This window comes from Microcebus murinus, chromosome 21 (genome assembly GCF_040939455.1).
Source record: "Microcebus murinus isolate Inina chromosome 21, M.murinus_Inina_mat1.0, whole genome shotgun sequence".
NCBI classification, from domain to species: domain Eukaryota; kingdom Metazoa; phylum Chordata; class Mammalia; order Primates; family Cheirogaleidae; genus Microcebus; species Microcebus murinus.
This window is the reverse complement of record NC_134124.1, coordinates 41,060,936-41,203,033: the sequence shown is the minus strand read 5'-3', so window position 1 is coordinate 41,203,033 and position 142,098 is coordinate 41,060,936. Positions and strand designations below refer to the sequence as shown.

General features: G+C 54.0%; 1 protein-coding gene across 1 annotated transcript; it reads left to right on the top strand.

The window, feature by feature from the left end:
* The first annotated feature begins 24,819 nt into the window (after positions 1-24,819).
* On the top strand, positions 24,820-83,448 carry WNT7A (Wnt family member 7A). Its single transcript, XM_012752458.2, has 4 exons — positions 24,820-25,073; positions 29,635-29,861; positions 47,212-47,483; positions 81,630-83,448. Exons 1-4 carry the CDS (start codon positions 25,003-25,005, stop codon positions 82,107-82,109), a joined length of 1,050 nt encoding a protein of 349 aa, XP_012607912.1. The 5' UTR covers positions 24,820-25,002; the 3' UTR covers positions 82,110-83,448.
* Positions 83,449-142,098: the final 58,650 nt, after the last annotated feature.

Here is a 142,098-nt window from a genome sequence, read left to right as displayed (position 1 = left end):
CCCTAGGGTGCCCAGCACAAAAGTGCAGACACCCACCGGACCCTCAATCTCAGTTTTCGGATGTTTTTGCCACTCTAAGGACCCGCAGGCCAGCTGGGCCTTCTGGCAGGACAGAGAGCCCCGGAATCCGACGTGGAGAGCTGGGTGTACGTCCCCGTGAGGAGGCGGTCCTCACCTCCGTGGCTCTCCCCTTGCGGGGAGGGGCAGCTGCAGGGCCTCAGAGAAGACACCAGGCTGGGCCCCCGCGGCACAGCCGGAGCACGTCCCCTGCAGGCCACTTATCAAGGGCGGCAGGCGGATGGTTGGGTTGCGCGAGACGCTGCGGCCGCCCTGCTACCGGGTTCCTGGGAGGGCGTCCTGGAACCAGCGTCCACACCAAGCCCTTGGAAGGCCCAGGCGACAGAGGAGCCCCGTCAGGCAGGGGCCGAGGACGGTGACAGGTGACAGGTAACAGGCTGGGCGGGAAGGAGTCAGTCAGGCAGGGGCCGAGGAGGAGACGGGCTGGGTAAGGGTTAGGGTTAGAGTCAGGGCACAAGTCACAATCGCAAAGACCTGGAAGCGACCCGAGTGCCCATCGACCCACGAGTGCGTAAAGAAAATGTGGCGCGTGGACACCACGGAGTGCTATTCGGCTGTGAGGAGCAGCGGTGAGAGGGCACCTCTCGTGGTTCTCCTGGCCAGAGCTGGAACCCGTTCCAGTAAGCCAAGTATCCCAAGAATGGACACACGAGCACCACGTGCTCGCGTTCACCGGCAAATTGGTACGAACCGATGGACACCTAAGTGGACACAGAGGAATCACCTTCATCGGGTGGGTGTCGGGCGGGCGTGGGGAGGGGATGGGCATACACATCCATTAGGAATGGGGTGGGTGCGCACCCACTGGGGGATGGGCGCACTTGAATCTCTGACCCGAGGGGGGAGGCGGGGAGAGGGCGATGTACCCGACCTTAACTTTGGTGCCCCCACAATACGCTGGAACAACATGAGAGGTAAATGAATAAGAACACAGGGGGAGGGGGCCACGGGCAACACATGTCACCTTAATACTTGTACTCCCATCATCTGCTTGAAAAGAGAGAGAAAAGAAAATGCAATAATAGAGATAAGAGACACTTTTTAAAAATAATGAATCCGAAGAGAAAAGTAAAAGGAGGCCTGTGGAGCAGGTCTGGGTGTGACTCCGGATCCTCCAACATCAGGTGCCACCACCAAAGATTCCTACGTGTAGCCCATAGAATCCCAAAAGCAACGGGACGAGTACTGGTCACATAATCCCTCAAAATGACATCCCGGCCTTCTTCTGCAACTGCATCCCCTCTCAGACTCTCAAGGTTTCCTCCAGTGTGTCGGTTCCCACAGAGCAGACTTTTGGTCTGAGACCTGACAGTCCAGATGCCACGCATGCTGCCGCGTGGCGGCGGTGTTGCGGCTCGGGACAAGAGGAGGCCCCATGGTGCGGGCTGGGGCGCCAGGCACCGCGGCGGGCGCTGAGGGTGGGGGTGACCCCCAGCCCGGGACTCCGCGGTGCTCCCAGAAAGGGGACAGAACAAGAGGCCAAAAAAAAAAAGAAGCAGCCTACGGCACCCGGTATTCCCAGGCCCGACCCTGCTTAGCTTCCGAGATCAGACGAGATCGGGCGCGTTCGGGGTGGTGTGGCCGTGGACGGCGGAGGGCGCCCCTGCCCCGCTCAAGAAGCCGAGCCTCTCTGCGCTTCCCCGCCGCCTCCTCCCGCCCCAGGCCCCGCGGGGTCCGGGCCAGGCCAGGCCGGGCCGGGCCTGTTGAGTTTGCCGGCCAGGTCCGGCGGGCTCCAAGGGACGGGGGTGATGGGCGGGGTGGGCAGGGAGGGGCGGGCCGGGGTGGGGGGCTGTCTCTCTACACACACACACAGACAGACACACAGACAACACACACACACTCATACTCACACTCACTCACTCACACTCACACAAGATGCGCCTCCACGGCTGGACTCGCCGAGGTGGAGCCCTTCCAGCCCCCCTCCTCTCCTCACCTGACCTCCTTCACCTCCCCGCCCCCCACCCCCAGCGCATCGCGGCAGCCAATGACTGCGCACGCGCGGGGCACTCGCCCTTTGACCCCAGCCAGGGGCCGCCCTCCCCCACTACCCCTTTCAGCTGTGCCCCCCGCCCTGTGGGTGGGCTGCTGCCTATTCCCCCGGGTCAGGGCTGGGGCACAGCGCATGGGGGAGGGGAGCCAGTGTATGGGGCATCTCTCTCTCTCGGGATGTGTCCCATGGGTGGGGTGGGGTGGCTTGGTCTGTGGAGCGCTGAAGAAATCAGTCCCCTCCATCTCCTACCTCTGGTAAATGCCCAAGCCCTTGGAGAACTGGCCGCACCGCTACCGTGGGGGCCAGGACCCTCCTCTGTGTCCTCCTGTGGCCCAGTCCAAGGGGCCTGGGCCTGGCCGGGGCTGCATTGGACCCCAACCACCCTGGCGTGTGGACTCGCTAAAAATCGGCGATTAGATATTGGATTCCAGCTTCATTGAGGTCATTTCACTAATGAGTGCACCGGAAAGAGTTTCCTAATCCATCTGTGAGGGTGGGAACTGAAAGAGAATTTGAAAGCTGACAGAATAGGCGAGGAAAGGCATAGGAGATTTCCAAACCCAGTAAGGAAGACTTTCCCGAAATGGAAGAAAGAAACGAGCAAACAGAAACACCGGTAGCCCTCCCAGATCAGAGTCTGCTCCTTAGAGAAAGTACCCTTACCAGGTTCACCCGTGGGTGGGTGGCGAGCCAGTGGCATTCAGAAGAGCGAGGCCCGCAGTCTGTGCAGAAGACACCTGCACTCAGGTGTGTGTGGCGGCACAATTCCCAAGCAGCTCCAAATGGTAATCCAAAGAGAAGCCTGGAAGTTCCCAACGCCTGAGGTGTCCTCAGCCCACGACTGGCTGCTGTGGGAATGCGAAGCCCGGCTCCTTGTCTCAGAGCGGGACAACCAGGAGGTGTGATGTACACCCCGGGGCTCCCAGGGGGATCAGGCTGAAGCTGGGACTTGGGCTGAAAATGTCCCCTCGCATGGGCACCCCCTTCCACCTCCGGCTCCTCTAGTCCTGGTGCCCCTCCATCCATGAGCCAGACTTTCAAAAGTCACCCGCAGGAGAATCCTGGTCCCAAAGGAGCCTTCTGGGGGACCCGTGCTGAGAGAGGTTGTGGGCATGGCCCGCTGGGGTTCTGCCCGACCCAGGGCTGGGAGACGCAACCTCCCAGCTCTGGGTCCCTGCAGGAAGCGTTGGCAAGAACAGGGCCCGTCCTCCAAAGGCCCAGGTGCAGGGAGCCCAGGCCAAGCAGCCTGTGGAAGAAGCCACATGCCGTGCCACCCCGGGAACAAGACCGCAGGTCGCGGCCTCTCCCACCTCCTCCCCGACATGGCACAGGGCTCAGAGACACCTCAGACGCTGCTAACAAAGTCCAAAGGGCATCAGTTGCTCCTCCAAAGCCCCCGAGCAGACCCTGTTGTCCAGCCAGCCCCTGGGCCTCCCTGGGGTGCCCAGCACAAAAGTGCAGACAACCACCGGACTCGCAATATCAGTTTGAGGATGTTTCTGCCACTCTAAGGACCCGCAGGCCAGCTGGGCCTTCGGGCAGGACAGAGAGCCCCGGAATCCGACGTGGAGAGCTGCGTGTACGTCCCCATCCGGAGGCGGTCCCCACCTCCGCGGCTCTCCCCTTGCGGGGAGCGGCAGCCCCAGGGCCTCAGGGAAGACACTGGGCTGGGCCCCCGCGGCACAGCGGGGCAGGTCCCCGGCTGGCGACTTAGCGATGCCTGCGCCAGACTGCTGCGGCCGCCCTGCTGCCGGGTTCCTGGAGGGCTTCCTGGAAGCAGTGTCCACACCAAGTCCCTGGAAGGCCCAGGCAACGGAGAAGCCGGTCAGGCAGGGTTCGAGGACAGTGACAGGCCGGGCGGGAAGGAGCCGGTCAGGCAGGGGCCCAGGACAGTGACGGGCCTGTCCAGCCGGGGGGGAGCGAGTCAGGCAGTGGCCGAGGTGGTGGGCCGGGCGGTGAGGAGCCTGTCAGGCAGGGGCAGAGGACGGTGACGGTCATGTGATGTGGGCCGGGGTGGGAAGGAGCCGGTCAGGCAGGGGCCGAGGACAGTGACGGGCCTGGCGGGGGAGGAGCGCATCAAGCAGGGGCAGAGGAGACGGGCTGGGTAAGGGGTAGAGTGACAGTTAGGGCACAATTTACAATTGCAAAGATGTGGAAGCGACCCGAGTGCCCATCCATCCAGGAGTGCATTAATAACATGTGGTGCGTGGACACCACGGAGTGCTACTCGGCTATGAGGAACAGTGGTGAGAGGTCACCTCTCTTGTTCTCCTGGCCGGAGCTGGAACTCGTTCCAGTAAGCCAAGTATCCCAAGTATGGACACAGGAGCACCACGTGTGTGCTCACTGGCTAATTGGGAGGAACCCATGGACTCCTAAGTGGACGTAGAGGAATCACCTTGATCAGGTGGAGGTCGGTTGGGTGGGGGGAGGTGATGGGCATACACACCCATTAGGAATGGGGTGGGTGCGCACCAACTGGGGGATGGGCGCACTTGATGCTCTGACCAGAGGTGGGAGGCGGGGAGAAGGCAATGTAACCGACCTTAACATTGGTACCCCCACAATACACTGCTATAGCATGAGAGATAAATGAATAAGACAACAGGGGGGAGGGGGGCACGGGCAATACATGGAACCTTAATACTTGTACTCCCATAATCTGCTTGAAAAGAGAGAGAAAAAAATGCAATAATTGAGGTAAGATGCATTTTTTTTTGGAGACAGAGTCTTGCTTTGTTGCCCTGGCTCGAGTGAGTGCCATGGCGTCAGCCTAGCTCACAGCAACCTCAATCTGCTGGACTCTAGCAATCCTGCTGCCTCAGCCTCCCAAGTAGCTGGGACTACAGTCATGCGCCACCATGCCCGGCTAATATTTTTTTTTGTGTATATATATATATATATATATATATATATATATTAGTTGGCCAATTAATTTCTTTCTATTTTTAGTAGAGATGGGGTCTCGCTCTTGCTCAGGCTGGTTTCGAACTCCTGACCTCGAGCCATCCACCCACCTCGGCCTCCCAGTGTGCTAGTATTAGAGGCGTTAGCCACCACGCCCGGCCAAGAGGCATTTTTTTTTTAAAAAAAATGACTCTGAAATTAAAAGTAAAAGGAGGCCTGTCGAGTACGTCTGTGTGTTACTGTGCATCCCCCAACATCCGGTGCCACCACCAAAGATTCCTACGTGTAGCCCATAGAATGCCAAAATCAATGGGACGAGTTCTGGTCACATACTCCCTCAAAATGACATCCTGGCCTTCTGCAACTCCCTCCCCTCTCAGACTCTCAAGGTTTCCTCCAGCATGTTGGTTCCCACAGACCAGACCCTTGGTCTGAGACCCGACAGTCCAGATGCCATGCCTGCTGTCGCTTGGCAGCGGTGCTGCAGCTTTGGGCAAGAGGAGGCCCCACGGTGCGGGCTGGGGTGCCAGGCACAGTGGCAGGTGCTGAGGGTTGGGGTCACCCCCCTGGACCCCCGCCGTGCTCTCCAAATGGTGACAGTACAAATGACATCGACAGTGACAATAACATCAACAGTGACATTGACATCGACATTGACAATGACAATGACAGTGACAATGACATCGGCAGTGACAATAACATCGACAGTGACAATCACAATAACAATGACAATGACAGTGACAATGACATCAACAGTTACAATGACAGTGACAATGACATCGACAGTGACAATTACAGTGGCAATGACATCCACGGTGACAATGACATCGACAATGACATGGACAGTGACCATGACATCGACAGTGACATCGACAGTGACAATGACAACAATGACAATGACATCGGCAGTGACAATGACAACCACAGTCACAATGACATCGACAGTGACAATGACAGTGACAGTGACATTGACAGTGACAATGACATCGACAGTGACAATGACAGTGACAATGACATCGGCAGTGACAATGACCACAGTCATAATGACATCAACAGTGACAATCACAATGACAGTGACAATGACAGTGACAATGACATTAACAGTGACAATGACAGTGGCAATGACATCGACAGTGATAATGACAGTGACAATGACATCGACAGTGACATCAACAGTGACAAGGACAACAGTGACAATGACATCGACAGTGACAATGACATCGACAGTGACAATAACAATGACATCGTCAGTGACAATGACATCGACAGTGACAATAACATCAACAGTGACAATGACATCGACAGTGACAATGACATCAACAGTGACAATGACAATGACATCAACAGTTACAATGACATCGACAGTGACAATGGCAATGACATCAACATTGACAATGACAATGACATCGACAGTGACAATGACAGTGACAATGACATCCACAGTGACAATGACATCGACAGTTACAATGACATCGACAGTGACAATCACAGTGACAATGACATCGACAGTGACAATGACATCGACAGTGACAATGACAACAGTGACAATGACATCGGCAGTGACAATGACATCAACTGTGACAATGACATCGACAGTGACAATGACATCGACAGTGACAATGATATCAACAGTGACAATGACATCGACAGTGACAGTGACATCGACAATGACAATCACATCGACAGTGACAATGACATCGACAGTGACATCGACAGTGACTATTACAGTGACAATGACATCCACAGCGACAATGACATCGAAAATGACATTGACAGTGACAATGACATCAACAGTGACAATGACAACAGTGACAATGACATCAGCAGTGACATCAACAGTGACAATGACAACAGTGACAATGACATGGACAGTGACAATGACATCGACAGTGACAATGACATCAACAGTGACATCAACAGTGACAAGGACAACAGTGACAATGACATCGACAGTGACAATGACAATGACATCGACAGTTACAATGACATCGACAGTGACAATGATATAAACAGTGACAATGACAATGACATGGACAGTGACATTGATATCAACAGTGACAATGACATCTACAGTGACAGTGACAATGACATCAACAGTGAAAATGACAATGACATCAACAGTGACAATGACATCGACAGTGACAATGACAGTGACAATGACATCAGCAGTGACAATGACATCGACAGTGACAATAACATCAACAGTGACAATCACAATGACAGTGACAATGACATCAACAGTGATGATGGCAGTGACAGTGACAATGATGACAACAGTGACGATGACATCGACAGTGACAATGACATCAATGGCGATGACATCAACAGTGATGATGACAGTGACAATGATATTTTCAGTGACATCAACAGTGACGATGACATCAACAGTGACAATGACAGTGACAATGACAACAATGGCGATGACATCAACAGTGTCAATGACATCAACAGTGACGATGGCAGTGACTGTGACAATGACATCAACAGTGACATCAACATTGACGACATCAACAGTGACGATGACAACAAAGTGACAATGATAGTGACAATGACATGAACAGTGACAATGAGTGACAATGACATCGCCAGTGACAATGACATCAACAGTGACATCGACAGTGATGACATCAACAGTGACAACATCAACAGTGATAATGACAACAGTGACATCGACAGTGACAATGACATCGACAGTGACGATGACATCAGCAGTGACAATGACAGTGACAATGACATCAACAATGGCGATGACATCAACAGTGACGATGGCAGTGACAGTGACAATGACATCAACAGTGACATCAACAATGACGACATCAACAGTGACGATGACTTCAAAGTGACAATGATAGTGACAATGACATGAACAGTGACAATGACATCGACAGTGACAATGACATCGACAGTGACATCGACAGTGACAACATCAACAGTGACGATGACATCAACAGTGATATTGTCACCAAATTGTCACCTGTTGTCACCATATTGTCACCAAATTGTCACATGTTGTCACCATATTGTCACCAATTTGTCACCTATTGTCACCGAATTGTCACATGTTGTCACCATATTTTCACCTGTTGTCAACATATTGTCATCAAATTGTCACCTGTTGTCACCAAATTGTCACCATATTGTCACCTGTTGTCACCATATTGTCACCAATTTGTCACCTGTAGTCACCATATTGCCACCAAATTGTCACCAAACTGTCGCATGTTGTCACCGTATTGTCACCAAATTGTCACATATTGTCACCATATTGTCACCATGTTGTTTCCAAATTGTCACATGTTGTCACATGTTGTCACCATGTTGTCTCCAAATTGTCACATGTTGTCACCATGTCTCCAAATTGTCACCTGTTGTCACCATATTGTCACCAAATTGTCACCTGTTGTCAACATATTGTCACCAAATTGTCACCATATTGTCAATGAATTATCACATGTCACCATGTTGTCACCTGTTGTCACCATATTGTCACCAATTTGTCACCTGTTGTCACCATATTGTCACCTGTTGTCACCAAATTGTCACGAAATTGTCGCATGTTGTCACCATATTGTCACCAAATTGTCACATGTTGTCACCATATTGTCACCATATTGTCACCTGTTGTCACCATATTGTCACCTGTTGTCACCTGTTGTCACCAAATTGTCACCAAATTGTCGCATGTTGTCACCATATTGTCACCAAATTGTCGCAGGTTGTCATCATATTGTCACCAAATTGTCACATGTTGTCACCATATTGTCAGCAAATTGTCGCATGTTGTCACCATATTGTCACCATATTGTCACCAAATTGTCGCATGTTTTCACCATATTGTCATCAAATTGTCACATGTTGTCACCATATTGTCACCAAATTGTCGCATGTTGTCACCATATTGTCACCATATTGTCGCATGTTGTCACCATATTGTCACCATATTGTCACCAAATTATCACCTGTTGTCACCATATTGTCACCTGTTGTCACCTGTTGTCACCATATTGTCACCAAATTGTCACATGTTGTCACCATATTGTCACCATATTGTCACCATGTTGTCACCAAATTGTCACCATATTGTCACCAAATTGTCACCAAATTGTCGCATGTTGTCACCATATTGTCACCAAATTATCACCTGTTGTCACCATATTGTCACCATATTGTCACCTGTTGTCACCTGTTGTCACCATATCGTCACCAAATTGTCACATGTTGTCACCATATTGTCACCATATTGTCACCTGTTGTCACCTGTTGTCACCATATTGTCACCATATTGTCACCAAATTGTCGCATGTTGTCACCAGATTGTCACCAAATTGTCACATGTTGTCACCATGTTGTCACCAAATTGTCACCGTATTGTCACCAAATTGTCACCAAATTGGCGCATGTTGTTACCATATTGTCACCAAATTGTCCCCTGTTGTCAACATATTGTCACCAAATTGTCACCATATTGTCAACAAATTATCACATGTTGTCACCATGTTGTCACCTGTTGTCACCTGTTGTCACCATATTGTCACCATATTGTCACCTGTTGTCACCTGTTGTCACCAAATTGTCACCAAATTGTCACGTTGTCACCAAATTGTCACCAAATTGTCACATGTTGTCACCATATTGTCACCAAATTGTCACCTCTTGTCACCATGTTGTCACCATATTGTCACCAAATTGTCGCATGTTGTCACCAGATTGTCACCAAATCGTCACATGTTGTCACCATGTTGTCACCTGTTCTCTCCAAATTGTCACCATATTGTCACATGTCACCATGTTGTCTCCAAATTGTCACATGTTGTCACCATATTGTCAACAAATTGTCGCGTGTTGTCACCATATTGTCACCAAATTGTCACATGTTGTCACCATTTTGTCACCTGTTCTCTCCAAATTGTCACCATATTGTCACATGTTGCCACCATGTTGTCTCCAAATTGTCACATGTTGTCACCATATTGTCACCATGTTGTCTCCAAATTGTCACATGTTGTCACCATGTTATCTCCAAATTGTCACATGTTGGCACATGTTGTCACCATGTTGTCTCCAAATTGTCACATGTTGTCAAATATTGTCACCTGTTGTCACCATATCGTCACCATATTGTCACGAAATTGTCACCAAATTGTCGCATGTTGTCACTATATTGTCACCAAATTGTCACATGTTGTCACCATATTGTCACCATGTTGTCTCCAAATTGTCACATGTTGTCACATGTCACCATATTGTCACCAAATTGTCACATGTTGTCACCATGTTGTCACCTGTTGTCACCATATTGTCACCAAATTGTCACGTTGTCACCATGTTGTCTCCAAATTGTCACCATATTGTTACATGTTGTCATCATGTTGTCTCCAAATTGTCACATGTTGTCACCTATTGTCACCATATTGTCACCAAATTGTCACATGTTGTCACCATGTTGTCACCTGTTGTCACCTGTTGTCACCATATTGTCACCAAATTGTCACATGTCACCATGTTGTCTCCAAATTGTCACATGTTATCACCTGCTGTCACGAAATTGTCTCCAAATTGTCACCAAATTGTCACATGTTGTCACCATATTGTCACCAAATTGTCACCTGTTGTCACCATAGTGTCACCTGTTGTCACTTAATTGTCACCAAATTGCCGCAAGTTGTCACCATATTGTCACCAAATTGTCACATGTTGTCACCTGTTGTCACCATATTGTCACCAATTTGTCACCTGTTGTCACCATATTGTCGCCAAATTGTCACCAAATTGTCACATGTTGTCACCATGTTGTCACCTGTTGTCTCCAAATTGTCACCATATTGTCACATGTTGTCACCATGTTGTCTCCAAATTGTCACATGTTGTCACCATATTGTCACCATGTGGTCTCCAAATTGTCACCATATTGTCACATGTTGTCACCATGTTTGTCACATGTTTGTCACAATATTGTCACAATATTGTCACGTTTGTCACATTTTTGTCACAGTATTGTCACGTTTGTCACAATATTGTCACGTTTGCACATATTTGTCACAATATTTGTTACATGATTTTCACAACATGTCACAATATTGTCACATGATTTTCACAACATGTCACAATATTGTCACATGTTTTTCACATGTCACAATATTGTCACAATATGGGTTTCACAACATTTCACAATATTATCACAATATGATTTTCACATGTCACAATATTGTCACAATATGATTTTCACCGTATGTCACAATATTGTCACATGTTTTTCACATGTCACAATATTGTCACAATATGGGTTTCACAACATTTCACAATATTATCACAATATGATTTTCACATGTCACAATATTGTCACAATATGATTTTCACTGTATGTCACAATATTGTCACATGTTTTTCACAACATGTCACAATATTGTCACAATATGGGTTTCACAACATTTCACAATATTGTCACAATATGATTTTCACAATATGTCACAATAATGTCAAAATATTGTCACAATATGGTTTTCACAACATGTCACAATATTGTCACAATATGATTTTCACAACATGTCATAATGTCACAATATTGTCCAATATGATTTTCACAACATGTAACAATATCTCATAATATTGTCACTATATGATTTTCACAACGTCACATTGTCACAATATTGTCACAATATGATTTTCTACGGAGCTGAAAATAACCAACCGCTCCCGTTTGACAGCGTAGCCTCCTGTCTTTTCGCTGAGCCTCAAATACTTTTCTCGTAGGACAAGAATGGCATCCTGGGCCGGGCGCGGTGGCTCACGCCTGTAATCCTAGCTCTTGGGAGGCCGAGGCGGGCGGATTGCTCAAGGTCATGAGTTCGAAACCAGCCTGAGCAAGAGCGAGACCCCGTCTCTACTAAAAATAGAAAGAAATTAATTGGCCAACTAATATATATAGGAAAATGAGCCAGGCATGGTGGCGCATGCCTGTAGTCCCAGCTACTTGGGAGGCTGAGGCAGAAGGATCGCTTGAGCCCAGGAGTTTGACGTTGCTGTGAGCTAGGCTGACGCCACGGCACTCACTCTAGCCTGGGCAACAAAGCGAGACTCTGTCTCAAAAAAAAAAAAAAAAAAAAAAAAAAAAAAAAGAATGGCGTCCTGGACCGTTGGTGCCTCTCTCCGATCCAAGATGCTCCCCAAATCCACTGGGGTCTTCAGAGGGGGTTTCCTCGTCAGCTATGGCTTGCAGCGCAGAGAAGTGACGTCTCAAGTGGGCCTCTTTCTGTCATTTTTCTCTATATTTTGGCACACCCACACACATGCACACAACAATGCGTGCCAAACACTATCCTACACACACACACACATGCGCGCACATGCACGGGTAAGAAAAAGAAATAACCACTTCGCCACTTAAGACTCTAACTGGAAAAGGCAGAGGCAGGCCAACTGGCAAAATGCATGGTCATGGGCTTGCTTTCTTCTTTTTCCTGACTCCCAGATTTATTCCTGGGACTCCCGGACAAATTTCTAGGCTGTGAAGATGGGGATGGGGAGAGTTGAATTGCTCTAGCATTTGCACCAAGAAAAAAATCACACTGAAAAAGGAGAAGAAAGAAGAGAGGGACCCAACATTTTATGGGCTACTCACCAGCACTGCGCGAGGCATTTAGAGAAGGCTCTCGGTTCAGTTCGGTCTTGGAGAACAGTCTGTTGAAGGAGCAGGCTTCTCACCATTTTACAGGGAAGTAACACTGCAGCTCAGAGAGGTTGCTGACTGGCCGAAAGCCACACAGCTAGTGGCTTCGAGGAGAGAGGGGACGTCTGACCCAGAGCTGATTCCAAAGCTCGCCCTCACTTCCATGCAGCACAGGCTTCTCTAGGTGGCCTTGAAGACGCCAGACGGGTGATTCCTGAGAACTCAGCCATCATGGCTGCACCACACTGTGCATGTGCTCAGTGCCACTAACCGACACACTTATAAATGGGTAAGGTGCCAAAGTTTATGGTATAAATATTGTACCACCATTAAAAAAATGTGTGTACACAACCAGTTCCACATGGCGCCCTGCCTGCCCGTCTCCCGTGGGTGTGTGGACACAACCAGATCGACACCGTGCCCTGCGTGCCCGACTTCCATGGGTGTGTGGACACAGCCAGTTCAAAACAGCATCCAGCCTGCCCATCTCCCATGGGTGTGTGGACACACCCATATCCTCACAGCACCCTACCTGACCATCTCCCGTGTGTGAGTGGACACAGCCAGTTCCACACAGCGCCCTGCCTGCCCGTCTCCCGTTGGTGTGTGGACACAGCCAGTTCCACACAGCGCCCTCTCTGCCCATCTCCCGTGGGTGTGTGGACACAGCCAGTTCAAAACAGCATCCAGCCTGCCCATCTCCCATGGGTGTGTGGACACACCCATATCCTCACAGCACCCTACCTGACCATCTCCCGTGTGTGAGTGGACACAGCCAGTTCCACACAGCGCCCTGACTGCCTGTCTCCATTGGGTGAGTGGACACAGCCAGTTCCACACGGCGCCCTGCCTGCCCGTCTCCATTGGGTGAGTGGACACAGCCAGTTCCACATGGCGCCCTGCCTGCCCGTCTCTTGTGGGTGTGAGTACACGCTCAGTTCAACACAGCACCGTGACTGCCCATCTCCCGTGGGTGTGTGGACACTGCCAGTTCAACACAGCGTCCTGCCTGCCCTTCTCTCATGGGTGTGTGGCCACAGCCAGATCCACACAGCGCCCAGAGTGCTCATCTCCCGTGGGTGAGTGGACACAGCCAGTTCAACACAGCACCCAGCCTGCTAGTCTCCCGTGGGTGTGTGGACACAGCCAATTCAACACAGTACCCTGCCTGCCCATCTCCCGTGGGTGAGTGGACACAGCCAGTTCCACACAGCGCCCTACCTCTCCGTCCCCATGGATGAGTGGACAAAGCCAGTTCAACACAGCACCCAGCCTGCCCTTCCCCCTTGTGTGAGTGGACACAGCATGTTCCACACCCGGCCCTGCCTGAGCGTCTCCCGTGGGTGGGTGGACACAGCCAGATTGATACAGCGCACTCTCTGCCCATCTTCCATGGGTGTGTGGACATAGCCAGTTCAACACAGCACCCAGCCTGCCCGTCTCCCATGGGTGTGTGGACATAGTCAGATCCACACAGCATCCTACCTGCCTGTCTCCCGTGGGTGTGTGGAAACAGCCAGTTCAATACAGTGCCCTGCCTTCCCATCTCCCATGGGTGTGTGGACACAACCCGTTCCACACAGCGGCTTGCCTGCCTGACTCCCATGGGTGTTTGGACACAGCCAGTTCAACACAGCACTCTGCCTGACTGTCCCCAGTGGGTGAGTGGACACAGCCTGTTCCACACCTCGCCCTGCCTGCCCGTCTCCCGTGGGTGAGTGGACATAGCCAGTTCCACACAGCGCCCTGCCTGCCCGTCTCCTGTGGGTGAGTGGACACAGCCAGATCAACACAGCACCCTGCCGGCCCATCTCCTGTGGGTGAGTGGACACAGCCAGTTCCACACAGCGCCCTGCCATCCTGTGTCCCCTGGGTGAGTGGACACAGCCAGTTACACACACCGCCCTGCCTGCCCATTTCCCATGGGTGTGTGGACACAGCCCGATCCACACAGCACCCTACTTTCCCATCTGCCATGGGTGAGTGGACACAGCCAGTTACACACACCGCCCTGCCTGCCCATTTCCCATGGGTGTGTGGACACAGCCCGATCCACACAGCACCCTACTTTCCCATCTGCCATGGGTGAGTGGACACAGCCAGTTCCACACAGCGCCGTGCCTGCCCGTCTCCCGTGGGTGAGGAGTAACAACCAGTTCCACACAGCACACTGCCTGTCCGTCTTTCGTGGGTGAGTGGACACAGCCAGTTCCAAACCCCGCCCTGCCTAACCGTCTCCCGTGGGTGTTTGGACACAGCCAATTAAACACAGCGCCATTCCTGCCCGTCCCCAGTGGGTGAGTGGACACAGCGTGTTCCACACCGCGCCCTGCCTGCCGATCTCCCGTGGGTGGGTAGACACAGCCAGTTACACACACAGCGCCCTCCCTGTACGTCTCCCATGGTTTAGTGGACACAGCCAATTCCACACAGCACCCTACCTGCCTGTCTCCCATCGGTGTGTGGACACAGCCACTTCCACACAGCGCCCTGCCTGCCCCTCTCCCATGGGTGTGAGGAAACGGCCAGTTAAACACACGCCGTGCCTGCTCGTCTCCTTTGGGTATGTGGACACAGCCAGTTCCACACAGCACTCTGTCTGCCCATCTCCCGTGGGTGAGTGGACATAGCCAGTTCCAAACTGTGCCCTGCCTGCCCGTCTCTCATGGGTGTGTGGACACAGCCAGATCAACACCGCACCCTGCCTGCCCGTCTCCCGTGGGTGTGAGGACATGGCCAGTTTAAGACAGCGCCGTTCCTGCCCGTCTTCCGTCGGTGAGCGGATACAGCCAGTTCCACACAGAGCACTACCTGCCCGTGGGTGTGAGGACGCATCCAGTTCCACACAGCGCCCTGACTGCTGATCTCCCATGGGTGTGTGGACACAGCCAGTTCAACACAACGACCTGCATGCCCGTCTCCCGTGGGTGAGTGGACACAATCTGTTCCACACAGCACCCAGCCTGCCCGTCTCTCGTGGGTGTGCGGACAAAGCCAGTTCAACACTGCACCCTGCCTGCCAGTGTCCAGTGGGTGTGTGGACACAGCCAGTTACACAGCGCCGTGCATGCCCTTCTCCCGTGGGTGAGTGGACACAGCCAGTTCAACACAGTGCCCTGCCTGCCCGTCTCCCGTAGGTGTGTGGACACAGACAGTTCAACACAGCACCATGCCTGCCCGTTTCCCGTGGGTGTGTACACATCCAGGTCCACACAGCGCCCTGCCTGTCCGACTCCCGTGGGTGTGTGGACACAGCCAGTTCAACACAAGCGCCTTGCCTGCCCGTCTCCCGTGAATGTGTGTACACAGCCAGTTCCACACAGCGCCCTGTCGGCCCGTCACCCATGTGTGTGTGGACAGAGCCAGATCCACACAGCGCCCTGCCGGCCCATCTGGCATGGGTGTGTGGACACAGCCAGTTCCACACAGCGCCCTGACTGCCCGTCTCCATTGGGTGAGTGGACACAGCCAGTTCCACACAGCGCGCTGCCTACCCGTCTCCCATGGGTGATTGGACACAGCCTGGTCCACCAAGCGCCCTGCCTGCCCGTCTCCCGTGGATGTGTGGACACAGCCAGTTCCACACAGCGCCCTGCCTGCCCATCTTTCATGGGTGTGTGGACAGAGCCAGATCCACACAGGACCCTGCCAGACAGTCTCGCGTGGGTGAGAGGTCACAGCCAGTTCAACACAGTGCCCAGCCTGCCGCTCTCAAATGGGTGTGTGGACACAGCCAGATCCACACAGTGCCCTGCCTGCCCATCACCCGTGGGTGAGTGGACAAGGACAGTTCCAAACAGCGCACTGCCTGCCCATCTCGCGTGTGTGTGTGAACACAGGCAGTTCCACACGGCGCCCTGCCTAGCCGTGTCCCGTTGTTGAGTGGACATAGCCAATTCCACACAGCGTGCTGCCTGCCCGTCTCCCGTGGGCGTGTGGACACAGCCAGTTCCACACAGCGCCCTGCCTGCCCGTCTTTCATGGGTGTGTGGACACAGCCAGTTCCACACAGCGTCCTGCCTGCCTGTCTCCCGTTGGTGAATGGACACAGCCAGATCCACACAGTGGCCTGCCTGCCCATCTCCTGTGGCTTAGTCGACACAGCCAGATCCACACAAGGCTGTGTCTGCCCGTCTCCCATGGGTGAGTGGAAACAGCCAGTTCCATAGAGCCCCCTGCCTGCCCGTCTCCCGTGGGTGTTGGGCACAGCCAGTTCCACACCCCGCCCAACATGCACATCTCCCGTGGCTGAGTGGACACAGCCAGTTCTACACTGCGCCCTGCCTGCCCGTCTCCCGTTGGTGAGAGGACACAGCCAGTTCAACACAGCGACCAGCCTGCTGGTCTACCATGGGTGTGTGGACACAACCAGACCCACACAGCGCCATAACTGCCTGTCTCCCGTGGGTGAGTGGACACAGCCAGTACCACACAGCGCCCTGCCTGCCCATCTAGCGTGGGTGTGTGGACAGAGCCAGTTCCACACATCTCGCTGCCTGCGCGTCCCCAGTGGGTGAGTGGACACAGCCAGTTCAACACGGCGCCCTACTTGCCCGACTCCCGTGGGTGAAGTGGACACAGCCAGTTCCACGCAATGCCATGCCTGCCTGTATCCCGTGGGTGTGTGGACACAGCCAGATCCACATAGCACCCTGCCTGCCCGTCTCCCGTGGGTGAGTGGATACAGCCAGTTCCACACAGTGCCCTTCCTGCCCGTCTCCCATGTTTGTGTGGACACAGCCATATCCACACAGTACCCTGCCTGCCCGTCTTCTGAGGGTGAACGGACACAGCCAGTTCCACACGGTACGCTGCCTGCCTGTCTCCCGTGGGTGAGTGGACACAGCCAGTTCCACACCGCGCCCTGACTGCCTGTCTCCCATGAGTGTCTGGACACAGCCACTTCCATACAACGCCCTGCCTGCCAATATCCCGTGAGTCTGTGGACACCTCCAGTTCCACACCCCACCCTACATGCGCCTTTCCCGTGGGTGAGTGGACACAGCCAGTTCAACACAGCGCCCTGCCTGCCCGTCTCCCGTGGGTGAGTAGCGCAGCCGGTTCCACACAGAGCCCTGCTTGCCCGTCTCCCGTGGGTGTGTGGACACAGACAGTTCCACACAGCGCACTGCCTGTCCGTGTCCAGTGGGAGAGTGGACAGAGCCTGGTCCACACTGCACCTTGCCTGCCCGTCTCCCCTGGGTGAGTGGACACAGCCAGTTCCACACATCGCCCTGCCTGCCCGTCGCCATTGGGTGTGTGGACATAGCCAGTTCCACACAGCGCCCTGCCTATCTGTCTCCCATTGGTGAGTGGACACAGCCAGTTCCACACAGCGCCCTGCCTGCCCGTCTCCCGTGGGTGAGTGGACATAGCCAACTCCACACAGCGTCCTTCCTGCCCGTCTACCGTGGATGTGTGGACACAGCCAGTTAAACACAGCGCTGTGCCTGCCCCTCACCCGTGTGAGAGTGGACACAGCCAGTTTCATACAGCACCCTGCCTGCCAGTCTCCCGTGGGTGAGTGGACACAGCCAGATACACAAAGCGCCCTGCCTGCCCGTCTCCCGTGAGAGTCTGGACACAGCCAGGTCCGCACAGCGCCCCGCCTGCCAGTCTCCCGTGGGTGAGTGGACACAGCCAGTTCCACACCGCCCTGCCTGCCCGTCTCCCATGGGTGAGTGGAAACAGCCATATCCACACAGGGCCGTGCCTGCCCGTCTCCTGTGGCTGAGTGGACACAGCCAATTCAACACAGTGCCAAGCCTGCCGGTTTCCATGGGTGTGTGGACACACCTAGATCCACACAGCCCCCTACCTGCCCGTATCTCATGGGTGAGTGGACACAGCCAGTTCCACACAGCACCCTGCCTGCCCGAGTCACGTGGGTGTGTGGACACTGCCATTTCCACACAGCGCCCTTCCTGCCTGTCTCCCATGGGTGAGTGGACACATTCACTTCCACACAGCACCCTGCCTGCCCGTCTCCCGACGGTGAGTGGACACATTCAGTTCTACACAGCGCTTTACTTGCCCGTCTCCCCTGGGTGAGTGAACACAGCCAGATCCACACAGGGCCCTTCCTGCCCATCTTCCATGGGTGAGTGGACATAGCCGTTCCACACAGCGCCCTCAATGCCTGTCTCCCATGAGTGTGTGGACACAGCCAGTTCCACACCCCGCCCAACATGCACATCTCCCATGGCTGAGTGGACACAGCCAGTTCCACACAGCGCCCTGCCTGCCACTCTCCCATGAGTGTGTGGACACAGCCAGTTCCACACTCTGCCCAACATGCACATCTCCCATGGCTGAGTGGACACAGCCTGTTCCACACAGCGCACTGTCTGCCAGTCTCCCGTTGGTGAGAGGACACAGCCAGTTCAACACAGCGACCAGCCTGCTGGTCTACCATGGGTGTGTGGACACAACCAGACCCACACAGCGCCCTAACTGCCCGTCTCCCGTGGGTGAGTGGACACAGCCAGTACCACACAGCGCCCTGCCTGCCCGTCTAGTGTGGGTGTGTGGACAGAGCCAGTTCCACACATCGCGCTGCCTGAGCGTCCCCAGTGGGTGAGTGGACACAGGCAGTTCCACACAGCGCCCTGCCTGCCCATCTCCCAAGGGTGAGGAACACTGCCAGTTCCACACAGCGAGCAGCCTGCCCGCCTTCGTGGGTGAGTGGACAGAGCCAGATCCACACAGCGCCCTGCCTGCCCATCTCCCATGTGTGAGTGGACACAGCCAGTTGAACACGGCGCCCTACTTGCCCGATTCCTGTGGGTGAAGTGGACACAGCCAGTTCCACACAGCGCCCTTCCTGCCCATCTCCCGTGGGTGTGAGGAAACGACCAGTTAAACACAGCGACGTGCCTGCCCGTCTCCCATGGGTGTGTGGACACAGCCAGTTCCACACAGCGCCCTTCCTGACCATCTCCCTTGGGTGTGTGGACACAGCCAGTTCCACACAGCGCCTTGTCTGCCTGTCCCCCGTGTTTGAGTGGCCACAGCCAGTTCCACACAGCGCCCTGCCTGCCCGTCTCCCGTGGGTGTGTGGACACAGCCAGTTAAACACAGCACCATGCCTGCCCGTCTCCCGTGGGTGAGTGGACATAGGTAGTTCCACACAGTCCCCTGCCTGCCAATCTCCCATGGGTTGTGGACATACCCAGATCCACACAGCACTCTACTTGCCTGTCTCCCTTGTGTGAATGGACACAGCCATTTCCACACAGTGAACTGCCTGCCAGATCCCGTGGGTGAGTGGACACAGCCAATTCCACACAGCGCCCTTCATGCCCGTCTTCTGTGGGTGTGTGGACACAGCCAGTTCAACACAGCGCCCTGCCTACCCGTCTCCCTTGGGTGTGTGGGCACAGACATTTCAACACAGTGCCCTACATGCCCGTCTCCCGTGGGTGAGTGGACACAGCCAGTATCACACAGCCCCGTGCCTGCCCGACTCCTGTGGGTGAGTGGACAGAGCCAGTTCCACACAGCGCCCTGCCTGCCCGTCTCCCATGGGTGACTGGACACAGCCATTTCCACACAGCACCCAGCATACCAGCATTCCATGGGTGTGTGGACACATCCAGTTCAACACAGCGCCCTGCCTGGCCGTCTCCCGTGGATGAGTGGACACAGCCCATCCAACACCGTGCCCTGCCTGCCCATCTCCCGTGGGTTTGTGGACACAGCCAGATGCACACTGTGCCCTGCCTGCTCGTCTCCAGAGAGTGAGTGGACACAGCCAGTTCCACACATCGCCCTGCCTGCCTGTCTCCCGTGGGTGTATGGATACAGCCAGATCCACACAGCACCCTGCCTGCCCGTCTTTCGTGTGTGTGAGGACACAGCCAGTCCAACAAAGCCCCGTGCCTGCCCGTCAGCCGTGGGTGTGTGGACACAGCCAGTTCCACAGAGCGCCCTGCCTGCCCATCTTCCGTGGTTGAGTGGACATAGCCAGTTCCACACAGCGCCGATCCGAACCGTCTCCCTTTGGTGAGTGCACACAGCCAGTTCCACAGTGCGCGCGGCCTCCCCGTCTCCTGTGGGTATGTGGACACTGCCAGGTCCACACAGTGCCCTGCCTGCCCGTCTTCCGTGGGTGTTTGGACACAGCCAGTATAACAAAACGCCCTTCCTGCCCATCTCCCGTGGGTGAGTGGAAACAGCCAGTTCAACAGAGGGCTCTGCCTGCCCGTCTCCCTTGGGTGAGTGGACACAGCCAGTTCAACACAGCGCCGTGCCTGCCGGTCTCCCAAGGGGGAGTAGACACAGCCAGTTCCACACAGTGCCCTGCCTGCCCGTCTCCCGGGGGTGTGTGGACACAGCCAGTTAAACACAGAGACCTGCCTGCCCGTCTCCCATGGGTGTGTGGTCACAGCCAGTTAAACACAGAGACCTGCCTGCCCGTCTCCCGAGGGTTTGTGGACAAAGCCAGTTAAACACAGCGCCCTGCCTGACCCTCTCCTGTGGGTGTGTGGACACAGCCAGTTCCACACAGCCCCCTAACTCCCCGTCTCCCATGTGTGACTAGACACAGCCAGTTCCACACAGCACCCAGCATGGCCGTCTCCCGTGGGTTTGTGGACACAGTTCAACACAGCGCCCTGCCTGCCTCTCTCCCATGGGTGAGTGGACACAGCCAGTCCAAAGCAGCACCCTGCCTGCCCGTCTCTCATGAGTGTGTGGACACAGCCAGATCCACACAGCACCCTACCTGCCCATCTCTCGTGGGTAAGTTGACACAGCCACTTCCACACAGTGCCCTACCTGCCAGTCTACCGTGGGTAGACTGAAGGAATGTAGGATGAATGAATGACTGAGGAAGAGACTAAGTGCTTAGGACAGAAGGAACATTGATCAAGGAAGGCTTTTCAGAGGAGCCCTACTTGGGTAGGGCTTAAAGGATGAAGTAGGAGTTTACCAGGTGGAAGAGAGGGCTAAAGGCATTCTAGGCAGATGCAAAGGAATGACAGGTTGCAACACCAGTCTCTCATTTTTTTTTAAAAAATCACAACGCACAATGTACATACATACACACCCAAAATACACATACACAGAGTTGGAACCTTATAATGTACAATGGCCCTCTGATATTTTCTGGTCTATTGCCTTTTTGTAAATGCTAGTGGGAACTACTCATTTGCTGTGATATGGGCACAGGAGTCTGGGAAATGTGGAGGCCATAAGGGTAATTTGGAGCTAGACTGCAAGGCTCTTTGAGGCCAGGGTGACAATATTGGACCCTTTTCAGCCCTTGCCTCCCCTGCCTTCTCTGTGAAGTCTGACACTAAAAACTCCTTTCTTCTTCTCACTCTCTGATTAACTCCCTACCTCTGGGGCTCATCTTCATCAGTCACATTTAGTGTCTCCATTTCCCCAGCTGATTATTTAAATCATGCTGAGTTCCTGGGGTCCTGCAAAGGGCTTTCCCCACTCATCCATCTCGGCCTGCCAGGCTGTCCTGTCCACCTCAGTGTGAATCCCTGCCCACTCCTGGCAGTGGTGACCCCGCACTCTCCACAGCCACAACTCTCCTTCCTGAGCACCAGGCACACGCCTTGAGCCACCCCTTCAGTGACCTACAGACACTTCAAGCTCAGCTTGTCCAAAACCAAGTTAATCTCCCTGAGAACTCCTTCCTGGGTCCCTTTTCTGTGTTGTCCTCACCAGTCACATTCTCTCCCGGGACAGGATGCTGTCCTCAAGGCCGTCCCCATCCTGCCTATCCTGCCTTCAAACTAGCTCTCAAGTCCATCCCCTCCTCTCCTCACCATCTGCTCCCACCTTGACCATCCTGGGCCTGCTCCCCCAGTATGGTTGTTGAGACCTCCTGACTTGCCCTCATTTCTGGCCCTCTTCTGTTGGTTCCCACAACAGCCACAATGAGCCATCTGAGGTGTGAATCTGTTCATGTGACATCTGCTTCCCTTTATAATAAGGACCACATTTCTTAATATGCCATGAGTCCCCAGACTCCATGTCAGGCCTTTTCCCTGCAAATCTCCCCGCACCCTCATTCCCTTTGATACCCCATTCTCCAGGTACCTTGGACCTCCATGAGCCCTGCTTCCTTGTGACCAGTGTCATCTTGGGGTGCCTTCACCCACGTGTCTGGCTCCCAGGCTGGATGTCTCCAGTGCAGAACTTACCTGGGACTGTGGACTGGAGCATTCACACTTGGCCCCTACCTATGCCTGGGCTTCCTCACAGCATGGCAGCCTCCAGGCTTCTTCCATGGTGGCTCAGGGCCTCAGCATGAGTGTTCCAGCCAACAAAAGGCAGGCTGCATAGCTGCACTGTCTTTTATCCCTGAAACTTGCTATTTGTGCACACAATTCTGCCACACCTTATTGGTGGAAACCATCACAAGCCTATCCACCCAGATTCAAGCAGGGATGGTACAGAGAACCCATCTCTCAATGTGGGGAGTGTCAGATAATTTTGTGGCCATGTTCTAAATGCACCACCCTAACCCACACCATGAATATTTTGTAAACCGGAGCTGTGGTCTCCTCTCTGCTCTGCCTGGCTGCACTTTGCTTGGCCCTCCCCATTCCCTTAGTGGGTTCTCTGCAGGACAGCCAAAGGGAGCTTTTGAATGCACAAAGCAGGTAAGTCACCCACTTCTTCATCCCCCCAATGTCTTCCACTGAATGTACCCCTGAAATCCAAAGTCCTTGATGTGCCACACAGTGTTACAGGGTCTGCATACCCCACCTTCTACCTCCCCTGCCAGGCCTTCTTTCTCTGTCTTGAGCACAGCCCATCATCATCACATCCCTTGGGCTCATGCCCATCTCTGAGGTTTTGCACTTGCTGGTCCTTCTTCCAGGAATGCTGGGTCCCCAGATCCTTCAGGTCTCAGCTCCAATGCCACCTTCTCAGATCTAAAATAAACTCCAGCACCCAGTATTCCCTCTCCCATAACCCAGCTTTGCGGTCTTCACTTGAGCCTGTGCTACCTAAAACCGTGCGTTTGTTTACTGACGGTCTGTCTCCCTTCTTGACTCTAGGAGGAGGGGCTCTGGCCTTTCTTGTTCCTTGTGTCCACAGTGCCCACCATGGTGCCCGGCACAGACACGTGTGCAACGTAAATGCATGAAATGCACAGTGGCTTTCAGGGAAGTGTGTGTGTGTGTGTGTGTGTGTAATTTAGAAAGGAAGTCTTTGAAGGACAGGTGGGGTAGGGGAGAGGTTACTAGAGTTGAGCACACCTTGTTTCTGATGTGGCTTTACCGCTTACTAGCCAGAGACTTTGGGGAACCACCTTCATCTCCTGGAGCCTCCATTTCTTCAGCTGAACCTTGAGTCCGATATCCCCTAGCTCAGTGGACTGGGTGTCTATGGAAGGAAGTTGGTCAGCACCCTGGTCAGCCAGGATGCTCAGAGCCCTCCGTCCCCGGGAGCGAGGCCGAGCTGCATCACCGGCCGCGCCCGCCTGGTGTCGCCTCGAGCGCGCTCGGAGAGGCCCGCTGAGCGGCACGCCCGGGCGGCTCGGACGCCCCCGGGCCGGGCTGTGCGGGGTAGCCGGGCCTCGGCCCACTCCGTCTGCCAGCACTACAGGACCCCACGGAGGCTGCCCGCACCCTCCAATCGATAGGGGTGGGGAAGGAAGAGGCGGAGCCCGTTGCACCCGCTGGGCCGGTAGCGTCGCAGAAGGCGCGCCCTCCCCTGAAGCTGGACTAGCGAGCCGGGGGAAGGGGGAACGGAGATGCGCCCCGCCACCCGCGGCGGGACCGCAGGCCAAGGCCCGAGGGCTCTCGGCCGAGTCTGATCCCCTCCACCCGAGGGTAGCGTCTGGATGCCCACTCGTCCCGCAACCTGCGAGTTAGTGACGCGTGGGGTGCGAGCGGTCTCCCACCTACCCGCAACCGCCTCTGCGCCCCCGCCTCCCGAGGCAGGGAGGGGGCACGCGGGAGTGCACGGAGAGAGGCGCGAGCGCGCGCCCGGGGATGGCGGGCCTGTCCCGCGGGCGCGGGGACAGGGGAGGGCGCTCCGGGGAGGGAGTGGGGGAGGGGAGGGGAGAGGAGGGAGGAGCGGGAGCGGGGGCGGGGGCGGGAGGCGGCAGTGCCCCCGCACTGCCCGCGCCTCGCACATTTGCACCGGTAGCCAGCGCGCAGCCCAGCGTCTCCCCGCGCCGCACTCGCTCCTCCCTCCCTCCTCCCGTTCCGTGGCTCCCGCGCTCCTGGCGAGGCTCGGGCGCCGAGCGCTCGGACGGGCGCACGGACAGACCGCCGCGGGGACGCCTCGGCCCGCGCCTCCGGGCGGGCTATGTTGATTGCCCCGCCGGGGCCGGCCCGCGGGATTAGCACAGCCCGGCCCGCGGCCCCGGCGGCCAGCGGGGACTATGAACCGGAAAGCGCGGCGCTGCCTGGGCCACCTCTTTCTCAGCCTGGGCATGGTCTACCTCCGGATCGGGTAAGGGCTGCCTGTGCCCCTCCACGCGTGTCCAGGCAAAGTTGGCGCGGCCCGCGGAGGGAGGTGTGCCGCTCGGTAGCTGCTGCCGGCCACCAACTCGCTCAGCCTGTCCGAGAGCCGGGTGGGCGCGGCGTGGGAGTGGTGGGCGCACAAAGGCGTCCCGCAGGCGGACACCCAGGAGACTCAGGCAGGGGACCGGCCATCCGGAGAGCCTCTGAATGTTCAAGCCCCCAGAACCTGAGACAGCCAGCAGGGACGCTCCAGCCTGGGGGACTGTGAGAGGGCCGGCTGCCGGCAAGGCTCAGCCTATCCCAAGGACCCTTCAGACGGGGCCTAGGGAGGGTAGGTCGCGGCTGCTCCCGCAGCTCAGTTCCCAGACCCAGAGAGGGACTCTGCACACGGAGACTGCGGCTCCTAGAGACTGGACAGTCCCCAGGTGGCAGGCGCGGCGGTCTGTGCAAGCAGGGAACAGGTACCCGGAGGGAAGGACATTTGGGGCAAAGGCTTAAACCGCGACTCAGAGCTCTAGCACCACCCAATTTCCAGGGACCCTCAGACCCCCAGAGCTCCTTCTCTGGCCAAGGGATAGCGCCTCCCAGCCCCAGCAAACACAGACGTAGGACGAGAGATGGCCCGAGACGCCAGGGAGACTAGCTCACGGAGCCAGCACGGGAGAGGCACCCAGGGCACTCTGCACCTTGGCACTGGGCACCGGAGGCTGCCAGGTGCCCGCAGAGTAGCCCTCAGGCGTCACCCCAGCATTTCTGCGCGGGGAGACTGTGAGGGGGGTCTTGGCCTGTAGGCGGGAGGGGATGGCTGGGAGCGTCTTGGAGTTGCATTTGCGTGGCCAGTCACCCTTTGTACTTAGGAGATAATGCGTGTGGGACACGGAGGGCAGGTGTGGGGCTCTAGGGTTGATAGAGGTTCTGGCGCTTCACCACCCAGCACTGACCGCCCCTCCCCCGCCACCTCTTTAAGGAGGAGCGGAACTCAGGGGCTGCAGCCAGGGGGCATGTGTAGCACATCCTTTGTGTTTCACCACAACTACCCCCAGCCCCCCAGGTTCTCACCCGCGTGTCTGCGACAGGGTCGCTTAAGCAGTGGAGCCGTGGCCAACAGGTGCTCACCGAGGACCAGGCTGCCGCCAGCCCTGACCGCGGGCGGAGAGGCGGCTGCGGGGTCCAGCCTGCCGGCGCGTTTAAGTGTTATTGATTCGCCCGCGTCTGGGTGGCTTTTCTCTTTTCCCTGCTTTAATCTTCATCTTGGCCCGCGCTCCGCCGACCCGCACACATCCAGCATCCAGGAAGCGGCTCAGGCCCACTGGCTCTCGATGCCTGCGGCTTTATCTCCTTTTTAATTAGAAACAGGGCGGAGGGTCCCGGGGAGGGCAGAGAGAAAGGAAAAACAGCAGAAAATAACCTCCCCTGGCCGCCCCGCCCTCCCTGGGCCACCTCCGGCGGTAGGGAGCAGGCAGGGCACTGGCCTTCCCCCTCAGGGGAGGCCAGACTGGGAGGTGGGGGTTGCATGGTGCCTTAGGGCCAGGCCCTGCTGCTCCCTGAGCCCCAGGCTATTCATCTGTAAAATGGGCTGGGGGGTGAAGTCCAGACGTCCCTAAGAGGTCTTCAAGTTCCCTAGATGTGACTAGCTCCTAGCAGCTTCTGATTGATGGTGGGACATCTGCACTGTTCTTATTTTATTTGAGTAGTTCAGGGGATTCCGCACTAGCCCTCGTAACAATCTGATCCAATAATAATCACTACAACAGCACCACATTCACTGAGTATTCAGTATGCTCCTGGCACTTTCTAAGACTTCCTGTTGTAACATGCACGTTTCATGGCATCCCTATGAGCTGGGGACTAGTTACCAATACCCTCCTTTTAGCAACAGGAAAACTGAAATACAGAGAGGGAAGAGAACTTGCCTGAGGTCACACAGCTAGTAAGTGAAGGCAGCTCAGATGTCAACCTAGGCCAGACTCTCAAGGTGTTTGACTATTGTTCCCCAGAATTCTTGGCCCCAATATACCATTACACTCTCTGCTGGTGTAAAGATTTCTTGCTGGTCAGCCAGGTGTTCAGAGGTTCCTCCTGACTTGTGGTGAAAACATCTCCACTCAATCTTCCCACTACCCCTTCCTCAAACATTCCGAACATTCTGGCTGTGTGGTAGACTCTGTTTTAGTGACTGAGGTACATGTGATAGAGCCAGGCTTTCACACCTCTCATACCTGCAAGCTGAATGCCTTCCTCCAGGTCTCAATCTTTGTGAGCCTCAGTTTCCAGATGCTTCAGATAGACATGATTGCTGCCCCACAGGGCTGTTTAGAAAGTTTGCATGAGCTGATGTTTGTGACAGGACCCGCCGTGCCACCTTGGCACATGGTGGGGAAGCCCCAAAAGTCCACTGATGCATTTTATGCATGTTTGGGGGCACCTGCTGTGTGACAGGTACTCACCCTGAGCAACATCCTTGAAGTGCCACAATCCATTCATTCAGAAGCCCTTTAGTGAAGCAGCAGTCTGCCTCCCTGCCCTCAAAGAGCATAGCCTCCCGAGGAAGGCAGGCGATAAACAAAGGAGCACTCAAGTTACAAACAACACACACATTAAAACATTTCAGAAGACCATGAATAACCAAGAGTATCAAGGAAACAGAACAGAGACTGTGATGGAAAGTTATCAGGGTGGGGAGGGCAGGGAGGTTCCCTTAGCTGGGGTGGTCAGGGAGGTGACCCTTGAGGTCACAGGATTGAAGACAAGCTGGTGACGATGAGGGGTGAGGGAGCTTCCAGGGAGAGGGCTAGCCAGGACAAAGGGCCTATGGTTGGGAGAGGGCCTATGTGTGGCGGGAGCCCAGGGAAGCAGGGCAGGGGCGGTCAAGTGTGCATATGGAGGGCAATGGGTCCACATCATCTCCAGGTGTCATTGACACAGGGGAGCCCATCCCTGAAAAATCCCAATTCCAGAACAGCTTCCCACAGCAGGGCCCCAGGGTGAGGTGCTTGCCCCGTAGCTGGCAGTGGCCCCCAGTAAGTAGACGCTCCTGTTATTATAACCAAAGTGGGACATTAGGGGAGTGGTCTTCTCTTTAAAAGTTCTCTTGATGAACTTTTGGAGTTATCTTGATATTAGAAATGGCACCACCAGATGCCCAGGAGTGACACTAGTGCCTCTGTTGCCCTTGCACCTTCTGTATCCCTGCCCGACCCTGCCCATCCATCAGGCCGTCAGCTCCACCTATGGCCATCCCCACCACTGCCACCAGGCCAAGCCACCACCACCTCTAGGCTTCCTGGTCCCCTGCTCCTGCTCTCGCACCCCCAGTCCTTTCACACACGGAGCAGGGGTCATCGGATCATGTCAGTGTCCTGCTGACAGCCCTTCCGTGATGCTGCCTGATGCACCTGAGAACATTCTGGCCCTGAACCAAGTCCTCTCCGCAGGCCCTGCTCTTCTCAAGCCCCGGTTTCACATCAGCCTCCATGGTCTTTCTGTTTCTTGGACACTTCAAGCTTGTACCCCTCCTAGAACTTTGCATTTTCTATTCCCTCTGCCCAGAATACCCATCCCCCCACCCACACTCCCACCCTGGGATCTTCCCCTGCTGCCTCCTGGCCATTCAGATCCCTGCTCCAATGTCCCTGCCTCAGGGAAGTCGCCATGAATGTCCCAGCTAAAGTGGCTCCTCCCCACCGCTGCACCCTCAGCTGCCGTCACAGCATATTCACTTCCATCATAGTGCGTGTCACTGTCTGAAACGGCCTGTTCTGTTCATTCGTGACACCTGCGCAGTCTCCCTCCATGGCGCCTGAGGCCATCGTCTGCCTCCCCGCCTGCCAGGCACACCTGTCTCCCAGCGCAGTGCCTGGCACGGCCAGGTGCCCCATAGTTATGTGTTCAGGGGATGAGTTGAGGAAGGTAGGAACTCTGGTGGGGACAGGCACACGCACCCTGTAGGCCGGTCACGTCCACAGTGGGACAGGTGTGCTTCATGGGCAGTCAGGAAGAAAACATCAAGACTTACGATTCCTTTTTAAGCTTTTTCATAATGAAACATATACTACAATGTGTAACCAGTTTTTGTAAATGAACATCTGTGTGCCCTTCAGAGGCGGCTGTGGCCCGGAAGTTTGAAGTCATCACTCCCTGCTTGCTTTTACAGCCGCACCGCGGAGGGCCTCCTAGCAATAGTGGGTTGCTTTCCCATGTTTTTGAGCTTCATCTCAATTGAATCCTACCACAAACTCAAGGAAGCTTAATTGAATGACTTGCTTTCTTCACTCAGTATAATGTTTGTAAAAATACATCATCTTTTTTGTAGTTTCTAAAAACTAAATCAAGCTTCACTAATATTGAATATATGCATTGATACAAGAGCCTACATGGAATTTATCAATTTATAAATGAATATACATGGGCTGGGGGTGCAGGATCAAAAGAGTTGGGAGACCCTTGCTGGGGGAAGTGGGGTGGCTAGGGATGGACACCTAGGTGGGGTCTCTTGGCGGTGCCATCCACCTTGCTGGCCTAACACTCCATTTCCCTGTGTCACCCTGCAGGGGCTTCTCCTCAGTGGTAGCTCTGGGCGCAAGCATCATCTGTAACAAGATCCCAGGCCTGGCTCCCAGACAGCGGGCGATCTGCCAGAGCCGGCCCGACGCCATCATCGTCATTGGAGAAGGTTCGCAAATGGGCCTGGACGAGTGTCAGTTTCAGTTCCGCAATGGCCGCTGGAACTGCTCTGCACTGGGGGAGCGCACCGTCTTTGGGAAGGAGCTCAAAGTGGGTATGTGCTCACCCTAACACCACAAGCAGGGTCTTAGAGGCTATGGGAGGACCAGAATACCCTTAGGAACTCCTGGGACCCCCTCACCTGCCCCCTGCTAGAACGTCCCTCCATATGGGATCTTGTAAGTGCCATGCCTTGAATTCAGGTCTGTTGAGGAGGGTCAGGTCTCTGCTTTGAGTCCATACTACCCCAATTGGTAAAGTTGAAAAGCAGCACCTGATGGCCCAGTACTAACCTGCTGATTCAGTACTAAAGTGCTGAATATGTCTTAAGCGGAAGCCCAAATGTAAAAATCAGTTGTTTTACCTAAAAATATGAATTTCTGGCTTCTTTTGAAAAGTTTGCAGATCTACCGATGGTTTACACATGTGCCCACATGGTTGCAGTGGGCTGGAGTTGAGAACACAGCTTCCTTTAGATAGAGCCTGGGTAGCCCATTCACTGCCGCAGTCCCCACCACTCCCTACGGCTGCCAGCCTGCACAATCTTGTTGCATAATCCACTGGAACCCTGTGGCTTTTGATATTGCAGCCCCTGTTTTACGAGAGTGGTCTGTGTGGTCTATGTGGACATACACACATAGACACACATATACACACAGAGTTTTGAGCCACACATTTGACTGCTAAAGCAATTTTGACAAAAGCCTGGTGGAAGGGGGATGGGGACAGCGATATTGGTCTCCTACATGTCCTAGTCCGTGAGGAGAAGGCGGCGCTGTGTGTCTTACTGTGTGCATCGGGACTCAGGGCCAGGGACAGCAGGCTTGCTTCTGCACCGTGAGCTTCCCTGCAAGTCAGAGCAGCCTCAGGTCTCTCTGGGCTGGGGTGGGTCACCTTCCCGCATGACTGCTCTAAGAGCACCCTGTGTTCTCTCTCTCCTCTCCCTCAGCCCCAACATCAGCATGTCCACTGGGATATTGCAAAGACCCACTCCAAATCCAGCCACTTCTCCATATACTCACTGCTTCCCCCTCAGGTCACGCTGCCTCACATCTGGGCTGTCTCATGCTCCCACCACCGCATCTCCTTGCCATCCCCAGCCATCCTGCAGACTCTTCTGCACCCAGCATGCAGGCTCATCCTTGTGAAATGGAAATCAGATTGTGTCATTACCTTGCTTAAAACCCTCTGGAGGCTTCCTCCCATCAGAAAGAAATCCCCATGACACTGCTCTCTGGCCACTGCTGCTCCCTCCCCTTCCCCTTGCTCACTCTGCCTAGCCTTTCCCCAAACACAGCACACTGGATACTGCTTTGGGGCCCGAGCACTGCACATTCCTTCTGTCTTAGCTCCTTTCCACAGCCCGCACTCCTGGCCCTGCTCAGGTCTCCTAGAGCCTCCTTGATCCGCCCATCGAAAGTCCTCTCTCCGCTGAAGCTGCATCCTATCCCATCCCAGCTCTTAGCGCTGTCTGTATCCATTCACTGGGAGGGTCAGCTTCATGAGGGCAGGGGCTCTATGCCCAAGCTCACCACTGAATGCTTTCTTCCCCCTTCCCAGTCCTGCAGCAGGCCTGGTTTTGTCACCATATTCTGTAGGTGCCTTCTTACCAAGCCCTGAGCAAACCGCAGAACAGGACCCTACACTCAGAGTAAATTGCAGAGAGGGTGGTGCCGCTCTTACGGAGCCTCTGTCTGCAGGCGAGCCTTTTCCAGCATTTGTGCTGTGCATGAGTTTGCCTTGTGCCTTCTGCCCTTCTTCTCCCGTTCCAAACCCCAAGGCTCACCTGTAGTGGAAAACTGAGGCCCAGAGAGAAGATGGGACTACCTGGTTCCTACAGTGAGATGGCATCATCACTGGCACTCTGATTTAGGGGACCAACATCTCAGTCTTGTGAGCTTCTTGTGGCTTATCTTGTCACATGTGGTTTTTCTGTACTCTCCTACTCAAGCTTTCTCTCTTTCTCTCTCTCTCTCTCTCTCTCTCTCTCACACACACACACACACACACACACACACACACACACACATGCACACACACACACCCTATTCCTAGGACCCAGGCCTAGACTCTGGAATTATTTTAAACTTGTAGCTTTTTTTTTTTTTTTTTTTTTTTTGAGACAGAGTCTCGCTTTGTTGTCCAGGCTAGAGTGAGTGCCGTGGCGTCAGCCTCGCTCACAGCAACCTCAAACTCCTGGGCTCGAGTGATCCTTCTGCCTCAGCCTCCCAAGTAGCTGGGGCTACAGGCATGAGCTACCATGCCCGGCTAATTTTTTATATACATATCAGTTGGCCAATTAATTTCTTTCTATTTATAGTAGAGACGGGGTCTCGCTCTTGCTCAGGCTGGTTTTGAACTCCTGACCTTGAGCAATCCGCCCGCCTCGGCCTCCCAGAGAGCTAGGATTACAGTAAACTTGTAGCTTTGCTGATATATGAGATGTTACAGATGGGGAAACTGAGGCTCAGAAGGGACTTGCCCAAAGTCAACAAATTTGAGTGCCAGGGTCTCCCAGGATGGGGTGCATTCCAGCACAACTTGCACCCTCAGAGTAGCCAGTGCATCGGCTGGCTTTAGAATAGTGCCCATGGGGGTGTAGCAAGAAGGCTGGGGGCGTCAGGACCTGAGCAAAGAGCCCCTGCTGTCAAGCAGCCCCCAGCTGCTGAAGAGGAGGAACACTGCCAGTTTACCCCAGAAAGGAGCAGAGTCCAGTGGCAAGAGGCATTCTATTGGGCTTGGGCATGCGGAGGTTGCCGTGGGGAATTCCAGCAAAGAGGAGCCCAAGAAAACCCATGAGATAGGGATGCCAGGGCAACCATCTGCAGGCCCAGAAGGGAGTGGGAGCTGGAGTCAGGAAGTCTGACTGTGGGGTCAGTCTAAGGAGTTTGAATTTCTAGGTGGTAGAAGCTGTTGGAGGGTTTTGAGCATGGGCGTGACTGCCAGACGTTAGGTGGAACCTGTGAAATTACTGCTGTGTGATGATTTTTGAGCCACAAAAATGGTAGTGCCATATGATTCAACCTAATAGAAATTCTGGAAAATTCATTAAAGGTTGCATATAAATTCATTCATTCATTATGTCATTCATTGATTCATTCACACATTCACCACATAATTATTGGATGCCCATTATGGCTGGAGGCTACTGTTCCAGCATGTTTGGCCAGGAAAGGCCTCTGGGTTTGTGAGGGAGGGGAGCTCTGGGCATTTCTGGTGGAAGAGCAGGCCAGGCAAGGGGAACAGTAATTGCAAAGGCCCTGAGGCAGGAATGTGGTTGGTGAACACCTTGAGGAACAGTGAGGAGGCCGGTGTGGCTGCAGTACAGTGATGGGGGAAGAGGAAGGCTCAGACAGCCAGGAGCTGAATGGCGCAGCATCTGTTGGGCCAGGTCAGGAAATGTGAATGGGGAGCCCCTAGAGGGGGAGGGTAAGAGAATGACAGCATCCAAATTTGGATTTAGCAGCACTGTTTCAGCTGCTGGGAAGAGAATGAACTGCAGAGGGGCAAGTGTGGGAGCCAGGTGTCTGGTTGGGTCTTCCAGGCAGGAGGTGACAGTGGCTCGGGCCTCAGTGCTGGCGGTGGAGAGCTGTCTCAGAAGCAAGCTGCCAGGATGAAGGGAAGCTGACAACCTACTGGCCAGCCAGGAAGGGCTTATCTTGGCCTGGGCTTCTAGGGTAGTGGCTGTGGGACCAGAGGGAGAGGAGTCGAGTGAGACCCCGTCAGTCTGAGAAGTCACGGAAGTGACTTCTGAGCTTTGTTTTCCTTCTACAGAAACAGGTTTCCTGCTCCAGGGCACCTTTACAAGAAATAAGCCTCACATTTAGGGTGACGGGCTCCTCACCAGTGCTCTCACCCCTGAGGGGTTGCCTCTTTCTGGGAATGACCAGCTAACAAGTACTGCCTCTTAGGGTGAGGATCAGCGGTATGGTCTTTGGCTTTTGGAGTTCTGGCCCTCAAGTCCTGACTTTGCCCAACAGGACCCACCAGCTGCCTTTGAAGAGATTCCCAGAAGCTCCACCCCATATTTCTGCTTACATCTCATTGGTCAGAACCTAGTCACATGACCACATCTAGCTGCAGGGTATGCTGGGAAATGTAGTATTTTATTCAGAGCGGCCATGAGAGTAGCTAAGGCTCTGGGACCGAAGAAGAAGGGCTCTCTATCCCATAGACCTGAAATCTCATCCTCCACCCCCACCTCACCCTCCAGTCAGGTCCCCAGCTCTGCCTGTGCTTGGTGGCCCTGTCTTCCCTCTGAGTGTTCCAGTTTTCCTGCGTAGATCTGAGGAGCAGGTGATGGGCATGCAGTGGGTAAGCCCCCTTAGACGCCAGAAACTGACACCCAGTTCAAGGTGTGTTAGGTAAAAGGGGGACTGTGTGGCTGCCTGAGGAATCGGGAAGCCAGGGGGTGTTTCTCAGGCTTTTGGAATGGTCGGGCCCAGGGGCAGTGTTGGGCCAGCAACCCCAGGGCCACCTCTTGGTGCAACACGATGGCAGACACAGGTCCAAGGCTACTTCCAGGTTCAAGTCCCCCCAGAAAGAGCCTTGGTCTTTCCCCAGCAGCACCTGCAGAAATTCTGAGTTTCACTCTGATGGGACCAGCTAATGGGGGTTGACTTTCAGTGGTGTGTCCACCCCAAACCCATCACAGTGGCCAAGGAAAACAGTGCTTTTGCTGACCTGGCCTCGGAGCCCCGCCCAGGCCATCTCTCAGGGGAGAGGATTGGTCTCAGGGAGGCTCATCTGCTGGGGCTGTCCTACAAAACACCACAGATTGGGTGGCATAAACAACAGAAATGTATGCCTGACAGCTCTGGAGGGTGAGGTCTGAGACGGAGGTATGGGCAGGTTTGTTTCTCCTGTGGCCTCTCTCTTTGATTTGCATGTGGCTGCCTTCTCTCCATGCCCTCATGTGGCCTTTCCATTGTGTGTGTGCTCCTGGTGTCTCTTATCCTGTCTCCTCTTTTACAAAGACACAAGTCACACAGGATTAGGGCCCATGTTAACAGTCTCATTTTAACTTGATCACCTCTTTAAAGTTCCTAGCTCCAACTACAGTCACATTCTGAGGTAGTAGGGTTAGGGCCACAACATGTGAATTCTGGGGGGACACAACTCAGTCCCCTGCTTTAGGGAAAGCAGCATGGTCCCTGCTTTAGGGAAAGGCGTCTGGGGTGTGGTAGGAGGTGAGCTCCCAAGATGGCGGGAGAGGTGTGGATGGTGGAGATGGCCTTGACCTGGGTCTTGATGGGTGGAAACATATCCACAGTCAGTGAGTGGGACCTCAGGCAGAGGGACAGCGGGGCAAAGACATGGGCCTGTGGGAGATAGGGGTGGTGAACAGGGGTCTGCAGCCTCAGGGACCAGGTGAGATGGCAAACCGGCTATCAAGAGTCTCGAATGTCAGGGATTGCTTGAGTGTCATGTGCGGCCCCACGTCATTTTGATCAGCTGCCACCCAGGCCCAGTGTGACCATCAACCTTGGAGGAAAGCTAAGAAGTCCCTCACCTCCCTCTAGGCTTCTCTTTTGCTTAAAGAATATAGTGAGCCCTCCTCGAACTTTCTACCCAACACAACTACTAGACACTTGTCATCCACCTCTCTGAGCCTCCCTCCCAAGCCAAGCATCCTCGATTCTGAATCTTGGGTTTCCCGTTCCCTTGTTGTTTATGTGTAATTTATCTTATAGATCCATTCCCTAAAAGCACACCATTTCATTTGGTTGCATTTAGTTGTGGTTGTGAGTCCCACCCCCGCCAGACAGCGTGTTGCTCCTCGGCCTCCCCCACACTCAGTACTGTCCCGGCTCCTGCATCTTCACCCCGTGAATGGTGGAAAATGCAACCTCACTGTTGTCTGAATTTGCATCTCGCTGAGAAGTGATGAGGTTGGAACCTCTTCCTATGCTTACGGGCTGCACCTCTTCGTGCTTTTCGCCCACTTTCTGTGGGGCTGTGGGTTCTTCCATGAGGTTGGCCAATGGGATTTAGCTGGTGTCGAGGTTCAGGGGAGCTGGGGCTGACTCTGGTGGCGCCTCAGGGTGAGTGGCCACGTGGGGCTTCCCTCTCTCTCCTGTCTACTGTCTCTTTACTGAGGAGCTGAGACGGCCCTCTCTCCTCCTCACCTCATTTGGTCCTTGTCATCCCCAAAAGGAAGTGTGTCCACCTCCATCTCACTCAGTGAGGCAGAGGCCACCAGAGTCATATGGCTGCCTTGTGGCAGGGATGACGTCAGTAATGAGCTCACTGTTGCTGGAAGGATTCTTCTGTCCATGTAAGCCTGCCAGATCTGAGATTCTCAAGGCTGCCATGTGTGTGGGAACCTCTTGTCTTGTTGCAGGCTGTGAGGTGGCCAAGCGAGCACTGGACTTGGAGTCGCATGGACTGGTTTCCATCCCAGCCCCGCTCCTACCTTGCTGGTGACTCTGAGCACAGTCTGCACATCTGCAGAATCAGGGAGTCACACAGCCCACCTCTCTGGGTGGCAGTGGCATTATGTGATATAGGATGTAAGATCCTGGCATGTGGTGAGTTGGGTCTGTTAGAGGATGTCCCTTCCTCCTTGTGTGACATGTCATATGAAAAGAAATTTAAGGAATTGGAGATGCTCTGGCTTTTATTCTTGGTGCAGTGGAAGCTATTGCTCTGATTACTAATCTAAGCTCACTATTTGGACTCTACCTCCTAAATATATCCCCACATCCCTCCACTTCTCACCACCTCCACAACCAGCTCCTGGTTCAAGCCTCCATCTTCAGAGAGTTGTTGCCTGGACAACTATTAACACATCAACCTCCTAATGTACCCACCTCCTCTCTCAGACCCCTGCCCAGGCAGCCATCCAGCGTAGCATCTTCCCAGGGTCACCACAAGCATGGCGCCCGCTGTGTAAACGTCACTGTGCTTTCCTGTTGCCCTGAGAACAAACTGCAGACTTGCTTCCTGCTCCCTCACAGACCTCTGCTGAAGTCCTTCCCCCTCGGGGCCGTTGCCCTCAGTGTTCCTGCTACCTCAGTGCTCTTCCCCAGACATCAGCTTGCCTTGCTCTCCCACCCTTTCAATGTCTGCTCACCTGTCACCCTCAGAGAAGCCTCCACTACCCCCTCTCCAGCATAGACTGCCTGTCCCAGCCTAGCCTTACCTTGGTGTTTTTATTTGCTCATTTGTGCTAACAGTTTAGGCCTGAGGCCTCCTGCTGTGGCCCTTGACCACATGGGAGTAATGATGGCACCTACCTCACAGGTGGCGGGAGGAGGAGATTACTTACTCCACTCAGAGCCATGCTTGTGCACAGCAAGCGCTCCACACATTGCAGTTGCGTTGTTATTAGTGTGCCTATCTCCACCCAGAAGGAGCTCTGTGAGGGAACAGAGGCCTGTGACACAGTCCCTGGCATATGGAGGGCAGCGTCCCCACGGGAGGGCTAAGTGGATGTAGGGACACCATGCCCCAACTCATCTTTGGGGCAGGGGTGGAGAGAAGGACAGGTGGTGGGGGAAGTCCCTGAGTGATGGTGGCAGCCTGTCCTACCTGGCATTATGCAGGTCTCTACTCAAGGGCCACCTCCGCCAGGAGGTCTTCCTTGATTATCCCACCTGAGACACCTCCCCTCTCCCTGCCCCAGCATGGCACCCTGTGCTGTTGCCTTTAGGACACTTAACCACTTTGGGAGGTGACTTTGCTTATTTTGCAAGAATGTGTCTAGCATTAGTCTTCTCCCCCACCACGAGGCTCCTTGGAGCCTGGACCTGCTGATCGTCTTCTTCCCGGCCCAGTGCCTGGCCCAGGGCCTGGCATGCAGTAGGTCCTCATGGAACCCGTGAAGAAGCGCCTGACCTGGGGCAGGCAAGCTCCTTTCTACCTACATGTCCATGGTTGCTCTGAGTCCTGGAGCACAGGCCTGAGCAGCACCTCACATACAAGTGTGCTCAGTGCTCCCTGTCCTGTGTGGGTACAAGACTGACCCAGAATACAAGACTGACACTCATGTCTGCACGTTGTCTTTTAGATCCATTTTAGCCAAGCATTCCCGCTTGCCAAAATCTGTTTGAATGTTGATTTGATCAGCTATTCTCTTTCCTCTTCTACCTTTGCATTGGCTTCTACTGGGATAAAGTGTGGACTCAAGGCCTGGACAGGCTCCTGCAGCACGACTCAGAGGAGCTGAGCCAGGGTCTGCTCAGCCAACCCCACTCCCGCTCTCCATCCCACCCCACCCCACCCCACTGCCAGCTGCCCTGGGGAGAAAAGGAGGTTCCCTGGAGGAAAAAACGGGAGAACTCAGCGTGTTGTTCTCCCTGCTCCTAGACAGTCAGAGCACCCACCAGCATATTAAAGGTTCTGAAAATTCCTGCAGACAGGAAAGCAGCTTGAGCAGGCTTCGTCCCCTTTTTCCCAAACTTAGATTCACTGACCATCCTGTGGAGCTGCTCTTCAGGGGCACCTACACCGGAGCCTGCTCTGGAGACCCTGCAGATGGACAATACTCAGAATGGGGTTTCTGGACCAACCTGGAGTCCACCAAAAGTATATCCACCCAACCTTGATATCAGTATCTGTCCCCAGGAGGCACATCCTAGCTTCTGACTTTGACGTGGACAGTGAAATCTGGTCTAGTCCATGTTAAAGTTCCTTCACTCATGCATACAACTCAGAATACCTGGTTTTCTATACAGGTGCAGAACATTCCACATAAATGTAGAATATATATACAGTAGTGCACTGTATAGAAGGAATAGTACAAATCCAAAATATAAGTATGTAATATTTTATTTTTTCCTGGTGCATTCAGTTAAATTTATGTAAGTTAAATGCTCATGGGATAAGCCCTCCGTCCCCTGACCTGTATGTCCACCCATTTACCCACTTCCTGTCGGCAGGTGTTTATCAGAGTCTCTGGGAGTAAATGCTGGGGAACTACACATGGATTGGCTGCAGGCTGTGCCTGGGGTGCTTGCTGTTTGATGGGTGCAAACAGGGAAGTTTGAGCTGAAAAGTGCTCTGGGGACCTGGTGGAAGATGAGAGGGCACTGGGAGAATGAGCCCAGAAGCTGCCTACAGGGTCACCTGGAATAGGGGCTGTCCATAGCCTGGGGGAAGAGGAGGAGCAGCAGGAAAGTCTTGGTGGTGTGACCCAGATGGAAGCCCTGGGCATCCAGGGCAGCTTGGCACGGGGACTCCAGGGTGTGGGGTAGAAGGGCCAACAACGATGGTGAATGAGGGGGGACCAAGTTTGGGGCACCAGACTCAGGGGACTTGCTTGGCAAGGGATTTGTCAGAGGGATTTAATCAGGGGTGAGACAGGACATAGGAAGATGATCAAATTCTTTGCACACACAGAAATTTGCTATGTCTCCAGCATTATCATCGGCAAAGAAATGGTGATTTCCTGGCCTGTGCTCCTGGGGATGGCTGCATTCTTTTCCACATGCTCACGGCCTCCCGTTGGGTACCCACCCCTGCCCCCGCCGGAATTTTTCCAGGGATGGGCACAGATGACCTAGGATTCAGCCTCTGGAGTCCACCCTCCTCTGTGAACCAGGAAAAATTGATGCATTTGTGGGCTCTGCTTCCATCTAATTTGTCACCGCTTCTCTTGAGCAATCACTTGAGCATCTCCCTCCTCTCCCTGAGGTGACTGGCTGGGCTCAGGGTCCCACATCTGGGGATCCACATGCCACAAGAAAGGGTTTCATCTTTGTAGCCATCTGGGGCTGTGAGCCCGTCCCAGAGCACACGTCTGGTGAGCTGATGAATGCTGGGGAGGATGGACGTGAAGACCTTTCCAGCGAGACAGACAGAAGCATGGGGCGGGCCAGCTCCACTTTTCCCTGCCATTTCTTAACAGTGCGCCAGCTTGCCCAAGCAAAAGTCCTATTCTTCCCTATTCTTGCTTAGAACACAGCAAACAAAGGACTTTTGTCTCGTTTGCATTTTTTTTGCAAGCCTCAGTTCATCCTGGGTTTTAGCTCTCCTGACAGTATTCTTTGAGATGAGTCTTTTGTTGTAATGTCCTCTTTCCAGCTTTCAAATGGCAGACAGACACACACACTCTCTCTCACTCACTTGCTTTCACATGCACATTCATTCATTCATTCAAGTGTTGAGGTTTCACAGATAAATAATCCAAGTCCCCACAACCTAGTGGGGAGAAACTGATAATCCCATTCCATACAAAATGAGGATGGATAAGGTGCTGGCCCACAAACGGAGGGAGGGGACAGGAGGGAGGCCCTCAGAGGGAAGAGGCTATGGCTTGGTGGATGTGGCACTAACCAATAGTGCATCTCATAAGAGCGTCCCAGGTGTGGGCCAAGCCTATTGTGCACATTGGTTTATTTGATCCTCCAAACAACCTTAGGAGGCAGGTATTATTCCCATTTCAGGAAACTTGAGAGGTGAATTAACTCACTGAAGGTCTTGCCACTGGGAAGAGGACCCAGGATGTGGACCCAGGCTCATTGGCCTTCAGGGCTCTGCTTTGAAACTACCTGGGCAACATTCACTGCTCCTCAGCCGGCAGATGGGCCAGGAAGGGCATGTCCAGGCTGAGGGAACAGCATGTGCAGTGGCAGGAAGGGGCAGTTACTGGCCACTGAGGGGTGGTCAGTAGTGCACTCTGGCCTTGTTCGATGGGAAGACAGACCCTATGATGGAGAGAAGGGAGGAGGTTGCACACGCCCCTCCCCCAGTGTCCCTAGCTGTGGGCCTGTTACCTTTCCAGGCTCAGCCCAGACACAGGCTCCCTGCACCCCCAAATCTTCCAGTTGTTTATCAAGAGACTCCCTGGTTCCTCTGGACAGAGACAGCCACATGTAGCATTCTGAGCCATTCAGAGGGGCTGTGATCTACCATGCCACGGGGCTGGCAATAGCAACCATTTTCCATCTGTGTATTTTCCAAATCATCATATATTTCAGCGTGTGTCACTGCACATTGCTTGCTCTCTGACCCCCTGGCTTTAAATAGCAAAAGAAAAAAAAAATACAATGCACTTTGTGGTTTCCAGTAAGATACCGTAAATACACCCAGATAATATTCCGGTGCAAATCATTTACAGCGGCCATGCAGGGCGGTGGAACGGAATCTTTCGGCAGGCTTGGACACCAGTTTATTTCCTCTGTACCCACCCACCAGGATCATTATGGAGCTGGAACCATGAAGGGTGCCGTCTGGGCTCCCTGTTTTCATCTCAGTGACAACACTCACCATTCTTTATTGAACACCTTCTGGGGGCTCTTGACACATTTAATTTTCACAGCAACTTGACAATAAGGTTTCCCATTTCATAGTTGGGGAAGCTGAGACTACGAAGGCAGAGTCCTTGCTCTGTCACCCCACTGAATAGGAAATGGGGAGAAGGGACCGACAAGCTCCATCTTATCTGTTCTGAGCTAAATCACCTGGGATGTCCCAGGAGGATGGTTCCCTGGGTGTCTGGGTGGAAACTTTACCTGGAGAGGTGAATGGGTTCAGAGTTAAGGAGGCGGAGGTGAGGGTGGGAAGTCCATGTTGGGAGCCAGGAGACCCTGGTTCAATCCTCTGATCTTGCAGAGTCACCAGTGACCTTGGGCAAATCTTCCATCCTCCTTGAACCTACCCTTCCAGGAGGGACCCCTGGGCTGTATGTCTGTGGCTCTGGGTGTCTGCTCTCTGATTCTGGGGAGAGGAGGGGCCTCTGTCCAGGGAAGGATGGTGTGGGCTGGCAGGACCCACCACTGCCCACCTCCACAGCCCTTCCTCCTTCATACCCCTCTGGCTCACCTGTTCCTGCCACCTGCCAGCCACACCATGTCAGGGCCGTCACTCAGGCTGCCCCCTAAGATGGAGTCATCTCCCCTCCCAGAGAGCCTCATGGCCTGCCCCCTGCTCAGAAGTCATCACCCAGATGCCTCGCCCCCATCACTGCCCTGTTTTACGTTCTCCAGAGTCCTCAGCTGCCACTGAGTGACAGGATCTTGCTGCCTGTCCCCCTGTGAACTCCTCATCTCAGTTTCTCCAGCCCCTAGCCAGTTCCTGGCACACAGTAGGTGCTCAGGAAATATCTACTGCATAGAGGAACAGAGGGCCTGGTCAAGGAGGAGGAGGGGGAGCAGGGTTTGATGGAAGTTCTTCCTCTGCACCTGGGCAGGAGGGAGAGGCAGACTGTCCCCACCACCAGAGTAGGGGTAAGCCTCTTCCTGGAGGGTGCACACTCAGCTGTGGCCACGCCCAGGATTTGCTCACCGGCTCCATGCGGAAGATCTGGGGACAAGTGTTGTCAGGAGGCAGTAGGACTGGTGTGGTCACGTGCGTGACCTTGAGGCAGGAGGGTGATCAGACTCTGTAGCCTGCCTATCTGAGTTTAAACCCCTGCAGGTTACATCATGTCTCTGGGCCTCAGTTTCCACAGCTGTAAAATGGAGATGATAACAGTCCACACCACATAGAGTTGTTGCCAGGATTAAGTGATCCATGTTGAGCCCTTAGAACAGAGGCTGGTAAATACTAAGCATTGTGTGCGACTTCACTGTGCTTTTTATTAACTAGGTGCCATTGGCTATATCATCCCATCCCATTTCTGCAGCAGTAGAACAGATTGCTCAGAACCGCCCTTGCAGATATCTTCTGAGAGACAAATGAGATGGCATTTGAGGAACTGCCCAACCAGAGGGGCTTCCCTAGGCAGCTGAGAGGGGACTGTTCTCAGAGCAGTGAGTGTGAGAAGGGTCCAGGGGAGTCCTTGGACTGGTTGAAGACAGCATGTGACCTCCAGGTTTGCATCCTGGCTCTTCCTGGGCAAGTCTCCTAGCTTCTCTGAGCCTCAGTTTTCCCACCCCACCTGGGGTAAGTGAGGGAGGCAGGGATGGGTGCAGTTTTAACAGCTGTCATCCTGGGAGTATGAAGTGTTAAGATTCAGGATCCTTTTCTACTTTCTTTCTACCAGTAAATCATGTTCTCTGCTTAGCAAGCCCTCCAATTTGAATGGATCTGATAAGTTGTTTATTGGTAAGTTTTATCTGGTAGCAACTGAATGTCATCTCTTGACATAAATAAGCGCATTTTGACAACAGCTGATGCCTGAAGCCAGAGGACTCTCTCCCTGTGGTGCTTCCGGTGTCCTGGTGGGCCAGGAAGGAGCTGGGGCGGGGCTGAGGAGGACATTGCCCAACCTGGGCCTTGAATTCAGTTCTGGGTGGTTCCCAGGTGGCTGATCTCAGTGCATCACTTTAACTATCAGCCTTCATTTGCTCAGCTGTAAAATTGTGGAGAATGGTGTCTGCCATTGGGGATTGGTGCAAAATACTGCACCGGGAACCAAGCATGAGCCTGGCACATAGTGGGTGTTCAACAAATGTTCCTTTCTCTCCACCTTTTCCACCTTCTCCTGAAAAAAATCCCTAAGCCTCTGACTGACTCCGTGCTGACACCCTGGAGGCATATTGTCCTGCTGAATGCCCAGAAGATGGGCCCTCAGGGGCCAGAGGTCATCCGCCTGCCTGGTCAGATCCTTTCTGAGCCTCAGTTTCCTCATCTGCAAAATGGGGATGCAGTAATTACCTCCCTTGAAGGGTTGTTGTCCTCTTCTAAAGAGCTCAGCACAGAGCCTGGCAAGTAATAAGCACTCATGTGCCTGTTGGTCACTGTTCAGAGCTTGCTTTCATTCATTCATTCATTCATTCATTCATTCATTCATTCATTCATTCCAAAGATGTTTATTAAGTAGCCAGACACGGGAACAGCCCCACACACTTGCCTCTGCCTGAGGCTGCCTTGTCCTTTGGGACATCGCAGAGTATATGGAGCGTGATGGATGAGGCTGGAATGGGACTCAGTGACAGTGTTAACAACAGCAGCAGCAGCAGTGGCTGGTGTTCACTGAGCACGTACTACATCCGGGCACCTGCGCAGCGCCCGCCCCTGGTCCCGACCGGGCTCACTCGGCTCTAGGGCACTCTGCGCCCATTCCACGGAAGCAGCAGCACAGGCTCAAAGAGGTTAACAGGCCCTATGTCGGTCACAGGCCAGCGGGGCCCAGGGCAGCGTCCTCCGGGTCCGTGAGGGGCGGGGACAGGACAGTCCCCCTCTGACGTTGCTGGGCAGGGCGGGGTCAGAGTTAATGGCACAGTCACCAGAAACTCTTCAGAGTCCCAACGCACCTGGGTCCCCAAGAGCTCTGGCGCCCAGAACGGCGGCCCCTCGCCCTGCTCGGCGGTCTGCAGCCTTCTCTTCTCGGCAGCGGGTGCTGGGGCGCAGCGTGGCGGGGCGGGGAGGCCACGGCCCTCGATCGGACTTCATGTGGCCGAGTCTGCCTGGAACTGGGGGTTAAATGCGTCCCAGGGTGTTGCTGCCCTTCCCCCACCGCGGGCTGGCGGGAACAGGTCTGCAGCCGGCTGTCTGGCCCTCTCGGCTGCTCAGGGCACTCGGGACACCTGGGGACGGTCGCCCGCCTGGAGGCAGGGCAGGGGAGCACGGGACCGTTACGAGGAGTGTTGGGCTGGCCGCCCGCCCTGGCCCCGCCGCCCGGGGAGGCACAGGCCAGACGCCGGCCCCTTGCGCACTGCTGTCCTCTGACCCGACAGTCGCCCTCCCGGGCCGCAGCTGCGCGGTCACCGCCTGCTGCCCTCGCGCTCGGTCCATCCCTGGGCCGCGCCTGTCCAGGGCCACCGCTGCGGCTCAGCTGCGTCCTGCGCAGGTCAGAGCTTCTTGTTGGCTTCGGTTTCTTCAGCTGTCAGTGAAGACGAGGGAAGACCTCTCCTCCTGACCCCAGCCCTCTCCTGAGAAAGTGTTACTGCTGTCATCAATTACGATGAAGAACTGTAAAAGCTCAAGTATTCGGGGCCACTTTCTCACACCCAGCTCTCAGCTAAGTGGGTCGCCATTGTTAATTCTTTCTGATCCTCTCAACCACCCCAAGAAAGCGGGTACTGTTGTCACCTCATTTTACAGTGGAGGAACTGAAGCAGAGAGGTCAGGCAACTCACCCAAGGTCACACGGCTGGAAAGCAGTGGAACAGAGACGTCCCCCCGCTCTCCAGCTGGTTGTTCTTTTTGCCCGTGTCCTTGAGGATGCCATCTTGTCCTTGGCTCTCTCCCCGGTGTTTTGTTTTCTTGTGCGGTGGATACTCTGGCACGTGAGCTGGTGCCCGGGCTGGGGGGCCTTTCTCTCTGCTGCTCTGCGGTCTCGGAAATCACTAGACTGGGGTGAGGCTTCCGCTTGCCTGGAGCCTTGGAGCACGCGGGGGGCGGGGGGAGGGTGGTAAACTCGAGCCTCCAATCTGCGCAAAGGCAGGAGCGTGGCTACCGGTTTCCAGAAGGTCCTGGATCCCCCCGCAGCCCCCAGCTCCTGCTCTGGCTGGGACAGACCTGCTTGCTTGCCGTCTGGCTTTGCTGGGAGGGCGGGTGCAGGTTCTCATCTGCCCTCTCCCTGGGGTCTGTCCACCAAGTTCTACCGCTTCCAAAGTCTTGGCTCAGCAGGCTCAAGGCCTGGTGTCCTGTCCCCTCCTGGCTTTGATTTGAAAGCTCCCTCCCTTGCAAAGCCCAGCAGCACAAGGATGGTCACATTCTGTCCCTCCTTCCTGCCCTCACTTCTGTCTGCAACACGTGGCCCCGCCCAGCATTGGTGGCTCTTACACAGCATATCTCGATTTCACACAATAAAGGCATCGTTGGGCTCTACAGCAGGGCCAGAAGTCGAGCCCGTGCCCGCACGGGGATGGATCCCCGTCCCCGCTCTGTGCCAGGCCCTCTGATGGGCAGGTGGTGCTCAGAGATGTTTCCTCGTAACAAGGGGCTGACAAATGCAGAGAGTTGGGAACCCAGCAGGTGCCCAAATAATGGAATAATCCCTTTCTGAGGCCCCAGAGTTGAGGTGCAGTTGAGGTGCCTCCCCTCGGTGCCCCCTCCCGTGTCTGCTGCGCCAGGCCCCGGGCTACACGTCTCCGCCTTGTGCACGCCCCTTCCTGCGCCTTCTCAGCGGCTCCCACAGGCAGGCACTGGCGTCTCCACGTCTCGTAAGTGAGGACACTGAGGCTCCGCGTGGGGAAGGACCTCACCCAAGTCAGGGTCAGCAAGTGGCGCAGCTGGGATTTGAGCCAGGCGTCACGTGAGCAGGGCCACCGAGGTGGGCTGGCAGGGAAGGCCAGAGTGAAGCGCCCGGCACAGGGCAGACGACGTCCAGCAGTGGGCCGGCCCCAGCCCACAAGGTTGGGGGCAGCAGTAGGGGGCGCAGGTTGTTTGAGTTTTAGCAGCCTGGGAAGGAGGCCAGGAGCGGAGGAGGAGGCGAGTGGGGAAAGGATCTGCCTGAGTGTGGGTCAGAGTGACCTGGGGCTCGAGCAACTTGGAGGTCGCCTCATCGCCCTATCCCCTGCTTCAGCCATCTCATCCCAGCACCCTGAAACACCTTCTCCTCGCCACATTGTGCCTGTGGGCTCAGGGGCCTCTTCCCACAGGTGCCTTCCCTGAAGCCTGCCCTGGCTGTGGGTGCTACCTGCCGAGTGCACACTCAGGGATCATAGCACATGCAGGGCTTCCCATATATCGCCTTGGCCAAGCTTCACCCTGGGAAGCAGACACTCCTCTTGAACCCATTTTGCAGGTGGGGAGACTGAGGCCCAGAGAGGCTGAGAGGCTAAGGGGCTGGGTGGCAGCACCATCTTTGTACAGTGACTCCCACCCAGGGTTCTGCCTTCTGCACCCCAGCTGTTTAGGACCCCATACCTCCCCTAGGGATGCTCACAATCCATTAAGGGGGCCACAGAAGAAGGGAGAAGATGGACGTCTAAAGTGGCAGGTGAGGTGACACACAGCAGCAATAACAGTGGGCACGAGAACAAGAGCTACAGTGTCAGGCAGTGCCATGAGCCGAGCACGGGGCTGAACACTTTACACAAACTCGTCTCGTTCTCCATCATTGCCATGAGGAAGGTACTACTGGTATGTCCCCGTTTTACAGCCGAGGAGACTTAGGCTCAGGGAGGGGTAGTCCTTGGTGCAAAGTCACAGAGCCTGGGATTGATGTCCCTGGGACTTAGACTCAGGCCTTCTGGCTCCAGAGCAAGTCTGCAGTGTCGGAGCGGCGCTGCTTTACGATGCTGTGAGCTCTGTGCCCGGGTACGAGTCACACGGTCCTTTAGGGTGTGCTCCGGAGTGCGGGTGGGTGGTCACAGGCCGGGGCCCTCCATCTGGTCTTCTGGAGCCTGGGCAACCAGCCGCGTGCCTTCCTCCTCCACTGTGCAGCCGGCTGCCCAGGGTGGAGCTTGAGTGGGTGTGTGCGTCATGGGCGCTCGGTCTTCGCCCCAGGAGGGAGCTCTTTGGAGGTTAGGAAGGGGGGCCCAGCCAAGCCCCGGGGAGCCGTTGCGTTGAGCTCAGCCTCCTCCCAGATGCCCAGGGCCTGACCCAGCTTTCCTCTCTTCTGTTCACAGGTAGCCGGGAGGCTGCCTTCACCTACGCCATCATTGCCGCCGGCGTGGCCCACGCCATCACAGCTGCCTGTACCCAGGGTAACCTCAGCGACTGCGGCTGCGACAAAGAGAAGCAAGGCCAGTACCACCGGGACGAGGGCTGGAAGTGGGGTGGCTGCTCTGCCGACATCCGCTACGGCATCGGCTTCGCCAAGGTCTTTGTGGATGCCCGGGAGATCAAGCAGAATGCCCGGACTCTCATGAACTTGCACAATAACGAGGCGGGCCGAAAGGTAGGCAGCCAGGGAGGGCAGCGGCGGCTCCCACGGACATGCTGGGGCCAGCTCGCGCGTGAGCTCTGGCGGGTGTGTGGGGACGAGCATGGGGCTCTGCCCTCAGCCTCGGTCTGCCTGGCTCTGGCGTCGTCGGCTCCAGGCCAGGCCGGGTCTGCTTGTCGGTTCCTGCAGAGGTCGGGGAGCTGAGTCTCCACTGAGACAAACTGGAGGCCGCTCCACAAGGAGAGAGGGACGGATGGGAACTCCTCTCCTCAGGAGGGCGGAGCAGGCTGTCCTCAGGCCACCCTCCCGCCCCCTCTTCTCAGGCTCTGGCCACAGCCTGCGTGTCTCCCAGCTGGCCATGGGGAGTCGCTCACCTGGCCTGCCGTGGGGGTGCACAGGGTGGACCACAGGGCCTGTCTAGTCGACTCCCCGGCTGGGAGTTCCTGCCCAGTGTGGCGCCTCCCTGCGGATTCCCAGTGGCTCCTTCCCCCCTGTTTCTGTGGTCACTTCACCCTCAGGCCACAGGTCTCAGTCTTCCTCCTGCCTCAAACCTCTCAGTCCCTGGAGGCAGGTGGGAGGAGACGAGTAGCTTTCTTCTCAGCCTCAGTTTCCTCATCTGTGGCCACCTGGGTGGGCTGTGGTGAGACTGAAAGGATAGTGCCAGGTGGCGTGTGATAAGTCAGGTTCGGTGGATGAAGTGGGTCGTGTTCTGTGAGCTACCCGGCTTCGCCGGGCGTGGGGCTCGTGGTTGCTGCACAGTCATGTTCCCAGGAGCCTGTGGGCGGCGCAGACACCGGGAGCTGTCAGACGTCATCAGACCAACCTCAGTGGGCTTCCTGCAGGAGGTGGGCCCCAAAAGATGAGTGAGGTGTGGCAGGCAGAGGAGACAGGTGAAGGCCAGCCTGGTCTGCGGTCTGGGAGTGGACAAAGGCCCAGAGGTGGGTCAGGGGACCAGGTGAGGGGCCCATACTGGCTCATCTCGGGGGCCCTGGCAGGGTAACCACAGCTGGGGTGGCCTCGCAGGAGACACAGGAGTGAGAGCCTGTGTTCTGTCCCCAGCCCACCCTGCGCCTTCTCCTTACCATCCACATTTCAGCCGTGGTGTCCCTGACCCAGAGGAGCTCCCCATTCCCTTCCCTCCTAGGCCTTGCTCGGAGGGTGCCTTGTTCCGCGGCCTTCTCCTCGCTCGACTGCAAGCTTGCTGAGGACAGGGACCTGGTGTCTCGGTCCCAGCTGCGCTCCACGGCAGCCCACGTCGGCCCCTCCATACACACGGCCGGGGTGAAGGGACCAACCGCGGGCGGTTCTGGAGCCGGAGCGGGCAGAGGTCATAGAGACAGAGCCTGGGCGAGGGGGAGGCGCTGAGCAGGGTCGGCGGAGGGGGCCGGGCGGGGCGGGGCGGCCTGAGCTGGTGTCTGTGAGCAGAAACAGCTCTCCAGCTCGGGGACAGCCAGTGGAGGGACACACGCTGGCTGCCGGCCCAGCTCCCCTCTGTGAGGGAGCACCCATGGGGGCGGCTTCCCGCGAACGCAGCTCCACGCGCACTGGGAGCTTTCCTGCGCCTCGGGGTGGGACAGGGCACCCGTCAGTGCCGGGGAAGGCTGGCAACCACCAGTGCGGCCCTTTGTGTGACGGGGCTGGATGTGGCAGCCCAGAGAGGGGACCAGCTGGCCCTCGGGGACTCAGGGCAGCGGCGGCAGGGCTCAGCAGCCTAGCCCCAGGTGGCCAGGCCCTCCCTGCCTCGGGGCACCCGAAGACCCAGGCAAGGCAGGAGCGAAGACAGCCCCAGCTGCTGGGGGATCCAGCCCCGCTTAGGACCTCAGTTTCTGCATCTGTCACTTGGGACTACGCCCCTGGCCTTGCTCTGCGTGGCCAGGTGCCAGTCAGCTCCTGCAGTGTGACGTGTATTTGGAGGCATGGGGCCCCATCCCAGACCCTACCCCCCGCCCCCACAAAAACGAAAATAAAACAGGCTGCAGGGGCCTCCCCCACGCGGAGGTGGGATGTGACAGGAGAATGGCGTCTTGGAAAGGCTCGCGGGCGTGCTGACCACCCGCTCCTCACTCCTGCGTGCGGAGACAAGACCCTCCCTGGCCACAGGCCCTGCGGCTCCTTGGCAGCAGGTGCGAGAGCAAAGGGGCGGGGAAGCCAGGGCAGGTGCACCCTGCCTCCTGCAGGCCCGGCGACGGACTGTCCCCAGGCTGCAGGCGAGCCCACCGCCTCACCTGGCAGACGAGGGAGAATCAAGGCCTCGGGGAGTCTTGGCCTCACAGGTCTACACGGTCCCAGCCCAGGCACAGCCAGGCCCTGGCCGGTGGTGCGGGCCCTGGGGTGGGGAGCGGCGGCGTCCCTGCGCCGGCCGGGCTTTCCCGGTCCCTCCTTGTCCCGTGCAGGGGCACATCGCGAAACGGTCAGGTCAGAAGAGAGCGGTGCAGGCTGCAAACATCTTCTGGAGAGGTGATTCTGGAATCGTGGCTTCCCCGACTGGCATTTTAAGGCCGTAGTACTCCTGGGTTGAAAGCACAGGGTGGTCAGGCCGGGCCGTGGAGCATTAGTGTCACATCGCGGCACGCGGGCTGGGCATTGTAGCCTCCTTGGTGAGGAGGGAGAGCAGCATGTGTCGAAGCCCTTGGGTGGCAGAATCTTGCTGGCGTGGAATCAGCTCTTTCCAGGCTTTTGCGCGGCGCGGAGAGGAGCGACCCACGGTCCTGCCCTGGAGACAGACGCTCAGCCTCGCAGGGAGTCGGGCGGGAGCGGCACAGGCTGCGACTCAGGCGGCACAGTGGGGAGACCGCGACCCTGCAGGAGGAGAGAGCAGGTCAGAGCAGGAGTGGCTTCCTCCCGCAGAGGTGTGCGGGCTGCCCAGGGGAAGAAGGGACCTCAGGCTGGGCTCTAAGGGCGACAGGAGTCCTCCAGACGGCCAAGGCAGCGAGAAGGAAGAGGGCAGCCTGGCAGAAGCAGGCGTGGACAGAAACGCGAAGCGCCAACACAGCACGGCGTGGGGGCCCTGGACGGCCGAGGGCGGGGGCCGAGGGCCACGAGGCCGCAGAGAGGGCAAGGCCTTGAGTGCCAGGCCAGGAGCGAGACTTCCTCTTCCGCCGAGGTGCCCAGAGGGGCGTTGGTGAGGAGTGTGCGGGCAGGTTCTGGGCCTGTCTGGGCCAGAGCGGAGGGCAGAGTGAAGGAGCCATGGCCACGATCAGGCCCTGAACCCCACAGGGACCGGGGTGGGGTGTGGGGGGAAGGCAGCTTAGGAAGCAGACCGGGCAGGGCCCAGCTTGGGGTGTGCTTGGGGTGGAAGGGGGCTCTCACTGGGATGGGGACCTGGGACAGAGGAGATGAGTTGTAGGGGACACGATTAGGGTACTTTGGGGCATGGGAGTGGGAGATCCTGCCGGCCACAGGCAGGGACGCCCAGGCCGCTGGTACCTGGACCCTCCTAGCTGCCACCTGTGGGAGGTGGTACGGGAAGCTCTGGCGTTTGTGGGATGGCCCGGTGGGAGGAGTAACGTGGGAAAGCAGGAGAGCTGGAGCCACAGCTTGGGCACATGGGCACCGGGCAGGAGGGCGGTGGGAAGGGACAAGCAGTCAGGGGGCAGGAGGAGAAGCAGGAGCACTGGCCTGCTGCTGCATTTGTGAGCGTGAGTGAAACATCCCCTGCGGGGTGCAGAGAAGCCAGGCCGTGCTCTGAGTCAGCCTCTGCCATTTCCTAGCTCCGCATCCCTGGGCAAGAGACAGGCACCGAGCTCCATAACGACATTGTACCTGGCCGTGCCGACCATTGAGGCCTCACTGTGCACAGAGAGTCATGTGCAGCAGGGCCTCGGGGGCCTCGGGGATGGCAGGAGCCCTCAGCAAGCCCTTCCTCAGAGTGTGGTGTCGGACCCCAGGAGAGACAGACAGCCCTGGGGATGGGGCCCAGGCGGGACGGGGCTGGCCCCTGCTGGAATGTGCCGCTTGCTCCGAGGTAGGTGAGCTCAGGAGGATGGAATCCCACCAGGGTGAAAAGTCACTTCCCAGTCCCTGTCCAGCTTCTTGGGCACAGAGAAGTGTCGGTCTTGTCCCTTCCTGCCCTGCCCCCTCTGGTCCTGGTGGTCCTGAGACCTGAATTCCCACTCCTGCACTGGCCGCAGGCAGGCCTGTGAGTCAGGGGACAGCAGGGACCAGCCCCTGGCAGTTGGGGCAGGGCCAGATAGGGCCTGCTTGGCTATGCTCCTCTCTGCTGTCCTGAGGAGATATTTGACCAGATAGAGTAGTCATCGGTGGTACGTTGAGGACCCGAGGAACCAGGCCCCGCTGGGCCTGAAGCCAGCTGCCCAGGCCAGGTGGGGGAGGGGCATGCGCAGGCTGCTGTGTCCTCCGCTTCTACCCACATGCGGCACGGGGCTGGGTTCTCGCCTCTGCAAATGGAAAGGACTGCCGCTGCACTTGGGGGACTGGGACCTGGGGTGGCCTTGGGCAAATGTCCCTTCAGGGCTTTGACTTCTTCCATGGCCAGAGGTGGAAGGGGGATAGGTTCCTTCCTTTCGGTCTCAGAAGGGTCTTCCAGGTCTGATATATGTGGTGGGGGACACAGGGTTCTCAGGCCCACTGGTCATCAACCTTGTCTCCAGCTACCCTGCTCTGCTCACCACCCTCCAGCCGCACACTCCCGGAGACCCCACTCCTGTTCCCAGCTCAGGGCCTTTGCAGGTGCTGCTTCATGTGTCTGGATGCTGGCCCTCAGATCTTTGCAGAGCCAGCTCCTCCTGTTTCTTCAGGTCTCCACTCGATGCCGTCTTCTCAGGCCCTCCCTGCCCAGCATCTGCCTCATCTCTCTCTGCACCACCCTGCTGTACTTTCCATGAGAAACGCCACATGAAATGGTCTTATTTGCACAGCTCTCTCTGTCTTTATTGCTGGTCAACTCCCACTGCAAAGTCAGCACCACAAGGGAGGTTCACAGCTGTATCCCCTGTGCCTAGAACAGTGCCTGGCTCATAGTAAGTGCTCACAAAATATTTCTTTAGTGAATGAACGAAATGACAAGTGTCTGCTCTTTCTTGGGGGATTTTCCAGGAGCAGGGTTGCCAGATATAATACAGGATTCCCAGGTAAATTTGACTTTGAGATAAACAACGAACAATTTTTATTATCAATATGTCCCAAATATTGCATGGGACATACTTACACTAAAAATTTGATTGTTTATCTCAAAGTCAGCTTTAATTATTAATAAGTTTCTTTTCTAATTAAACTTATGTTGAGATAATCGTAGATTCACATGCAGCTTGAAGAATACAGAAAGCTCCTGTGTGCCTTTTGTTCAGTTTTCTCTGATGGTAACAGCTTGCGAAGCTGTGGGACAGTGTCACAATGAGGATGCTGATGCCCTCCAGCCAGGACACAGGTCTTACAAGGGTGCCCACGCTGCCCTTTTATAGCCACATCCGCCCCCTTCTCTCCCTCCTTCTCCTATTCCCAGCAACCACTAATCGTTCTCCATTTGTGTAATTTCATCATGTTAAGAATGGCACATAAACAGAATCATACAGTATGTAACATTTTGAGATTAGCTTCTTTTCACTCAGCATAATTCCCTCAAGATTTATTCAAGTTGTGGTGTGTATCAGTAGTTTGTTCCTTTCTATTACTTAGGAATATTCCATGGTATAGTAGTACCAGTTTCTTTTCTTTTTTTTCTTTTTTGGCCATTCACCTGTTGAAGGATGTTTGGTCGTTTGAAGACTTTGGCTAGTGCAAATAAAGCTGCTATGAACATTTGTGCACAGGTTTTTCTGTGAACATAAGCTTCCCTTTCTCTAGGACAAATGCCGAACAGAGCAAATGTATGTGGTGGCTGCATGTTTAGGTTTCTAACAAAGAGCCAAACTGTTTTCCAGAGTGGCTGTGCCACTTTGCGTTTCTACCTGCAATGCGCGAGAGACCTGGTCTCTCCATAGCCTCACTGGCACTTGCTGATATCACTATGTTTTAAACATTTTTGACATTCTGATAGGGCTATTTTATATCTCACTGTGGTTTTATTTAGCATTTCCTGAATGGCTGAAGATGTTGAACATCTTTTCTTGTGCTTATCTGCTATCTGTATATCCTCCTTGGAGTAATGTCTGTTAATGAATTTTGCCCATTTCCTAATGATTTCCTTTTTTACTGTTGAGTTTTGACATTTCTTTTATACATTCTAGATGCTAGTCTTTTCTCAGACATGTGGTTTGCAAATATCTTTTGCAGTATGTTGCTTGTCTTTTTATCATTTTCATAGGGTCTTCCACAGAGCAAAAGTTTTTAACTTTGATAAGGTCCAATTTATCAATTTTTACTTTTTGGATAGTGCCTTTGGTGTTGTCTAAGAACTCTTTGCTCAGCCCTAGATCCAATTATCCCTCTGTTTTTTAGTAAAAGTTTTACATTTTGCATTTAAATCTGTGATTTTTGGGGGGGAGGGGAACAAAGTTCCCACTCTATCACCTTGTCTAGAGTGCAGTGTCATGATCATAGCTCACTGCGACCTCAAACTCCTTGGCCCCAGAGGTCTTCCTGCCTCAGCCTCCCAAGTAGCTGGGACTATAGGCATGCACTACCATGCCCAGTTAATTGTTTCCATTTTTAGTAGAGATGAGGTCTCACTCTTGTTCAGGCTGATCTTGAACTCCTGACCTCAAGCGATCCTCCTTCCATGGCCTCCCTGAGTGCTAGGATTACAAGCGTGAGCCACCACACCCGGCTGTGATCTGTTTTTTTCTAATTAATTAATTAATTTAAATAATAAGAAAAGTTTCTTTCTCAAAAAATTTATTTTACATTGTTATTTAACAGTAGTAAAACATACTTAGCATAAACTTTACCAAATTCACCATTTTTGGTGGTAGTTTACTGCTATTAAGTGCATTCATGTTGTGCAACCATCACCACCATCCATCTCCAGAACCTATTTGTCTTCCAAAACTGAGACTCTGTCCCCAGTCAACACTAATTCTCCATTTTCCCTTCCCCAGGCCCTGGCACCCCCAATTCTACTCTCTGTCTCTGTGAATGTAACTGCTTTGGGTCCCCATATGAGAGGACTCTCCCAGTATCTGTCCTTTTGTGTCTGGCCATTTCAGTAGCACCAGCTCTGCAGGGCTCTGTGATCCACTTTGAATTGGCCTTTACATAAGGCCCGGGCTGAAGTTCACATTCATTTTTGACCTGTTTGTGTGCTGACTCTGGCCACTGTCCTGGCCTCCACTGCCCTGGCGGGGAGCGCGGCTTCTGGGCGTGCCAAGAACCGCGGAGCTGTGGCAGAGCTGGAGGCTCCCTCTCTTAGGCCAATTCGTCCACGGGACACTGAGGCCCAGACTCAGAGGGCCTCACCCAGGCCACACACGCCAAGAGGGTGGAGAAGCGGGATTCGCACCAAGGCCCGGCCGCCCGCTCAGATCTCCCTCCTGCTCCCAGTGGCTGCTGAGGCTGGGGGAGCTGGGCTGGATGGGGCTGAGATGGGGCCGGGAGATCTGCAGGCGGTTGGGAGGAGCCCAGTGGGATGCCCAGACCCAGTGTGTGGGCCCAGAGGAAGGAGCGGAAGCCACTGAGCACAGGTCAGGGGGACCAGGCCAGGCTGGGGTTTGTCCAGTTCTCGATGATGACACAGCAAGGGCAAGGCCCGGCCCGGTCCTGTCAGTGATGCCGCAGTGATAGCAGTGGACGGTGCCCGGGAAGGGAGGGGACAGGATAAGAGAGGCCTTGGGATGGGAGCAGAAGCAGGGCAGGGCAGCCCCTCCCACGGGGACAGGAAATGTCAGTGGTCCCAACTCCAAGGGGCCTGGTTTCTAGAAGCCCTCTTCGCTCTGGGCTGCTAAGACCCCCCACTACAGCCCAGGACTGACATGGGCAGCCTGGGGCAGACGCAGAGGAGGCAGCAGGACACACTGGCCTGGGAAGAGCTCAGGTGGCTCAGCCTGGAGTGGGGCAGCCTCAGGGAGCTGTCACTGTCCTCTGGGCCCTAAGGACTCGGGTAGGGCTGTGGTTGGGAGGGGAGCAGGCTAACGGAAACCCAGGGGAAGGAAGAACATGGGAAAACGGTAGGTTTCGGCTCAAGTGAGAAAGAACTTGCTCCTGGGAGGTGGGATAAAGTCCCTGTCAGAGGAGGAGGTGCAGATAGAGGGCAGGTGGGAGGATGGAGATGCGATTCTATTAACACTTGAAATGCATGTACTAATTAAATCCCCATAGTAGTCCTACCATATGAGCATCCTGTGTTCTCCCCATTTTACACAGGGGAAAACAGAGACACAGAGAGGTTAAGAAAGTTGCCCAAGACCACACAGCTAGCAGGTGCTGCCCTGGGATCTGAACCCACGCAGCCTGGCTCTAGACTCAGTACTTAACCATTGAACCATCCTACCAGCCTCAGGAGTCTTGGACTCAAGATGCTTCTTCTATCCCCACAGTCTCCCTGACCTCCTGTGATTCCAAGATGTTATCCTAAGATTCCTGGGTCCCCTGATTTGGGGAACTCAGACACTGCAGTCCTCAATGCCCCAAAGGCCCCAGTCTCTGGTCACTTGGGGATTGGAGGCTGTCCAGGCACTGTGTGTCCTCTTCCACTCTGGTCACTGTGGCCTTGGGATGGTCTGTGGGCCACCATCTGCTGCCTGGGACAGGACACTCCAGGGCCAGGAGGGAACATGCTATATAGAGAGGGGAATCTGTGCGTTGCCCCTCAGCAGGTGAGGGCCCTGGGCTGCCACGGGAGGTCAGGGTGAGACTGGACAAGGACATGCCGGATAAGGGCAGGTCCGGGAGTGGAGTGCTCATGCCTGGTGTGGAGACCTGGGGCGCTTCTTGGTTTGGGGGTGGGGGGTTTGAGACAGGGTCTTGCTCTGTCCACCCCCCGTCAGGCTCTGCAGTGGTGTCATCGTAGCTCACTGCAGCCTCAAATTCCTGGCACAACCGATCCTCCCAGCTCAGCCTTCCAAAGTGCTGGGACGACTGGTATGAGCCACTGCGCCAGCTCCCCATATTTTGATGGAGTTTCTGGGCTTGCTCAGCCTGGAGGGGGAGCCTCCAGGGCGCCCCCAGGCTGGAGCCCCCTACCCTCTCCCCCTGCAGAATCCTCCTCATCCTTCCAGGCAGTCGGGAGATCCACCCTGGCATCTCCCAGAGCCCAGCCCAGAGCCTGGCCTACTGCTGGTGACACAGAGTGGTGCAAAGGCAAGGGTAGCGTCTGAAACAGCTACCAGGACAGCAGGCAGTGGGCTTGGAAGCACCTGTCCTCCACCTTCTCAGTCCCGGGCGCGCACATGGGCGGGGCGAGCGACGATGCTAGCTCTGGCCAGCGGGGTGGGCTCTGCAGCCCACTCCTGGCACTGCTGCTTCCCAGGCTGTGTGATCATGGGAATATTACTTTGCCTCTCTGTGCCTCCGTTTCTCCATCTTTAAAACAGAGACAACAATAGCTCCACAGAGTACTGTGGGGAGCACATGAGTGAATGAATTTAAGCGCTTATAGCTGCGCCATCCAACATGGTCACCACAAGCCACATGTGGCTACTTAAATTTGAATGAATTCCCAATAAGTAAGATTGACGATTCAGTCCTGCAGTCCACGTTTCTAGTGCTCAGTAGCCATAAGTGCTCTTCGCTTCCATAGCAAACAGCCCCACGGTGGCAGGAAGGCCTGTTGGGCAGCGCCGAGGCTCACAGGGTGGGCACAGAGTGAGGACTCAGATGTGGGTGTTATCCCTAAGGGACCCGCAAAGGTCTGGGCAGCAGTGCAGCCAATCCTGCCCCTCCCTGTGCCCTGGCGCCCGAGCAGGTCTCGGATCCTGGCCATCTGAGTTCCCCTGGAAGGAACGCCCAGTGTGGCTGCCGGCCCTGCCGCCGGGGCTCATGGGAAGCCCACCTGAGGGGGGAGGGGCAGCAGCGAGGCCCCGAGAACCTCCCCAGTGAGGCAAAGTCGGGGCCCAGTTACACTTCGGTGAGGCCAAGTCAAAAGGCGCCCACCAGGGACAATTGTCGCCTTTGTCCTCAGGAGGGGCCGGGACTCCTGGGTGTTATCAAAGCTGCCAGGATGAGCAGGGAGGGGAACCCTGTGATGGGGGAGGGGCAGAGAGAGGGGGACAGAGTCACAGAGGGAGGGATGGGTGGCCAGGTGATCTGGCAACAGGAGCCAGCAGCCGTCACTTTCCCTAATCCTGAAAACTTGCATGTCCTTTGCAGAGAAATCCAGGTGCAATCATGTCGCTAAAAAGCACTTGCCTGACAAAGGGGCTTGTTTAAATCATCCCCTTCAGTGTGCACCGGAGCCGCAGCTGGCCAGGCCTGCTGGTGGTGCGGAGTGCGCTCTGTCCCGGGCAGGGCGCCAGGTGCTCTCCGGAGCTTAATCCATCGCATTTGCCCAACATCCTTGGGGGCCTGGTCAGCTGCATTTCACAGATGGGTAGTGAGGTCTGGGCAGTGACTTGAGCAGCGTCTGGGCTCCTGGGCAGGAGAGCTGGGCAGTCCTAGGGCTCTGGTGACCTCAGGGCCTCCCCAGGACATGGGAGGGAGAAGGCAGATCCTGACCAGCTGGGCATGGCAGGTGTGAGGCCAGCACTCAGCGGTGTGCCCCGCTCTCGATGCTCCATGTGCGGGCCCCATTCCAAGTGCTCTCGGTAAATGATCTCACGGAGAATGGCCTGTTGCTATTCCCATTTAACAGAGGAGGAAAACTGAGGTGCAGAGCGGTTAAGTGGGGTGCTTGAGATTGTCCAGGTAGAAAGCATCAGAGTCAGGCTTCCCTCCCAGCCATCTCACCTCTGCAACCCAGGCTCTGCCTGTCCTCTGAGCAGCCTGTTCTTAAGCCCTCAACTGTGTACATAATGCGTGTGTGTGTGCATGTGTGTATACTTTTGGACCTGGAAGGACTGGTAGTATTTTGCAATAATACTGATTCTAACTTGACATCTGTAAATCACTTTATAACTTGCAAGACCTTTTATCACCACTTTTGGTTGGCCAAGGCCCAACCTGTCTTCCAGATGAGTGTGACACTGCCTATCTTGCAGGTGAGGCAGTGGAAGCTCTGGCTGGGTCCCACTCAAGCCACTGGGAGGGTGGCTTTGCAGGGAGTCCCTCTCCTCTGGGCTGGATGGCAGCCAGGTCGGGGGCTCCCAGCCAGACCATGCTGGGAAGTGGGAATGTCGTGGGCACAGAGAGCCCTTTGTCACATGCCCTGTGAAGCTATTTGCTGTGTCCCTGTGGCAGTCACCCTCTCTGAGCCTCAGTTTCCTTCTTGGAAAAAAGGCAATGAGAACTTGACTTCTCAGCGCTGTTGTGCAGCTTAGATGAGACAAGGACCAAGAGCGCTTCTTCCTGTGTTCTTGTGTGTGACCAGCGCTAGGAAGACAGCAGCGCTAGCATGAATATTAGCAGTAGTAGCAGCCATTTTAAAGCCACAACCAAGTTTTAATCCCTACACTGTAGTCCAAAGGATCATTCTAGCTCTAAAGCTCCCTTTTCCCCATGTACTGGCCACATAGCAAGCTAGAAGGACTTGGGGAGATGGAGCTGTCCAGCCGGTCATTGAGATTTGCCACTTCACTGAACAGCAGGGTCACAGGGGACCACGCTGGTCCTCCTCTGAGACAGGTAATGTCCGTCTGGGCCTCTCAGTCATCTGAGCAGCCACCTCCAGAGAGGACCCTGCCCTTGTCCTTTCCAGCCCCACACCACACGTCCCCAAGTGCACACCACAGCCCATGGCCTTCAAAGCTGTCTGCAAAATCCAGGCTCCTGCCCAGACCTGCTTCTCCCACTTCCCTGCTCAGGGTCTGCTGCTCCATGAAACTCACCCAGCCCAACCTACCTCCCGATCTGTCCCGCACAAACTCGCTCCTGCCTTCATCTCTCTCCCCTGCTTCAGTAAATAGTGGTTCCATCCTTCAGTTGTATAGGTCAAAACCTTGGCCTTGACCTTTCTCCTTTTTTCACACCCCCTATCCAATATGTTCTGCCTACAACTTCTATCCAGCATCTGCCCCTTATGCCAGCTGCACCTCAAATCCTATGGTTTAAGTCACCATCCTGTCTTCCCTGCAGTGGTACAACCACGCGCTGACCCGGGTCCCGCCCCTAACACGCTCTCCTCGCAAGGAGGCCTTTCCCGGCCACCCAGTTGGGAGCCGCCCTCCCACCTGTCTCACCACTTCCTGTTGCCGCCCACGTTTCATGTTCCCACATGGCCCTCGTGACCACCTGCCATACTGTTGGTAGTTTGCCAAGTCACCCGGCGTGGCTGGGAGGTCGGAGCGCTTGCGTGGAAGGCCTCCTGCGGGACAGCACGGGCTCGGACGGACGCTTCCTTCCCGCCTCTTCACTCTGCCCCGATGGGTCGCAGTGAACGAATATTCTACTTTACAGCCTGTATGTAGCTTTCGTCTCACTCCAGGCACTATTCTAAGTACTTCGTATATACTGATTCGTAAGATTCTCAGAAGAGCACAATGCGGTAAACACTTTATGTCCCTTTTGCAGACGAGGAGACTGAGGCACAGAAAGGCTCAGTGACTCGCCCAAGGTCACACAGCAAACAAGTGGAGAGGCAGGCTATGAATCCAGGCGGCCTGGCTCAAGAGTCTACTCGCCTGCTACGCTTGCTCTCTTGTGCATTCATTCATCAAATATTTACAGTGTCTTCTGTGTCAGGTGCAAGATTTCAAGACAAAAAGATGACCAAGCAATGGCATCACGGCAGTCCAGGGGAAATGCCGAAGAAGTGAATACGGGAAAGGGAGAAACGTACTCATTCAGCAGACAGCTGCCGACACCTACCACACGTCAGCTGTTTTAGGCACGGAGAGCAGGGATGAGTCAGACACAGTTTCTGCTTGCGAGGGGCTCACTTTCTGATGACGGAGGAAGAAGAGAGAATCACCGCACATATACAAGATGGCACGGACTGGATGTGGTAGAGGACAGTGTGGGGACTGTGGGCCCCAGAACAGGAGGTCTAAGAATCGGGGGCTGGTTTGGACGCATGGATGGCTGAGTGGTAGGATGGATGGGTAGCTGTGTGGATGGATGGGTGCTGGATAGACACTGCAAGTATAGATGGGTAGATAGTATTTTGAAGGATGGTTGAATGAATGGTTATACGGATGGATGGATCGATGGTTAGATAATAGATATTAGCAGCTGTTTGGATGGATGCTTGGTTAGCTGGATGGATGGATGAATGGACGGATGGTTGCATGGACGGATGGTTGCATGAATAGTTATTTGGAAGAATGGTTGGGTGAATGGATGAGTGAAAAGCTGAGGCCATTGCTAGAAAGTTGGACATTTTCCCAGTGAGAGCACCACACCACCTCAAAGAAAGGGTTGGAAATCCATGCATTCATTCAACAAATATTTATTAAGCACCTACTTATGTGTCTGGTACTGTTTTCGGCTCTGGGATTAGACACAGTACTTGCCTTTATGGATCTGACATTCCAGGGGAAGGCAGGTGACAAACAAATAATAGAATGTACGTAGACTCCGTTGTCCTAGAGCAACAAATGCTACTATGAAAAAATAAAGCAAGATGAGAGGGCAGCGATGGCAGGAGGAGGCATCTTATTGTGCGTGGTCAGGAGAGGGCTCTCTGAGAAGGTGAGCTGTGAACAGCAGCGAGGAAGTGACCCTCCGGGGACTGCATTTGAGTCAGGGGGAATAACTAGTTCAAGAGCCCGGAGGGGAAGAGGCCGGGGGCACTCCGGGAAGAGACGAGGTCACAGACAGGAGTGCGGGGAGCGGGGAGTTGGGTTTGGCTGTGTCCTGCACTCCCATGGAGGACACTGAACCTGGGCTGATCTGCCTTGGGAAAGGCACCCCTCCCTCAGCCCCGCGATAGGGATGGGTGATCCCATCCATGATGGCATCAGCCGGCCCTGATCCCTCTGGCTGCTTCACGGCTGGGAGCCTGTCGGCATTTGGTCACAGCTCCCAGCTCTCCACGGTTACAGCTCGACCACCACACAGGCCCCGGGCAACATGTGGCACCTCTGAGTGATCTACTCGCTCACCATTTCTACATTTCATGCCCCTAGTGCTCGCTGGCCAAGTTTTCAGAGAGAAAAAGGAGGAGGAATTGGGGGGCGGGGAGTTGGTTAAATTTTGTGTTTTGGGTCTGAAACACACAGACCTGTGTTTCAGTTGTTTTCTGAGATTGTTTCCCAGCCCTTAAAAGGTCCGGGGCCGCGGTGGGTGTCTTCCGTGAGAGTGCGCCCTTCTAAGCAAGAGAGCCCGACCCCTTGCAAAGCTGCCCTCCTCTCTCCACGGAGTGTGGCTGCTTCCTGGTGAGAGAGCTGGGTTTAAAGGGCCCCCTGGTTTGACTGTGGGACTAAGGGACAAAGGCATCGGTTCCTTCATGTTTCACGTGGCACGGGGGCTTCGGGCCAGGTGTTCCCACCCCTCTCCAGGAGGTGGGAGCCCTCTGAGACCTCCAGCCAAGAGCTCTGCAGGGCTTCTCAAACTGTAGTGTGCACGGGAGTCACGTGGGGAGCGTGTGGAATCGCAGCTCCGGGTTCCGTGTGGGGCCGGGCGGCACCTGAGACTCTGCATTTCCAGTCAGTCCCCAGGTGACGCGACGCTGCCGCTCCAGGACCACACTGGGAGCACCCAGGATTCCCACCACGCCGCCCAACTGAAATGTTAAATAATACAAGCCACACATGTAGCATACATTTCCCAGCTGTCCCATCGCATCAGAAAGGTAAAAAGAGATGACATTAAATTGAATAAGATATTTTATTTAATCTAATTTATGCCAAATAGTATATTTCAATATGTAATCAATATAAAATACTGAGATATTTTACATTTCTTTCGTGTAGTGAGTCTTCGAAATCTGGTGTTTGTTTTACACTTACAGCACATCGCAGTTCAGATTAGCAACATTTCAAGCCGTCATGTGGCCGGTGGCTCCCGGTTTGAAAGGCATAGATCTGAATCTGGCTTGAATACCTCTGGTGCCGGGGAGCTCACTACCTTCTGGGAAGTCCACTCCACAGCTGCATGATCTGAGTTGGGAGTTGACCACAGGACTAGCTGGGGAGACCCAGCTTCACTCTCTGGGTCCCCAAGCCAGTTGGCATTGTCTATGAGCCCAGTACCTCACGTCCTCTGCCTCAGGTGCCCCACAGCAGCCGTGAGATGGTTTCTGTGGTTGTTTCCAGTCTCTGCCTTTCTTGTTGAAGAACCTGGCTCAGGGACGCTGACTGACGTCCTCAGGGAGACCTAGCCAGGAGGTGGCAGAGCTGGGACTTGACGTCAGGGCTCTGAAACCTCTTCTCCCTCTGCTGTAAGAGGCTCTGGTTCCTTCAGCGTGACATGGTTTCTGAGGGCCTTCCGCGTCCACTCGCGCTCCTGCAGACACGCTGGCTGGCCTAGATGGTGCTAACAGAGCCTAAGGAATGGCAGGAGCCTGGGCATCAGAGCTACACAGCTGGGACAAAAAGCCAAGTCCCTCCGAGCCCTGGATCTCAGCTCCTGCAGCAGCTCCTTGTAGCTCAGAGCACCAAGGATTCAGTTATTTCTCAACCATGCCCCTCACCACCTCCAGCCAGGGGAGAGGCCCCACCGCATCCTTGGCTGGACACTGAAGAGGGATAGAGATAAGGGTGAGATAAGGGTGTTTTTCCCAGTTGCCCGGCTGGAAAAGCTCAACTCCATCAGGGGCTGGAAAGAATATCCTCAGGAGGTGTCCTCCTTGAACATATGTCCTGGGACTGGCTGTGGGGCAGCATGGAACCTTAGTTCAGGCCAGTCTAACCTCCTGGATGCCAACTTCTGCACTCTGGACACAACACAAAGAGGGAAGAGGCCGAAGCTGTCCCTCCAGTCTCAGGGAGCTCCTGTCCTGGGACAAGAGGTTCCCAGGGCTTCCTTGGTAGCTGGCCACCCAGGCGGGGCCTTGCCAGGGTCTGAGCAGTTCAGCTGGGGGTGGTCAGGGCACAGAGGGTGTTCAGCCAGGCGTGACCACCAGCTCCTGCATCCTTCTTTCCTGTTCCAGAGTGTCCTGCCGCGCGTGTGTCCTTCCTCCAAAGTCCCTTCCTGGGCACTTCAGAATGTATCATCCCGAGAAGCCTCCTGAGCAAGGGTGAATTCATTTATTCATTTGCTCACTCATTCATTCATTCATTCGTTTGGCACATGCTTGCTGAGCATCTCCTGAGAGGCAGGCCTCCTTCTAGATGCCTGTGGACAAGACAGAAGAGAGCTCTGCAGTCCTGAAGCTGACATCAGGTGGGGAGGGAGCGGCAAGCCAGTCATCCACAAGCTCCCCAGAGGCTGGGAGGATGTGAAACAGGGTGATGTGGGAGGGCCGACGTGAGGCACGACGGAGTGGTGGCCCAGGGTTGCTTTGAGTTGCTGAGCTGGAGCTGAGGAACCGGAGAAAGGGTGTCACAGGCAGAGGGAACGGCAGCTGCAGAGGCCCTGGGGACAGAACAGGCTTGGCGTGGTCCAGGAATGTAAGTGTGCCCAGAGAGTTTCTGGCGGGGCTGAGAGGCAGTGGGTTCCCTGGGGCCTAGGTAACAGGGCAGAAGTTGGTGTCCTCATCAGAGGCTGTCACTTGGCCTCAGATAACTGCCCCTCAAGGGCCCCCGTTATTGCCCTACAGCGTGTGGACTCCAGCCAGGAGGAGCAAGGCCTCAGACCCAGTGCGCAGTCTCCTGAAAAGTCCACCCAGGGCTCCCTGCAGGCCCCGGCTTGCCTTCGTTTCCTACCTGGGCCTGCCGCTGGTGCGCCAAACTTCTCTCCTGCACCTCAGCCCACTCCCTTTTTCCCAGCCCCAGGGCTTTTGCCCAGGCACCACTGCTGATACCTTTCCCTTGTTTTTCCAGTGGTGAACTCCTCTTCATCTTTCAAAACCCACAGGCCACCTCCTCCACTCTCAGAAGAGCACTGCCTGCTCGCCCCATGGCAGGACACACCGGCCTTATTTGGGCCCTGTCTCCCTGCAGGAAGACTCTTATTGGCTTGGCTGTCCCCTTGACTACCTGGGTGTTTCTTGGGGACAGAGACCTTGTCTAACCAGCCTCCCCTCACCAGTACCCAGCACAGGCCCTGGCAGTGGGGAGGTCCCACTGGATGGCTCTGGAATGACAGAGCGGATGGAGGACATTACCAGGGCTTTCTGCCCTGGCCGCATGTTGGCAGCACCCACGGAGCTTGTGAACATATCACTGCCTGGCCACACCCTCCAGCCTCAACCAATGCCATCGTCACCTCTGGGGCTGAGGCCCAGGCAGCAGCAAATGCTGAAAGCCCTGATTCTTCAGGTGATTGTGAAGTGAGCCTGCTGAGATGGGCAGATGCTACTGGGTGTCTGGAGGGCAGGGCTAAGCAGACTGCAGGAGCAGCTGTGCTCAGTGGGCACGGTGGGCCCAAGGTCCTAGGGCCACTTGTTTGCCTTTTTTTTAATGGCAGCTTTATTGAGATATCATGCCCATGCCATATAATCCACCCATTCAAAATGTATGGTTCAGTGGTGTTTAATATATTCAGAGTTGTGCAACCATTGCCACAATAGATTTTAAAACTTTTCAGCATCCCAAAAAGAAATTCCATAGCCATTAGCAGTGACCCCTGGCTGCCTCTTTACCCCAGTCCCTGGCAACCACTAATCTGCTTTCTGTCTCTATGGATTTGCCTATTCTGGATACTTCATATAAATGGAGTCATACAGCTCATGGCCTTTGTGCCTGGCTTCCTTCACTGAGCACGGCGTCTCCACGGTCCACCCGTGCTGCAGCGTGGCCCAGTGCCTCGCTCACTGGAATGGTCGGATACTACTCCCCTGCACGGAGGGGCCACAGTGCCTTTGTCCAGCCAACTAGCCATGACATTTGAGTTGTTTCACCTTTTGGCTGAATGATGCTGCTATGGACACTTAGAGGCATGTTTTTGTGTGGACGTGTTTCTGATCTGACTGTTGCACTGTTTCTGATCTGACTTGTGGCACAGCCCCACCCGTCTATGAAGTCCACGACCTTCAGGGTTGGCCCTGAAAGATCCCAGCTGGGCAGCATAGGCCAGTGTGCCCTGGCTCCCTTGGCTCTGGGCCCCCATGGTGCTGGCCAGAGCCATGCAGGTCAGCAGGCGCATTGGACGCTGGCTTGGCCCTGTCAGCTGGGCAGCCTGTAGCTGATGCACCACCCAAAGGGTGCACGGGGGCCTTCCCCTGTGAGGCGGCTGGGCAGTGCCCTGGTTTCTGCAAGCTTCCTGCTCCCTTTCTCCCACTCTGCCTGTCTGGGCTTCTGCCTTAGGTCTCCCTGTTTCTGCTCAGGCCTCTCTTCTGCCCTTGGCATGGATGCCTGAGGGAGCTTCTCAAATGGCCTCAGACACATGCCCTCTCTCCTAAGTGAGAGCTGTCAGGACACAGCCCCAACTGTCCTCCAGCCTGGCCACACCCTCCTTCCAGTCTTGGCCTCTCCCTGCTCCCTTCCGCACTCGACCTTTGCCCTTGCGTCCCCTCTGCTTGGGCTCTCCTCCTCAACGTCCCATCCTCGCTCAAGGGGCCCCTTCCTCCCTCCTTCCCGGTGCTGTCTAGGTGCTGGACACAGCAGTGGACAGACAGGTCTCTGCCCCTGGGCTGCCACATTCTAGTGGGGACACAATAAACCCGACTCACAAAATGTGTGCTATGTCAGATGCTGCTGCATGTGAGGGAGCAAAACAACCCAGGGCAGGTGTGGGGAGGGAAGGGTCAGGAAAGTGTCTTGCAAAGGTGAGACTTGAGGGAAGGCTGGAAGGAACAAGAGAGGGAACCACAAATGGAGAGGTGGGGAGAGCACTCTAGGCAGAGGGACGGCAGGTGCAAAGGCCCTGAGGCAGGAGCATGAGCCGGTGGGATGCCGGGGGGGGGGGGACAGATGGAGAGACAATGGTATAATGAGTCCCCTGCACGCAATCCCCAGCTTCAACCACCCAGCCTTTGGCCCACAGTCCTCAACAACGCTTTCTCTCCACCCCAGTTCCCCACGGCTGGAATGGTTTAGGGCAAATCCCAGACATTAGGCTGCATCTCCCACACACTCTTCACTGTGTATCACACAGCTGCGGTGCTGTCATCACCACTCCATGTAACACCTTGTCTGATTTGGATTTCTCTGATTGTTTCAAAAACATTTTCCCTTCGGGTTGTGAGAGAGGAAGTGCAGGGGGCTTGGACAATGGGGGTGGGGGGCAGCTTTGCGCTTTCCGTTAGAGCCACCATCAGTAGGGTTGGGTTGGTTTGGCCTCGTGCTGGTGTGACAGTTGGCTGTGCAGCCGCTTGCCCCTCCAGATGTGAGCTCCCAGCGAGCAAGGGACTTGCTTCCTTATGCTCACCTGGCCACAAGCCTCTGGGCCTGGCCCAGGGCAGGGATTAAATTAACGGGGTGGAAAGATGAATGAGTGAATGAATGAGTGGATGAATGCCAAGGCCAGTCCATGGTGCCCCAGAACTGGGATGCACACATGGGTTGGACGGCCCTGTGGCCCTCCAGCCAGTCTCCCCACCCCTGATGCTGTAATTGGGATCACCTGCCTGCCTCACTCCAGGCCACAGTCTGCAGTCCCCACCTAACCTGGGAAGACCCCCAGGGGCAGCCCGTGCCCCTGAGCGGGCCCACCTGCCTCCAGGGGTGGGAGCTTGAGAGTGAGAGGCCACCAGAGCAGCTCTGGGAGAAAGGCGGGGGCAGGAGGTGGCACCGGCCCCCTCTGAAATGGGCGTGCTGCTCTAAAGCCCGTGGGGGGAGGGCTGGGCCAGGCCTCCACGCTCTGGGCTCCCTTTACGTTTGAGGGTGTGTGTGTGAATTTGTGTGTGTGTGAGCATGGGAGGGAGCGTGGGTTGCACCGTGTGGGGGAACGGCCATGTGAGCATGTGCTGTGTGGGATGAATGGCACGGGGCCCGTGACGGACGTGTGTGCCCACGTGGGAGTGAGCACTCGGAGTGTGCGGTGATGGGTGGGGCCGCATGGGGTTGGCCGGGGGAGGCTGTGTGTGTGCATAAGCACATGCAGGTGTGTGTGACTGTGCAGGCCATACAGGTGCACTGGGAGGAAGTGGGGGCCTAGAGACAGCCTGGGGGTGAGGGGCTGTTTGTCCACCAGTTGCAGGTTCCAACAAGACTCCAAATCTGGGCAGAGGCCAGTTCACAGTGGCCTCAAGAGTGTAGCAGCAGAATCGGGCTTTAATCCCAGGGCCACAGGGAGCAGTGAAAGCCTGACAAAGCCCCATTTCAGAAGGCCCCGAGTCTAGATCAGGAAACGTCTCTCTGGTTTGGTTGAAGCCCCTTTTCCTGCACCTCCCTGCGCAGTCAGGGGTACCGGTGACGTCCCAGTGGCCCTGCTCTGTGGAGTGCTGCTTTCCGCACCGTCCCCACCTGAGCCAGCAATATTTGCATGAAGTCACTGTGTCTGGTATGACTTAAAGAATGCACCAAAAAGAAAATACTCCAAATGTTTACAGAAAAAGAAAGCCATTTTTTCCCTCTTTCATCTGGGTTGCCCAAAGGAACACAGCTGTAGCTTTCTGCTCATGATGGATCAACACACTGGAGGGGGGCGGAAGGGGAGGAGGAGCCTGAGGAGGAGGAAGAGGAGCAGGAGGAGGAGCAGGAAGAGGGGGGAGGAGGAAGTGGCAGCAGCTCTGGCTGGGAGCCTGTGGCCTCCCTCCCAGGGAGGCAGCAGCCGTCCTCTCCCGGGGCGCTCCCGCCCTGAGTTCCACGGTGTTCTAGCTCGGGTTCCTTGAAGGGAACCCCTCATCTGGAGAGGTGCGAGCAGGCGTGTGCTGGGCAGGGCTCTGGTGAGAGGCGAGGAAGGCCGCCCTGGGCACAGGGAAGGTGGCCTGTGACGCCGCAGCCACAAAGCCCTCAGCTGGTCCCACAGAAAGCTGGAACGTGCGGGCAGGCACAGAGATGGCCTTTGACCCCGCTCCCTCCAGTCGGAGAGGGGCGCCCCCTTGCGTGGGGCAGCTCTGCAGTGGGGCGGCACCTGGGGAGGACTCCGTGCCCTCAGCTGCACCACGCCGCCGGGCAGTGGGCGCCGCGGTGCTGAAGGAGGCACCTCAGGGGCGCAGGAGAGCACCCTCCACAGCCCGGCCCAGCTGACCGTGGCCACCCACCCTGTCCCACCACCTTCCTTCTGTCCAGCTGCACCACAGAGCTCTAGAGTGAGACGCTGGGTTCAAACCCAGTTCCAACGCTTCCTATCTGTGTGGCAGGCCAGCACCGTGGCGCGACGTGACGTGCGGTCCCCAGCCTCCTCACCTGTGAAACGGGTGGTGATGTAACCCCCACGAGGCCGCTGTGCAGATTAAATGCTAAGCCCTGGGGACAGCAGCGGACTCGGAATCGGTGGCTTGTGTCAGAGGAGGGCAGGGCTCCTGCCCTCGTGGTGCTCGCAGTCTGGTGGGAGGCCGAAGCAATGACAGTGAAGCAATGGGAAGCAGTGACAGCACAGGGAAGCATGGCAGTGCAGCCTGGATGTGAAGCCAGTGCTGGGCCCATGCTGAGGACTCTCCGGACTCTGAGCCTAACTCATGCAGCACGTCAGCAGTTCCGCAGCCAGGGCCAGCAGCGCGAGAGCCCGAGCCTCCTTCGCCCCGGCACACTGTACCTGCTCCTGTCGTCCTGATGCAGCCACCGCCAAGTGTGTTCCATTGGGTCCATTTAATGAGGAGACAAAACTGAGGCTCAAGGCGGTGGCTGATTTCCCATTTGGAGGCCAGGAGGAGCAGCTAGTGGGGACAGCATGGCCAGGGAAGGGGCTGCCGGGCAGGCGCTGTGGTTCCAGGCGGAGGGAGGCAGTCATGGCCACCACATGGGCCACAGGCAGGGAGTCTGGGAATATGCACCCCAGCCTCTCTCCTCCTGTCATCCAGCCCCTGCAGGGTTTCCCGTGGGCTGGGCCTGACCGGACGCTGGAGGGCAAGGGCCCAGGGATGGAGTGGCACGGGCAGCCTCTCGGGTGGTGCAGGGCTGGGCAGCAGTCAGGCAGGCTCACCTCCTGTCTCACACAGAGGGTGATGGGCGCGCACTTCACGTGGTGGGTGCAAGGTGGTGCTCGGGGCCGAGAAACGCGGGCCACTGGGGCGTGGAGGCACAGGGGAGGAAGCCAGCAGGACTTGGTGACCATCTCCTGCCTCAAGGCCCCCCGAGTTGAACCTAGGCAGGGCCTTCTGTGGAAACCAAACCACCAGCCCTCTGAGGAGGCCTCCACACCCGCAGCCTCTGTCTGCTTTCTGAGTATCTCTTGCCGGTGCCCTCCTTACCAAGTGGTCAGGCTGACATGGATCCTTCCTGGAGAAGGTTCTGGAACCAGCCTCCTGCTGGGGAGAGGGTGGTTAGAACCTGACAGTGGGAGACGGCACCATGGGCAACGCGGAAGGGAGAAGACACTGCAGGGACCAGGAGCATGTCAGAAGATGGCCGCCTCTGGGCTCTCGTGTCGGGAGACGGCAGCACAGACCAGCCTTGGGCGCTGGGGGCGCCTGCGCAGGGCAGGCCCTGGGGTGAGTCGGCCTGGGCGCCGGCGAGGCCAGGAGGGAGGACGGCAGGCTGGGCCTCGTCAGCAGGGCACTCCGAATGACATCTGTGTCTCCGGGGCCATTTCACCGCCCCAAACTGACCCCTACCCTAGGAGCATCTGGGAGAATGTGCTAACCTCAGCCTGCTTCTCTCTTCGCCCTGCCCTTCTGCCCTGCGCTGTCCCTGTCTTTCTCTCAAAGATCTCCCTCTACTGCTTACATCGTACAGGTAGGGAAAACTGAGGCCCAGAGAGGGAAAAGGATTTGCCTGCAGCCACACGGCAGCAGAGAGGCCGAAGCAGGACCTCCACAGCACTGCCCTTACAGCCCTGTGCTGGCTCGTCCTGGCATCCCCTGAACAGAACAAGAAAATCTCCCACAGGTTGGCACCTGTCCTGTGAGCGGCATGCACTAGGCCCTGCTCTCGTTTACTCCCACCGTTCCCTTTGAAGAAGGACTTGCCCCACTTTACAGTGAGGAGCAAATCACTTAGGAGACCTTTGGTTGCAAGTAACAGAAAGCCTTTCTACAAATGGCTTTCATGATAGAAGTTTGCTTTTTCTTGCAAAATAAATCTGCATATAGTTTCTTTTTTTTTTTTTTTTTTTTTTGAGACAGAGTCTCGCTTTGTTGCCCAGGCTAGAGTGAGTGCCGTGGCGTCAGCCTAGCTCACAGCAACCTCAAACTCCTGGGCTCGAGCGATCCTTCTGCCTCAGCCTCCCGGGTAGCTGGGACTACAGGCATGCGCCACCATGCCCGGCTAATTTTTTTTATATATATATCAGTTGGCCAATTAATTTCTTTCTATTTATAGTAGAGACGGGGTCTCGCTCTTGCTCAGGCTGGTTTTGAACTCCTGACCTTGAGCAATCCGCCCGCCTCGGCCTCCCAAGAGCTAGGATTACAGGCGTGAGCCACCGCGCCCGGCCTGCATATAGTTTCTTTTAGAAACTCAACAATCTCTTTGTGGGCCCAGGCTGTTTTCTTTGCCATTGTACTTTGCCATTTTAACCCTGTCAGCCTCTGGTCCTCTTGCCTGTTGGTCACAAGACGGCTGCTTCACCACAGCATCCAACCATAGAAAATGAGAAACCACTCTCAGGCCTCTTTTTATTAGAAGATGTCTTACGCTTTTAGCCTCCATGGTCAGAGGCAGGAAGGCTGTAATGAGGGAATACCCAGACGGTTTCCTGTTTCCTTCTGCCAGCCATTTCTTTTTTCTTTACTTATTCCTTTTTTTGTTTTTTAAGAGATAGTGTCTTCCTCTGTCACCCAGGCTGGAATGTAGTAGGATGATCACAGCTCATTGCAACCTCCAGCTCCTGGCTCAAGCAATCCTTCTGCCTCAGCCTCCTGAGTAGCTGGGACTATAAGTGTGTGTCACCACGCCCAGCTAAGTTTTTTACTGTTTAGAGACTGGATCTTCCTATGTTGCTCAAGGAATCCTGCTGCCTCGGCCCCCGAGGTGCGGGACTACAGGCGTGCGCAACCACGCCCGGCTCCTTCAGCCGTCTCTGCCACCACCAGCATGTGGTGTCAGAGCGGAATCTGGCCCAGGGTTCTTGGGCTGCCTGGCCCTGCCGCTGGTGCTGCTCTACTGCTTCAGCTGCCTTTTGTCACACTGTGCTGCCATGGAGAGACCGATTCTAATTGCCTGAGTTACCGCTCGCTGAGGTACAAATGATCCAGAACTGACTGCTCCCTGCAGAGGAGCCACGTTGGCCAAACTCAGAGGGGTCAAGGGTGAGGAAGCAACAGATACCAGGTAACCCAGAACCTCCATCTCCAGTGCTCCAGACCCTGGTTCCCATCCCCAAGGCCTTTTTGGCAAACCAGTCCTTGGCTCCCCAGACTTGCTCCATGCCATTTGCAGCTTAAACTGGGTAGTGGGTACCATCAACTGGGTACTGCTATCTGCTTTACAAAAGGCATCTCCACGTCACAGATGAAAGGATCTCTGTACTAGTCAAGATACATCACGCTGTAATGGACAAAAACTCAAGCTGGCTTAAGAACAAAGGGAATTCATTAGTTCATGGAACTGAATGATCCGTGGTAATGAATTCAGGTCCAGCTTGATCCAGGGTGCAAATGCTATTCCCAGGAGCCAATTGCATGCGCCCCTCACAGCCTCTCTATTGTACAGCTCTGCTATGTTAGCTGGCATGGTTCCCAGCCCTGCATGGTTACAAGATGCCTTTCCACAGCTCTGACCCTGGCATTCCCTGCTGTTCATATCTGGCAGGAAATAACCAACACTTGTCTTCTGTTCACACCAAATCCCCAGGACTCACTCTACTTGGCCCGGGGTGGTCTTAGTCACTTATGGTGGCCAGTGGGGCTACTTCAGTTTGGGTGGCTGGGGAAAGCCTCGCTGAGGTGTCATTTACAGAACTCCAAGGCCGAGTGGGGCTTGCTGGAAAGCAGGTCACCAAGATGAGGATGTCAGGTGCTGCAGAAGTCCTGCTCAGGTCGGCGGGGCTCTCCGAGGAAGAGCTGGCACCTGTGGAGCCCTTGGAAGCCAGGCCTGCAGAGATGAATGGGAACGGCCCTGGAGGAGGCCCCAGGAGCAGGCGCTGTTTCAGTTGACCTCTAGGAGGTGGAGGTCTCTTCCGCCTGTCTGGAGTGCCTGCAGTGCTGGGCTGGGGCGGAGCAGTGGTGTTCTCAACACTGGGAAACAGCTTTGGGTTTTTAAAATTAGATGCCCCTGAGAATGCCGTGGAAGGTGACAGATGCTTCTGGTCACAGGAGTGCATGTGGCATGCACTGCGTGGGGGCCAGAGGTTGCTGTGCGGCCCCTCCTCTCAAGATCCCTTCCTTCTTTCAGGAACTTCAGCCCCAGATTTTCTGGGCAGCCCCAAGGGTCTGGGACAGGCCCAGGAGGCTGACTTTGATAGCATCTATTTGGCATTATGAATCAAGGAATTTTCTGGAGCCAAATTTCTCCCTGGGCCCCTCCCAGGCCTGAGAACCCTACCCTGGGTAATTCTGCTCTCTGGGCAGCACCTGATATTAATACATTATTGGCACTTCCTGGGCAACCTTTCAGAGATTGATTTTTCTCCCTCCAGCAGTGCAGAAAATCCTTCCTGCTGCTCCAGACAGGTTTGGGGCACCACTGGGGACAGAGAAGGCTCTTGGTGTAGCCCCACCCAACCTTGTGCAGGAATCCCCTTTACAGACACCAGCTGCTGCTTGCATACCCTTCAGGACAGGGAGCTCATCACCTCCTTGGCAGCCTTCTTGAGCCATGGTGAGCTTGGTGGAGGAAGCTGGCCTCTGACAGAGCAGGGGTCTGCTGCCCTGCGACTCCCCCACTGACTGGGCAGTGACCAGGGACCCCAGAAACGCTTCTCCAGCTGAGCAACTGCAGTTTATTCAATGTAGGATTTCTAGCTCTCTCCTCTAGACATGCTCTGTTTCTGTCCATCTGCTGGGGCATAGCTCAGTTCTAAAAATCACACAGCAATACCATCCCCTCCCTTATTGTGGGCATTAGGCCCTAGTTATTATGGCCTTAGACTGTTGGCTTTTTAGCAGCCTCTTAGCTCATATTGAACTTGTAATTATCTAAGCTTTCAGTCTTTCTCAGTCTCTCTCACCCTGTGATTTTACAATCAATTTTTTTTCGAAATATCAAAGATTGTAGATATTTACCCTCTTCTGGGCGGTTTCAGCCACATGCTCTAGTCTGTGGAGGGCTCCGCTCACATTCCCCTCCATAGGCCCCTGAGCTGACTGGAGTGGGTTCCAGTAGCACCAAGAGACCCTTCTGCTCCCCACATGCCACTCTTCCTGGCCATTCCCTATGGTTGGAATTTCTTCCATTATGCCCTCAGTGCATGCTCTTCCTCACGCTGTGTCCTTCTTTGGGCTCTCTGTCTCTGTCCCCTGGTCTGAAATGCCCTTCCCCTGTCGCCATAAGTTTAGCTGATTCTGTTATAATTTACCCTTCCTGCTAGCTGGCTGCCGGCTCAGCCCTGGCCTTCTTGGGGAGATTCCTTGAGCTGCACACAAGTATAGCGCCTCCTGGTTCAAGCTTTCTCTGCTCTCACTTCCACTCCTCACAGCATTCACCAACTTAGAATTAGATTTGGGGGGATTATTAATTTCAGGGGTACTTTTGGTTGGGGACAGCAAGCTCAGGGATGGCACGGGCTGCAAGCTCAGAGACCAGAACAGCACCTGCTTGTGTCTTGGTGCTCCCAGGAGCTCCACGGCAGGGGCGATGCCAGATAGAACACAGTTGGCGCTCACTGTAAAATGAGTGAGTGAGCAAGTGTGCATGTGGACAAATGCACACTGGGCTTCTCTTTCCCCTTTTCCCAAACCCTGGCCAGCACCTTGTCCATGCCAGGCTCTTTGTCAGAGGCTGGGAATGTGGAGGTGAACGGCCTGGCCCCAGCCCACCCCCCAAGCACTGTGGCAGGCAGGGTTCTCTGGAAGCAGAGGCTGAGATGGAACTTCAGGCCCACGCTGCTCACTGGACATGCATGAAGGGGAAGAGGAGGAGCAGGGCCAGGCAGAGGCAGGTGTCGAGCTGGGGTGCTGGCCCAGCAAAGCCTCAGTGGGGCGCTCTAGAGCAGACGCTGCCTATCAGATGGCCTGCCTCTGGCTACAGTGGCCAGACCTTTCTACCTCTCTCAGCCCCCAGATGCAGGCCACCCGGGGAAGCTGTTCTCTGCAGCAGACCCTGCAGGATCTGATGACTGGAGGCTGTGTGCCAGTCAGGCTCCTGGGCTAGTGGGGTTCCAGAGCCCACCCCATCTGCCGGCAAGACTCAGTCTTCAGGGATGTGCCGGTCAATTGTTAACCTGTTGGCAGCTTAAAATCAGCCATGGTGGGAGTATTTAATTTATCCCATAGAAATTGGGAAAACACTACAAAACAGGGCTTTTGTTTTTTCTGAGAGCTGGTTTTACCAGTAGCTGGGGAGCAAGTCTCCCCTGAGGACAATCGGGGTGCTATGTCTCCATGTCCGCCACAAAGAGCTGCTGGCCTAATGGGAGATGCTGACGTATAGGCAAGTCATCGCAGTGCCGTGCCGAGGGGACAAGGATTCCAGTGGCCTAGGACAGCTATGGAAACCACAAGGGAGTCACTATCTACCCCAATAATCAGGGAAGGCTTTGTGGAGGAGGTGACATTTTTCTGACATGGTAGAATATTCAAAAGGTGCAAGAGACAATCCCACGTAATGTAAGGTTCATGTCCATCTACCTTGTCCCCTGGCACCAGGTCCTTTTTTAGAGGCAGCCACCCTCTCCAATTTCTCATGTATCATTCCAGAGACATTCTGTGCTCTACAAGCATGCACGTACACGTCTTTTATTTCTCACACAAATAAGCGCACCCTCGGCATACTCTTCTGCACTTTGCTTCATTCTCTTAACCATGTGCTTTGCAGATTGCCCTGCTTAGTGAGCACAGAGCCAGCTCATTCTGTTTTGCAGCTGTAGGACATTCTAGCTTAATTTATATAACCACTCCCCACTGGTACATCTTTATATATTCTTTTGGCCTTTGGATATTTCAGATAATGCCTCTGTAGATTTGTCGTTCTGCACGAGCACCAGCGTCCCCACAGGGTACGTATTCAGCAGTGGAATTGTTGGGGCATTCATTATGCAATGGTGGTAACGATGCATCTTCCAGACAAGGAAGGGCGGGCACGGGCTGAGAGGCCTCGGAGGGTGCGCGGCTCCAGAGAAGGCCGCTGCTGTGGAAAGAGCCTGGGCCTGGAAGTCAGGAGGGTACGCTTGTGCTGCGCCCTGCCGCAGCGGAGCCACGGAAGTCCCCTGTGGCCGTGTCTAGGTGCAGTGGGCACACACAGACTGGGAAATTAGGCAGAGTTTAAGAGAAGACTGCTGTCCAATGAATGAGTAGATAAAATGTGGTATGTCCATACCGTGTAGTATTATTCAGCCACGAAAAGGAAGGGCATTCTGATATCTGCTACATCATGGATGAGCCTCAAGTACTTCATACTGAATGAAGGAAGCTTGAAGGCCACATATTATGTGATTCTATTTATATGAATGTCTAGAACAGCAAATCTATAAAGACAGAAAGTGGATCAGTGGCTGCCTAGGACCAGAAAGAAGGGAAATGGGAAGTGATTGCTAATGGGTGTGGGGTTACTTTTGGGATGGCAAAATGTTCTAAAATTAGACTGTAGTGATGGTTGCACAACTCTGTGAAGATACTAAAAACCATTGATGTGTATACTTTAGGTAGGTGAATTGTATGGTATGTGAATTGTACTGCAAAAAACAATTTTAAAAAGAGCATTCACTAATAAAACAGGACAAAGTTAAGGGAGCCCATGGGGATGGTGCAGCATCCTGGGCTGACCACGATGGGGAGGGAGCCTTCATTCCTTAGTGAGGAGGTGAAGCTGCTAGAATCCAGGAGGGCTTACACAGAGACGTCCCAGCAGGAACTGTGACCTTTGGTAAGAAAATGCAGCCATCCTGAGGGGCCCAGCAGGGAGCAAGGAGGGGACAATAATTTCCAGAACTTTTCCCCTGTCCTCTGATATCCTGCCAGTGCCGTCCACTGGCCAGACCCATCTGGAAGTGCCTGCTAAGGCCAGATACCAGATTCACAGACCTATTTTCTCATTTATTCCCCTTTTGCATTGTGAAATCTCAGCATCACAGGATGGTAGAATGGCAAACCCCAGCAGTCTTATGTGGCTGGTCTTTAATCTGGACCCAGCAGTGCAGCCACTGACATAGCATATTGACATTGCTCCATACCAGCTGCTCCAAGCCCCAATTGTCCCCTCCCTCCACCACCATTTCCCCTTGGGTCCTCCAGTCTTTGTGTCTATCCAGCAATACAGGGTTGATGCCTGGCTGGCCTGACAGGGCCTCTGCGACCCTGAACATTCAGCCACCAATTGCTTGGGCCTGGGGCATACCTATTGCGGAGCAGTCTGGACGCATCCTGTCTGTGAATTGCCTTTGGGCATTTCCTGAGCACCTGCTGTGTGCCAGGCACTGGGCAGCTGTGTAGAGTCGTGTCATCCTAGAGCCCATAAGGCCTCAGATGGCCTGACACTGAAGTGCAAAATCCAGAGCTTGGAACCCCCCTTGGCTGCTAGGAAGCTGGTAGCCAACCTGACTGCAAAGGGTGGGGGTGGGGAATACGAAGAATGCAGCTCTGTCCCTCACATGCTTCCTCTGTTGTAGTCCCCTGCCTCGGGGAGAGGGCTGGGTGCCCATATGGGTGACCAGCCCTGGCCAGGGCAGCTGTGATTATGCCAGGATTAGTGCAGACATAATGCGATCACTGAGGCTCTCAAAATGCAGAGTTTGCGGGCTTAGTGGGCTAGATGTCACCTGCTTAGGGGCCCACTCACTACCATCATGGCCTCAGGCCACCAGTGACCACAGAGGATGAAGGATCCCAAATGTGTTGGAGGGGGCTGCATGGGCAGGAGGAGCAGCGACCCCTACCCAAGACCCAGGAGCCAGTCCCCGCAGTGACAGCATTCAGTGTCATGGAGTGGGAAATGCATACTAGCATTCACATTGCCTCCTCACCGAGACCTTCCAGGAATTTCCCATTGCCTTTCTTAATAAAACAACTTTATTGAGGTATAATTTACATGCCATGCAATGTAGCCATTTAAAGTATGCAATTTCATAGCTTTTAATGTATTTGCAGATAAGTGCAACCATCACCACAATCAATTTTATATTTTCATCACCTCAAAAAAGAAACCTATATAATACCCTTTAGCATTCACTCCCCATTTCCCCTATTCTCTGCCCTAGGCAACCACCAATCTCCTATGTGTCTTTCCAGATCTGCCTATTCCAGATATTGCATAGAAACAGAATCATACAATAAGTGGCCTTTTGTGACTAGCTTCTTTCACTTGGCATAATGTTTTCAAGGTTCATCCCTGTTGTGATCTCTGTCAGTACTTCATTCCTTTTTATGGCTGGATAATGTTCCACTGTTATGAGTATACCATGTTTTTAATCCATTAATCCATTGATGGACATTAGTGTTTTTTCCCACTTGTTAGCTATTATGAGTAATACCGCTATCAACATTCATATACAAGATTTTTTGTGGTCATATGTTTTCATTTCTGTTGGGCATATATCTAAGAATAGGATTGTTGGGCCATATGATAGCTCTATGTATAACACATTGAGGAACTGCCAGCCTGTTTTGCCAAGTGGCTGCACCATTTCATATTCCCACCAGCAGTGTATAAGAGATCCTATTTCTTCACACTCTTGTCAACACTTGTTATTGTCTATATTTCTTATTTTAGCCATCCTAGTGAGTGTGAAGCAGTAGCTCATTGTGGTTTTGACTTGTGTTTCCCTGATGACTAATGATGCTGAGCATCTTTTCATATGTTTATTGGCCATTGTACCCATTGCATTTTTATAATTGTGATATATTGCTTATGTGCAAAAAGTACATAGAATATCCATGTTCATTTGAAAGAATAATTACAAAACCTGATCCATGTAACCATTACCCATATCAAGGAACAGAATACTGCCACCACCCCAAAAGACTGCTGGGTGACCCTGGCCAACCACACTCCCCCAGCCCCACTGGGGATAATGCTATCTTGATATTTGGGACCCTCATTTCTTTCCTTTTATTATACTGTCTCCCTGTGGATGCATTTCTAAATAACGCAATCCAGTTTTGCCTGCTTTTGGACTTGATACAAATGAAATCATTCTGTGGAAACCATTAATGACTTGTTTCTTTCCCTCCACGCTGCATTTCTGAGGTCAGTCCCTGTTAGTGTGGCTTGCAACTATTCATTGTCACAGCCCTATTGTGCTCCATTGAATGCACATACCGTCTTTTATCCATTCACCATGGATGGTCATCTGGATGGCGCCCAATTCAAGGCTATTATGAACATTGCTGCTGTGAACATTCTTGAATCTGTTTCCTGTGCACATATAATACAATTCTCTGGGGCATATATCTTGGCAGTGAAATGTGAGTCATAGATATGTGTATCTTCAGCTTTATCAGATAGTGAAAAATGTGTTTCCAACGTATCTGCACTGTCTGCACACCCCAGCAGTGTGCGAGCATTCCAGGTGCTCCGCACACCAGCCAGCACTCGATACTGTCAGCGTCCCTTTCTGATGTCCCCGGGCATCTCTGTGTTGAAGTCTCTGGCTACGATAGAATCTCAATCAACCAAGCCCTAGTTCCTCAGATGTGCCTGCCTAACCCTGCCTGCAATGTGCACAGTCACACTGCCAAGGCTTTGTTTTTTCTCCCAATTCTTGGGCCACGTCAGAAAGGTGGTCTGGACGTGCGGGAACTATCCCCTCACCAAAACCCAAAAGGGATATCTGTGTTATTTTGGGGACACACCATCTGCAAGGGCTGCATGTGTAGGGGTCATGTGAGAGTGTCAGCATGCAGGAGGTGCTCTGTGACACCAGGTGTCCTGGAAGCCGGCCAGTCCTGTCCTGGGACATCTGGATGCTTGTGGTGTCACTGGTTCATCTGATTGCAGATACTGAGGTTGAGATGTGGCGGCCCTCCCTTCCTGGTGGTTCTGTTAACCAAGCCCCGGTCACCTCTCCTGCAAGCAGAGCTCTTAGGGGTAGGAGGGAACACGAATGTATCCCTTGGAGTCAGAGATCTTATCATGTCACCTCTGCATCCCCAGCACCCCAAACAGGCTCAGGGCCAGAGGCAAAACTAATGATAGTTTTTTTAATGTCTGATTCTGTTCCAGCACCCTGACTTTTGTCAGAAAAGATGGGATTTTCTTCATTTTATGTTAGAGTTAAGGAAACTGAGGCCCAGAGAGGGAGTGTGACATCCCCAAGGTCACATAGCAAGTAAGTAGCCAGCAAGTGCTTAATTCACACCCCCAGCTCTAAGCCCCTTGCCTCAGAATGTCTCACAGACCAGCTCCAAGACTTAGTTAAGTTTTTCTGTAAAATGGAATCATAATCATACCAACTTCATGGTGTTAAGTGAGATGCCATATATAAAAGCATGGGCCCAGTGTGGGCACAGGAGGTTAATAAATGCCCATTTACTCATTCATTCATGTATTCTTTCACAATATGACAGGCAAAAGCAATTTGACAGTCTGAGTGAAGGACTGTCTACATGTCCACACACTTCGACCCAGCAACTGTGCTTACCAGTATATCCCCACCCCCATGCCTGGAACACAGTCGGAGTTCAATCAATGTCTGCTAGGGTGACATCAGGCTGAAGGGAGGAGGAAGAAAAAGAAGCTTTAGCCCCAAAGATATTTTCTTCCATGTTACTTATAGTTGAAAATAGAAAGAAAGGGAGAGAGGAAGAAGAGAGGGAGAGAAAAAGACAGGACAAAAACATTATTTTTTTTTTAAAAAGCACCCTGAAAACAACCTAAATATCCTGTGCTATGAGGAGTTCGGTAAAATGTTGCCTCCTTTTATTGCTGAGATATTCTGAAACAGCAAAATGTGGCTCAAGGGTCAACTCTGGTCCACTGTCTGCATATGTAAATAAAGTTTAAATGAAAAACATACACTAGTTTTGTCAATTCTTGAAATTCATACGAATGGAATCATAAAGTATATTCTCTTTAGTGTCCAACTTCTTTCAGTCAACATCACCTCTTACAGATCCATTCTTCTGCGTGTGTGTGTGTGTGTGTTAGTCGCTCATTCTTGCGATTGCATGATTGTAATGAGGTGCTATTATTTTCCCCACTCTGCATGTGAGAGACTGAAGCACAGAGGACTGAAGCAGATTGGCCAAGGATACACAGCAGGTTCATGGTAGATCCAGGATTTAAATCCTGGGTCCAGAATCAGGGAACCCAGTTTTTTACCTACTGTACAGTGCTTCCTCTCAGGCTAGGATGACGGAAACCCAGCAGGTGTTGGGAGCTTGGATGTGGGGTCCACCGTCCAGCCTGGGGAGTTGGGGAAAGCTGCCAGGGAAGAGGCACTCAGAGGCAGGGTTCTCAGACTCAGATGCCCACAAGGGCATGGCAGGTATCGTAAATGACCTCTGAGAAACCACAACTCGATCAGGGAGGCAATGGCGAGCAGTGAGGACTGAGGCGATGGGGATGTCAACCTGTGAAGTAGGCAGCGGCGAGCGTAGCACCAGGCGTTGTTGCCATGTGGCAGTGCAGTGAGCGAGGACACAACGAGATGTGCACACCGCCCGCCTCTGTGGGTCAGCACCCAACGGTGTCAGCTACTAAACATTTTGAATTTCATCCCAGTGTCACCAGATGCCCCTTGTTTGCCAAGAAAACATGAAAGTCTGTGTTCTAAAGTGAACTTTCCTGGTTTTTAAATATTGGTTTAAAATTGATTTTAAGCCTATGTAGGCCAAAGAGAGCCTGTATGTAGTCTGGACTGGGTGGGACTGCTCACAGTGCCAACTTAGGGACCACAGGGGAGTTGAGAAGCAAGGAGGGCAAGTGAGTTCCAGGGGACAGGCACGGCCCAAAGGCCAGAGGAGAGAGGGATTGGAATCCAAGTCTGAGCTTCCTGCACCAAAAAGAAAAACGAAAGCCAGACCCAGCTAGGTGGGGTAGGGGCTGGGCCAGGCTGGGGTGGTACTTGGCTGTCCCATCTAGTGACCTGTGCTGTGCTCTTCCCTGCTCGCCCCTGCAGATCCTGGAGGAGAACATGAAGCTGGAATGTAAGTGCCACGGCGTGTCAGGCTCATGCACCACCAAGACGTGCTGGACTACACTGCCGCAGTTTCGGGAGCTGGGCTATGTGCTCAAGGACAAGTACAACGAGGCTGTTCATGTGGAGCCCGTGCGCGCCAGCCGCAACAAGCGGCCCACCTTCCTGAAGATCAAGAAGCCACTGTCTTACCGCAAGCCCATGGACACGGACCTGGTATACATCGAAAAGTCACCCAACTACTGCGAGGAGGACCCAGTGACGGGCAGTGTGGGCACACAAGGCCGTGCCTGCAACAAGACGGCCCCCCAGGCCAGCGGCTGTGACCTCATGTGCTGTGGCCGTGGCTACAACACCCACCAGTATGCCCGTGTGTGGCAGTGCAACTGTAAGTTCCACTGGTGCTGCTACGTCAAGTGCAACACCTGCAGCGAGCGCACCGAGATGTACACGTGCAAATGAGCCCGAGACTGCACGCACGCCGCCCTCCAGCTGCAGGTCAGACTGCCGGGAGGACTGGACAGTTTCCAAGCTGCGAGTCCCTGGCAGGTCACTGCCTGGATCTTCACAGGGAACCACTGGAACGTTGAGCTTGTCTTTTCTGCTGAGGAGGGCACTTTTCCCGGGGTTTCCTGCAGGCAACTGCGGGAAAAATCTCTCAGAGCAGGAGAAATCTGCGGGAAAAATCCCTCGACCATTCTGTTCCACGCCCAATGCTGCTCCGCCCTCCCCAAACACTGTCCAGGCCCCTCCGCGGCCAGAGCGGAGCCTTTCAGCAGGAACTCTGCACTCTGGGGCCTCATCTTAGCAATATTTAACAATTTATTCTGATAACAAATAATATTAATTTATTTAATTAAAAATAATTCTTCCACCTCCTCAGGATCCATTTTCTGCAATCAAAGTGGACTGCTTGCTTTCCTAGTGGGATGCCTTTGTCGCTAGGATACGGAGCCGAGCAGAACTGTACATAATGATTATTTATGCAGATATTTCTATTAGTTGAACACTGCCCCCCTTTGCAGCACTAGATGTTTAAGTACAAGAGCAGATATTCTTTATACATACATATATATACACATTTATATTTTTTTGCTGTTTGCTGCTACTTATCCAGAAATTTAACTTTGTTCCAATTTGTAGACGTTTTTTCCACAGTATGTTTCCCACCCTCTTGCCCTCCTCAGTTCAAACTTCACCATTAGAGAAATCTAGTTTGGAATACATAGAGAGGAAAGATAATAATAAACTCCCAGCAGTTTCCATCTTTTGGAAAGTGAGCCACTGGATAAGAGAATATTTTGTAGAAGACTATTTTCATATGCAACTCTAATTTATATCATGTCTTCCTGTATCATTCCATGGCCTGTGCTGCTTCTTAATGCTGGTACTCACTTTGGGGTAAGGAGGGCGAGGGCCTGGGCATGGGGTCTGGCCCCACGAAGATCCTCACACAGCTGGGTTCTCCAGTTCAGTTTGCCAAGTGGACACAAGCTGCCCCAGGTGCCTGGGGCTGAGGTGTCATCTCATCGGGATTAGCTGGGAAAAAATAAAATCCCCAGCCTTAACCTGTTAAGCTCAGGCCTTTTGAGCAGGGTCACTGAGTGGTGGCCTCAAAATGAGCCACTGTGGCAAGTGGGCTTTGTGTCCATCACAGGGACTTGGCTGTCATCACCTGGCAGAGGCCAGCTCAGGGAGCCCTGTGCCCCACCAGGACCCCTAGCCATTGCTTGTGTGTCCCAGGAAGTGAGGTGCTGTCCTCATGTAAGGGCAGAAAAGCAGGTGGGGTGAGGAGCCAGTTAGCAGCCAGGCTTGTGGGGCTTCCTGGATGTCTTGCTGCCAGGGCAGAGTGGCAGAGAGATTTGAGCAAGGCCTGTTGGCTTTGGGTCCAGCTATACCCAATGCCTCTCAGCCTGGAAAGCTCTCCTCCAGCAGGCCGTGAGTTCTAATCTATGTCTACCTGCATTTCCGTGTGTGTGTGACCTTGAGGATTCCTGGAGTAGTCATGTAACTACGCCTTGAAGTCCTCTGGTGTGCTCCTGTGTGTGCCCGGGTACCTGTGTGTCTCTCTCAATGTGCCTGGGAGATTAGGGCCTGTGCCTGCAGCTGTGCGCCTATGTACCTGCTGGTCCCCAGGGTGTCTCTTTGTGCATGTGAAGGCTTATGGTGTAAGGCAGACAGCAGAGGCCTTGTGTGATTGTGTGGAGCCACCAGAAAATGCCACCTCTGAACCCTGTCCCCACAGTCACCGGTGAAACTCAGATACCTCTAAGACCACAGCCCCACAGCCTCACGTGCTGGGAGCCCTCAGCATCTAGGATGAGTCTGACTCCCTGATGTCAGCCCTGAACCTGCATCACAACACAGGCAAACAAACGAGGCTGATGGTTGGTTGGTTGGTCGGTTTCTTTCCTTGGACCTTTTTTTGGTTTAATTAAACCAAAAACCTTTACTTGGGTGTCTGGATGAGTGAGCATGAGAAAGAGCACTGGAGTGGATGGATGGAGGGATGGAGGATGGGTGAGTAGATACATGGATGAACGGGTGGATGTGTGGATGGATGAGTGGGTGGGTGGCTGGAGGGGGGATAGATAGGCAGCCCGGCAGATGAGTGCAGGAACAGATAAGATGGTGGGTGGGTGGGTGGGTGGATGGATGGATGAACAGATGGATGGGAGAGTTAGAGGGATGGATAAATAGATAGGTGGGTGAGTGGATGGGTAGATGACTGGATAGGACAGTGGGTGGGTAGATGGATGGGTGGGTAGGTAAGGAGTTCCTTGGAAGTCCCAGGTCACATTTTGTTTCTGCCTTGGGAAACCTACAGTGTCTCCCATGAGCAGGGTGGCTTCCCAAGCCTGCAGCCCCTCTGTTTCTCGCCTCATTGGTACCTGGGGATGGGGGAGGTTCTAACCAGCCTTTCCGATGACTGCTTAATGTCATTACATAAACATGATCTCAGAAAGGTCACCCCCCTGTCCTCCCTGCCTGTCCAGGTGAGGAGAGGGCAGCTGGGCCTGTGAGAACCACCATCCCAGTCACCTGCCAGCCTGTCACCTGGTCTGCAGCACACTCCACCTGGGTGCCCTGCTCAGCTGTGCTCTGGTCTCAGTTTTCTGTCCTTGTGAAACCAAGATAGTACCGACCTCACAGGGCTGTTGTGAGTGTCCTCCCGGCGTGACTGTATGGCACTCTGCACTGCAAAGCAACGGAAATGCTAAATAGCATTGACTATTATTATTATTGACTATTATTATTACCATTATTATTGTTCTCTCCATAATTATTGAGTTCTTCAAGCACAGCTTATGGAAATAAATATTTCATTCTGTGTTAGGCAAATGAATTTCCCCACTTTCCCCCCACTTTGGTCTATTCCTAGAGTGGTTTTTCAACAAAACGGACATTAAAAAGGCCAAATCTGAAGAGGCTGAGTCAAAAAATCAGAAAGCCCAGGAGTGCAGGGTCTGGGCAGGAACAGATTCAGAGAGCGGGCTGCTGGGCGCAAGGCCGTCTCTGCCACACGGGACATGGCCTCCCTGTGGCCACATCCTCTGATGCTCCAAGAAAGGCTGAACATGCAGGTTTTTAAGTAAAATCTCCCACTTTTTCAGTATGTTAACGAACACCATGAGGATGAAGCAAGACAGAACTGTAGGCTGAACTTGGCCTTTGGGCCACTGGGGTGCAGTCTCTGACTTGGACCAAATCTCTTATTTTATTTATTTATTTTATTTTAGCATATTATGGTGGTAGAAGTTACGTACATTGCCCATGACACCCCTCCCCCCACGAGTCAGAGCTTCAAGCGTGTCCATCCCCCAAACTTCACACATCTTACTTGTTGGGTTTGTATATACCCGTTCCCTCCTCCCCACTCCCACCTGCCCTACACCCGATAAATGTTATTCCTGTATGTCCACTTAGGTGTTGACACCAATTTGCTGGTGAGTACATGTGGTGCTTGTCTTTCCGTTCTTGAGATACTTCACTTAGTAGAATGGGTTCCAGCTGTATCCAGGAATATACAAGAGGTGCTCTATCACCTTTGTTTCTTCAAGCTGCAAATCTCTTATTTTAGAAATGGAGAAACTGAGGCCCAGACAGAGGCAGGACTTTACTCAAGGCCACACGGTAAGTCCAGCAGAGGCAAGATCAGACCCAGGACTTGTGCCTCCTGGGATGGCCCTTCACCAAGACAGTGCACCAACTGAGGCAGCAGGATAATCGGGGCAGGGGTTGGGAGCCTGGAGTTCCTTCTCTCTCTCTCTCTCTCTCTCTCTCTCTCTCTGTCTCTGTCTCTGGACGTGAGTTTAACCACTTCGGTCCAGCGCTCACCAGCGCGAAACCTCGCCCACAGCCGGCACTCACAGTTGCATGGTGGTCTGCGCTGTGCGTTGACGACGGTCCGTTTTGCTCTTGTGTGATGAGGAAAGCTTCAAAGCACTGGAAGCTTGTTTGACTTTACAGGCAGCTCTACTTGTCATGTAAGTCAGAATAGGTAACATATACATATGTGTTTTCATTCCGTTATTTTTAAATGTTCACAATTTTATTTTGATAAACGAAAAATTAGAAAAGTCAGATCACGGCTGTCGGCTACAGTCGCTGTGCGCGTCCCTCTGTGGCTGCCGACTACAGTCGACGCTGGTCCCCAAGTGGTTAAAAGTAGCCCAAGGCTCCACGGAGCAGGATCAGGCCTTTCCCAAAGGCCCGGCAGGGATGAGCTGGTGCCTGAACCACTTTGCAGGGGTGCCCTGGCAGCTGGCCAAGGGGACCCCTCAGCAAGACCTGGGGCAGGAGAGTCCCAGGGGGGTGTCCGCCCCGCCGCGGCGGAGCCGTGCCCTGCACACCTCAAGGCGAGTCCGCAGCATGTTTCCTCTTGTCTGCTCTTTATGGATGAGGACCAGTCTCAGTAGAGAGAAGTGACCCCTTCAAGGTCCTGCCACCTGGAAGTGAGGGAGCAAGGGCTGTCGTCCAGGCTGCCCCACCTCCGCGCTTGGTCCTGAGGCTTCTGCCACCTCAAATGGAGGCTAAAGGAAGATGCAGAGAAAGGATGTGGACATTGCAGGTGATCCAAGCCAGAAGACACAGCCTGTCTTCGCCAGCTCCTCCCTCCCTCCTGCTGGGTGCGTCCAACAGCCACCAAGCTCTGGCCATTCTTTCCCGGGGTTTCCTCACTGCCACCCACCCGCATCACCGCTCTGGCCATCATCATCTCTCACCTGAGAAGAAGGCCATGGCCTCCTCTGGGTCTCCTGCTTCCACTGGTGCCCCGTCGAGCCAGCCTCCAAGCTCTAACCAGACCGACCCCCCCACTGCCTACACCGGCCATGGCTCCCCATTGTCCTGCAGGTTAAGTCCAAGCTCCTCATCCCCTTGCGACCTGGTGCCTGCCATGCCAGCAGCCTCATGCACAGCAGCAGCAATATGCCATTTATGAAGTAAGAACTCTGCTAGACAAAGTCCCAGCAGTTTTCATACCCTCTCTGTCACCACCACACTCCATCTGTCTCTGTCATGGAAGTACTGCAGTCCCCACATTTCCCTGTGCGTCTGCTCTTTGCTGTCTCCTCTGCCTAGAGCACTCACCTTTGTTCCCCCCTGACAAACTCCTGTCCTCTGAAGAGCCTTTCTGCGCTGCTGCAGGGAGGCTGCCACGCACAGCTCTTGCCTGTGCTCTCTTCCTGGGCTCCTCCCTGACTGTGTTCCAGAGCCAGCCAGAAGGCAGGGAGGTGACGGGACCCACCCACAGGACAAGTCACTGACAGGCACAGGACTGGAACTCATGTCCCAGGCTCAATGACCAGGTGTCTTTTCCTGCTTGGGGAAGTATATCGGCCAGCTATTGCTGAGTAGCAAACCAACACAAATCTCAGTGGCTTCAAACAATAAGCACTTATCACTGCTCCTGAGTACACGGCCGCACGCCCTCTGCACGTGTGCTCAGCCGTGGCCCTGCTGCTCTTAGCAGAACCCCCTCCCATATTGGGGGTTGGCTCCTATAGGCCGGGCTAGGACGGCTTCAGCTGGGAGGACGGAGCCTCTTCCACGTGGCCTCATCCTTCAGCAGGCTGGCCCAAGCTGGCTGCCATTTCAGGGGGAGGATTCAAAACGTGGGAGCAGCTGCTGCAAGGCTTCTTGAGGCCCAGGCTCAGAAGTGGTGCTGCCTTAGTTCTGCCAGGCCCTACCGGCCCAAGCCAGTCACAGGGCCAGTCCAGGTTCAAGGCATAGGGAACCCGGGGCCACCTCTCACCGGGAGGACCCGCCCAGTCACATAGCAAAGAACATGGACTCAGGGAGGGAATAATTTCCCAAAACTTGACCGCAGGACCAGTGTGAAGACATCACACCAGCAGGAGAGCACCCTGGCACTGCTGACTTGCAGGCACACAGCAGCTGTGTCGTGTGGACCCCTCCAGCCTCGGCGTCCCACCCTTCTCAACACCTGTGCGGTCCCAGCACCCGTCACGGGTCTTACCTTCCTCTGCACCACCAGCAGCAGGTCCCGCTGACTGGACCTCACACGACACCCAGATCCGACCTCTTGTCTGTCTAAACAGCCACCAGCCATTCATGTGGCTGAGTCTGGCAGGCTTCCCACCACACCTGCTCCGCTTCCTCTGGGCCATGTGACTGGATTCTGGGCCATGGAGTAGAAGTGATGTGCTCAGCTCCCTGGCCTACCAACACCTCCCCACTTCCCGCCTTACACGGGCCCAGCACAGCCACCTAGGGGCTGTGGCTGTGGGCTGCGGAGCCAGGGAAGGGCGGGCCCTGGGTCCCCGAACAGCCACCTGCAGAAGAGCCACCTGCTGACCAGGAATGCCCACAGGCAAGAAACACATGTCCCCTGTGGAAAGCCACTGAGCTCTGGGCATGCTCCTGTCCTGGCGCAGAGCCCTCCCTCACTCGGCTCCAGCCCCTGTGGCCTCCTTCTCTTCTGTTCTTCCACAAGCCACGTCCTGCCCTGCCCTCTGGACCTTTGCACATGCTTTTCCCTCTGATCGCCACATTGCAGGCTCTTCATTGTTAGTAGGACTCAACTCAAACGCCAACACTTCAGGATGTACCTTCAACTGCCCTGGCTCCCGGAAGCCCCCATCCACTGTTTTGTTTCTCTGTGGCTCTCATCACTACCTGAAATGGTATTTATCATTTATTAGAGGCTATATAATACAGTTATAGATAATATGGACCCTGGAGCCAGATTCTCTGGGTTCAAGCCTAGCTGTATTTACAGGCTGTGTTGTTTAGGGCAAGTAACAACCTCTCTGTGTCTGTATTTCCTCATTTGTAAAATGGGAGCAGTAATAGGATTATTACAGTGATTAAATGAGTTAACACATGTAATTGCTGAATGCAGGCCTGGCACACTGTCAGAGTGTGAAGATGTGAGCTTTGTGTATTCATAAGGTCATTAAGTTTCATGAGAGCAGGACTTTGTCTGTTTCTGTGGCTGCTGGATTCCCAGTGCCCAGCACACAGTTGGGGTTAATAAATATTTGTTGGATAATAATGAATGAGATCCGGAGCTCATTCCCAGACCCACCAGGCCACTAGCCTGGGCCCAGGTGGGTGTCTGAGTGGAGGAACTGCAGGACAAGCTGAGGGACAAGGGCTGGTGGGGGCGTGGGCACAGATCAAGCCCCTTGACGTGGTCACAGGCACATCTGCCCATTGACAGGCCGGCCACTGGTTGCCACAGCAACGCTCCTGGCCCCAGAGGAATGTGCTAGAGACAAAAGGAGAGCTCAGCAGCCACCCCCAGCTTAGCGCCCGAGATGGCAAGCGGCCCCAGACCCAGAGCAAGTGTCACCACGCATGCACATGCGCACACACGTGTGCACACACACGCACACACCCACTGTCACTGAGCAGGGGATGCAGAGGGAGGTGCACAGCCGAAGGAGAGGCCAGCACTCACAGAGGAAGTGCAAACCGCACCAGCCATGGCAGACAGACCTCCAGGCGAGAAGCCCTGAGAGACACACAGGCCACCCGAAGGGGCCCGGGTCACACTCACACTGTACACACCACCCAGACACAAGCCGCAGACCGGGGCTCAGGGGAGGCCTGGGCAAACCTGTCCCACCAGGGGGCCATGGCTTGACTTTCAATGTTCACTTGTGGATGCTGGCACCTGCTGGGCGGTGGGTGGAGCCCCAGCGCGAGCGTGCGCGTGCGTGCCGGGTGCGGGTGGAGGGTGGACTCGGGATTGGCAGGGTGGAGGAAGGCCCAGTGCCACCTCCCTCGGGAGGCCACCCTCAGGCAGGAAGTACCAGACTATGAATCGAAATAACCTCTGAGGTCCGAGAAATCTCCTCTGAGGCCCCAGCGCCGCCTCCCGCAGAGCGGCGTGGGGTGCAGAGCCCCTGCCGGCAGCAGAGGGGCCGGTCCCGCTCCCGGCTCTGCGCCCCCGTCCCCCAGGCAGGGCGGCGCCCAGGTGCCTCCCCAGCGCTGTGGGGTCAGCGAGCAGCTGCGCACGCCTGCCGCGGACGGGCCGCTCCGCCCTGCGTGGAAACTGCAAGCCGGGCTGCCCACCCACCGGGGCGGGCGCCAGGGGCTGCCACGGCCGCGGCCTGGAACCGGCCCTGGAGGCGGCTCTCAAAGCAAGGCCGGGACCTCTCTCCGCGGCTCAGGAGGTCAAAAGGCCACAGTGTCTGATAGCAATAGGAAGATATTTATTTGCCTTTGACACTCATACTCTCGCAGGTGTACAGTGGAGTTTTCTAGAGGCCTCACACGTGTGACATCGTAGCGGACCGAACGCAGCAGCAGCTGTGAGAAACCAGCTGACTTCTACGAAGCCATACAGTAAAGACAGTTAAAAATGTAAACCAAGCCCACTCTTTTCACTTTTATTTTATTGGTTTTAGAACATAGAGCTATTTTTCATTAAAAATATGTTACTTATAAAAACAGAATAGGTTCGTTAACGTTTTCAAATGTATTAATAGATGCATATTTAATGTGTTCATAAGTTGGTTTCTATTACTGTGAGCATTGATGGGTGTGACCTACACATACACCACAGCTCAGGGTCTGTGATAATTTCTAAATGTTGCAGGGCCCTGAGATCCAAGCATTTGAGTATGACTGCCTTAGGCACACTGCTAGTGATTTTTATACCTCCTCCGCTCGCTCAAATTCAGTAAATAATAAAATAGGGAGGTTGCTGTGTACCAGGCGCTGTTCGGAGGACTGGGCAAGGGCTGTCACATGAACGGCAACTCCGGCACAATTCAGACAAAGGGAAGCCCCGGCCGAGTCTCCAGCCACGTGATGAGGCAGCGGAGCTGGCGAGCAGCCCAGTCAGGGCTCAGCCCCAGGGTTCTGACTCGGGATAGCTCCACTCCAAACCCACCTCATCTTGCCCCCACTATGCTGTGGGCTGCCAGACACAATGCAGGAATTTCTGGTAAATGACAACAACAAAATTTAGTATAAGTGTGCTCCAAATATTGTACAGGGCATACTTGTACCAAAAATCATTCGTTATTTATCTGAAATGCCGATTTCATGGGTGTCTAGATGCTCATTTGCTAAATCTGGCGACCCAGGGCGCGCGGGCGGCGCAGCACTACCAGCCACTTCCCGGCTGCGTGCCCTGTAGCCCGCACCTGCCTCGGGGTCTGCAAGTGGAGGCCGTGTGGCCCTCTCTCGGGCAGAGAGGGAGGCAAGGTAGGGCGCCGAGTAGTTGTGGTGATTACAGGCACTTTTCTTTTGGGCAACATTGTCCCCCAAATTCAGAGTCTCCCCTGATAGCCAGTGAGGCCCACTTTGAGATGCTGTCCCCCACCTTCACCCCCTCTGCCCTCCTCTAGAGGTGGCCTTGTCTTCCTTCTGCCTCCTGCCCCCTGGCGACCAAGGAGAACTGTGTTCTCTGCAAACTCGCTCTGACCCTCCCTGAGCATGAGGGCTCTCAAGGAGGGCAGAGCTGGGCAGTTTCCACTTGACAACAGGATCCTGAGCATCTGCATATTCTAGGGCTCCCCTGCCCCAGTGACACCCATTTTACAGACAAGGAAACTGAGGCTCGGCTTCCAGGATGTATCATTTACACTTAACTAGATGCCAAGCAGCTTGACCCTGAAATGCCAGGCCCTCCTCTCCACAGGGACATCTTCTCCTGCTAGTCTGCACCTGCCGACAACACGGGCTAAATTTAGCCTCTTGCCTGAAACAAAGTGCATGAAACAGTGATTTTCAAGGTACTGGGTTTCAGGCAAGAAAGGATGTAATGATCACCCAGTTACAGCCTTGAGAGCTTCCAGGTAGTGGCATAGGGATGGGAAGCCACCCAGAGCCCAGAGAACTCCAAGGAGCCCAGGAAGAACAAGGCAGCCATGGTTCAAAAGTCAGAGTGCTGATAACAGAGAGAATCCCAGAGACTTGCAGGGAGTCCCTCTTGAGTGTGTAGCAGAGCACATGTGTGAGGAAACTATGCAAGGCCAGAGGAAGAATCATCTGAAAGGATTAGGGAGCAGATTGCCTGTCATCTCACAAGGCTGAGAACAGTGTCTGCTTTCATCAGCCAACACGGTTCTTTGGGGTTTTGTTTTATGATTTGGTAGGGAGATCTGGAACATCCTCAGGTGCCCAGGCTAGTACTAACCCACCCCTACCATCCCGCATTGCAGCAAGCCCTTCCAAGGGAGTCGACCTGCTGTGACTTCGTCTTGTCCAGAAGCAGATGTCCTTGGTGATTCTGTGCCCTGCTCACCTGAATTAAACTCGACTCTTCTCTCCTCCCTCTGCCCAGCTGCCAACCCAGTCTGATGGGTCTTCTGTGTCAGAGCCTCCACTATGCCCTTAGGGAGGCCACAGGAAGGTGGAATCACAAGGTCCAGAGAGCCTTGGACCTCCAGCAACTGGGGAGAAGGAGGAGAGAGTCACGCAGCAGTGCTGTCTGGGTGCTCGGCAGCAGGTGGGCGCCTGCAGGAGCCCAGATGCAGGCATCTGGGGAAGGTTGTTGCCCACCCTGCACCACAGACAAGAAGCCTGAGGTCCAGAGGACAAAGCACCACTCTCGCCCCACCGCCTGGCCAAAAAGCCATAAGAGGTCAGGAAAGAATTTGAACCCAGACCTGGCAGACCATGAATAACTAACATTCTGTGCCAGGTATTGTTCCAAACACCTTATGTGGCTCATGCCATTAGTCTCCAGCACAGCCTTATTAGAGACAGACAGCTACAACAATGATCAACGATTCTAATGTCATTTTCTGCTAATTCTACTGTCTGTGCCAGTTCTGGGTTGGCATAGACCAATTCATCAATTTTGATGAATTTATTTTTCTTCTCATCATAGGTGATATTCTCCTGCCTTTTTGCATGCCTAGTAATCTTTGATTGGATACCAGACATTGTGGATGTTTTCTTATTGGGTGCTGGATATTTTTATGTTCTTATTAATCTTCTTGAGCTTTATTCAGAGATGCAGTTAATTACTTGGAAACAGTGTACCCTATGTTCAGAAAGTGAAGTTGAGATATGTAAGATATTTTAAAAAGCCTTCTAGAGGTGAAAACTACAAGGTCTGAGATGATGAAATATACTGGACAGGGTTAACAGCAGATTAGACACTCTAGAAGAAAAACTTAGCAACTTGAAGGCATAGCACCAGAAACTATCTAACATGAAACACACAGAAGAAAATTAATTTTTTTCAAAAATGAAAAGTGCATCAGTAACCTATGGGACAACTTCCAGCAGCCTAACATGCAGGTAATTGGAGTCTGGAAAGGAGAAGAGGTGAGGGGGACAGAAAAAAATATTTGAGGAATTAATGGCCAAAATGTTCCAACTGTAAGGAAAACTATTAAATAGGAACCCACAGAGCCTAGAACTCAAGAAACCCCAAGCACAAGAATCAAGAAGGAAACCACACCAAGGCACATCATAATCAATGCCCCACACTGTCCCACCAGTCTCCTTACTGCCCACACGGCTGAGTCTAGACTCACCGTTTTCTGCCAAAATTGTTCTTCCTCCATGTTCAAGATTTCAGGGAATGGCCCCTTCTCCAGACTTTCAGCAGCCCAAAGTGGGACCCCCCAAAGTTACCCTTGGTTCCCCCTTTTCCTCCCAGCCTTAGCATCCAATCAGTCACCAAGTCCTGCTGATCTCACCTCCAAATCTGCCCCTCCCACCCCCACGGTCATTGCCTGCTCAGGTGTCAGGAGTCTTCTCCTAGGACTGTGGCCTGGTGTCCCAGCTCTCCGAGCCACAGCCCCTCTCAGGCTGCCCTGGCCACTGCACCTCTCTCCTCCATGGGATAGCAGCTCCTGTTTATTCCTGCCTCCCCCACCAAACTGGGGGCTCCTGAAGGACAGGGACCATATCTGATCCTGCACCAAGGCCCCAGCATCCCGCATAGACAGGGCACACTGTAGGCACTAACAAATGCTTACTTCAATGAATTCAGTGAATGATGGAATGACTGAATTACTAATTCACTAATTACCAGGCCTTTTCCTTCTTCCTCATTGGGCTCTGAGGATTCAAAGTTGAGGATTCTTTTATTCTATTTTCATGCTGAGCTCTCAGCACCTGCCTTGCCTGATCCAGCCCTAATAAACGTTTGGTGATTGACTAACAGAATGTGCCATTGCACAGGCTGCCCCTCTGTTTGGAATGCTCTTCCCCCAGACATCCCCATGGCTCACCTTCTTGCCTCCTGAAGTCTTTGCTCAAATGTAGCCTTCTCGATGAGGCCTGACCACCCTGTTTGGAACTGAAAGCACCTGCTCCCTCCCAGGACTCCAGCCTCCCTCCCAGCTCTGCTGTTCCCACCCTCCCACTCGCCACACCATTCACTTACTTATTACATTGGCGGCTGATCATCTGTGTCCCCACCACCACCAGAATAATAACTGCTTTCAACACAGAGCTTTTTGACTCCTTTGTTGTGTGCAATTTCCCCAGTGCTAAAAACAGTGTCCAGCACAAATGTTCAGTGAGCACTTGCTGAATGAGGGAATAGCTCTTGTTCTGCCAAATGCTCTCTGGTCTGGAGCCAACTCCTCAATCCCTCTGAGCTCCTGCATGCCCATTCTTAAAATAACAATAGCAACAACAATGATAGTAACAAAGAAGGTTGGGTGGTATGGCAGTCATTGGCTGTGCTCACAAATAACCTGCCTTTCCAAATTCCAGGCACACAGTGGATCTGTGCCTCTGGCTCCCGTGGGGTTAGGCCTGTGACTTGCTTTGGCCAGTTTGAATGGAAGGGGAAGTGGTAGGTCTCACTACCAGGTGGAGACTTTAAGAGCCAGTGTGCGACACGTCCCTCTTCTCCCCTCTGCCAGTGACTGACAGTGCTCCCAATGGTGGCCGCTCTGTCAGCCTGACTCCCAGAGTGAGGATGACCCAGAGCAAAGCCACAGCTGATCCATTCTAGACATGGAGCATGAATGAGAAATAAACTTTTGTTGCATTAAGCCACTGGGATTTGGAGCCTTTTGTTACTGCAGCATTACTGAGCCTCTCCTGACTGATGCCGACAGAATAAGCTCTGTGGGCCGGACAAATCTGATCTGCAGTCCTTGTCTGGCTGTTACCCCGAGAGCTGGTTCCCCTTGGCACCGCGGGGCAGGTGGGACCTGCAAGAATAACAGTGATGGTGGCTTGCCCATACTGTGTGCCTACCACACTCCAATTGCCCCCTTTATGCTCAGGACAACCCAGTGAGGACGTGCTGCTATTGTCCCTGCAGTGCAGACGAGTGAGAGGCCTCACACGGGGCTCACAGCTGTGAGGTGGCAAGACCAGGCTTAAAGTCAGCCTGCAAGCTGACTCTTCGCAAGTGAGCTGCCCAGCAGGCAGCTCTGTGTCTCTCTCATCACTCAGGTTCCTGCCACGCCCCCGCCCCTCACAGCTGCCAGCCCGCTGCATCAGGAAGACTTGCAGCCCACGGGCAGCTTCCCTGCGGGCTGTATTTGGGCCAGGCTGAGAGCATGGGGTGCCAGGCTCCAGCTATCTTTCCTGAGGCAATAATGTAGGAGAGGGGCTGCTGGTCAGAGAAGGGTCAGTGGTCTAGCAGGCACCAGGACACAGCCTCTGCCTGCTTAAAACCCCTCGACGTGCCACACATGAGTCCATGTGGATTGATCCACACTGTTGGGGACCCCACCCTTTCTTTGGGCTGGTTTTTTCTCCAGTAGCACCCAGAGCTCCTGATCTCTGGGCAAGCAGCACTGGTTGGGGGAAGAGTGTCTGCTCTCCCTGACCAGCTGTTCCAGGGAGGATGAAGACACCGAGAGAGACAGGCACTTAGCAGAGGCCCCACAGCTGAAAGAGGGCTGAGCTTGCCTGGCTTTCACTTTTGCAAAGCTGGTTTCCATGGATAGACATACCCCCTGAGAAGAAAGCCTTCCTTATTTAAATCTGGGGCAGTGATGTTTGATTCGCCCTGGACTGAGGGAGTGGGAGAAGGGAAAGACACATGTGCTGTGCCAGGATGTCGCGCCCGCCTCGCCAGCAAGGAAGACACGGCAACTGGAGTTCTTCCGACAGCGCTTTAATGGGGATTGCTTAACTGGTTCCATGCGGAAGACGCCGAGGCGTTCTCGGCGGCTGCTTGTATAGACAGTAAGTACACGGGGCATAACCTGATTGGTCAACACAGAACAGGAGAGGAGGCAAGGCTTTGCACATGCGCTGAACATCTGTTTGTCAGACGCACAGTAGGGTGTGACCAGGAAGCGGGCGCCATCTAGGAATGGCGTTGCCACTGCGCCCCACACCAGGAGCTTGGCGTAAACCTCACTGGAGCCTCCGAAGCAGGTCTCTTTACGGCCCCTTCACAGGTGGCTGCGTGCGGATGCCAAGCAAGGGGCGACTTGCCAGAGGTCACCAGGCCGCTGAGACCACGGCCATCCCGTGGCCTCACAGCATCTGACTCCACAGCAGCTGCCGCCCTGCAGTGGGGACAGAGTGAAACCGCCAGGACAGGCCTCCTCTGGGACCTCGGCTGACCTTGGTGAGGCAGAGTCACATGCGCCGGCCACTGACTCTCTGGGGGACTTAGGCCAGGGCTTCCTCCTGTCAGACCGCAGCAGTCAGATGGGGAGCGTAAGGGACTCCTTCCACAGCGAAACGGAGGCCCCGCGCCGCACCGCCCCGGCAAGTGGTGGCGCTCAGCACGGGTCCGCCTGCACCCCAAGCTGGGGCGGCCAGGCGCCTGCAGGGCACGTGCTCACACACCGCAATGCCGAAGGGCCTGCGTGAGAGGCTGAGTTGAGTGTCCAGAGGGGAATTGCCTTGGGCAGGTATGACTCAATGTGCATAAGAACCAGGACATCAGGAGGAGGCTTTCCTGTTGGCTCTACCAGTCACTGCTCCCACACGGGGCACCAGGTGTCCTGTGTGCCCACACCCACATTAGCACTTGGCATCACCCAGCTATCCAATTCCTGCGAGTCTAATCAGTGTAAGGGCAAATCTCATTTAATTTGCATGTCTCTGACTACTAATGGGCCTGCCCATCTCTTCCTACACTTCCTAGTCTTTTCTGTCTCCTCTTCTGTAAATTGCTAGTTTATCCCTTTGGCCATTTTCCCACTGGGGCCACTGCCCAAAACACCTCCTCTGAGTTCTCCACCTGGCCAAACTCCATGTCTGCTTGGCAAGCGTGCGTGGGCTCTCTGCCCCCGCAGTGCCGTGTGCCACCTGCCCGCCACAGCAGGCTGTGCTGCACTCCCATCCCCACCTTTCTTTCCACCCATCCGTCCATGTGCTGGTTCCCATCACACCTGGAATAAAATTCAAGCTCCTCACCATGGCCAGAGTATCCGTCCGACCTGGCCCTTGCTGACCTTTGGCTCTCTGTTGTCCTCTCTGGCTTGCCCCAGCCACTTGGCTTCTGGGCTGGGTTTGGCCTGCCACAATCCTCCCCACCCTCCCTTTCTTGAGGCAGGTCCTCCTTCAGAAGTCACCTCATCCCAGAGGCCTTCCCTGACCTCCCTGCCTGAATTACCAGCACATGGCTACCTGTCACCACTCCAACCCCTCCCTGAGCCTGCTTTACCTTTCTTCCTGGCACTCACCAGTGTGGTCACTAGGGTATACATGTTTTTACTGCGTGGTTTTCAGAGGTGAGGTGGTGGAAGGTTCCCAAGCCCAGAGCACACTTTCCCCGCCCCACAAAATCACACCCAGGGCCATTTTAACTGGGGTCCACCCTGCTGTTTATGGGATTCCACCCTATTTCTCTCCAGATCCCCACTGGCTTCTCTTAAGTCATGGCAGCTTAATCAGCACAAGAAAAGATGTTGGTAGTGGAGGTGGAGAGGCCAAGAGCATTTCCTCAGAGCAGAGTCATTTCCTGCAGGCTGTAGCATGGGCCTCGGCCCCCGGCCTCCAGCCCCCATGCATCTAGAAAATGGTTCTGTAGGGTGGCTTCTCCTCTGGCAGCCGTGATTAGGGTGGAAATGCATCACAGCCAGACCTGGGTGGGAGGAAGCAAGTGCATATTGCCCACCTCTCTTCCCAACAGCCACTTGATAGAGGAGTCCCTGGTGGCTTCCGAGGCGTCCCGTGGGGACTGCCGAAATGCGAGGGACCCACCACCACGGCGTTAAGCCACCAGGGTGCCTTAGTTCAGCTGCTAGACCAACCGGAACAGCCAGCTCAAACAGTAGGGTTGAGGCATGTCCCTCGCAGCAGCTGGAGGTGGAAATCAAAGGCAGCGTGTGCCTGGTGGACGTCTCAGCGAAGGAACCCAGAGGTGGGACAACTGATTCGGCCCTTCCCTTCCTGTGCTCTCTCAAGGCAGGCTGTCCCAGTGCAGAAAAGGAGTAATATCCTTCTTGGGTGTTGTTAGCAAAAGTAATACATGTTCCCTAGTTTTAAAATATACAGAAGCATCTAAGGTGAAAGGTGAAATTATGCCTGTTCCTCCAAAATCCTATTCCCCAGAGGCGATCGCTAAGACCATAGTCACCTGTGTGAACATAAACGTATGCACATATGCTCCCATTATGTGATTGGTTTACAAGTTGTTTTCTGAATGTCTCAAGATGCCCAAGTACACATGTCTCATCCTTTTTAAAAGTCATGGACTATTTCACAGCCTGAAGGCATCCATCCTGATCAATTTCATCAGCCTCCTGGTCATGGACATTGAAGAGGATTCCATCTGTCTCCACCACAAACAATGTGGGAGCAAAGATTCTCGAACACTTCTTTTTTGCACAGCCATGAGTGTCACTGTAAGATTGTCTCCTAGAAATGGGGTTTCTGGGTCAAACAGTGGTGGTTTTTACATTTTTGTTAGATTCTCCCGTTAAAGAGATGCTTCCACTGATGCTATGAAAGAGAGAACGTCAGAGCCTGGGGGTGAGACTCCACACATCCGACAGGACAGCCTGGACACACCTGGAGCCAAGAGGCAGTGGCTTAGCTCTGCGGGAGGGACACAGGAGCTTCGCCCAGCCACCTGCCTGGGTGCACGAGAGCGGGCTCCTCCATCAAACTCTGGGTTGCCCCAGATGACCTTGCGTTTGTTCCCACTAGCAGATTTTATTTTCATACAGACCTCTTGGGGCTGATCTGGTTGGATCTGAGTGAGGCTCCCTCACGGCTGAAGTTACCTCTCCTGGAGCCTGCTGGGGGACAAGAGCAACCTCCAGCCAAACAACCAGCTTGAGGATGAACCTTCCCCATCCTCCCCCGGGGACAGCGCTGCGAAATACAAACAAGAACGTGCAGCCTTTCAGAATCAGAGCCACTATTTGTCACCAGATGTTCAGAGGCTGGGGTGCTAATGCATGCAGGCAAGAAGGGGAGAGATGAGCAAAGAGAGGCTGGGAGGTCGGAGGGAAGCTTCGGGGTGGTAGGAAGACAGTTCCAATGGCCAGTGCCTTAGGACGCTCAGGCCAGGGGAGCAGGGAGCCTGGCACTGGCAGTCACGAGCATACACGTCTGCCGGAGAGATTAAGGCTGACCAGCAACTGGAGCATGTCTAGGGTCTCTTCTGGCGATGGGAAGTCATCAGCCTCAGGCTCTAAGAAGCTCTTTGTTATGAGATACTGTAATACCATTGAGTATATGCATAATTCAGGGGGTTTTTTGGTTTTTTTTGAGACAGAGTCTCACTATGTTGCCTGGGTAGAGTACCGTGGTATCAGCCTAGCTCACAGCAACCTCAGACTCCTGGGCTCAAGTGATCCTCCTGCCTCAGCCTCCCGAGTAGCTGGGACTACAGGCATGCGCCACCACGCCCGGCTAATTTTTTTTATATATATTTGTTGGCCAATTAATTTCTTTCTATTTATAATAGAGACGGGGTCTCACTCTTGCTCAGGCTGGTTTCAAACTCCTGACCTTGAGCAATCCGCCCGCCTCGGCCTCCCAGAGTGCAGGGATGACAGGCGTGAGCCACCGCGCCCGGCCTGATATTCTGTCTTTAAATGCTCCATTCCTGCGACTCCAATCCTCCCATGCTATACTAACGCTCCTAAAGGCCACATGGGAGGGGCTTCAGAGGGAGGAGACTGAGGCCTGAATCCAGCTCTCGGTAGTTTTGACATCTTGGGCATGTTTCCTGCCAGCTCCGTGCCTCAGTTTCCTAGGTTGTCAATGGGGATAGAATGGCTCGGGCTCATGGTGTCTCTGAGAGAGTTCAAGGGTCACAGAGAGTGGGGCGGGCACCCAGGGGACATGCAGCCCGTGCTGGTGTCTGAGCTTCAGTGGTCAGGAGCCCAGGAGTCTATTCTGGGAGCTCAGGCTGGGACTGAGCTGCTGTTCTAGGATGCCTCTCGCGTCTGGAAGCATCTGGGGCTCGAGGGCGCAGGTCTGCTGGCGGCCAGCCCCACGCTGGCGGCTGAGAGGAAGCTAAGCAAAGGGTCAGAGGGGAGAAAGCTCCCAGGGTCATGTCCTGCAGTCGCACGCTTCAGACAGCCAGCCTGTCCCAGGGCCGTTCCTCAGGAGTCCCCCTCGGGCGCCCACCCATGTTTGGACAGCTTGAGGGGTGCAGGGACAGAGAAGGCGGAGACACAGAGAGCAGGGCCCCATCCTGCCACTGCCCAGGGCACCACTGGGCAGCCCTCCTGGCCTCACACCCAGCCCCAACCCACAGGTCTGCTGTTAGGGGGACAGACCCACATGGGGCCTCAGGATGGCTGATGGGGCTGGGGATAAAATGACATCAGTAATAATTCGTGTCCATAAAATGCTTATTAGAGGCCAGGCACTACTCTTAGTGCCATGTGCAGATTATTTCACTTTGTCCTCATTGCACCCCCTGTTATTACCCCAATTTTACAGGAAAAGAAACTGAGGCAGGATTGAGTAATTGTATAGCCCTGATGGTCTGGCTCTGGGCGCTACACTATCAATAAAACACATATTGCTTTCCATAAGATACTGATGCCAGCCCCTGGCATTTTGGGAATAATCTGCTTGTGTTATTTCTCTTCAGTCCCTTAATGACCCTATTAAGGGGTTATCATTATGGTCCCCATGTTTTAGATAAGGTAAACTGAGGCACATAGAAATGGAGCCACTTGCCCAAGATTATCCAGTTAGATAAGGAAGTAGCTGGGATTCCAACCTATTTCTGTCCAATGCCAAAATCCATGATTATTATGCCTGTGCTAATGTATTAGTTTCTTCTTGCTGCCATAACAAATTACCACAAACTTATGGCCTAAAACAACACACATTTATCTTCTCACAGTTCTGGAGGTCAGAATTCTGAAATTAGCGTTACTGGGCTAAAGCCATGGTCTAGACAGGGCTGGTTCCTTCTGGGGGTTCTGAGAGGAGAAACCAGGCTTTGCCTTGTCTGGTTCCGAGAGGCCACCTGCATTCCTTGGCTCCTGGTGCCTCCCCCATCTTCAAGCACATCACTCCAACCTCTGCCTCTGTCCCCGTACCATCTTCTCCTCTGACCCTGACCTCCTGCATCCCTCTCACAGGAACCCTTGTCCTTCCATCGGGCTCACGTGCACACACTAGCATAGTCTCCCCATCAGAAGATCTTTAATTTATTTGCATAGTCAAAGTCCCTTTTTCCAAGCACACTCGCAGGTTCCAGGGAGCAGCACATGGACATATTTGGGGGCCACTGTTCTACTCACCACAGTCGAGTGGGCCGAGCCTCACCGAAGCGCAGGCAATGGCCTCACCCCTGGGTGTGTGTGAGCGCGTCTCGGGCCCACTGAAAGCCACGGTGATGGAGGACATGGGCACTGAACTCAGAACGTGGAGGCCTGGAACTCACCCTTGGTCTATCCTGCACGTTTCCAGAGGGAGAATGGAAGCATCCGTTGCCCCAGTGGGGGTGACTTCTCCACCAGGCCCCCAGAACTCTGCCTGCATATCTCTCAGGAGACATGTCACACCCAAGTTTGCATTGCTGGGCCATGCTCCATGCCTTAACTCTATCGCCTGCCAGGAACTAGCTGAGAGCAGCGTGCAATGCCCCTCCCTGCGGCATCAGCCCACAGTTGTACTCGGTAAACACGTGTGGAAGAAGCAAGCAACACAAGCCCAGAGGGCTCCTGTGACTGTCAGGTTCATGGGTGGCCCAGCCGGGGCCTGGTACACTATAGGTGCTCAGCAAGCGTGTGTTGAGTCAATGCCCTGCCAGGCTCTAGGGCAGCTCCGTCCAGGAGAACTTTCAGTGATAATGAACATATCCGATAGCTGCCCTGCCCAGTGTGGGGGCCGCTGGCCCTGTGTGGCAACAAGCACTTGAAATGTGGCTGATGTGACTGAGGAGCTGTGTTGTTTATATTTCTTTTTTTAAATTGAAAGAGGCAGCTGAGGCAAGTGGCTGCTGTATTGGACAGAGCAGCTGCAGAGTCCACCCAGGGCCTGGCTCTCCTGCAGACTCAGACCCTGCATCAAGGGCAGGCCTTGGCTTACAGTCGCCTCTCAAGGACCCCTACTCTCTGCCTGAAGTCAGGCCACTTTAGCCCACCCTCCCCAAGCCCGTCCGACGACTGCGTTTGTAAAGTCTCAATCCCAATTTTAGAAGCCGGGCCCAGTCCTTTTCCCCCTCCCCTAGAAATCCTCATACCTCGTGTCTCCCCTTGTTCCTGCCCTGTCAGGCCTGCTGTGGCCTGCATTAGCCAAGCGCCTGCTGTGTGTGGTGTGTACCGCCAGCCTTTGCACCACACAAGGAGGTAGGTGCCATGGTCCTCATTTTGCAGATGAGGAAGAGAAAGATTCAGCAAGGGACAGAGTCTTCCCCAATTCACCCAAGACAGCAGGCACAGTGCTAGACTGCAAACCCAGCCTCCTCATGTGCCGCTGCAGAGAAATTTCTAGAGCAAAGGAGCCCAGCATCTTGGGGTAGGAAAGAGACTGACCAGGGTTACCTGGGGCAGCAGCAGGACCCCCGTCACCCAGCCCACCATGCCAATTTGATTCGTGGCCTGGAGCTGGTGCCCCAGAGTGGGTCAGGGGCCCGAGGGACTGCCCACTGGCAGGTGGCTACATTGGCAGAGCCCCATGTGTCAGTCCCAGTTCCGACCAGGGCCGAGGAACAAAGGGCTTTCATGGGGTGTAATCCAGGCCGAGGGGAGAAGAATGGTCAGGTGTATTGGGAGGCAGGTTCACATGGAGGGACAGAGCCGGCCCTGCGGGCCTGGCTGGCACGGGGGCCTAGGTTCCGGCCCGGGCTCCCGGAGTGGCAGACGGTCGCTGGCAGCCAGTGAAGGCCCCATTTGTGCGATATGTCAGCAGGGAGGGCAGGCCTTTTAAGGGGGGAGATCGTGTGGCCCGATAGCATACCGGTGCCTCTCCCTGGGGGGGCCTAGGCCCCCTGTGAGACTGTCGGCCATTGTTAACTGCGCTGTGTGTGAAGGAAAATGGGACACAGGCAGTCAGCTGATACCTGTGCGATCAGGCCACCGGGGGACTCAGCCCCACTGCTTTCGTCTCCAGTTACATGGCCGGCTGGGCAAGGGGGTGCACCGGCCCTGGGAAGGGCCTACAGGCTGACGTCCCTGCCCAGCATGCGCACGGCAGGCGAGAGGGAGTGAGCCCGAGGGACAGCGGGGAAAGGTGAGGTGGGGCCTGTGGGCCTCTCCCCATAACAGAGACTACGCAAGGAGCAGAGGACAGGAACTCGCTCTCAGAGCTGCTTGGCTACATTCACCTGCCACATAGGAGAGGAAGCTGAGGAGAACACGGGAGATGAGACCAAGCCGAGAGCAGGAGTGGGCGAGCAGGGGACGCCCAGCCCTGTGTGGGGAAACCAGCTCTCCCATTTGTGATGCCTGCCAATTCCCATGGTGTAAATGCCGCTCGGAGCTAACTTCCAACCAGCACATGTGGTTCCGAGGCCACAGGGTAAGGGCAGGGGACTGAGTGCTTGTTAAGCACTGGGCGCTTCTTTAATGTGCTCTGCGTGCACGCCGGCACCTGCCATCACTGTGTGCAGTAGTGTCTGTCAAAAGGTTCATTCCTCACTCCAAATCCACGTGACAGGTGTGATAGTAACTCCCACAGGGGAGGCACACAGAGGCTGAGAATTTGCCCAAGGTCACAGAGCTGGGGTTTGAACCCAGACCATCTGACTCCAGAATCACGTGTTTAACCACTGCCCTCTACTGCCCTCGCATCACAGATAACAACAGCCATTCACTGAGCACTGCTGACAAGCTGGCCAGGCTGCCAGGTGCACTCTCTCGCTCAACCTGCCCAACTGCTGCCCTATCAGGTGCTCATTGTCATCACCCCCACTTACAGCAAACCAGACTTGGCGCTGGGAAGCCACGTGCCAGGTGGATCGGCAGGGGTCCTGGCAGGAAGCAGCACGAATGGATGATGAGTAAAAGGGCCAATGACAGAGGTGTGTGAAGGGGTGAGGAAAATCAGTGAGGCAGTGGGGTGCCAGGGCTGGTAGCATGGGAGCTCTTCCCCCCAAGGCTGAGGTGCAGGACAAGGGCTGTTCCCAGAACCAGCTCAGGGCAGCTGTGGCTGGAGAAGCGGCGGCCGCCCAGAGCTGCAGTTCTAGCAGCAGTGGCCCCAGCCACCTGCAGCCCCGCAGGAGGGGCCAGAGAGCTCTGCTCACCCTCTGACCTCCTTGCAGGCCAAGAGAAGCCAGCAGGCTGGGTGCCCATGGATGCAGCCCCCCAGGGCCAGCCCCAGCGCCAGCCCCCAGGGCACGGAGGGTGGAGGAGGGCTGAGAGGGGGTCTGGAGCAGCCGACAGAGAATAGCCAGCCCAGCTGTCTCCACAGAGCTGGTAGATAGCCCAGGCTCCCGCAGAACACACACACTACCCATGGGAATGCTTCCATACAGCCACCAGCTTGCCACGCCACCGGGGTCCGGGCCCAGCCCTCAGGTCTGGCCTTGGCCACAGAGATGACACAAGGCCTGAGGATATGGCGCCTGTATCCAGAAAGTACTTATTCTTCCGTTTACCAAGTGCCTCTTCATGCCAAGCGGGTTGGAGGCTCCGTGCTAGATGCTTTGTGGACACAGAGTGAACCAGACAAGCGTTGGGGCTGCTGGAAGCACCTCGAGCCCACATCGGCCCATCGGCCCATTGGCATCTGCAGGGAGTCCAGAGTCTGGACGCTTAGATGGCATGTTTAAGTAGCTTCACAATAGTTTTACAAGTTGAAGATGTCTTTGACAACATTAAATATATGTATGTATCTATAATAATATGTGTAATAGCCATGCATATAATAATATATAGGTACATACATACACACACGCACATGTCCATCTTTGTTTGCAGATTTTGTGGACATCCTCTATGACTTCATTTAGTCAGTCATTGAACAAAATGCTCTGAGGTCAGCCGAGTGCCAGACCCTGGGATAACAGAGATGGAGAGAAGAACAGGGCACAGAACTACGGCCTCTGAGAAGCCTTTGACACCAAAGACCCTGCCATCAAGCCAGGACGAGCCACAGGCCGTAACGCAGGACCCATTCCCTGTGTGTAGGGCAGGGGCGGGGGGGGGGGGGGGGGAGATGAAGACCAGCCAGCCCTGTGTGCAGCCGCGCAAGGCCCGGGCCATTTACACCAGGCCTGGGTGGCAGCCCCACCCGCTGGGCTGTGGCCCTGCTGCTTCCTCTAGGGACGTGTGTCCTCGGAGACTTTGGACCAAGTGTGCTCACAGACCAGAGTGTCACAAAAAGCTGCAATGAAGCTGCATACCTGTGGGCCCGTCGCCATCGGGTAACCTGTGGGCAGAACGGGCGGTGGGACCGGATGTTAGATCCAACCGCCGCCTGTGATGAGCCGAGTCAGGGCGGTGCGGCTGGGGGCGAAAGGCCTGGGCATCACCCTCTGGGGGCCTTACCACCTCCTGACACCAGGACCCTGGATGACAACTGGCCATCGCTACTACCTGAGCACTTGCCCACAGGAGCTGTGCCAGCCACCTCTCAGCTTTGACCCCTCTGGGACCCTTCTTAAACTGTCTCAGCTGTCCAGTTTATTTTCTAGACCAGAGGGCCCCCCACGGTGCGAAGCCATGTCCCTCAGGCAAGCCACTCCCCTTCCCTGAGCCTCTTGTTTCATACCTGTCAAATAGGAATACTAACAGAACAGACTTCTCAGGGTTTGTCAGCATGAAATGAGTCACCACACTCTGTCAACAGTAGCTGCTACTGTCCTTGCTACTCTGCATGCATTCACACGTTAGTTTAGTGTTGTTTCCAACAGAAATAAAATATGAGCCACAGAGGCAATTTAAAATTTTCTAAAATTTAGACAGGTGCAATGAATTTATATGTTATTTAACCGAATATATCCCAAATATTATTTCAACACCCAGCACCAGCCACATTGCAAGGGCTCGGCAGCCACATGTGGCCAGTGGCTACTGTCTGAGACAATGCAGGTTGATGAATGTGTGCAACCCTGAATGAATGAACGAGAGTTTGCTTCAAGCAAGGGAAACCCTCCCTGGGGGAGAAAGAATTGGTATTGGCTATCTGAGGGTGAGCTGGATTTGAACCTGTGGGGATGAGTAGGGTCACTCCCGCCCTTCCTGTTCTGCGGATGGGGAAACTGAGGCCCAGAGAAGCCTTAGCATGCATTAGAGGAAGGCACCACATTTAGAAAGAGAGTAGGAAGCATGTATGATTCCCATTGCCAAGCACGGCATGGGTGAGGGTGAGAGCATAAGCGAGCAGGAGCAGGCAGCGAGTGAGCAGTGGGACAGAGGCAGAGTGCAAGGGGAGGGAGGATGAGGGAACACGGAGGTGAAGAAGACTGAAGGGCTTTAAAAGATTCAGTTGTGTCCTGCTGCTGCTTAAGATGCTAGGCCAGCTGTCACCATGGAAACAGGAGAAAATCACAGAGCAATTTGTAATCAGCAGTGGTTCCTGCTGCTCCCTGGGAACGTTGCTCCAGTCAGAGGCTGCAGCTTTGAGCAGGAGGGCCCTGCAGATCCAAGGCTTGAGACCCTTGGCATCCCCCCTCCGTGAAGCCACCCATCCACGGCTCCCATAGCTCCCTAAACGGGGAGCTCCCTCCTTGCCGGTCAGCCCGTCCATCCCTTCAGTGCCTGCCTGGGTAGAATCAAGCTGTCCCTCTTACCAAGCTAGAGCCTACCTCTCTGTGCCCAAGCCTCTGGAGCCCAGCTCTGCCCTCTGGGCCCACATCCCCTCCTCCTCCCCCTGCCCTGGGGCAGGCTTCAGAGACTGCCAGCAACCACACTCAGCAAATGCAGGATGGCACCTCCCCAGCCCCACTTACCAAATGGTGTCTGCAAACTCCTCCGATCCTGGTTGGTCCCTCTCAACCAGCCCCAGAGACAAGATCCAGGAAAATTCTGAGCAGCATAAGGCTGTTTCACCTCCCAATTCTAAGAATTGACCTTGATTAATGGGAACTGAGCTCAAGTTGGCTCAACCACAGGCCTCCCTCCCTGCTATCTCCATTGTCCTGTCCACTGAGGGTCTTACAGTCATCTCCAAAGAGACAAAGCCAACATGAGGCTCCTGATTATCCTCTCAGATCTTACTGGGTGTCTTGAAGGGCCAAGGCCCTAACTATCATTCTCACACTGTTCCGACTATTATGTGACCAGGTGTAGGAATCATTCTCCCCATCGTATAGATGAAGAAACTGAGACAGAGTGAGAAATGACCTAGCCAAAGTCACACAGCACATAAAGGTGGGAGGATGTGGACCAGCATGCTAAAGCAGGCAGACCCAATCCAAGGCCAGGGAGAGGGCAATTTGGGGAACCTTGGGACTGAACTGCACCACACTGGAACAGGTTTGGCAGAGCCCATGGTTCAGGCTGCTAGGAGAGTCCCCAAGAGCCTCTGGACCGGGGGAAGAAGGGCCTCAGACTCCAGAGTTCACTTATGATGTGACCTGGGACAAGCTTCTTTCCTCCTGCAGGCCTCAGTCTCCAATTCTGGAAAATGGAGCTGCCAAACTAGGAGGGCTAAGGCACGGGTAGGAATGCGGGGAGGAGCTGGGGGCTGAGGAGTAAGGACAGGAGGTGCACCACACCGTAGCTTCACTGGGGCCCGTGGAGCTGTGTTCTCTGCCAGCCCAGCCCCTGTTCCCTCCAAGGTCACTTCTCACGGCTCCATAACTCACTGTGCGGTACATTACCACCAGTCCCTGCCCCAGCCCTGGAAGCTGTCCAGTTGCAAATGGAAAGGAGCAGACAGGCCTGTGGTTCTGAGGACAGGAGCCTGCTCGAGCAACTGGCTCAGGGAGGGAGAAAGGAGCTGTGTCCACGCCCCAGCTTTTGCCTGCCAGCCCCCAACCTGGAAGCTGCCCTTGGTGGCCCGCACACACTCACTGCCCTGCCCCTGGTGCTGGGACCCTGAACTTGCCATGTGGACAGGAGGGAGGGAGAGGACCTGCCTGTGGCCATTCAGCAGATACCACCCGCAGAGCTGAGGTTGGGGCACCAGGGCCTAGCTGGAAATTCTCTCCAGTCAAGGCTCCTAGCTCTTCATCCAGGGCAGTGCCGATTTTGTTTGTAAGTGAAAGAATCTCACAGAGCCTTGCAGAAACTGGGGGCAGGAGACCCTCCTAGCTAAAGTTCAACAAGAGGCAGGTGAAACTTCCCCGCGGCCACTCCTGCCCAATGAGTCTTTGGGCAAGTGGACCTTTGTTGTCATGTTTGCAGAATTGGTTCAGTGTGGGGAGGTTTAGCATGGGGGGGAATCTTTGGGGCCCTCCCTGGCTTGGGAGATACCCATCTAAGTTCACCCCCAACCCCGCCACTACCTCACTGTCCCAGCCTCCCAATCTGGGAATGGTGTACAGAGGCTGGTGCCTGAATGGAGGAGATACTGCTCCAGCCACAGTCTGAGGGGCCGGCCCCTGGGGCTGGAGGGCTGCAGAAAGACCCGGAGTCCCACAAAGTTCTTGGCAGGGCACCGGCCCCAAGCAGCCACGAGCCAGGACCCCAGTAATGACACTGTCCCTCTTCATCACTCCAAAGCTGGTCCCCAGAGTGTCAGGGTAGCCTTCCAGGGTCACAGAGCCAGTGAGCAGCTCAGGCAGGAAGCAAGCTCACCTGCTGGTCCCTGCACTGTGCTGTCCAGCATGACAGCCACCAGCCACATGTGGCTCCTGAGCACTTAAAACATGACAAGTCCGAATTGAGGTGTGCTCTAAGTGTCAAGTACACACCAGACTTCAAAGGCTTAATATGAAAAAATGAATGTAAAAATGCCTATTTGTAGCTTTTTATATACTGACTGTATGTTGAAATGGTAGTATTTTGTGTAGATTGAGTTACATAAATTAGATGATTAAAATTCACTTCACCTGTACCTTTTTATAGACCTTTTAATGAAGCTGCCAGGAAGCTGGAAATCACACCCACAGCTCCACTGTGTTTCCACTGCACAGCAGGGCTCCCCGGGAGCGGCAGTTCTGCAGCCCTGCAGCCCACACCCGCCACACTATGCCCATCATCGCCTGGCCACTTAGCTTCGTGTGCCTCGATGGCCTCATCTGTGAGTGGGAGGTCGTGCCGGCTCCGGCCCGGGGCCATCGTGGGAATTGCTGGGGAGAATCCATGTCGGGCACCAGGGCCAACACTCAGAAATGCTCCCTGCTATGTGGTTATTGTGATTGTGATTGTGATTGTCGTTGCCGCTGCCCTTGTTACCAGCCCAGGCCCAGAGAGGGAAGCAGCAGTGCTGGGCACACAGCAGGGAAGCGGGACCGGCAGCCTCTCCCGGACGGGATCCAAGAGCCCCTCCGAGCTCCCCCACCCACACCGCCTAGGCCTCCATGGCAGGAGGTGGGAGGGAGGGGTGGCTGGGAACCCTTTGAATTGCTCAGGTCCAAGCCCCTCACACAATGGAGTCACTGACCAGGCCAAGGCCGGGGGGGCTGGAGGTGGGCCTGGCCTCCATCTGCTTAGCATACCAGGCAGAGGCCCCCACCCCTCCCTGGAGAGGGTTCCAGGAGCGACCATAATGTCCCGATTGTCGCACAATGCCATGATGGAGGGCCCTGTCACATTTTTGTGCCCGTTACTGGGGTCCCCATTCACGGCCACTGTCACCGTGCTCAGAACAAGCCAGGCCAGGCCGGGCAGCCTCCTTAGCATCACAATGGGACGAGAAATAAGACTTCTGCGCTGCTCAGCTGGGCAGAAAACGAGATTAGGCCAAGGGACAGGGCTGAAGGCCCTGGTGGGGGCTGCCCCAGCGAAGGTCGTTGTCTGCCGTGGCCCACCCAGACTGGGCAGGGCCTCGACTGAGCTTCGCAGATGACCCTGGGGGCACGAAGCCCCACCCCTGGCCTCCCCAGCTCCAAAATGAGTGCCTTCAGATTAGCTCTGTAGCTCACTCCACACTGAAGCAAAACAAATCCATGTACTACAGGACAAAGCAGAGTGGCCAGAGGGTTGGGGGAGGACGGGGCGGGCAGAGATGTGCCCGGCTGTCCATCCTCGAGGGTTTTTTCCTGCAGAACCCTGGAGATCGTGAACCATGGAGGGAAACCACAGGGATAAGGCTGTTTCTAAAGCAATGTAGAATCCGCACTCAGCAGCTCAACAATGTGCAGAACACCAGAAGATTGAAAGCAACTGGGAGGCCCAACAGCAGGGGACTGACCAGGTCAGTCAGGTGACGGCACCACCATGGACTATGTCACCGCTGGCAGATCACATATGGTTAGGTATGCATACCAACATACTCATGCTCGGGATCCCAAACTCAGAAACAGCCCCAAAGTCCGTAAGTAGGAGCCAGTTAAATAAATCTTGAGTCATTCATACCTTGGACACCACACAGCCACTCACGCGAATGCGGAGGACTGTGCAACAGGAAAGGGAAGGGTGTCCAAGAAATATTAGCAAACGAACAAAGAAAGATGCAGACGAGTGTGTTTAGAGGGGAAATGTGCACATAGGAAATGTCTGCAGTGAAGTACAAGAAACTATTGACATTGGCTACCTCTAGAAAATTAAAGAGGTTGAGAAGGAAAATTTGACTTTGTACCCTGTGTGCTTCTTTACCATTATGTTTTCCCAATGAATATGTATTTTCTTTAAAAGCAAATTAGCTAAAAAGCAACTAGCCTGGCACAGAAGTCCTCCATGCGTCCTCTGTGCTTCTGGTCCAGTTGGGTGAGCTGAACTCAGGCTCAGCACCTGCCCGGTGTGGACATGACACCAGCTACTGAAGTGCTTCCATTCAGAGCCAGAGACAAGCCAGCGGCCGCTGGGCTGAATGCCATGACAGCAGTAGGCACTCGACAGGTATTTCCCCAGAGGCGGGAGGAGAGTAGCGAAGGCTGGACAGGGAGAGAAACAAGCCGGGTCTTGAAGGATGAATAAGAGTTTGCTGGACAGATAAATGAGGTCGAGTTTTCAAGTAAAGGGAGAGAAGAGAGTGTAGCACGTGTGTGTGTGTGTGTGTGTGTGTGTGTGTGTGTGTGTGTGTGTGTGTAAAAGGACTTTCTCTATCGTGTCCTCCACTCTGTCCTCAATTTCTCAGCACATGGCAGGCACTCACTGCGATGTGCTCCGAGTGGCACAGACACACCAGATTTCAAAGGATTGGTATGAAAAAAGGCAACATTGCACATATCAGTGCTGGCAAACAGCTAGCGTTATCGCTTGTCTGCCGCGTGCCCGGCACTGTCCAACCCTTCATACTCATGACCTGTTATATGGCCCTTGGAGGTAGGGGCGCTCTGTATCATCATGCCTGTGTTACAGATAAAGACACTGACTTCAAGAGGGGAAGCAGCAGGTGCACATCCAGGAGGCTCCGTGGCGCCCAGGCTAGGACAGGACCTACACAGTCTGCACCAGCTCTGCCCGCACTGCCCGGCACTGCCTCTTGCAGCTGGAGCACGTGTTGGCTGAACCCTGCATGCCGGGCATTATATGTATGTGCTTAATCTTTCTCCCTCCCTCTCTCCCTCTCTCTCTGTCACCCTCCCTTCCCCACCCCACCCCCCCCACACACAGAGGCACAGAAAGATTCCTTCCTTGCCAACAGCGCTCAGCTGGCAAGAGACAGAGTACAGACATCGACGTCCAGCTCCAAAGCCCACATTCCTCTGACTACAGACACTGCCTCTGGAAAGGTGTTGGCAATTCATGCCAACAGGACCCAGGTAATAAAGGTGACAGTGAAAGTGGAAGGAAGTGGTGGGCTATGGGCGCGAGGCCAGACAGCGGTGGGGAGTGTGGTTAAACAGAGAGCATGTGCCCTGCCTAAGGTTTTCAGATGTACATTTAGGGCACCATTAAGGTCAAATAAAACATATCAGGGGCCATCAGTTTCTGACCTCTGACTTGTCCTCCTCTAAGGGTACAGAGAAAGTCAATTCAGCCATGCCCCTGTCTCAGAGCTCCCCACCCTGCCCCAAGCCAACCCAGGGAGGTGCCTTCCTCTTCTACCTCCCAAACCCTTCTAGGTTCCCTCAGGACTTAGCCTAAGTCCCTCTTGCTGTAGTTCTGCCTGGGGCCTATGAGGAGGCCACACTTCATGGGCGGGGACAAGGGGTAGGCAAAAATGTGTGGCAGCTGACATTGCAGCTGAGCTTCGTGCCTTTCACCTTGACTTGACATTAAAAGCCACATGGAGAACATCCCCTGCACACTGCCCTTGCCCGGGCCCAGAGACATTGGCTCAGGAGCTACACATTATGTTAAATGGCATTTGTAGCAGCTGTCAGCACGGCTGAGTTGATTACCCTATAATTTGTATGCAGTTGCAGGTCATTACCAAAATTACAATTAAATACTGGCACCCTATAATTAGATGGTTTTATGAATTAGGTCTCAAGGTATTAATGGCAAATTTGTAAGCTCGGCCCCTCCTCCAACTCCAGTGCCCTTTCCCAGTCAGTCAAGCACCCGAGGTCCACTTCAGCTCTTCTGAGGACCTGAGCTGGCTTCAGCCAGGAGCTTTGCCACTTCCTGGATGATGGCCACCAGCAAGGGGGTTTGTGGGTTGGGATAGCAAAAATCAGCAACTGTCCAAATGTCCATAAATAGGGGCCAGCTTATAAAACCAGGAGCCGTCCACACCTTGGGACACTGCACAACTGCTAAAAGGAATGAAGAGGGCTGTGAAATTTGAAATGGAAGGATGTCCAAGAAATATTAGCAAATGAACAAAGAAAGATGTCAGCTCCCTGAGGAAGAAACTGCTTCCCACATCTACAGAGCATGCCTTCATTTCATAACTGTTCCTTGAGAACCTTCTAGGTGCTAGGCACTTGCTAGGTGCTCAGCCTGCAGCAGTGGATGTACCAGACCACAGTGTCATCCTGGCGGAGCTGGCAGTCACGGTAGCCACCACGTGAGTATGGCACATGGTGCTTGCGGGCACGGCAGAGGCTGCAGCCAAGTGCTGGAGCTGGGAAGGGGGTGGGACGTGCTGCGTGGGACAGGGCATTCAAATTTTAGACATGGTGGTCAGGGAAGATCCCTGAAAAACTAAGGGTCTTTGGAAATGAGGCAGTGAGCCCAGGGACAGCTGGGGACAGAAATTTCTGGGAGAGGAAACAGCCAGTGCAAATGCCTGGGGGCCTGAGTGTGCCAGGCAAAGCCAAGGACCAGAGGGCAGTGACCCAGGGGACAGTGAAGGGGATGAGGCAAGAGGTGTCACAGGGACCTTATAGGCCACTGGGGACATCAGCAGGTGCTTGAAAAATATTGGTTGAAAAAACAAATGGAGAAGCTGGAGAGAACCCGAGAGGCGGTCTAACTCCATCTGGCATCTGAAAAGGCTTTGCAAGTATTTTCTTTCTTTCCCTTTCTTTGTGAACTCCAACTCCCCGACTGCTTGCTCTGTGCGGGGAGGGGGGTCAGCAGAGTGCTGTGTGCACAGAACCCTGTGGGGAAGCCACTGGTGTCCCCACATCACGGCGAGGAAAGAGAGCATGGGGGGACGGGGCAGCCACATTGTGTGGCGCCAGGGCTCGGCCGGCCTCCGCAGACAGAGCAGCTCGGTAGCAAGGAGCGTAGCGCCAAAGCCTGCCACGCACTGGCTGTGCAGCTGAAGGAGCAGACAGGCTCTGAAAGCATGCTGCACCTCAGTTTTCTTACCTCTGCAGAGAGAGTAAGACAGGACCTGCCTCGGTGGGATGCTGTGGGAGAGACCCCGCCCAGTGCCTGGCACACACCAGAGAGTTACGAAGTGTGAGCTGGCATTCTCATCAGCTCTGCTCCTCTCTGCCTGTGTGACCTTGCCAAGTCCCTCCATGTCTCCGGGCCTCAGTTTCCTGATGTGGCGGTTGCCAGGTGCTCATGAGATCCCAGTGGGGAAGGCAGCTCTGTGTGGAGGCGTGAGCGTGTGGCGTGTGCCGCTAGCGGTGGTGGTGATGGCTGTGGTGAGGGCACTAGAGTCAGGGCCCCAAAGACGCACTCCTGATTCCCTTGAGCCTGGTGCAGTTGCAAAGAGGCAAAAGTAAAATGCTCAAGGTGTGGAAGTCATAATTAAGTAAAGTGAAAAGTACTTTAAGGCCTACTTAAGAACTGATTGGCATCAACAATGGGATAGCGCCTCTAAAGAAGGAAGTGCCTATCTTATGCACATTAATCCAGATCTGCACCCAGCATAAGGGATGTGATTGTTCAAATCTGTTCTGTACTGTGCAGAGTCCCTGGGAAAGAACTGGGTTCTACCCTGGAGGAGAAGCAGGAACATCCTGGAGTATGTTGGAAGAGAGGAGGAGATGGGCCAGAGAACCCAACCTGGAAAGCCAGACCACAGGGAAATAAATCACTGGGAGGCAGATGCATGCAGCTCCCTGCGAGAAAGAGCATCTTCACTGTCAGAGCTACGTAGGATTAAACAGGCCGCCTGACGTGCAGTGGGGGTGGCAGTGCGCAAAGGCAGGTAGAAGGCAGGCTGCTTGAGGTGTGGGGAGCAGATTCCAACCCAGGGTTAGGGTTTGATCCCTTGATCCGTGACGTCTCTCTACTCGTGAGAGCTGGTTGTGCAGGCGAGGGAGCAGGCAGTGCAGCAAGTTGGCCAGGCTTGCGGATTTCAGGGCCCAACTGCCCACCTTGCGCATCTCTAGCTCACGTGGCTGTTGTCAGGATCCCGTAACTAAGTGCAGGTAAGCCGTTGAGAACAGTGCCTGGCACTGTTATTCGTGGTGGAGGCCTGGGCTGCAGCAGGCCTCTGTGTCTCGGGAGGGAACAGATGAGGCCCACCCCAGTCCGAGACGCCATGCCACACAGGCACGAGGCTGTCTCCTCGGAGCTGGCCTCTCCCCACCCCCGGCTGCTGAGGGAGTCCCCTGAGAGTCACCGCTGCCCTGGAGATGGTGAACGGGTGGCCCTTTGTGTCTCCACCGCAGCCTGTTTGTGCTGCTCGCACCCTGTGCCCCTCCCCGGCTGCTTCCCCGCCCCATGGCAGCAAGTATGCCTTCTTCAACCCCAAGAAACAGGGACCTCCCACAGGCCCAGCCAGGCTGCCTCCCCACACACTCCAGCCCCAGAAGTGGCCTGGCTCCTGGACAGCAGATGGGCAGGGCTCAAGAGGAAAGGGGGGTGAAAGGCCCATGAACCTGGTGTCCCCGGAGACCCCCTCCCCCTCCCCATCTCCCTGGTGCAGCCGGGCTCAAGGCTGGGACAGGGAGGGCCTGCTGGGCTGCTGTTCAGCACCCACCAGAAAATATCCCATCCACTGCTCCTTACAGACCCCTCCCCCGTCAGACCAGTCCCTGCTACTGGACTGACCTGGAGGTCAGCTTGGGACCCCTCAGAGCAAAGGTTTTGGGGAGGCCTCTGGGTACTGACAGCAGCCTCACAGATGGGGTGTTCACAGTGCAGATTCCCAGGCCTTGTGCTAGACCTACCAAAGCCAAACCTCTGGGGGCAAAGTTCACGAATCTGCATCTTAAACAATCCTAATGGCATGACCCAATGACCCAGGAGAGCCTAAAGTCTGAAAGTCGCTGCCTTGTTTTAGCATTATAGAATCTTTGGCAGTTTGACAACTTGGCAATAGTTGAATCCTTTGGGCCACTTAAAATCTTTGGAACCTGGGAATATTATGATTTGGGAGGGAAAGGAGAATGTTTAGAATCCTTAGAACTTCTGAGTGCTTCAATTTTTAAAGAATCATTCAAATTCTAGAATGCTCAGACATTTGGAGCAGAGTCTCTACACCGCCTGCAAAACTCTGCCCTCTCTACATCAACCCAACTGTTTTTTTCCTTTTTTAAATTCAGCCAGATACCATTGATCTCTTCTTTTTAAATTTGTTATTTTAGAATAATTTCAGACTTACAAATATTTCCTGTATAGTCTTCACCCAGCTTCCCCTGTGTTAGTATCTTGTACAATAAAATATAATTATCAAAGCCAGGAAATTGGCTAGTGGCTAAAATACCATTAACCAACCTGAAGACCTTAATTGAATTTTGCCAATTTTCCCACTAATGTCCTTTTCCTGGTCCAGAGTCCAATCCAAAATCCCATATCACCTTTACTTGTGGAGTCTCCTTTGTCTCTGCCAATTTAGGACCATTCCTCAGTCTTGACTAGTCACTTACGTTGGGTTTATGTTTTGGAAGAGCACTGGTCCGTCATTGTATAGAGTGCCCCTCAGTTTGGATCTGTCTGATGTTTGCTTACGATCAGAATGAGGCTATGTATTTTTGGCCAGAACACCACAGAAGTGATGCTGGGCTCTTCTTAAGGCCTCCTCTCAGGGGATACACAATGCTGTATGTCCACCCCTACTATCATTTATATATTTACCTACATTCCTTCCTTTGTTTTAAACTGACTGCCTAATTTAATCTAACCATTAGCAAGAATGTCCCCCAAATTGTGATGGGTTTCATTTGCTACAGCAACTAAAATCAAAAATATTTTTTGTCTTGTGCCAGGTAAAATCATCCCAGTGACCCCCAAGGCTACAGCACTGCTTTTGACAAATACTACTCTAAATTATTTAGGATTTTTGGAACTATAAAATGCTAATTGTGTTTATTTTATTTTTATTATTATCTTCAAAGAGTCATCAGAGCCATCATAGCTCTCCCCTGGCGCAGTCTTCCTTCAATTCACTGTACTGGCCGCAGAACCAGCAGCTGGAGATGAAGTCTGAGTCTTCTAACGCAGCGTTCCAGCCTGACTTCTCAGCCTTCGCGATTGCCTGGATGGGTGTGGCTGGTTAAAAATGCAGATTTCTTGGCCCAGAGAAATCTTGGCCTATTTAGTACATTTGAGGTGAGGACCAGGCCTCTGCCATTTTAAAAATTGCCCAGGGAGGCTCGGTGGCTCAAGCCTGTAATCCTAGCACTCTGGAAGGCTGAGGTGGGAGGATTGCTTGAGGACAGGAGTTCAAGACCAGCCTGAGCACAAGTCAGACCTCATCTCTACTAAATATAGAAAAATTAACCAGGCATGGTGGCATGAGCCTGTAGTCCCAGCTGCTCAGGAGGCTGAAGCAGGAGGATTGCTTGAGCCCAGGAGTTTGAGGTTGCTGTGAGCTATGATGACACCACTGCACTCTAGCCAGGGAGACAGAGTGAGATCGTGCTTAAAAAAAAAATTTCCTAGGGTCGGGTTGGGATCCCCACCCCTGCAGAAATGCCCTATTTCTTCAGCAGCTTATAGATGAGTCTTAGTCTATTCGGGCTGCTATAACAAAATGCCATATATGTGGTGGCTTATAAGCAACAGAAATTTATTTCTCATAGTGTGGAGGCTGGAGGTCCAAGATCAAGGAGCTAGCAGACTGGTGTCTGGTGAGGGCTTCTTCTCACTGTCTCCACATGGCACAAGCAGCCAGGGAGCTCTCTCAGATTTCTAAGAGAAATCTTAGAATCTGTGGGTTCTGCCTCCCAAGAGGGGACCATGAAGTAGGAGCTTATACAGAGGTCAGTGGAAGCCACCACATCTGCCCTGTCACATCCGAGGCATGTCCGTCTGCCTCCCAGCCTCACAAACATACTGCTCATTGGAGAACATTTCACCAGACCAAATGAGGATGGGACCAGGAAAACACTGATCGCAGCCTTTGTAGTGTGCCCAGCCAAACAGCAGACAAGGCAGCATAGCCATGCTGTGTCCAGTCAGCATCCTGCACACCTGTGCTTAACTTCTGAATAAAGACCATAACACCACACTTATGTCTAACCTAATGCAACTACCCCTCAACCAAACTGAAGGCTTGCTACCCTCTCTGCCAAGAGGAGACACATGTTGTATGTGTCATGTCATCTCTGCTAGCTGACCCACAGGCTCCCTTTGATGTCTGCAACTTGAATGTGGAGATACAGATTTACTGTTCTTCCTGTACCTTATATTTCCATAGTATGGGAATGGGGACAGAGAAAGATGATGGATTAATCTGTACAAGTACATTCAAATGAAAACAAGAAAAAATACATGCAAATTTTATAGTCTTCATTTCTACAACTAGTCCTGTAGTCTTTGCTGAATTTGTGACTTCCTTCTTAGCCTCCCCACCCCATACATCCCTATGCCCTCGTCTGAGCTTGGTTCCCAGCCTGGTGGCTGCATCCCTGAAGGGACGATGCTATTCATGAGCTATGTCAGCCTACGCTGAGGTGCTGTCGTTTTCAGTAACCACAGGACATGGGGCACCAAGAGATGCCCCAGAGAATCCCTGGGTCCCATCCACACTCCCCTCTCCCTGCACTCTTTGTGACCACCAGTAAAAAACACTTTTCTTTGCCTGTTAGTTCAGTGGTATGAGTGGCTAGGTGGCAGTTTCAACTTCCAGATCAGTAGAACTATTCTCATGTCTCCTGGTGGGAGCACTTCTTCCTTTAGAGCTAAAATCTCCAAGCCAAGGTAGCACCAAGCTGTGCTAACGGGCTGTTGGGGTGGTGGTGAGGAGACCCACGCTCATCTCTAGCCCCTAATTCCCAGATCTGTGACTCTTGGCCGTGGGAGAAATGGTACCACATACTGCTCACCATGACAGAGTGTACCCCACATCCTGGGGGACGTTCCCTCACCCACAGATTGTTGTCACCACTGGGAGTTTTTAGGAGACCCTTCCTCAGTTCCATCAGGCCAGCTGCTTCAGGACTGGGACACATGAGAGGACCAGCGGGCCCCACAAGCGCCAGCCCACGCTGCACTGGCCGTCTGTGCAGTGAGTCTTCTGGCTGTGTGCAGAGCCGTGCGGAATGCCACGGAATGCCGTGGACAGGGCACCAAGGGCTCTGCGAGACCACAGGTGACGGGAAGACGCAGTGCAGCTGGTTTACTGCTCGAACTTCTGTCCACCAGGAGGATTTCTCTTTGTCACTGTCTTTTGGGGCTGCCCCGGGTGGGACAGTGGTGCCACTGCCGCTGCATGGCGTTGGCATACCGTCCAGACTTATCTGTAAACTGGGATGAGTTTTTTCTTCCTCCATGAAGTGGTCATGGAAATCTTTTCACAAAACTATGGGAGTGAGTTGAAGAGAAGTAGGTGACATCGGAACTGGAGCTACTGGTTGATATACTATGCGTGCCCTCAGCAACTGTTCCGGTCTGGTCTCAGGTATGCCGTTTCCTCCTGAGGGCAGAAGATGACAGAGTGGGCCCAGCTCCGTGGCCTGGCGAGCTGTGACAGACAACGCGGGTGGTGTGGGCGCTTTGTGGCCCACCATCATTCAGCCTATCCTAGTTCTACCAGTAGCAAGCTAAAGCTCTCTCTCCAAAGAAAAGTAATTCTCTGCAGATGACGGCACAGCTCCGCTCCCGTACCCTAAGCGTCTGCTCTGTGACGCGCCCGCGGCAGCCTGCCAGGGCTCCGGCAGCCTCATCTCTGCCGCCGGCACTTGGAGCACTGCTGAGTCTGCTGGGTGGTATGGTCAAAGTGACGGTGCTATTCGGATAGCACCCTGGACCTGCTGCAGAGTTTTCTCGCTTGGGGTCATGTCCAAAACTGACAGCAGTATGGGTCACAGACACACTTTCAACATGGACTTTACAGCCCAAAGGGGCCTGCGTGGCCCGACTCTCCTCTCTTAGTGGCAGGAGTAGGAAGCTATGGCCAAGTATCCTTCACCTGGGAAAGGACAGTGTGACATGTCCCCACTTCATTGGGCATCTACCAGCTTCACCAAAGTGGCAGGTTCCTGCAACGTCCTGGGGACAATTTCCAACCTCCTCATGACACGTATCTGACCCAGGTGTCTGAGGTCTGCCACTTCCTGTCCCAGGTCCAGGCAGCACAACAGCATCCATGAATGGCCCAGCGTGACGTCCTGTGGGCGGGCTGGGTACTCCTGGCAATGAGGGAGCACTGGCGAGTTGATTCAGCCCCTGGGGAAGGAAGGAGAGGCGCTGCTTCCCATCCCATGTCGGCCAGCTGCTTCCAGGGCCCTGCCCGTGGGCAGAGGCGGGAGAGCAGCGCTGCCGGCCGCGCTAATTCGCTCCAGGTTAAAAACCAGCCCCAATAGGTGGCAGCCGCCGTGGGAGCCACCGCGTCGTTAAGTTGACAATTCTCTGCCACTCTCCAAGCCCATGTATCTCCTGAACAGACCAAATACATGAGTCTAGTGGGGTTGTGGTGGGAGTCACCACCCCACATCCTTGGCCTTGGGCTGTGAACTTACCCTATGCTACTGCTCCGTAACAGTGTGGCTGTGGGTTTGCCAGTGTAGTAGGAGGAAGCAGTTCTAGGAGCTTCCATTTGGCTATTCTCCCCTAATAGTCTTCTTTCCTCAGGTCAGGAGATCAACACGGGGACTCTGCTCATCATCATTCCAACTGCACATTCTGGAACTGGGGACCTGCCCCTGGGCTTGGCTGGGGCATCGCTGTGCCCACTATGAGACTGGCCTGGACCAAAACTCCATTAGTCCCTACTCTGACCAGGGACAGCAGAGGCATTTGGGGGCCCCAGAATTTACCACAGTTCAGACAAGAGTGCAGGAGGCCCAAGGGCTGGGTTTCAGCTCCCGATGCACACGCTGTTCGGGAAAGGCGAGGAGGCATGCCGAGTGCACACTCGGCGTCCAGCTCAGTGCTTCCTCGGGAGATCCGGCCTCCCTCCATGCAACGGCCTCTGGGCTCATGATGCGGCTCAAGTTGGGCACCCCCGTCCTGTTTCTACCAGGGTCCCACGGGAACATGTCACGACCACGTCCCACCCCAGCCCTCCAGGCCCCACTATGGAGCGGGCCTTTCTTAGTAGATCTGACACTAGTTTTAGAAAGCACTGATGTTCCCAGTCTGGACACCCAGCTCTCAGCGTCATGATGTCCGGACCTTGGGAACCAGGCCTAGCTCCCCCTGGGCCACAGCAGGGCAGGGTAGGGTGACTGCGTATGCGGATGGGGCCCGGCAGGGTGTGCCACCCATGGACATCTCATCTGATCGCCTTCATGGTCCTTCGAGGTGTGTGTCAGCACCCCACCCATCTTACAGACCTGCAAGCCAGGGCTCAGGAAGGTAGAATGACTTTCTCAAAGCCTTGCAGGCAGAATTGGACCCCAAATATGCCAGACCCCAAGGTGGAGCTGTTTCTACCGCCTGCTTCCCACAGAATTCCTCTCTCAGCTACAGATAGTCCGCAGGCTCTGGAGCCTGGGCTTAGGAGAGCAAAGCTCTAGCAGCCTCTCCACCCTGCAGGACTCAGATGCATCATAGGTGACCAGGCTCCACCCTCTCTTACTCCCATTGGGGAAACTTAGGCTCGGCAGGCTAAAGAAATCAAGTTTTTGGAAAAACCCTCTACACCCCTGCCCCCAGGATGGGGTGCTGGCACCAGGTCCTGCTTGCTCACAGAGCCAGCTATACACATCTTTTCCCAACTCTGCAGGTTTAGGGGCCTCATAGAACATTGGCGGCTTGAAATAAACCACAGTGGAGCATTGACACCATGGGAAGTGGCAAATCCAGCAAATGAGAACTTGACTTTTTAAGAGACCCCCCTGGTAAACACTTACGGCACCCCACTGGTTGGGCCACCCCATACTCATCCATGGCTAGCTCCACCCCCACTCCCAGCCATGCAGTCCCACAGCCACTCAGCCACTTGCCCCTTGAAGTAGAATCCATAGACCACACAGCCATAAAAATGCCCACCCACGCATCACACACACAACCCATTCCAGGCTCAGACCAAGTACACAAACTCTCACCCCGACTCAGCCAACACAGTAGCCTGCACGCACCCCCACACACTCTCCCCACTCTCTGCCGCTGACTCAGCTCCTCCCCACAGTCCTAGGCACCCATGGGCGTACACGCCCCCAGCCCACTGCTCCACCCCCTGCAGGCTCTTCGCTTCTCCCAGTGCCTGCCCACGTGAATCCCACACTCACAGCTGGGCACTCCCACACACCCAAACCCAGGAGACCAACAACCTGTGGACACACACCATCACACCACATAGCATACCCACCTGCACCCGTGCTGTCATCTGTACAGCCATGCACAGCACACAGGCAGCCACCACTGAAGACCAATCCAGCCCTCCTCCAATACACACTCAGACACGCACACACATACACTGCCCTGGCAGACACACTTACTCAGGTACACCCAGATGCATACCCACCTGCCCCAGATACAGCCCTGTCTAAATCCAGTCACACACCAGTCCTGGCCAGCCACCGTGTCACACCAACTGTACACCCCTCCTCCTTCCACAGCCCCCATCCTCCCAGCAACACGCCCTCTGTTGCCTTCAACGGGACTCCCACCTTTCCCAGGTGACCTGCAGGCCCCAGAACAGTTGGACATCCCTCGCAGTGGCAGACAACTCCAGTGCCAGGTGTCCTGATGGTGGCCATGAGGGGCATGACCTGCGGGCGCCCCAACAACCCCTGCTGCCGCATCGCAGGCCCTCCCCGTTCCTCTCCCAATTTATTTGGAGCCAAATAAGAGATTAAGATAAAAATAGTTCCCAGGAGGCAGATCATTTGGTAATTATGTGCAGGTGTTAAATCGCGCCTGGCTCCCTGGCTGCGCCCCCCGCCCCACCTCCCGTGCATGGGTGGGGGCGGTAATTACAAAGCCAGCCGCCCCTTAATCCCCATAATGGGCCAGGCCTGCTGCCCGCCCACCTGGCAGCCCCAGAACCCAGCTTCCTGGGAAAGAGGGGGTGCACCAGCCACTGCCGCTGGGGCTGGGTTGGGCACTGCTTGCAGGGCCTCATGGCTGCCTGTGAGGGATGCTCTGTGAGCCATAGCCACCTTCCAGAGGGGGAACTGAGGCAGTGAGCAGCAGGGGACATGCCCAAGGTCGTGGGCAAGTTGAGCGGCACCCCCCTCTGGTCCTTCATCACCAAGCACTGCAGAAGGGCAGAGACAGGCAGGGAGTCACTGGAAACAGCTGGAGAATTCTCGGTGGACCCATCACGGCCTGTGTCCCTGCGGGGCTGCTCTCCATCTGTGTCCTGAGGACAGAGCCTGAGCCTGGGGGAGAGGCAGGGTCACGGGAAGGCAAACCTGACCTGGCCTGAGGAAGACGTTTCTCCCACAAGCTGCTCCTAGAGGAGTGTGCGCCTTGTGCGGGCAAGCGTGCAAGCCCAGGCTGGCTGCCCCCCAGGGCCATAGGTGATTGGTGGCTGGCGGACTTTTGAGCACACCTTCTGCAAGGATACCTGGGGTCCTTTGTCCCTGTCATGGCCATGGATGGCTGGCCACCATGCCCACTGTGGTCACAGAGGGCAGAACAGGCCAAGAGCACTGAGGGCAGCCAGGCCATGAGAAGCCCTCTTGCCAGCTTCCACCGTGGCCCTGGGCCCAGCTCTCCTGCCTGCTCACAAGCCCTCCCCTGCAGGCACCAATTCTGCCCACCCACCCAGGGGAAATGTCACCTGGGAGTCAATCCTTTGATCAACCCGGCAGAGGCCACCCTCGTCCCTGGAATCTAACAGCCCCTGTCAGACACCTCCCACCAACTACCTCGAGTCACTGGAATTATCTGAGATCCCTCTCAAGGACATGGGCCATGTCACGTCCTCCTGTGGGTCTCCAGGCCTCTCTGATTCCTGCTCCTACCCCAGGGGCACGGAGACTTCCTGCCAGAGCTGTGCCTGGCTCCCTACCCCCACTGTCTCCCATGGGGCCACGTTGGATATTGTGGCCTCTCTCTAGGGGACAATTCATTTCAGCCTGTTGTGCATCTCAGGTGCAAGTTAGCAAGGATGGCAGTCCCCCAGCCCCTCCCACCCGCTGGGGCTCAGAGGATAGCCTTGAGGAGGAACCGCACCTGAACCTCTGGGCAGAGGGCAAGATCCTCACAGGACAGGCAGGAAAACTGAGGCTTCTGCCTCCTGGTAGCAGAGGCAGTGTTTGGACCTGAAGCCAATCTTGTCTCCTGGTAGTGCTCTGGCCACCCTGCTGTGGACCCAACACCTCACACCTTACTTCAAGGTCAAATGCTCAAGAGCAAAGCCTCAAATAATGCTGGACACAGAGTAGGCACTTCATTCATTCAACAGCTACCCCTCTGTGTGCAGGGCACAACAGGACACAAGACAGGCACAAACCCCCACCCTGGGGGCTGGCACTGTCCTGAGGTGGGTGACAAGCAGATATACATGTAACCTGTAATGTGGAGGATGGGCAGGTGCTGGCAAGAGAGACAGAGTAGGTGATGGCACCAGTGTGTGTGAGACACCCGGTCATTCTAGAGTTTCTCGTAGCCACGTGGACAAACACGAGAAGAAATAGATGAAATTAATGTTAACAATGTGGATAATTTAATACACTAGTTCCAAATGTTACCATGTCAAAATGCAATCAGTGTAAAGAATTCTTGTTATTTTACTTTTTTTTCATTCTGTGTCTTTGAAATCAGTGTGTATTTTACACTTACAGTACATCTGGACTCTGCCTAGCTGCAGTTCACGTGTTCAGGAGCTACACGTAGCTGGTGGCTGCTGCATTGGTGGGTACTGGTCCAGGGCGACTGGGGAGAGGGTAGGAGAGTCTCTCACACAAGGGAGGTCAGAGGAGGTGACTTCTGAGCACGGGTCTGGGAGCAAGGAACAGAGCCAGCAGCTCCATGGGGAAGGATTGCCCAGGCAGAGAGAACAGCAAGTGCAAAGGCCCTGGGACAGGCATGAGCCAGCGGCTGGAGCAGACGAGCAGGGAGATAGCAGGAGACAGGCCAGCAAGGCACTGGCTCCATCAGGGCTATGGACTCCCATGAGGACTTTGGCTCTTGCTCTGAGAAGAACGCTGGGCAGGCAGCTTGGCTTCTCCAGCTTGGGTTCTGAGGAGAGCGCTCTGCCTCACTGCACACGCCTAGCCGACTGCTGGTGCAAATCCTGCTCTGCTGTGCGCCAGCACTGCGATTTCAGAGATTGCCCAGCACCTGCGTGTCCTGAGGGCCTGCACAGCGCCGGGCACGGCACCAGCATGTGGTGAGCACCCCTAAACGCAAAAGCTCCCCAGTGCTCCGTGAGTCTGAGTCTGTAGGTGAGGCTCACACGTTGCCAGGTGCCAGGGGTCTCCGCTTCTTGGGGAAGGCAAGCGGGCGGGCAAGCGGGCGGGCCCTCGGCCTCCCTCTCCCGCGCCCTCTGACACCGGCCTGTTTCCACATGCCACGAATTGCTGCAGGTGATAAATGGCACTGTGGCAAGGCTGCCCCCGTGCATGTGGGACAGGGCAGCCTCCACTTCCTCATCCTGGCTGGGCGGGGGGCTGGGCAGGGCCCTCTGACCCCAGGTAGCCCCGCACCCTGTCCTGGCCCCAGGGCGCCCGCCCTCCCACGCCCTCAGCCTGATCTGATTTCCAGGGCAGGACACAGGCAAGGCCCCCACGCGGTGCGCTCACGCACTCTCTCCGTGGGTGCTGCTGGAGCCTTGGGGATCCAGCAAGGGACAAGGCCCACAGAGGTGCCTGCTCCATGGGCCACCTCTCCCTTCCAGGTTGGGGGGGTCACTTAGCGACCCCCAGTCCTCATTTCATGGACTTCTCTGACCAGATGCCAGTGAAGACCCTCTTTTTGCCGACACCTAAAACCCAGAATGGCAGCTTCTCAGGGGCCACCTTTAGAGAGCATGGCCACCGGTGGATCCCACAAGGGGAATTGGGGATAGGTGTAAGGAGGACTTACTGGTCCCCAGGGAATAAACCTTAAAACAGGGAAGGAAAAGATAGACTTCCCGTTGCCTGCAGAAATTTAAATAAACACTTGGAAAACGATGCATTATTAGGAAAAGAAAAAAGCAAAAGAAAAGCAAAGGTCTGCGGGCCAGATGCCATCCATTCACAGCAGCTATCTCTTGTGGAGGGGGTGCAGGGTTAGGGGACTTTGTTTGCCTTTTTCCCCCTATTTTCTAGCTTTTCTGTCATGCATATATATTTGCCATATTTACTGAAGAGTTTAACAGGAAAAAACAAAAATGTGACAAAACAATCCCAGTTTGAAAACCAAGCACCTCTTAGAACCTCCTGGAGCAGCTGTGTCCGGCTGGCAGGACCAGGAACGTGGCAGGCTAAAAAGACATGGCGTTATTGTTCTGGCTAACATGAACCCAGGAGCAGAGGTGGCCCCAGAACTGGGAGACTGTGACCAGATGCAGGAGCTGAGCCCAGGGAAAGGGAGCAAAGGCCTTGGGCAAGAGGGCAGTGTTGGGAAGCTGGGGCGGCCAACAGAAGCCACTTGGGGGTGCAGGATGAGGCCAGAGGAGGATGAAGGGGTCAGGTGACTCAGGGCCCTACCCTAGTCCTATAGGGACCAGGGAGCCACTGAAGGTGTGTGAGCAGGGAGGGCAGTGGTCTAGGAAGAGCAGTGGAGCTCTCCCAGGTTCTTCTTGCATTCCCCTTCACGGCGTTGCAACTGTACTTGTTTGTAGTTTAGAAATCCTCGGCCTTCTCTGAAAGGCAGACTGATTCTGAGGTTTTAGGGGCTCTAGAGCCAGTCAGCCTGGGTTCAAGTCCCTGGACTGCCCCTTTCCAGCTGTGTGCCGTGTCCTCAGACTGCGACCCAACCTCTCTCTGCACCAGGGCTCACCCTGAAATTGAGAGTGGCCGTCGAGCACCAGCCTGTTGTGGGCTGACAGCACAAGAGGAGTCCAAACACAAGCAGTGCTGAAAACAGGCTGGTGCACAGCAAGGGCCAGCGCCTGCTGGTCTCCGCAGCTCCGCCCCCAGCTGGAATCTCCCAAAGGGGTGGGGCCAGCGGCCTCTGGTTTCAAGACTATTTTTCTTTAAGCACCAAAGGAGGCGAGAAAAGCTTCATCTTTCTCTGTTGCACTCCTTTTAATAAAAGGATTTGTTCTGTAAAATTTAGAATTAGTCAAAAAGCTGCACTTAAGGACCCAAAAGGCCACATGTGGCCTTACGGCCGCAGGTTCCCCATCCCAGTGAGGGCAGAGACCGCTCAGACTCAGGCCTGTCACTGGTACCTGCCCATAACTATTTTTCAGGCAAAGGAGCAAGCAGCTGCCTTGCGTCCCCTCAGGAGATGGAGTCCTCAAGCCCCCTCCCCCTTTATCCCAGGTGCCTTGCACAGGTGGGCCCGTGTCTGCTGGGAACCAATGCCTGGGAGCCCCCGGAAGGCAGGACCCCGACTCCACTCTGCTATTTCTCTATTTCACTTATGCTCCTCTGCAACCCTGTTGGCGAGGGCCATTTCTCCACTTCACAAAAGAGAAAACGGAGGCTCAGAGAGGTGAGGGCCCTATTCTAGAGCAAGCCCACACCACCACCATTCTGTCAAAGGACCCCAGCAGTGCTCTCTGCAAGCCTGGCCCGTGTGACACATCTTCCAGAGCAAAGGGGCCCAGTAGGGGTGGAGGAAAAGAGAAGCACTCTGCTTGTCCAGGAGGCTTTGGGGCCCAGAGCTCCCGGCGATGGAGGTGGTCTGGAGCCGGGGCCCAGGTGGGGAGCAGGGGGGATGGGTGGGCACCTATGGCCTTTCATCTGGAGCCCACGGCCCAGCCCGCCTCCCCCTACTCCTCAGTGGGGGGCCATGGTTGCTCACCTGGCGCCATAAACAAGCCCACTTTGTTGCCTGGCAGGTACGCCAAGACCTGAGAGGAGGAGGGCCCCAAAGGAAGTGTCGCCCACCTCAAGCTCCCCATGCCAAACTTTTGAAGCCATATAAAAGCTCCCAGACCTTTGCTCCACCAAACCTCACCTGCCCGCCTGTCAGCCACCTCTTCCCCCAGCCCAGCTGAGGTTTGAAATCAGGAAGCCCAGCTGTCGATTGGTTAACCAGAGTCTGGGCCTCTCTGAGCCTCAGTTTCCACTTTGGGAAAGGGCAGGGGGAAACTCCAGGGCATCTCAAGAAGACGACTCCAGGCTGGGGGTATAATTGCCAAGGGGCCCCCATGCTGCCTGCCTGGTCCAGCACAGCCCAGCGCAGCCCGACTGCGGGGCGGAAGCTGGCGCCCTCGCCGCCCAGGGCTGTCAGCGGTTCCTGCGGCTCCGGCTGGAGCCTGCCCTGCGGCAGGTCGGCTGGGTGGGTGGTCCCTGCGGAGGCAGCTGGGGAGCCCGGCCCAGACAACAGGCCCAGCCCCACCAGGGGCTGCACGGACTCTGCTCCACCCTAAGACAGCGAGGCCTGCTTGCCAAGCACCTGTCGTGTGCCAGCAGTGTCGCTGCCCCCACGATGAGAGATGCTGAGGCGCAGAGGCTGGACGCCAGGCAGGGTCCCGGGCTCGGAGGCCCAGGCCAGCGCCGGAGCTCCACGCGTGCACTCTCCTGGCGCCTTGCGCTGTGCACAGGGAGCCAGGCTTTCAGAAGTTGGATTTTCTAGAAAAACAGGTATGGAATGGAATGATGGGTGCATACCCTGCCCTAGCCCCGAGGTAACAAGCATTCTGATAAGGGGCTCATGGGTGTGTTTTCTTTCCCTTCTTCTTTGTTTTTTTTTGTCTTCAAAGTGATTTGCAGAGCCCAGGCTAATTAATTTTCCCCAGAGCAGCAGAGCCCCGCTGGTCTCACACCCCAGCCCCCAAGGGCCTGTGAGGGAAGGAGATGGCAGAGCGGATAACTCAGCTGGCAGAGGGCTGGGGTGGATGCGGGCGGGACTGGCCCCTGAAGGCACCTGAGAGCAGGGGAGAAGCGACCTGAGGGACCAGGAGGTGGCGGGCAGGCCTCCACCCGCCCACTGCAGCAGGCCACCGCCTGCTTTGCAGAGAGCCACCTCAACCGCGGGAACAGCCATCGTGCCAGCACCACCTCTGGGCTGTGCCCTGCTCAGAGGAGAGGCCATCCCGGCCTCTGCCCTCAGTCGGGCGGATGAGGAAATCTGCTCATCCTTCATTCACTTGCTCACCTTGCACATTTAGCTAAATCACAAACATAGCCCCTAGTCTGAGCCCTCAAGGCCTTGCACGAGGAGCTGGGACCACAGAGATAGATGAAACCCAGTCCTTGGCTTTGGGGAGGGCCCAGTCTACAGCAGGAGAAGCCACCAGCTAGTGGGAATGTGTGGCACAAAGAGACTGGAGCAGAAGTTTGAGGCTCCGAGGACTTCTTTGGTCTCCAACTGGGCTTTGAGGGGTAAGTAGGAGTTTGCCAGAAGGAGATGAGCAGATAGGGCGTGTAGATGAAGAGGACAGCAGTGCAAAGACACAGAGCTAGATAGTGTCTGGGCTCTCAGGGAGCAGGAGGAATTCCAAACGACTGGTGTGGAGGGAAATCACTGAGGACAGGGATATTGTCGATGGTGGGGCATGCGACCCAGGGTCACATGCTTCCCAGTGCTTCCCAGACTCCACCCCATCCCTGCACGTCGTGCAGAGAGATGATGGCATGCCTTGGCACCTGTGGGAAACAGGGCTGAGATCAGAGGCTACCAGCCTGGGGACTCCAGCCACTCGGCCCCATGTAGCCACCTGCCTTGAAGGCTGAGGGAAGTCATAAGTCAGCTCCTCGACTTATGATAAACCCGTGTAAGTTGAACATACCATTAAGTGGAAAATGCATTTAATACACCTAACCTACCGAACATCAGACCTTAGACCAGTCTGCCTTAAATAGTCTCAGAACACTTACATTAGCTACAGCTGGGCAAAATTGCCTAACACAAAGCCTATTTTATAATAAAGTATTGAATATCTTGTGTAATTTATGGAATACTGTACTGAAAATGGAAGATAGAATGGCTGCATACTCAAAGTATGGTTTCTACTGAATGCACTTCACTTTTACATCATGGTAAAGTAAAAAAATCTAGGTCCACCATTGTAGGTTGGGGACCATCTGTTCTCTGAAAGCTGTTTGTCACCTGCTTAGGAAGTGTTGTCTGAAACAGTAGTGTTGACTGAATAAGAAGTTCCGGGTTAAGGACCCCAGGCTTGTTCACGGGTTGATGATGTTACTAAGGACATAGTTTTTCTAATTTTGCACTCTACCACTCTTTCATGCCATGCTATCACCCCTCATGGTCACAAGGTGCTGCCATAGCTCCCAACATCACATCCTTCATGGTAGCAGGTCGAGCAAAAACTAAGGAGAGCAGAAAGCTTTATCTTTCCTTGTCTAGGAAAGCCACTCCCACAAGCCTATGGTACTCTTTCCCTTAAATCCTATTGGCCAAAATGAAGTCACATGTCTATCCCTGGACCAATCCCTGGCAAAGGGGAGTGAGACTGCCATGATCAGCCAAATCCAATCAGGATTCAGTCTTAGGTACCAAGCTGTCATAGCAACAAAGTCTAGATTCTTTAAGTCAGGAAGGACAAAACAGTACCTGACCAATACTGAAATTTTAAAATATGTATTTAAAAAATTCTTTTCTCATGCTCTGCCCCCTGTTTCTGCCATATTTTTCGTGTCTGCTCTCAACTCCACCCCTAATCTCATGCTTTTGTGTCTCTGTATTTTCTGGCTACTCACCAGAATATCAGTGTCACGAGATCAGGGATTTCTCTGCTCCGATTCACTACTCTGAGTGTCGCCTCTCACGCCTCTCTGGTATACGGTATGTGCTCAGTAAATATGAGTAGGATGAAGACTCCTGTCTTCAGGGAAGAGGGAATGGCAGGAAGTGACAGGGTGGCAGCCAGAACAATCAGCAGGTCCAAGGACCTGAGTGTCGGCGGGGAGTGGCCCATGGACAAGCAAGGTCAGCAGTGAATTTGGGGGATGTTTTCTCTTGGCAGAAGGTGTCAGAGGAGCGCTGCTTGAGGCATTGTTGGGTAGTGCAGATCAGAGTGAATGTAACTTGAATGTGGCTGGTGGCAAAAAGAGTGATTTTCTGATTCCCTCTCATGTCCCAGCCTCTCAGATATTGACCCCAATACTTCTGCTATCCAGAATGCCCTTCTCAGAGGTTCATGACCAAATTCTTCCCACCCTCAGGGCCCACTCAATTCCTAGTCTGCAGGAAGTGCTCTCTTCTGCCTTTAAACAGCACAGGGCTTCTCCTGAACCTTGCCTCTGAGCCCCAGTCTGTGACTTCCTTTCACGTAGGGCTGTGGGGGCATATAGCAGTTGATCAAGCAATGTTTGAATGAAGGAATCCAAGACAGCTAGAGATGATTAGAGGTCAGCTCAGGTTTCTGGACGACACTTGCCTTAGGAGGGTGAGAGAGCTCAGATGTGATTTGAGGGCTGGGTGGGCCCAATGCCAAGCTTCTTGGAGTGAAGGAAGGGCAGAGGCTGCATGGCCTGATGGAGGACCGCAAGAGAGAGAAGGAGAGAACACCTGCCCCTTGAGTGCCTGCCATGTGTCAACACACCATCTGCACTAACATCAAAGAGCCCCACTTCACAGAGGAGGAAACCAAGGCTCTGTGAGCTGAGTAGTTTGCTCATGGCTACATGGAGTCCATCCACCCTGGCCCTGCGGCTGTCAGACTCTCTCTAAACTAGAGTTTCTCAAAGGGAGTTGTATTGTTCCAGGAGCTTGTGGACATTCATAAGGTGTTTGCAACTCCCAGCGGTTGGTGGGTGGAGCTACCCCCATTTTGTGGCCTGGACCCTGTGACGCCAGACACCTGCAATGCCCAGCATCTCTGCTTGCGATTACCAGTGTCCAGAGCCTCACTCAACTTTTCATGTGATCAGAGTGTCAAGGTTTTTAGTGTACATGACCTTAGCAGGAATGGAACCTGTGTGTAAATCAAGGGTGGCTGCGCTTTCCATTTCCCAAGACTTTCCCAGGAGTTGTTCACCCTTCAGAAAATCACCTACAGTCTGCAGTTATCAGTGAACCACACCTGTGCCTGTCTGTGTTTGCAGCTGTTGTATTCATGGTGAAATTATACATACATATAAATGTGTATTTTTAGCCCTTTATTTCAAAGTGTGCATTATTCAGTTAGAGTGTCTTATTTCTCTTAAATCCAAACATATTCATTATTACATAGGCATAATCATTTAACAACTTTATCTTCTCTTCTAGGATAGTTCTTCCCAAGCACTTCTATAAGCAAATACATACTATTTTATTACAAGTTATTTTCATTATTGTTTCACTTTAATATGACAACTTGGGCATTATGTTGATTTGTTTAAACTGTGGGTTGCAAGGAGGTAATATTATCTATGAATTTTATCTCAGGAGAGGAAAGGAACCATTGTAATATACTTTTTTGAAAAGGAGGACAGCAGTCCTGACCTTAAAGCCTCAGGGGCCTCCCCCAGGAGAAGGTTCAAGGTGTCACTGTCAATGAAACAGGTAGGGGCAGAGGAAGGGGTGTGGGAAGATCAAGTGAGCTCCCAAAGCAAATCCCAATCTACCAAATTGCCTGAATTGAGCTGAGATTACTGTAAATGAAAAGGATACAAGGGGACAGGTGATAATAATTCTCTCCTGGGACACAGTGAAGATACTTGTGGGAAAGACACTGAGTCAGATACTTCTTGGCCACAGGTGGCAGTGTTGGCACAAGTCAGCTTGGTTGCCACTCAGACTCAATGAAAGATGAGTAGGGAAGCAGGCATCCAAGTTCCCAGGAGGGCTCAGCAGGCATGTATATGCACAAGCTAGTCAAAGTCCAAGTATCTTGTGATTTCAGCACTGACTGCACTGAATTTTACATATGTAGCATAAGTTTTGTTAAAAACACAAAGGTTGAACACAGCGACTCACACCTATAATCCCAGCACTTGGGTGGCCAAGGCAGAAGGATTGCTCGAGGCCAGGAATTCAGGCTGCAGTGAGCCATGATCACACCGCTGCACTCCAGCCTGGGTGACAAAGCGAGGCCCTGCCTCCAAAAAAAGTAAAAATAAATAGGAACAAAAATGCAAGTAGAAATATTTGTAAATTTGTATGTCACACAGGCTTGGAATAACTATTGTTTAGGATCCTTTCAGTGCATGTGACAGAAACCTAACATAATCTGGAAAGGATTTTTAAATTTTTTAATCATTTTATTTTATTACCATTATTTTGCTCGCATAATTTATTAAAAGGCATAGATCTGCCCTCAGGTGAAGTTTAACACAGAGGTCAAATTATGTCACTTGTACTCACTGGCTCCATTCTCAGGCAGACTCTCCTTTTAGGGTGAAGGGAGGGCTGCAGAGGCGCCAACCCTATGCCTTTTCACCTCAAAGTCCTTAGGAGCAAAGAGAGCTCAAAGACCTGGAACTGAGTCTCGTAACTTCTCATTGGCCAGACCTCAGTCATGTGATAATCCTTGAACCAATCACTGTGGCTGGGCAAGTGATGCACTGATTGGCTGGAGTCAGGGCCATGGCGCTGGGGTGGAGTCCTCCAGGAACACAGGTGCTGCAGAGACCAACAAAAGAGTCCACTCCACAGACACAAGTCATTTAATTGACAAACATCTATTTCACACTATGGGGAGCTGGATGATGACCATGGTGATGATAATGATGGCAACTAAAACCTAACATTTACTGAGAACTCACCATGTGCCAGAAATCTTCTGAGCACTTTCCCACTCTTTATCTCATTTAACCCTCCCAACCACGGATGGGGTATGCACTGTTATTATCCTCTCCACTTTACAGATAGGGAAACTGAGGCATGGGTATCGTAGTAACTTTCCTAATATCACACAGCTATGTAAGTGGTTCAAAGTCAACCACCTATATGTCACACCTAAAGCACAAGTGACCAAAGGAAAAGATAGATAAATTAGACTTCATCAAAATTAAAAACTTTTGTGCCTGAAAGGACATGATCAAGAAAGTACAGACAGACGCAGTGGTGCATGTACTCAGGAGGCTGAGGAGGGAAGATCACTTGAGCTCAGGAGTTTGAGCCTGGGCAACATAGTGAGATCCCACACCTAAAAAAAAGTGAAAAGACAGCCCGCAAAATGAGAGAAAATATTTGTACATGATATATCTGATAAGGGTCTGGTATTCAGAATAAATAAAGAACTCTTACAATTTAACAATAAAAAGACAATCCAACTTAAAGTGTGCAATTTGAATAGACATTTCTCCAAAAAACGGCCTATAAACACACAAAAACACATACTCAGTATCATTAATCATAAGGGAAATGCAAATCAAAACCACAATGAAATATCATTTCACACCCACGAGGATTACCGCAATCAAAAAAACATAATAGCAAATGTTGTCAAGGATGTGGAGAAATTAGAACCTTCAGACACTCCTCATAGCAATGTAAAATGATGTAGCCACTGTGGGAAACAGTGTTGCAGTTCTTCAAAAGTTAAACATTAGAGTTGCCACATGGCCCAGCAATTCCACTTCTAGCTATATACTCAAAAGAATTGAAAACGTGTTTGCACAAAAGCTTATACACAAATGTTGATAACAGCAATATTAACAATAGCCAAAAGGTGGAAGCAAGCTAAATATCCACCAACTGGTTAATGGACAAACAAAATGTGGTCCACCTACAAACTGGGATATTACGCAGACATGAAAAAGTGTGACCCACGCTACAGCAGGTCTGATCCTTGAAAGCAGTGTGCCAATGAAAGAAGCCATACAGGAAGGCTTTATTCCATTTGGATGAAATGTCTAGGACAGGCAGATCCACAGAGACAGAAAGCAAATTAGGGGTAGCCTGGGGCAATGGGGAGCATTGTTAACACGTACAGGGTTTCGTTTTGGGATGACAGTGTTTGGGATGTGGTAGTGCTTACTGTTAATAAAAACCCCTGAACTGTATACCTTAAAATGAATTTTATGCTATGTGAAATATATCTCAATTTTTTTAAAAAGAGAAAGAGTGATAAATAACTAAATATACATTTGCCAAGGAGAAACAGGGTGTGCCTGAAGAGGTAGGTTAAAGGCTTGCCTTATCAGACATCAGTATGTGTTATAAAACTCCAGTAATTAAGAGAGAGATCAGGGTTTGTGTTCAAACCTGGCAGTGGTGTTACCACATTTCTGTGCATATTTTCATTGTGTGATGGGCCCCCATGAAAATACCAGTGATGACATTCCACAAATGTTTGTGTGCATCTCCGTTCCAGTGACCCACCAGGTAGTAAATCATCCTGTCAGTGGCACAGTAATATTAAATACCCAGAACCTTTAATGGGCTAAGTGCATCAGCACTGAAGGAATACAGACAGGAGCTAGCAAGTAGCTGTTTCTCAAAGTGTGGTCCCTGGGCCTCCTGCAAAGGAATCACCAGGGTTAGGATAAGCCGCAGACTCCAAGGCCCCACTCCAAATATCCTGTATCCAAAATTCTCAGAATGGAAACTGCAAATCCTGCTGTAGCAGCGTCTCTGTGTGGTACTTCTGTGGAATGCTAAGAACCACTGCTCTAAAGGTACAGCAATGGACTACAGGACAGTCAAGTTCATCCTGAATATTCCAGAGTTGGAACTCCTTTGAAGATCATTCAGGAAGAGTGCAGCCTGCCTTGATTTCTTTAAGGTCCAAAGCATTGGGATGTATATTTCTCCAGTATATTGAAGCCCTAAAGGATTTAGTAGCCTTCAAAATCATTGGAAAAGACAAACCACATCAGACGTTGATACCCATTGGGCAAGACATTTGGCAAAAAGGATGGACAGGACTTTGTTGGAATCGTGGATTGATGCCTAGATTGATGCCTTCCTAAGAGATACATGCAAAGGAACTTTTTAAATTCATGTTTCCTATATACCGAATTTCCTTGGCCAAAATTTGGGAGGAGGAGGTTCTGATGATGTCACAGAATTTCTTGCATCTTCTAATTTTGCCCATTACTCTGGAGAAAGCCAGGATGCCAAATCCCTGATCCCAAGCTGATTTTTTAAGGCACTTTTTACTGAATGTTTGATATCGTAAATACCCTACGTGCAAATACACTTAGAACAAGATTTCAAGGGCAAAGTATTCTTTTGTAATTTTCCTTCAATCATATTTGCTATGAAAGCACAAAAAAGTTTTTCAAATAGTCAGGATTATTACAAATGCAATGACTGCTCTGCAGAAGATCATTTTAAAAATCATATGAAAAAACTTCTAACCAACCTGGAGTAGGCTTAGAATGTTTTTATGATACTGAGTCCCAGGTTCAAGTTTTTCTTCAGTGAGTTCTTTTTTTTTTTGAGACAGAGTCTCACTTTGTTGCCCAGGCTAGAGTGAGTGCCGTGGTGTCAGCCTAGCTCACAGCAACCTCAAACTCCTGGGCTCAAGCAATCCTCCTGCCTCAGCCTCCAGAGTAGCTGGGACTACAGGCATGTGCCACCATGCCCGGCTCATTTTTTCTATATATATTAGTTGGCAATTAATCTCTTTCTATTTATAGTAGAGACAGGGACTCGCTCTTGCTCAGGCTGGTTTCGAACTCCTGACATCGAGCAATCCGCCCGCCTCGGCCTCCCAGAGTGCTGGGATGACAGGTGTGAGCCGCCGTGCCCGGCCTTCAGTGAGTTCTTATTTTACTATTGACAGCTCCCATCATGGGACCAGCTGGCTTCCCTTTCACCCAATTAAAAATTATTTATAACACACTAATGAGGGGGGAAAGGGTTTACCAAACCCAGAATCCTCAGTGGAGAGACTCTAGGAATTAAAAACCTAAAAACCTAAGAGTTGCTATATGTATTCAGGATTTTGCTAATGTCAAATTATGTGAAAGCACATTCTAAGTTTGCTGAAAAATTTAAAATGTGTTTACACTGAAGAATAGTGTCTGTGTTTGACATATTGCCGTACTGTTGTTCCACCTTCGAAGTTGTTTATACAGTCATTCTTTTATTGAAAACAAAAAGGGGCTGCTTGGAGGGCTCTGACACCCGGCAGCGCGCCGCCCTCAGAGCCCGTGCGGGCAGAGCGGGCTGGGCTGCTCCAAGGCCGTCTGCGCACTCGGACTTGCCTGCTGCCATGCTCCGAGCGGGTGGAGCAGGGCTTTCTTTCCTGTGACATCCAAGCTCCTTTTCTGAATTGAAATTCCTGGAAGAAATGTTTACGTGTGATACAACAGCAACCCTACTGACGATGAGGATGATGATGGTGGTGGCAATCACTGTGCCTCTACTTACTGAGCCCTTCCCAGTCAGGCCGCTGCTAGAAGAATTGGACTTCATTTCTTAGGAAAACATGTGCTCTCAATACCCCCATTTTACCGACAAGAAAACTGAAGTTCAGAGCAATAAAGCGAATCGTTGAAGGTCATGCTGTCAATACAATTTGAACCTTAGCCCTGTCTGCTTTTGCCCCTGGTCTATAATCCCTCACAGAGAGATTCTGAGCCTCTCAAAAATTATAAAGCAGGCAGCGTGAGTCATGTCACACAGCCATTTCCAGCGGTGGAGACACGCCCTGCTGCCCCGGTGCTCAGGACTCGGTGCTCTCCCCCAAGCCAGCTGTGCTGTAGCGTTCCTGGAGAAACTTGTGGTGAATAAAGATTTCTGAGCCCCAAACCCCACAATTACAATGGGCCCAGACTAGGGCCTGGGATTTGTTTTGGTTTTGTTTTGTTTTGTAAACAGCCTTCTAGGTGATTTTCATGTAGTCTGTCCACAGATTACTTGGGGAGAAAATTGTCCTCCTAAACCAGGAAGTAGGTCTAGCAATTTTCTCCTTTTTTTTTTTTTTTTTTTTTGAGACAGAGTCTCACTCTTGTTGCCTTGGCTAGAGTGCCGATGCGTCAGCCTGGCTCACAGCAACCTCAAACTCCTGGGCTCAAGCGATCCTCCAGCCTCAGCCTCCCAAGTAGCTGGGACTATAGGCATGCACCACCATGCCCAGCTAATTTTTTTCTAATTTTGGTAGAGACAGGTTCTCACTTTTGCTCAGGCTGGTCTTGAACTCCTGAGCTCAAACAATCTGCCCATTGAGGCCTCCCAGAGTGCTAGGATTACAGGCATAAGCCACCCAGCCCAATTTTCTCTTTTGAGATAGGGTCTTGCTACATTGCACAGGCTGGTCTCAAAATCCTGGGCTCAAACCATCCTGGGCTCAAGCCTCCCAAGTAGCTGGGACTTACAGGTGTGCACCACCATGCCAGGCTCCAGGGCCAGCAATTTGGACAGAAGGTAAATAAGTTGTGACCCAGCACAGGAGTTCAAGAACAGCCTGGGCAACATAGTGAGACTTCGTGTCAAAAAAGAAAATTGCTAGACCTACTTCCTGATTTAGGAGGACGATTCCTGACCCTGGCCATTTTTTCAGCCATATTTCCGGGAAGAAATATTTTTCTAATAGTAATGGCTAACAAGATGCCAGGCCCTGTTTTAAGCAAGCTCCATGCATGATCCATTTAATCCTCACTGCAGCCCTGTGGAGTCGAGGCTATCACCTTTCCTGCTGAGAAAGCTGGGACTCAAAGAGCTGAAGCAACCAACTTGCCCAAGGACACACAGCTAGTGAGGGAGAAAGGAAGGAAGCAATCATCAGAGCCTGCGCTCTGAAGCCACGACTGCCGAGCACTCACGCGTCCCCCCCCACCCCCCCACCCCCCTACCCCCGCACTGCTTCACCCCCGCGGCACACTGGGCTCTGACACAGGACAGGCAGCCCAGAGGCTGTGCAAGGCCCGCGGTGGAGAGGGAGAACACACGAGAACATCTCCCTGTCTTTCCTCATCACTTTAATACTACTACTTTTGTGCGCTTGAGGTTATAAACACACATATTTTTGCAAAATAAATACATGTTAAAATTATTTACTTATTATTTAATATAATATTATTTAATAAAATAAATATTAAAAACTTTATCAATATAAATAAAAACTAGCACATAATTTGTAAATGAATAGATTGCAGGAAACGGGGATCTGTATTAAGTTTTTTTACTGATAAGGATTTGTATGCTGTCAAAATAGTTTTCACCCCATTGGTTAAAATAACCTGTTTTTGGCAAAATGGGGGTGATGGTAAAAATACTTACCTTGGGTCACCTTGAGACAAAGCGAGTGGGTGCAGCTGGGCTGCGCAGCACAGTGCCGGCCTGGGATGCGCTCGACTCGTCTGAGCGCTGGTCCCTAGAGACCCACAGGGTGCGCAGCCTTGGGCCGGGCCAGGGGAGTCCACTGCCACAGAGGCGGGGACACATGCCGGCTCCATGGAGGGGAGGCAAGTGCTCCAACAGCCCTTGGCAGGGGAGGGTGTGGCCCACAGGAGATTCCAGGCAGGCTTCCTGGAGGAGGGGGCCTCTGTGTGGAGCCCTGGTGATGACCAGAACTTTGGGGGAAGTAGAAGAGCACAGAGGCTGCAAATCAGGCAAGCTGTGTGTCATTTACTGAGTGCCTACTCTGTGGCAGGCACAGGTGTTGCCATCGGGGTACAGCAGTGAAGTTCCAGACAGACACCTCTGCCCTCATGGAGCTGACCGCCTTGTCGGTAGGGCAGAGAGAGGCCAGCAGACAGGAAGTGCTGGAGGCCCTGGAGTGAACGCTGCTGAGAAAGGCGAGTCTGGTCGCCGCTGCTCGAAGCGGGTGAAGGAGCAAGCTCTGGAGCGGGAGCACTGCGGGAGGGCACGGCCGTGCAAAGGCCCTGCGGCGAGAGCGCGAGGCCTGCGCCCAGGCGGCAGTGCGAGGCGCGGGGAGGTGGACAGAGGGACCGGCCCCGGCGCAGGCCCGTCAGGACTTTGCCTCCGCGTCTGCGCGGAGAGTGTGGGGCACGTCGGCCTCAGGAGCCTCCAGGCTCAGGCTTCTGGCTGCCTGAGAAGGGCTGGCCCAGGAGGGCGCAGGGAAGGGGAGCTGCGGACTGCCCCAGGTCCAGGCGCAGGGGGAGGGGAAGGGAGCCCTCGCCCAGCTCCTGGGGAGGCTCCTCCGACTCTCCCTCCCCTCCCCTCCCCACCGCGCCCCGCCCCTCCCCTCCCGGCCCGCCAGGCAGTGCTGGCTCCGAAAGCCACGCCAGCTCCCGGGAAAGGCCCGGGCCGGCGGAAAGAGACGTTCAGAGGCCGCCAACCCTACAATTACCCTAAGATGGATTCTTCTCCCTGACAGGGCGCGGAGATACCGAGCCTGTTATTACCAGGCCTAATTACAGCGTCTGGGCAGCGCGGGAGGAATCCCGGCCTGCAGAGCGGGCTGATTGTCCCCTCCCCCCTCCTCCCGCCGCCTTTTCGTCAGAGCATTCAACTGGCAGAAATAATTACACATCTTCCCTCCCAAGGGGCTCAGAGATAGGCTTTGCTCTTCTCCCAGGGCTGGAAATTCAGCTCCAGGCCGGGTGGCCCTAGGCGACGCGGTTCTAGATGGGCCTCTACTTCCTGGGTCCCAAGGGCCAGGCCCTGGCACTGCCCTGCCAACGGGAGCCTCCAGCTGATTTCCTGTCCGGAGTGCCTCTTGATGCTTGAGCAGAGGACTTAGGTCTGAGAGCCTCCGTCTCCTGCTGGCTAACTGTTTATGTCGCACCTGTCGTGTGAGGTGGTGGAGAAAGGGTCCCAGGCAGGTAAAGCCTTTACCACCTGCTAGTGCGGAGTAGGCGCTAATACCTGGTGCCTTTCGTGTCTCAGTCTTTTTCTAGAAGTGAAGGACATCCCACAAGTTGAGTGCCTACTATGTGCCTCACATACAGAGTTCAGTCAGTACTTACTGAATGAAAGATCTTCTCTTAATGACATCACACAACCAACCTAGGAAAGGAAGAGTTATTGTTCCTATTGTACCAATGAGGAAACTGAGGCCCAGAGAGGGCAGGTGCTTCTCCTAGGTTCAGGGTCACATGTGCGTGCGTGCCTGGTCACCAGGACCCAGCAGGTGCTGGGCAGCAGGGTGAGCCTCCCAGAAAGGAGGCTTTCAGAACCAGCCTCCTGCTGTGTGACTCTGGGTAAGGTGCTCCTGCTCTTGGGCCTGGGCTCCCCGCTCACCCTGGAGTTTCCTGTAAGATGGCCTTGGACAGGACCAGAATACTCAGCAGTGTTGGGGCACCTGGTGGGTAGGTTGTTTCTAGGATCCTCCCTTCCTCCTGGCTGCTGCTTAGGGACAGTCTCCATGTGCCGCTGGCCTGTCTCTAGTGCCCTCCAACTCGGGCCTGCCCCTTATCAGCCAGGACAGCAGACCTCAGGCTGGGCGTCCTGAGACAGGCCTGCTCACTAGTAGTCACTGCCACTATGTAGAAGTCAACAAGTTTATTTTTATTATTACCTTTCATTTTTGGTGTATGACGCTTGGGTTGTTGTTTTTTAAGGTAGTTTATCAGATTTCCTTTTATTTAAGTAGAAAATAGTGAATGTCCTTAAAGAAAGATAAATCTAAAGACAAGTGGTCCATGAATATCCCAAAAGTAGAAAGGGAAGGGCAGCTCTAGAACAACTCAGGAGCACCTTGAATGACCCAATGCTGGAAACCCTCCCTTGTGGGTCCCCAGTGACTCTGGTCATCAACATTCTGTGGGCCCTTGAGATGAAACCCAGTCCTGTCGTCTCCGCCATTGATTAGCTGCCATCCTTTGCAGCCCCTTCCCCTCTCTGGGCCTCAGTCTCCTCATCCACTAAGGGGAAAGGACTGGCCACTCTAGGCCTCCTTGCCCAGCCCCTTCAAACCCCGGGCTGGGGTCCCATGCTGGACGGCTCTGGGCCCGGGTGCCCTGGCAGGTGTCACAGCTAAGTGAGACATCAGTGTTCAATGGCTCCATTTAGGCTGATGGGCTAATGAGGGGGCGCTTGACAGCCCCGAAGACCTGACATGTCTATTTTCAGGAAACAGAACATCTGGTTCCCAGCCCCGTCCTTCTGCCCTGCACCATCTGCCCGGCCTCAGCGAGGCCCAGTAGCACCGGTGCCTGACGGATTGCCCTTCCGATGTCTCTGTTATTGCT

Bases quoted from the DNA above. Each gene is read 5' to 3' on its own strand.
- WNT7A (XM_012752458.2), top strand. From the start codon at position 25,003: ATGAACCGGAAAGCGCGGCGCTGCCTGGGCCACCTCTTTCTCAGCCTG. The intron at 29,862-47,211 runs GTATGTGCTCAC...TTCTGTTCACAG, and splicing joins TGGGAAGGAGCTCAAAGTGG to GTAGCCGGGAGGCTGCCTTC. The intron at 47,484-81,629 runs GTAGGCAGCCAG...TCGCCCCTGCAG, and splicing joins ATAACGAGGCGGGCCGAAAG to ATCCTGGAGGAGAACATGAA.